Source organism: Carassius gibelio, chromosome B14 (genome assembly GCF_023724105.1).
Source record: "Carassius gibelio isolate Cgi1373 ecotype wild population from Czech Republic chromosome B14, carGib1.2-hapl.c, whole genome shotgun sequence".
Lineage (NCBI taxonomy): Eukaryota > Metazoa > Chordata > Actinopteri > Cypriniformes > Cyprinidae > Carassius > Carassius gibelio.
Genome location: NC_068409.1, coordinates 10563189 through 10678209, shown reverse-complemented (window position 1 = coordinate 10678209; position 115021 = coordinate 10563189). Strand labels below are relative to the sequence as shown.

At 36.4% G+C, this 115021-nt stretch overlaps 7 protein-coding genes and 3 long non-coding RNA genes across 13 annotated transcripts; 3 read left to right on the top strand and 7 right to left on the bottom strand.

The window, feature by feature from the left end:
• Positions 1–1179: 1179 nt before the first annotated feature.
• Positions 1180–8381, bottom strand: LOC127971827 (uncharacterized). 2 transcript variants are annotated; one of them, XR_008156929.1, is made up of 6 exons: positions 8270–8381; positions 3625–3689; positions 3421–3492; positions 3039–3095; positions 1850–2082; positions 1180–1461 (listed from the first exon to the last, which is right to left on the bottom strand). It is a non-coding gene; the product is annotated as an uncharacterized LOC127971827 (long non-coding RNA). The 2 variants fall into 2 exon arrangements; XR_008156928.1 differs by having other exon boundaries at positions 1180–2082.
• Positions 8382–9570: 1189 nt separating this feature from the next.
• On the bottom strand, positions 9571–20689 carry rgs14a (regulator of G protein signaling 14a). Its single transcript, XM_052574889.1, is given in 15 exon segments — positions 9571–10554; positions 10927–11001; positions 11873–11954; positions 12080–12206; positions 12466–12539; positions 13359–13574; positions 14048–14151; positions 15221–15299; positions 16487–16654; positions 16962–17105; positions 17613–17705; positions 18523–18689; positions 18822–18843; positions 20506–20640; positions 20642–20689. Coding segments are annotated over 15 exon segments (1677 nt in total). The 5' UTR covers positions 20675–20689; the 3' UTR covers positions 9571–10396.
• Positions 20690–22360: 1671 nt separating this feature from the next.
• On the bottom strand, positions 22361–24827 carry LOC127971819 (uncharacterized). 2 transcript variants are annotated; one of them, XR_008156924.1, is made up of 5 exons: positions 24624–24827; positions 24293–24351; positions 24139–24204; positions 23320–23456; positions 22362–23204 (listed from the first exon to the last, which is right to left on the bottom strand). It is a non-coding gene; the product is annotated as an uncharacterized LOC127971819 (long non-coding RNA). The 2 variants fall into 2 exon arrangements; XR_008156923.1 differs by having other exon boundaries at positions 22361–23456.
• Positions 24828–25437: 610 nt separating this feature from the next.
• Positions 25438–31995, top strand: LOC127971772 (uncharacterized). Its single transcript, XM_052574997.1, has 8 exons — positions 25438–25755; positions 26105–26164; positions 27426–27512; positions 27600–27641; positions 28075–28101; positions 29272–29511; positions 30879–30980; positions 31058–31995. Exons 2-8 carry the CDS (start codon positions 26122–26124, stop codon positions 31141–31143), a joined length of 627 nt encoding a protein of 208 aa, XP_052430957.1. The 5' UTR covers positions 25438–25755; positions 26105–26121; the 3' UTR covers positions 31144–31995.
• A 2779-nt stretch (positions 31996–34774) lies between these two features.
• Positions 34775–38432, top strand: arl3l2 (ADP ribosylation factor like GTPase 3, like 2). The gene is made up of 6 exons (XM_052575292.1): positions 34775–34792; positions 36024–36150; positions 36706–36791; positions 37577–37651; positions 38022–38207; positions 38385–38432. The coding sequence occupies exons 1-6, from the start codon at positions 34775–34777 to the stop codon at positions 38430–38432; spliced, it is 540 nt and encodes a 179-aa protein (XP_052431252.1).
• A 6268-nt stretch (positions 38433–44700) lies between these two features.
• Positions 44701–47436, bottom strand: LOC127971273 (soluble guanylate cyclase 88E-like). Its single transcript, XM_052574168.1, has 8 exons — positions 47363–47436; positions 47191–47277; positions 46559–46676; positions 46327–46456; positions 45870–46016; positions 45040–45186; positions 44805–44961; positions 44701–44705 (listed from the first exon to the last, which is right to left on the bottom strand). The coding sequence occupies exons 2-8, from the start codon at positions 47225–47227 to the stop codon at positions 44701–44703; spliced, it is 741 nt and encodes a 246-aa protein (XP_052430128.1). The 5' UTR covers positions 47228–47277; positions 47363–47436.
• A 5955-nt stretch (positions 47437–53391) lies between these two features.
• myoz3a (myozenin 3a) lies at positions 53392–62454 on the top strand. Its single transcript, XM_052574975.1, has 6 exons — positions 53392–53500; positions 54585–54669; positions 56606–56763; positions 57143–57293; positions 58629–58797; positions 61610–62454. Exons 1-6 carry the CDS (start codon positions 53435–53437, stop codon positions 61791–61793), a joined length of 813 nt encoding a protein of 270 aa, XP_052430935.1. The 5' UTR covers positions 53392–53434; the 3' UTR covers positions 61794–62454.
• On the bottom strand, positions 54784–61286 carry LOC127971753 (uncharacterized). Its single transcript, XR_008156906.1, has 3 exons — positions 61252–61286; positions 56614–56756; positions 54784–55321 (listed from the first exon to the last, which is right to left on the bottom strand). It is a non-coding gene; the product is annotated as an uncharacterized LOC127971753 (long non-coding RNA).
• Positions 62455–66820: 4366 nt separating the features above from the next.
• On the bottom strand, positions 66821–89686 carry acsl1b (acyl-CoA synthetase long chain family member 1b). 2 transcript variants are annotated; one of them, XM_052574689.1, is made up of 21 exons: positions 89543–89686; positions 81015–81227; positions 80815–80929; positions 80498–80562; positions 78866–78967; positions 77795–77894; positions 77391–77566; positions 76118–76150; positions 75925–75976; positions 75626–75699; positions 75420–75497; positions 75175–75309; positions 73960–74094; positions 73760–73855; positions 73598–73670; positions 73420–73508; positions 72289–72405; positions 71753–71896; positions 71568–71669; positions 71344–71415; positions 66821–70032 (listed from the first exon to the last, which is right to left on the bottom strand). In XM_052574689.1, exons 2-21 carry the CDS (start codon positions 81207–81209, stop codon positions 69892–69894), a joined length of 2094 nt encoding a protein of 697 aa, XP_052430649.1. In that variant the 5' UTR covers positions 81210–81227; positions 89543–89686; the 3' UTR covers positions 66821–69891. The 2 variants fall into 2 exon arrangements, with proteins under 2 accessions (XP_052430649.1, XP_052430648.1); XM_052574688.1 differs by lacking the exon at positions 89543–89686 and adding an exon at positions 84274–84438.
• Positions 89687–93205: 3519 nt separating this feature from the next.
• arsia (arylsulfatase family, member Ia) lies at positions 93206–98426 on the bottom strand. Its single transcript, XM_052574974.1, has 2 exons — positions 98042–98426; positions 93206–95011 (listed from the first exon to the last, which is right to left on the bottom strand). The coding sequence occupies exons 1-2, from the start codon at positions 98323–98325 to the stop codon at positions 93619–93621; spliced, it is 1677 nt and encodes a 558-aa protein (XP_052430934.1). The 5' UTR covers positions 98326–98426; the 3' UTR covers positions 93206–93618.
• Between the last annotated feature and the right edge of the window lie 16595 nt (positions 98427–115021).

Below are 115021 nucleotides of genomic sequence, written 5' to 3'. Positions count from 1 at the left end.
CGTACTGCTCAAATTTGATCTTTAAACTTATGGGTTTATTAAATTATGAGTAATAGTGATGCTTAAAACACAATAACTAAACATGACATTAGTAACTGAAGATTAAAAACTGGACTAAGTATTGCAGCAAAATGAATGATTTTAGCATTAGCTCATGGAGCTGTGGTCAGTGGTCAGTCATGTGTGGTCTGGTCAGATTAATTATTGTGGAGAGGCCTGCAGTGTCAGCAGTCAGACAGTGTGATGCACCGGTTCACCTCTGAAAAAATTTAATCTGAGGACAGCCATTAAAAAAAGAAATAAATTGGGGGACTGCAAGTGTTAAGCATTGTTTAGGCCAGATTTACTGTACAAAAATAGAGTTTGGTTATTTGCTGAAATGGGAACCATATTAAAAAAAAAAATCATTAAATCTGTGTTGTATGCATGAATTGGTGCCGTCAGAATGAGAGTCCAAACAGCTGATAAAAACACAAAAATCCATAATTTACACCACTCCAGTCCATCAATTAACATCTAGTGTCATGAAAAGCTGCATGTTTGTAAACAAATCCATCATTCAATGGAAAAAAACATTGCTTCTGCTCACATTACAACACTATAATCAATAATAACACTTCCTCCAACAAAAAAAAAACTCTCATTGAAATCCACATATTTAATAGTTTAGAACAGTTTTAGACTGTTATAACTTGTAAGCAGTCGTTATTTCTCTCCTGATTCAGACAAGATGACTTTTTCACTGAAGAAAGAAATATTATGGATAAAGGACTGGTATTTTAGAAGAAACAGTCTGAAGGTAAAAAGGTCCCAATGAAACATCCTAACGAAATTCACAAGACATTAACTGATGGACTGGAGTGGTGTGAATTACTTGTAGATTATTATGATGTTTTTATCAGCTGTCTAGACTCTCATTCTGATGGCACCCATTCACTGCAGAGGATCCATTGGTGAGCAAGTGATACATCCTGGATGACCTGAGAAGTACATTTCAGCAATTTGTTTTCTTGTTTGTTTGTTTTTTGTGGGGGTGGAGGGGTGTACTGAAATGCATCTTGTCTTAACACTTGGTGGTATAATTTTACTTTGGTCAGAAATTGCTTGCACTATAGAGACAGCACAGATTTCATGAAACTTGTTTACAGGTGTGAGATGCTGTGAGGACGACTCAGTCACTGAACTTTAGCATGATGAGTGGTTAAAACTTTATTAGCACAAACTGTTTAACTTATGGATACTGTAAACACTTACACAACATCTTCAGCTGACTCATACTGTATGTCAGCTCTGTTCAGCTGATGCCAATAAATAAGTCAACGAATGAGCGGCTGACACTATTTGACTTACAGGAGCCCAAATACATGAGAGAGCTAGTGTGGAGTGAAAAACATTCAACAGACATATCAGACTGTAGAAACAAGCCAGCATCAAGCGTTCTTAGAAAACAATACACTGAAACTGTCACAAAATAAACTAAATTGAAAAAATGACTCATTTTGATTTCTGAGGGATTCTACTGAGCCCCGAAAAAGACAAGATGGCTTGAAAACAAAAGTAGATGTGAGGAAAAATGTGCATTTACTGTAAAACTTTTACATTCCCTCAAGAAACTGTTTTCTCACTAACTTTGCTTCCAATAACCTTTGATGCAAAATGCATAAGCATTCAGTAAGAAAAGCATTGAATTCTTTCATCTCATATTTTTCCATCACAATGAACCTTTAGGGGCTCTGTAGATTTATGATGTCAGACAACCAAAACATTAATATGTTAATTAATAATGTACACATTAACAGCAGCACTTATTGGCTGTGCAGAAAATATAATGAGGTGTTTATATCTTTACTGTCAGTGTACAGACATGAAGACTGAACGTGCTGCAGATCGACAGGTTTCATAATTGTGCGTGTGTTGAGCTGTACTGAAAATCCAACAAAAAAAAGGAGCTAATGCTTTAACTGTACTATACCAAACCTTGTTTTTAAAACCTTATGTGCGTGAGAGAAACACAGATTAATGGCAGCATCACTTTAGCTCTTCTGTGGATGATGCTGGAGTCACATTTTCTTCTGGTCCCTCCTGAAACATACAAAACCAAGAGATAAATGAACAGTTTTAGATTATGTTGGATATATTAAATTAATCTGTTCTATATAAAATCTTAAAAAAAAAAAAAAAGCTAGGTCATGATAGATCATGAAACCAATCTAATGAAACAGCCTTTAAGGCAGGACTCTGCAGGTGAATAGGCTATATATATATAAAATAAATAATAGTTATCACCATACTTACCCAGTTAAATGATTACACTGATAACTGCAACCATTTTTGTATTACAAGTCTTCTAAACTGTTAGGTATAAATATGCAAATGATACATTATTTAATTAAATATGCACTAATTTGTATAAATATTTAGTACAAAAATGGCGTGTGTACTAATGAAGTGGAGATTTATGGCTCAGTGTAAGAGGAAGAACATCCTTTAAAATTGTTTCCTGTAACTGGAATCTATTAACACAAATAGACAAAGTACCAAAAAGCCCAAACTTTCCAACTTGACAGATGCATGTGTTTTTTTTTCCCTAAAAAAAGCACATTAAATAGATCTATAATCCCTATTTCAACAAAAATGACCAATTACCACAGAAAATAATTGTAATTCTTTAAGGACTCTTTATACTTTGTATGCAAAACAAGCATTTATAATGGAAGTAAATGGGTAATTTAGAAGTATTTACTTATTTACTGACAATATAAGTAAATGCATTAAAAAATAAATGAAATATTGGGGAAAATATTACTTATTTATTAATATTTATTGTTCTTTATTTAATTTAAATTGCAATGTATCTATTAACATTTGTCAAATGCCTACGTAAAATATTTATTTTTCAAATAAATAAATGGCTTTTTTTCTAGTCAGAGGCATTTATTTCTCCATCCATTAAGTTTTTTGTTTTTTGTTTTATTCTCCAGGTTTTTCTATCATTGTAGTAATATTTGGTAATGACAAACACCAGGTTCAACACTCACCTTCACCTTTTCCAACTCTGACCCTCCAGGCAGTGATTTCTGAGGGATGTGGAAGGCCTAACATTAATCAAAAGATACTGTAGTTAATTAAATTAAATTAATGCATTTAGCAGATGCCTTTATCCAAAGCGTCTTACAGTGCATCAGGCGAACAGTGTTTACCTAACATGTGTTCCCTGAGAATCAAACCCACAACCTTGCCGTGCTAACGCAATGCTCTACCAGTAGTTATCCCAACAATGTTTAGGAAATGCATTGCACAGTGGTCCTGTGCATTCTTTCTGGACTTAGGTGTAAATGATCCTCAGAACTCAAGGAAGCAATAGATACTGTTACCAATGACACAAACACACACAATATATTGACACAACTATCAATTAACCTTTTTCGCTTGCTGGACTTCCTCTGTAGACTTCGACCTGCTTTTCACCGCATGTCTCTGGGGGGAAGTGGACTGCAAAGATACAGAGAGAGAGAGAGAGAGAGAGGCATACAGAGGCATACAGAGAGAGAGAGAGGTTCAGCACAGTAAAATGAGCACTCAGCAAAAGAGCCATTTTCTGTCAGCTCGGCAGGTTTTACACACCTTCTGATCCATGATTTAGTCGTGAGTGTCTCCTCAAGCACTATATGATCCAGCCGCGCAGCCGCCTGTCAGACAAAAGAGAATGGAACGATTATTATACACGAATAATAGTGACTGCATCACCACCTCGGGTGTGCATTATTTTTGTAATAATTCAACGGCCCGTCGTCAATTATTCCGCTTATACTACGGTTACCACACCTGAAGACATCAAACAGATATAGCTAAAGGGATTCCTCCAATTTTTGTACTTAAATCGTTATTGTGAGTAGGATTTTTTCTTCCGCATCTCATCGAATGCCTCTTTTTTCTAAAAAACGTAATTTTAAAGCTGGTAATGGAGACTTGAGCCGTTGATAGCATTCTAGTGCAGTTATTAATGAAGTTATTGGAAAGGAGAAAGAGAGAGAGAGAGAGAGGAAAAAAGAGAGATAGAGCAATTGTGTGAATTGGGTTACCTCTGTGCATTTCTAAACAGCACTGTTATTACCTCGCTATTGATAAATGTCATGTGTAGGCTTTAATTTTAATTTAATCAAATCGTCATTACTCGTTATTACTATTAATGATGCAAAGTGATATGGAACTGTAATGCGGTCAAGAGAGCTGCCTGTATGGAAGCATATGTGTAGCAATATTCAATTTGGAATGTAATATGCAAAATGACAATGCAATATGTAAAATGGCAATGCATTTCTGTATTTACATTTACATTTTCCAATACATTTGTGCAACGTTAGCTGCAAAATGAAAATTAAATTACATCATTTTAATTTTCCATTTCATACACTAGTTTTAATATGTAAAATGAATCATAATTTTAATGCTTTACAAGTTGCAAAATTAAAATGAAAATGTATTACAGAAATGATTAGATTTGTATAAACATGTTCAAATGCTATTTTTCTTAAATGCATTTAGACTCAGTCAAAACACTTCCGATTGCATTTTCATTCAATTTCCCGCAATTGATGTAGCAAAATTAAATGTGCACTTTGAAAATTCATTCCGAGCCGATCATGTTATGCTATATTTATATTTATTTTGAATTATATTTATATTTATTTATATTTATAAATAAATGATAGCTACATCTGATTTGAATATTATGCTAATTAAAAGTGAACGGTGGCTTCAGACATTACATTACCCACCTTGTGACATGGCGCGAGGGGGCTGATACGTGATCGTACATTCATTGCAGGACATGGAATGAAAATGCAATCGTAAGTGTCTTGACTGTGAGTGTTAATGCAATTAAGAAAAATAGCATTTGAATGATCATTTTGCCACAGTTTTAGCTTGAACATGTTATACATATCTAATCATTTCTGTGATACATTTTTATTTTAATTTTGCAACTTATAAAGCGTTAAAATTGGTATTAATTTTACATAGTAAAACTAGTGTATGAAATGGCAAATGAAAATTATGTAACTTAATTTTCATTTTGCACCAAACGTTGCAAAATTGTATTGGAAAATGTAAATTGAATGTCCAAATTGAATATTGCTACCCATATGCTTCCATATGTCTGGAACTACGTTCGCCGTGTGTTTCCCTGAAAATAATTGCACACCTCAGAACGTTCGTCAGCCAATCAGATTCAAGCATTCATCGGTTGTTATACACAGCCTGTGGAGAGGAAGTGTGTTGCGTCTCACTAACACTAGAGGGCACTACAGCACACTGACCAGTGTCTAAAGAGAAACAATCTACGCTCAAAAGTTAACCCTCTAATACCTGAAATAATTTGTGTATTTTTTTTTTTTTTTTTTATAGAACAGTTTTTTAAACCTTTATATATAGAAAAGTGTGCATGTGTTTTTGTGGAGTATTCACAATACATCAGGCTTTTATGGCTCGAAGTATGACACGGAGAATATAGAGCTCATGAGAAAAAAAAAAGAAAAACTCAATTTTATTCAGAGGTCCAAACGGAGCAAAAATATGCATTTTTGGTGCGGATGCTGATAAAAGTACCAGGAAATTCTGACGTTTGTAATGCAGTGACTTTATAATATTATAATATTATAATATTGAGAGATGAACAAATAAACATTCCTCAAAAGGAACGTTAATATTATACATTTGAGCATGATTTTTCCAAAAAATGATGTCTGGATAATCAAGTAAAAACAGTTGTCAAATCTTACCAACAATCAAATTATTCTTATGTTTACTTCAGTAAAGAGAATTGAAGGATTTTAAGCAAAGCTTTTATCAAATTCATAATTAAGAGGCCTTATACATATCAAATATGATACTGTACAGTTTTTTGGGTATAAATGTCAGTGATAGCACAAAATAATTTTGACTTGTTCTTCAATTGTTAAAAAAAAAAAAAGTAATCTGATTCAAATGGATGCAAACAGGGCATTTAGAAGGAGTTCACTTTAAAAGTTTTGATAATAAGAAGCAAAATTGCTTTGGTCACACCAGCCATGTCTTGAATATTATGTTGATGTATAAATACTTACTACACAAGTCATATGCATTTACTTTTATGCTACTTTTGCATGACAGTATGAATACTGCATGGTACAAAAGCAGCTCTGACATGCAATTAAATATCTACTTTTTACAATTCATGCCAGAAATTTGTAACCAGAAAGCCCTGGGTTGAAATAATACAGATTAAAATTATAGAATTTTTTTCGAGTTAGCTGTTCAATTAAGGCCTCACAATCCACCGCCTGTTGAGCAGTGATGAACAGGCATCCTCTGAGGACAGTGTGCATGTGAGAAGTTCAAGTGAAAGCAATGAGTGTGTGTGAGAGGTTAAACTCTCGATGTTCTGGTGTCACTGTGAAGAGCTCTGTGACTCGAGAGGAGGAAGACACACTTCCTATCGATTCATCCACACCAGTGAGTCAACGACACTAAAGGTGACGTTTCTGAGCCAGAGAGACCACGATATAGTGACACACACACACACACGCTCAGATGAGCGGATCTCTAAATGATATCCGATGATCTTCATGATTCTATTGTTCTGTGAGCCATACACAACATTGTCCTTTTAGCTCTCTAGGACAGAAGAGTGTGGTGGGAAAGCTTTTCAAGAGGCTGCTGTGGTTTGTAGTGTGTTCAAGGTGGTTGCCAAAGTGTTATTTTAACCCTCTTGGGGTCTGAGGGGTTTTTTGGGGCCCTGGAGATGTTTTGACTTGCACAGACTTTTGTGTTTTTTCGGTTTCTTATTCTGATTACACAGTATTCCACACAAACTGGGCAACAATACTAAGCATTGTTTATACATGTTTGTGCTCAAAGAAAATACAGTGTATGCCTGTATTAAAGCAACCAACAGATTTTTAAGTGTTATTGCATTGGTTCTCAGGCTGGGGGTTGTACAAGAGATCCTCAAAAGCATTTAAATTAATAAACTAATTCTATAACATTAATAATAACAACAACGATTAAAGTCTTCACTCTAATTGTATTGTATTGCATATGCTCTCTCTCTCTCTCTCTCTCTCTCTCTCTCTCTATATATATATACACACACATACACACACACACACTATAACAATTTGTATTAATAATAATCTGAAATACTTAAACCATAACTTGACATGTTATATATATTGCATAAACTATAGAATATAGATTTATAATTTATATAATTGTTATTATATGTTAATGTATGCAATTATATACACATTACAAATTATTTTATAAAATAAATCAAATTACAAATTTTATAGCAATAGTAACTCATAATTATTCTAAATGTCTACTCAAACTCTATATATACACAATATACTCTATACTACAATAAAATTATATTATAAACTTTAAAATGTCATAATGCAAATTTGGATCTCTGTACTTAATATTTAGACCTAAACACATTAGACTCGGTATTATGTTAGATAAGGTCTAAAGAATTCATCAAAACTTGAACACCAAAAGATACCGTAGTATTACCATAGTAAAGCATCTTACTGTAGCATGGTATATAACTATCAAACATCTGATATAACTTTCTATACTGAACACAAAATAAGATATTTTGAAGAACAGCTGATGATAGCCATTGACTTCCATAGTATAAAAAAATGATGGTCAATGGCTACAGTCAAATGTTTGGTTAGCTACATTCTTCAAAATATCTCTGAGTAAAAGAACATTTTCATTTTTGGGTGAGGCATCTCTTGGACATCAGTTCCAGGCATGTCAGTCATATTCTCATACTGTCATGATATTTCTGTGAGTCAGACCTGCAGTACATATTTAATACCACACCAACACCTTCATTTGTTGTTCCTAATAAATTCTTAAAAGAAACCATTCAGTGGGGAGGACAGAAATAGACCCATTATCCTCTTCCATAGACACTAAAGAGCAAGATTTGCTGTCTAACATCATGAAATCAGAACCAAGGCTCTGAATGTCCGGAAACGAACACCATTTTAGTCCAGGTTACTAAACACAAATCATCAGAATAGGACGCAGTTTGAGTCCATTCGCCTTTCAGTGATTCTGGAACAACTGCTGCATACAAATACACCAGTATAACACACACATCCTGGTGTTCAAGACGGGGCACATCATACAATACTTACACAAATACAATAAAAACATACTATTAATCGTCTGATTATAATGGATGATGATCAAATGGAAATAGATGATGGCTTACCCTTCTCCTGTCTGTCTGTGAAGGTGAGCAGCGAGGGAGTGAATCCTCCTTTCACGATGCAGTGTCTTTCCATCCCTCCCTTTCTCTCTCTCTCTCTCTCTCTCTCTCTCTCTCTCACACATACACATGCACACACACACACATACGCGCGCGCATCCCATTCATAATTTCACAGACAAGCATACACACCCACCAGTCCAGTCACGAACACACACTATGGATGAGTGTAAGAGAATGATGAAGGTGAGACAGAGAGAGATGAAGGGCTGGAAACAGTCAAATGCATACAAAAGGTGACCATGTTTGGCAATATTTAATGACATCAAACAACCTTTTTAATAATCAAATCAATGTCTGATTAAAACGTTACAATTAAGTCTCCAGAATATTTAAAACAATGTGTAATGACGCAAAAATTATTTACAAATATTTGCCGAATAATCAGGAGCAAATGAGTGACAAACACACACACACACACACACACATTATTGTATGCACCTTTTGAATGCATTTTACTGGTTTACAAAAATTACTTCCCGGGTTCATGACATCACAAACACAGATAAACCCCGCCCTCATGAAGAGGCAGCAAAGGGGACGAGGCCATGCTGCGTTGCTTCAGAAAAGAGGGAAGAGAAAAACTAGAGGTGCACCTAAAAATCTCTTCATATATTCTAATGGATTCACAGGTTTAAAAATCAATGTTCTAAAGCAAAACAAAATACTTTGTGGCATTTTTTTTTTTTTTTTTTACATTTAGTTGATGACAACACAGTAATGCTCCCCTGCATTTCAGACAAAACGAATCTGAGACAACCATATCAGAGAGGAAGTGAAACATTCTACACACACTAGAGAAAAACAGCAAAATACTGATAAGTGACTTCATTGCTCTAGTTGAAATGACAGTACGTGACTCAATATCAGAGAAGAGATTCATTTAAAGGAAATGTGATCTTTTACTCAACCTCACACCGTTCTAAACCTGTATAACGTTTTGTAGGAGGAAAGAAGACATTTTGAAAGTTCTCACTGCTCTTTGCTCATACAGTACCATGAAAGCCTGCATGACTTGAGAAGACCTGGAATATTCTGTAGCTTGGCACTGGTTTACTCCCGATTCAGGCAACTGGACTCTTAACATTTACTTTTCTCACAACTGCGAGATATAAAGTCAGATTTGCAATTCGCATTCGCAATTCTGAGCAAAACTGTGAAATGTAAACTTGCAATTGCAAGTTGAATTGTGAGATTGTAAAAAAAAATTAAAATAAATTCAGGCAAATATGTTGAAAAACTCAGAATAGCAAGATGTAAATTTAATAATTCAGAGTTTATATTTCATAATTCTGATGTTTGTCTGAGAATTGGGAGAAAAAAATTATAAATTTAAAGTAAATGTCCAATATATGCTTTCATTTTACACAAAAGAGTAGTACTAGACAAATAATACACAAACAATTTAAATGAATGATCATGGTCATACAGTTTTGGAACAACATCGAGTGGAAATTACATTTAATTTAGGACATTTGAAATAAATTATTTCAAAACTAAATATGACCTTGCTTATCTCATTTCATATCAGATTGTCTCACCAAATGAAACAAAGTGCCTAAAATCACACGCAACACAGTGCAGTTTCACACAACAGCTCACACAAAACCTTTTTAAATCAGACCCTAAATTCACTGTGAACAAAAGAAAAAAAAACAATAAACTCAATATAAAGTCATACTAGATGAGTTCCCATACCAAATATGTTCTGATAAATAAGAGCACACTTGATATTGCACATACAATCTGATATGAAAATAAATACAATTGTTTTAGTAAGCAAATGTAGTTGGATTTTTTTTTAAAGGCAACTTTCTATAATTTTGCATTATTTGACAGGCAGCGTTTCTAAGAGCTCTACATGGCAGTGTCTGTAATTTACAAAATATACACTTTACTCAATCACTCTCAAGGTTAAGAAACCTCAACTCTCTCTCTCTCTCTCTCTCACACACACACACACACACACACACTTGCGTAACCTTTTCAGAGTTTCTCTCCTCCAGTCTCCCATACAGCTAACTGATTTGAGTCTTAAGTTGCTTGAATAGTGCTCGAATGGTTCTCAGGTCAAAGGGCACAATCCTGTGTCTGGTCGCAGGAAGTCTGCTCCTCGTTCCCTGCTGGCAGCTGCAGGAACTGCGGTAACTCCAGCTGCTCTTTGGTGAGTAAACCACGCTGGTCCTCCACACGACTGCACTGTGCACGGGACAGCAGCTCAACAAGACCTGAAAGAAAACAGCCCGACAGTTTTGATATGTCAGACAAATACGGTCATATTCAATAGAACACAAGCTATGGCTTAGTGCATACTATTAGTACACTGACCAGTATGCAATAATATGTAATTAATAATAAAACAAATTAAATAACTTAAGTGCAATTGGAATATAATGTTTTCAAAACAAATTAAATGTAAAAATAAATTGATTCAGTCCTCATAATGGATGGACAAATTATGAGCACTGCATTTCTTTCGAAAACACAGGGTAGTTTGCACATGAGATCACATAATGTGCATTTCCTGGCTTTGGCTTTCAGTTGAAGGTTGCATAACTAGCATGTTAATATACACCATAAATGTAAGACTTCTGCATTACCATCCATTTCCTGGTTTCTTCTGGGTCTGGGATTTGCTTTGGCTGTTGGTAAAGCGGCTTGAGTCTCCAAACCAACTAAAACACAGAGATACACGTCATTAAACAGTCTGAGGAGTGAGGAAATGAGATCACAAGAAAGACTGTCAGTTAACACCTCCCACATAATCCTATTTTTAAGGTCTGGTGTAATGTGGTGGTCCCTTCAGCCCTCTCCGCTCCATCTGAAGAGCTACAGCGAGAAAATGAGCTTTCAAACGCTGCTTTAAAGCCTGCAATGACCCCTGAGGTGGAGGTTTCATTTGAGTGGGGCAAAAACACTGTGACGGGAAAGTACAATAAGCCTAACGCAAACTGACACGAGAGAGACAGAGAGAATATCACAAGCGGTTTGCATAACTAAACCAAGAGACATTGATTTAAATCCTGCAAGAAGATACTAGAAGTGGAAAAGAAAAGAAATCGAGTTCATTGTGTTAGCTTGACAGAATTTAAAGTGTCAAAAATACAGACCTCAAGTTTATGTTTTTAACAGTCTACAGTTTTTTTTTCTCTTCATTATCTTGTCCAACTTATCTACTTATTTGTTTTTGCTTCCATTTTAGTTTTGTAGAGATTTTTTAAATTAGACAATGTATTTTGAACCATTTGAGCAGATCAAAAGATTTAAGGGAATAAAATGTACTGGGTCTAAACTTTTGACCTGTAATGCACATACACAAATATACAAACTAGAATGATAGATGAGTGCAATTATATAATTTTAATAAAATTAGTAAAAAAATAAATAAAAATAAAAATTATTTAAATTTAAATTAGATGTATTATTTTTATTTATAAAATAAGTTTTTCTACTTAAGTATAATTAAATTACCAAACACATTTATTTTGTAGATCAATATAAATTGTGCAACAATTTATCAGTTTAAAATGAAAACTGTTAACGCACCTTTAACTTTGTCCAAACACAGTGTTTTGTTGGCAAGACGAAACACGTTTGTGCTCATGTTTAGAGGTTCATTTGAGCCACTCTGGAATGAAAGGGAAAAGAAAAGAAAAAAAGTTTTCTTTCAAATGCTCTATGTGTTCACAAAACTCCCATTGTTCACTGCCTCACACATCAGTTTTTGACATGTGGGATAAAGCGTTTACACACCAGAGTAACCTGCACATCCTGAGGTCGCACTTGGTATTTCTGTAGGACAGTGGAAAGTGTATCGCCCAAATTCTTGCTCGACTTTGCAATGATTCCTATCGTTCTTTCTGCAAACGCAATGTACAGCCTGCACACAAACAAACCTGTCAACATATCGGAGCACCACGGCGGTTACAGGTAACTAAAACTAGAACCATAAAAAAAAAAAATGCTAGAAATAAAATAAATGTCTAAAGAAGATTTTGGGTATTGCAGTTAGCTGATGCTAGATAAGATGCTGGTGTATCCTTAAAAGGTTAAGGGTATTATTTTAATGTTTAAGGTTTTTTCAACTATTGCGTTTATGATTATCTAAGGTCTGTGTGCGTACAATATGTGTGACTCACGCAAATGTAACTTTGAGCTCCAAAGTGAGCTGTTGATCTCCAAACAGAGAGCTGTCCTGATCCAGAGAAAGAGGCTGTCGAGAAGCAAACATTCATTATCCTCACAAATATCATGGTTAAAAAAAATAAAAAATAAACTTAGACCAATAATATAGTCTTAAAACTGGTGCATTAAAAAGCTCAGAAGACAAATATATGTAAAACATTTAATATTTAATAGAATAAACTTGTAAATTTTCCATTTCAGCCAAAAAGGGGTGTAAATTTACGTTTCAGTTGTGGCCATTCGCCAAATACATGCATAAACAATTAAAAACCGAATCTAAAAATAAAAACTAACTTGAAATAATAATAAACCAGTAATAGCATCTCGATACTAAAACAACCCATGTATAAATATCCAATTTGCACATGCAAAGCATTTAACCAATCAGAGCGGTGTTCATTAACATTATTAAGTCATAAACTGGATGTTTTAATGCCACTCTAAATTGAATTCTCAGAGATCGAGAGAGGGCAGAAAATAATCTTGCAAAACTAAACAGAGCTTTTGCAGCAATGGAATTTAAAATAATAGATATAGTATACAAAGACATAATGCAGAGATTGAATGTCAAAATATTTTGCACTATTATTGAACTAACTAAACACTGATCTGACTTGAGCTGAATAATGATACTATTGGCTTTTCACAGCTGATTTAAAGCTGAAATTCATAATTGAAGAGCTTTTACTGGGAAGCTAAAAGTTTAAAACAATCTGTATTGTATAGATCAAATGCAACTTGACAATGCTTGCAGTTGTCAAAGATCTTGTGGAGCCATAAAGCTGAAGTCACAGGTAAGATAAATTTGTGAAGACCTCATTGCCCTCATTTAGGTTGCCAGACTGACCTTATCTTTGCCTTGTAGGTAGATGATGACATCTTTCAGAGGAAAGCCTCTCTTCTCACACAGGCTGCTCAGCATGTCTCTGAGGCTCACGCTGGGTTTGGCAGGGGCCAGGCTGGCGGTCCCGTCCGGCAGGTAGACACAGCAGTACTTATCGGCTGTCGGAGAACCACAACTCAAGGCTTCTGGATCAGAGATGGCCACATTGCAGCGCCCGTTCTGACAGAGACAGAACAAACTATTAAAAACATAATGCTTTTCCATTTTTCATTCGAACATATCTTGCAACTGCTGAAATGAAATCAAACTAACTTCTGAGACTTCTAGCTCATGTCTATTATCTTGTTTGCAGAGATGTGTTCAAGCTTTTGTCCAAAAAACAAAAGGAATCCACTCTTAGCTATTTTGCCAGTTTGAAGCAGCTCCAGAAGAGATAAAAGTATATTATTTTCATACTAAATACTCTTGTATGTTAAACCGTACGTTTTCCCCACAAGGACAGCTAGCAAAAGCAAATCATGCTTGTGTTTAGGCTGTGAAGCTTTTTTTTTTTTCTAACACTACTAGCCCAATGATTTTAACAGCAGTACATGTCATCATAATACTGAATAAAATGCTATATTTTTGTGGTCCTACACACATGAAAAAGTAAAAACATTAATTTGGAGGAATATTTGGATTGATGTAGATACCTCAGCTCGCCCAAATCCAGAGACCAACTCCAGACTGCTGTTAGACTTCACTGAGATCTGAGACTCTTTACGAGACACCATCACATGCTGATATGACTGGTCAGCTGAGAAACAAACACTGTTAGTGTAATCATGGCTGAAAAAGCATGCAAACAAAAGAGACATTAAAAAGTTTGAAAGTTTCCATGGATGTTCAGAACTAAAAAAAAAACTAGTTTAAGACATTAGTTTCTACCCTTCTGAAACACCTGGTTTTCCCCTACGCCCTTCTTTCTGGTGCAAAACAAACAGCTGGATTGCACCCTTCTTTTTGGTCTAAAAACCATTGCTATAAATTAAACTCAAGAAACAATATAAAAATCTGGTACTATATTTCACGAGCACCAAGAGCTGTGATTGGTGTAATATGTATATTTACAGACATTTTGCCATTCACGCAATAGTGATTCAAGCCAGCAACTACACAATTAACTTTGTTGCTATACCTGTTAGTTGCATGAAAACCATCTGTTATCTATATTGCAATCATTTTTATATACAGAAAGCGATTAAAGATTGTTCTCTTTATAATCTGTGGAGCACGCAAGTCTGTCAGTGATTTGATTTCTGTATTTTCGCCTGTTATAATCAAATTCACACTCTGCTCTTATTTACATTATTTACGTTATGCTAGTTATGATTAAAGTATTTATGTAGTAATTATGTTGCATTAAGGAGATTATCAATCATCATAGGGACATGACCATGTTCGGCTACAACGCAGCGTTGCATATGCGATGCGAATAGATCAAAATATAATGCTATGATCAAAACTGTCACAGTAGGTGGCTGTTAGAGTGAAAGTTTCAGAGAGAGTTCGTCATGTATAGTAATGCTCATTTTGTATGCAAAAATATCAGCCAATCACAGCAGTGTGCGTTTTCATTGAAGTCTCACAGCAGACACGCCCCTTAAAATGAAGCGTTTAAATCAGAGTAGAAAATTATCATTTGTATATAAATTATGACCGTTTGCAAAGCATTGCATAAGCCTTTTAACTATGGACAACTTTTAACCATTAGTCACATGAAATATGCATGTTCATGAGAGCGACTCTTGAGATGATGGCATGCACTGCAGACACGTCCACAAAGATGCCGCACACAGATAAAGAAGCACTGAGTCAGATGGTACCTCCCCATGAGCCTCTCTTCTCTAACCTCTTCTTCCTGTTGGTCTTGCTGTCGGATGAGGGCACTTTCAACTCAACACTCTGCTCCAAAAACACAATTATACACGTATAAGCACTTTTTTCACTGTGGTTCACAGACTGATAGCTCACTGATACAGCATCAAATTCCCACGGTGGAGTGGTAACACTTTCTCACACAATTATTCCATTTTAAACAGTTTACACTTGCACTTTATGCTACACAGATTCATTTCAGAGCCCATATTAACAGCATTCACGCTGCACATGCAAGTAGTGTCAGAATAGATCAACTGAAACTCAACTGAAGATCTAAAAAGCACTACAGATATTTTGCAATAAAGACATTATGAAGCAACAAGCCAGTGGACCAAAACTACTCTTATTATTCAAAGGTGACAAAAATAAATGCATAAAAAAAACTTTATATTCAGTACAGTCTAAATTAGACAAATTTAGCATTTTATAGAACATGTTTGGGGTTTAGTCTCTTCTCCATGTAGATTAATTGGCAAATTGAGATTAACACCTCCTGTTAACTGGATTTCTTGATGACCAAGTTTATCGCATTTTATTGCTAACCATTTTAACTATTTCCAACTAATGTAACTTTAAGCATTACAAATTTGTGTGATTCATGTTGTTAATCACTATTAGTTTACTGGCAAGGTACGTAAAACAGGCTGTACCAATCAAAAAAATTATAATTCAATGTTTTCAACATTGATAAGAAACCCTTCTTGAGCAGCAAATCAGCATATTAAGCTGATTTCTGAAGGATCATGTGACACTGAAGACTGGAGTAATGATGCTGAAAATTCAGCTTTAAAAAGCACAGAAATAAATGACATTTTACAATACATTCACATAGAACATTTTTAAATAGTTTTTTTTTTTATCAAATAATTGCGATATTAGTGCCAAAAGAGTTTAGACTTAAAATGCGGAGGGTTCAAACTTTTGAACGGAAGTGTGGAAATCAATTTTAAAAGCCGAACTGTACATTTCAGAGTCATGTCTGAGATAATCAGTTATTATGTTTGGACAGACTGAACTAGTGTATAACAGTGACCTCGTTTCAATTTTTATGGTCACTTCAGATGTTAACATCCGGTCAGAGGTTGGTCAGAATAAGTGGCAAAAACAGCCTGACTTGATAGGAATAGGGTTAGGAGGACTATTGTTTGTGTCACAGGAATGACTCTAAAACATTGATTCCAAACTTGCCTTGAATTGACTTTAAATGTTACCTTTCTGTTATTAGGTGGCGTTGCACTCTTTTTAGACATTTTGTTTCTGGGCTCCGGGGTTCCAACACTGGGAAGAGGACGACCCTCCACACAAGACAGCATGCAGTTCTGGTAGAGCGGAGAGCGGACAAACCTCGTGTAGCTGTCCATTTTCATCAGCTTGAAGATCTACGGAAAATAATCATTTTAATAATGAGACTTCCTCTGGGTACTTGTAGTCAGAACTCTTATAAAGCTGAGGTTGCAATGAAACCTTCATTTGTTATGAATAACCTGATCTTTTGGTTTTAATTTTATCCTATTATACAAAAAATGCTTTACATTATACTTTAATTATCCAATCCCTTTTGCTCATTAAAGTAAAATTATTATATATATATTTATGATATTTCATGACATGTATATCATGATGAGTATTATACAGTACTGTACAGTACTGGCGTTGACAGTTTATCTTACCACCCACATCTCATACCTGTCCCTGTGCTTTATTGAACATGTCGGGCGTAGGCGTCTCTAATGCACTCTCTTCAATCTGGGCCGTATCGTCGATATTAACCGCATGCAGAGAGCTCTCAGAAAGAAAACTGTCGTAGATGGAACGCGCCTCTTTCTTCAGCTGATGGGGGACATTTGAGAGTTTTAGGGTGATAACTGCTAGTTATGACCATAGATTCAGATCATACAGAGAAGAAAAAGTGCAGATGCACATGGTAAACACTCAAACACAAATCAATGAGCAAAACTAGAATTTCTAGTGAATAGATCACTGGGATGTTGTTATAAGGGTTTTTCAGCTCAGCTCAAAACCCATTAATTGTGCAAGATCCTAGTTTTGTTACATTTCATCAATTGATTACAATGTTGATGGAGACACATGGGCTGCTATCCTGCCCTTGAGAAAGGCATTAAACCCACGGTAGCTTTAAGAAAAAACGTCTGTTTTACTTAAAAATAATACAGAAAAATCTGCTGATTTCAAGTTATAATGTATCTTCGGAAATCCAAAATTCTAATTTAAATGGGATTTTTTGTTTAAATGGGTTTAAATAAGATTTTCTTCTTTTTAATTAGATTTTTACATTGGATTTTCGTTTACAAGAAGTTAAACAAGTGCTTTGCATACCTCTTCCAGTCTAGTGGCTGGGATTTTCTTGAACTTTTCACAGGCTTCGTAGAACAGAATATTCTCAGCACTCACCTCGGATTTGAGAAACTCCTGTGAGACAGGAAGAAAGAAAGAAAAGCACAACACTTCAATGATTCACACATTTAATTAACAAAAGCCCTAGGTGTAAATTATGTGTTTTTACCCATGAATGAGTGCTTCCTTTTTATCACGAGCAGTGACATTTGTGCATCAGCTTGCTACATGCTGACACATAAAACTAGTTTTAATAACCTGAAATCCTGATCAACTGCTTGGATGTGAAGAGGTCATATTTTATTATGCTTATATCTAATGCTACTGTCAACAACATGGGGGGAAAAAACAAATGGTTTAATTTTATATCAGATGCGAAAGCCATATCTCTTGAAAACTAATAGCATTCATATAATTTGCAGAAACAAGAGGTTTGTTTAACTCACAATCCCTAACACTGATATGAATCTTGCTTATGGTGTGGTATATCTTTAAATGCTCCCACTCAAAAAATAAAATAACCACAGAGGCCCAAACTGATCAAATTTATGCAGTTTGGAACAGATGCTGATATTTAAAGGTCGCAAAAGTAAGATAAATTCTGATCGCTTGTAAAGTAAATCAATGAGATCTTTATAACAGTATAAACATAAAATGATAGAAATATCAGTGGTCACTCTAGATCTCCAATAATGTGTCTTCGTAAGAAGATATTTAAATGTTTAGTTTGATGATCAAAACAAAATGCAATGTCATACACAGATGAATGAGAGATAAACAATAAACGTTCCTCAAAGTCATATTTGATATTCAATGATTTTTCTGAGAAAAAAAAATAATGATGGATAATCAAACCAATATTGGCTTCATAAAAAGCAGCACTGAATCTTACGGTGAAGTATCGCACACCGACACGGTCTTCAAGCAGGTGTTCGAAACACACCGCCCAGCTGACCACCCGACTGGCTGGACCATCAGCCCCTTGAGGACCACCGGTCCTGCTCGAGCTCTCTGATAGGCTGGAGCTGCTGCCACGACTGGGTAACTTGGAGTTGAGCTCTGCACGGAGATGACAGTTAGAGATGAGTAAGACATGCATAAAAAGCGGTTTACGTGATTGACATGATGCAGTGGGTGACCCACTTGTGATCGGATCACAAGACTGACAAGAAGAGTAGAGACAACACTCACCCCCATCAGAAACCGCCTGGGTCTGCAACACCAAACAAACACAATCAGTCTACCATGAAATCAATGGAGGCCTGTATCACAGTCATGAATTAATGTATCACAGGAAATCACATTCTAACAGCTGCATGGTTTTTTTTTCCTGAGCTGTACACTCAAACAGGAAATGGGTGTGTTTGATGTTAGTAAAAAGTTCATTAGGAGACATGACACGACTCAAGCAGCAGTCACATTTAGTGAGGTTAGCTTTCAACTGACCCACTGGGCAAAAACATGTTTGTGTGATAGAAAGTTGCACTGCCATGGAAACAAAGTGAAAACCTGATTGCAAAATGCTTATTTTCTCAGCGGCTCATCATGCAATCGCATTTCTTCTCTAACACAATTTGACAAGACATCTAAAAGGAAGACACACCATGGATTGCTTTTTTATACAAGCTAATTGCAATAACTGCAAACAATAACATTGACTTTTTTTTGTTGTTGTTGTTGTTTTTTTTTAAATCACAAAAAAGGAATTGAAAGCTTTTGCCAAAATGGATTTTTGTAAGACTTACAGAGAATTTTCAGGAGAATGTTATATAAAAATATAGTTTTATATTATATAATTCTAATTATTACCCTACAGATTTAAAGGAATGGTTCACTCAGAAATGCATTTTCTTTTGATTGGAGAAAGCTTGGATTATGGACTGGTTAAAATTGTTTTTATTTTTTGTTTGTTTTGTAAGTTAAACATCTTGATGGATTTGTTTCTTGCAAACACACAGCTTTTTGCTTTACAACATGTTCATTGATATACTGGAGTGATGTGGATTTCTTGTGCATTATTGTGATGTGTTTATCAGCTGTTTGGACTCTCATTCTGACGGCACCCATTCACTGCAGAGGATCCATTGGTGAGCAAGTCCGTAATGCTACATTTCTCCAAATCTGTTCCCCTGAAGAAACAAACTCATCTACATCTTGGATGGCCTGAGGATGACTACATTATCAGCATATTTTAATGTTTGGATGAACTATTAATTTTACCTAAAAATAAACACTGCTGAATTTTTAGCAATATATTTACTTGTACGCATCACACAGACATGTTGCCGTTTACATTGCATCCAAGCTATGCATCTTATTGATTCATAGATTCCCCCGGAACTGAACCAGTGACTTAGTTCCAATTATGAATCATCTTTGCCCCTGAAGACATCCCTAGACTTCTCCAAAGCTGCTTTGTCAGATTCACCTTAACTTTGGGGGACAATTTTGTCCTCAAATCAAACACACATGACGAAAAATCCTCTCTGACTGACTGTGGATGGAAAAATGCACCAAGACTAGTTAAACAAGCCAGCCAGAAGAAAACACCGGTCATGAAACAGTAGCAACAAATTTACGACTCCTCAAAGCAAACCGCTCAATTATCTCCCTGTGCCACAGTCGGATTTCTAACACCTGAAATGCTCAACTAAACACCTTAAACCAAAATCCATCACCTTCTGGATTATAAATGTTCATCGGATGTTCATGTAAAAGTTCATACATTTTTATGATTGCTGAGATGAAATATTAAATGATCATGAAACAACTCTGAACATATGCACACAACCACACACCCATTAAACCGAACCGATCAGTGAAGCCTCATCCTTGAGCTGGAGAAAACCCCCCAGCAGGCCTGAACCAGACTTACCATCTGACCCGCTGGCACTGACAGAGTGTTCATTTTCTTGGACATGGCCACATCAGGGTACGACACCGAGTACGTCGCTCCAAACTGTTCCCCTCTACAGCTACGCTGCCTGCCAGCCCTCTTTCTTACAGCTCTTGTCACTTCCTGTTTCAAAGGGAAGTCTTACCATAGCAACACACCGCAAGAGGAACTGCGGTTACTCTGACAAAACCTCTCTTTCGACTGTAAGCAACCCTTTGTGTGGTATGAGACCTGTGCTAAGGCCCACCTGCCCCTGCGCTTATGCACTCAAACAAACCTGACGAATATAATTATTAAATAACCAACCACAGTGGATGACCTCAAACCATTAGGGGCCACAAATGTACTCAAACAGGCAGTAAAGTAACCAGTTTCTTGCACAATGGACTTGCACAACAAACGTCCACGTCTGTTCATGTGGAGAGAAATTAAGCAACATTTTTCACAGCATTTGTCATACTGTGGTGTCACACGTGCAGTGAATCAGAGCACAGATTACTGTGAAAAATAATCATTAATTATAAACATAATGGAGTACAAATGATTACTGTCAGATCAGAAGTTGTCAGAAAACTGAAGTTTTATATGAACTGTAACAATCTTGCTTCACTTATGTAACAGCTTGTTAAATGTATTGTGCCAACGTGCTTATATTGTGTCCCTCATCAGTGGATTAACAGTCTTAATTTAAAAAAATGTAACCGTATCAACTAATAAGAAACAAAAAGCAAAAAAAAAAACATTAGAGAAATGTGCGGCTAAAATATACATGGACAATAAATAAAAACAAATTAAAGACGAAACAACAAATGTAAAAATTCTAAATATATTATATAATATACATATATATATAGAGAGAGAGAGAGAGATTTATTTTTATTATTTTATATTAACGATATATGTAACCAAATGTGTATTCATATAGATGTTCATCATTCTATAAAATAAAATAATTTTCATCCACATATCCGCTCACCTGGTACGAGCTCGAGCGCATCTTGAACACGCGACTCTTGCTGAGTTTTATATGTAAGGATGCTCCTCTGGCCAGCCGAGAGAAGCTTTGGCTTAGACCTCTAATCGCCACCATAATGCCTGAAGTCAAGAACACTAGAGACCGCGTGCGTTTAACCTGCGCGACACGCGCTCGTGTGCGTTTAAGCGCTTCATTTTCAAACAGGTGAACTTAGAATCAGCTGACGCGCATGCGCGCACCGCTTTAAGGACATTTTTATTATTATTATTAAATTGCACTACATAATTAAATTAAATTAAATTAAATTAAATTAAATTAAATTAAATTAAATTAAATTAAATTAAATTAAATTAAATTAAATTAAATTAAATTAAATTAAATTTTGGATCAAAACTATAAAGTTCACATCTCCCCCTACTGGCTTCAGAAAGCTCTTTCGGTTGCTAAATCCAAGTATCCCAGAGTGCAGTCTGGACGATGGGGCGGGGCGACACGTTGGGGCGGAGCGACACGTATCGCCCCGCCCACCTCAGCGGTTATTGATTTATGATTAAGATGAGCTTATTGGTGAGTGACGATTTTACAGCTTATTGGTATAGAGAATTATGACGCTATTAGCAGGATTGTAATGCGGAAGTAGACACTCAGATGAATAAACTTTTAATATAAATTAAAAAGTGAATATAAATGTTGTGTTTTTGCATTTATTGTTGCATTTCCACAACATCCCGTATAAATACAAAGAGTTTTGGATTACGACGAACTGAATAGAAATAAATGGTCTACTCCCTCAATGGCTGTAGTGTAGACGCTACCTCGGCATTACTCGCTGGTTTGAAAATGACACGGCAATATTATGCGAAGTATGGTTATGTAGATAGTCATGGAGTACCTTGATTTATATATTCAAATTATATATACATACATATATATATATGTGTGTGTGTGTGTGTGTGTGTGTGTGTGTAACAAATTGTCACCAGTCTCTGAACGTCACCAATAATATTGTGAACATTCCCTTGGCCCCTACGAAAATTTACCATGGTTCTGCTACAGTAACTATAGTAAAACTATGGTGTTTTTATAATTACAGCTCACAGTAATTAATATGCCAACAAATATTTTTACTACAATAAATCCATGGTTACTTTTTGCAAGGAAAAAACACTTGTTACTTTCTGTTATTTGTTTTCTGAACTGCACTACTGAAAACCTCATTAATCCTCACAATCCTGTCACAACTAAATTAAGAATCCATTATGAGCAATGCATAGCAAATGATGTTATCATCAAATATGAGAAACCTTAAAGAATGATAGACTGATGTAAATGACTGAAACCTGTTGTCATGCACGTGTTTTTCATAGCTTTTTTATTAAAACATTATACACTGCAAAGTTTAACTTTAAATGACATCAATTAATACATCAAAACCAGTTGATCTCAGTCCATTCTCTATTTCCCCTCAATGAATTTAACACACAAATGTGTTTCATGCCGAAAAAAAAAAAAAAAAACAGTCCTTGGAACAAAATCCTGTGTAAACAAAAGCTCAGAAGATCACCACGCCGGTCTCTTCCCTGTACCCTGGTGGGTTAAACTTGAAAAGGGCTCTGCACTGCAAGCAGTCCCTGATGCTGTATATCCGTCTGAACTCGTTACGGTCAGGAGACAGGAGGACAATTCTTCCAGTTGGCCACAACTTATAGTGTAAAGACAAAATACATGAAAGATAATAATAATAATACAAAAAAAGTTTAACAGCCTTCTACTACAAAATTCAATTGGAGAATGAGCATTAAACGGGGAAATCTTACTCTCTAGCCAGGCAAACTGTGCCGCTTTCCGAAAAACTTCGGAGCACATCCCTAAACCATCTGCAAACCAGAGAAAGTGTCAGATATGCAGAGTCACCCGCCGACAAAATAACTTCCCTGAGGATTTCCAGTGGAAGCTGTTGAATCAAAAACATACATAGATTTATTTATACATGTATATAAAAGTTATTAAACATTATATAAACACTGAATACAGACAACCTTGCTTTAAAACTCTCATTAAAAACTATAGATTGTTGTCACAACTGCATACTCATTCTTTTATAATAACACTAATAAAATGTTAATATATACAGTACTGTGCAGAAGTATTTGGCATGTTAGTATTTTCACATTGAAAAAAAAATGTCTGTTTTAAGACAATTATTTATATCTTTTGCTGTTGTGTGTCAGTAGGATATATTAGTTTACATTTCCACACATTCATTTTTGCCATTAATTGTAATAATCCAGTGAGATATTTGTATATATTTGTATGCATGATCCACATGAAGATCTTTTACATTGAATATAAATATTTCTGTCTTATATGGTGAACTAAATCCACATTAGATCGCAAACAGAAGTTATTTAAAAAACTCGCTGAAAATGAATTAAGCTGAAATGTTTTTAAATGTCTTTGATGCTGATGTTAACTGATAGCTATATATTAAATAATCCACAGTGCTGACCAATATAGTACTTGTACATAATACCAATTTCACATCTGAACAACTATGTAGCTGTAATAACTAAAATACCTCTGCATGTACACACATGTAATTATTAGTTCTTAATGAATGTATGTGCACAAATAACCTGCTTTGCTGGACTCTGCCTGAAGACATGGTGAATGGTGAAGTTCCTCCCCTCAGTGGTTGAGCTCTAAAAGAACAAATGTCAAGAGGTAGGTATATTGCTAGATATAGTACAGAGTAATGTTTCATGAAGCAACATTCAAACAGCTACATACATTTGCGGAGTAAAGCTGTCCAGGAGAACAGAACACCACCACCTCCTGATCATGTCATCCTGAAAAATAGTAATAATAATAATATACACACAAAAATCATGCATGTCTGTTCAAATAACTTGACAAATGTGATGCCATACCTCTGTAAAATCGAACCTATGAACTAAAGCTATGTACAGAGTGTACTGTTACAATCCACAAAGAACAATAAAATGAGCAATTTATAACAATTATTAACAATAATTATTCAAATTGAACGTACCATAGATAAATAAATGATCGAACATCGCATTTCATATTATAAGATATTTACACAACCACTTTTACTCACCTCAAGCAATCAACGGAATAGCGTTATAACTCTGCTGCTGTAGTTGCCACCGTTCTGTTTGTTTCAACGCAAACTGCCCCCTGCTGGCTCGGAGGAAAATGTCAAAGGCGGGGAAAACAAATATGGGCGGGGCGACACGTGTCGCTCCGCCTCGAAGTGTCGCCCCGCCCCATCGTCCAGACTGCACTCTGGGGTTACTCGCTAAATCAGAATAAATGTGATTTAATTATCTTCTTTTTCTTTTTAATTATTTTTTTTTTTTATGTAGGATCTTTACATAGGCATATTTTTCCAGTGCTTGCTAAAAAAAAAATCTTGTTGTAAAAGCTTTTTCTTTTTAAAATTAGTTGCTCAGATCATGGTATTTATATGCAACTTGGTTTTTAACTTGGTAAAACAAAGTTCCTCTATGAGGTGTTATTTTGTGCTTAACATATTAAGGGTATATTGTGGTGATTAAAATGTGTTCTTTGGCATGCTTGCTCGATTTACATTATGCACATAAAAACAAACATAAAACGATTTACATAAAAACAAACAAACAAATTATTCAGTGCAGTTAATAGTATGGCAATGTTTAATGTCTTAAGTGTGGTTTGATGGTTTACTTATGCCATCTGATTATACCCTTTGAATCAGGTTTGTTTTCTTAAAAAAGAAGTAAAAAAAATAATAAAAAGTTTAAGCAAAATGTTTTATGTATTATTTCCAGAAAATATGTTGACACTGAATATAAATGCATAGCATATCTTTTTTATTATTATTATTAGAATACACAACATACATTTCATCCATGGAGTAAATATACATATATAAATTCTATTATAGCTTTAATTTTATTACAAACGGTATTGAAACAAACTAAATTTACATGTCAAATGAAACACAGATATCCATACAATTCATGTATTCAACAGTTTTCCACGTTTCCTCTGTGCATCACTGTAAGCAAAGCAGTCAGCTGTATATAGAAATATATTCCTGTGCCCGCAGGTTCCAGAGAAGATTTGCATGATTATCAGTGTATATATCTGTGTGTGAATATGTCTATGAACAGAGCTCTCTTGTCAGAGACACTCACTCCTGACGCCTTACACTATCACATCTGAAACATACAGCCTTAAAAAAGCAGGTAAAAGGCTTTCTAAATATATTTGATCTGCCTATTAATCATCTTTCAATTCATAAAATTATTCTTCGTTTTAAAAACAATTTAAAGAAAAGTAAATAAAGACTATTTGAGTATGTTTTGCAGGAAAATACTATATTCTAATATACTAAATACTACTATAAAAAAAAAAAAATCACATTTGATTCAGTACTTGCCTTGATTGATTGTAAAATTAGTAGCAATTCCTGAGTTAAAATTGTTAAAATATGTTATAATTTAAGTGGGGAAAAACTAAGAGCAAATGTCAAGTAAAATAAAACTCCTCTGTGTCTTTATGTTGTGTTTTTGAATCATCTTCCGCTGACGTCAGGACGCGCGATCACGAGAATGTTTAGCAGAGCGCTGTTTATCATCGTCTGTCTTCGTCTCTGTGAGTTTATATGAATTTATTTATTTATTGACCGTTTTCATTTTATTTTTGTGAAAGTTTTAGTAATTTTGTTGTGTTTTGAAAAAAACAAAAAAAAAATAGAAGTGCCTTGGCAACTAACTGTACTAAAACAAGCTTCAGTTTTGTATATTATTTGTATAATATTTTATTTCAGTTAATGTTTATTTTATTTCAAGCAATGAATATGAATTTAATGGTTTTAATTTCGGTTATGGTTAACAATAATGACAATTGAGAGGGGTTAACAGTTCACTTACAAAAGGATGTCAGTTTAAAGTTATTTTTTTATATTTTTAACCATGTTTGAACCATGAACATTATTAAATAAATATGAAACAAATTGATTAATTGTAATGCACATTCACAGAAATCACTCACTTGTTTTATAATGTCACTATACCTAGAGGATGATATTGTCAGGATCTTGGCAAGGGAGGAACTCAGGTGCAGACAGGAATCGGGTACACACAGGATTTATTTGACAAAAAGGGAAAACAAAAACCCACGAGGGGGAAAACACTGACTAGGAAAATGACTAAATAACAAAATAAGACTGGGCAGACAAGATAAAGACACTTAACACTAACTATAAACAAACACTCACGGTATTACAAAGACTTCTTCAGGGATGACAATCACAAATCACAAATGTGGAACAGTTAGATGAAACAGTCACAAATCACAGATTACAAATCTCAATCACAGGTGAGGAACACACACAAATCACATCAGAGGTACAATGAACCGACGCAAGACAGAGCACACTAGGAAAGCTAAATAGGGGGAACAATCAAGACACGACAGGTGGCACAGATGGGACAATCAAGACACGACTAGGTTAACAAGGGGGGCGGGGCAAGGGAACGAGACAACACAAGCACATGGCCCAAAGGCAAGGCCATGTGCTTGTACACAAAACACGGGTCTGTCATGATCCTGCCTCAAGACTAGGAAAAATCAAGGACACGAGGGCAGAATCATGACAGATATCACAAATGAAAGTGGCTTGGCATAATCAGGATATTGTCAGAAACTGTTATTTTTTTTAGTTTAGAATAAAATACAAGCAGGGAAAGATAATCAAGAAACATCTGGAAATAAATGTTCAGTTCCTTAGGTCAGAAATGGAAGTTCAACCCTATGTTTACATGCAATAAAAGAAAACGTGATTGCCATTTTTACAGTGTGAGGTTAATATTTTATCTGCAGTAATATATTGTATTGTCTTTTTCTCTCTCAGTAGGTGCAGGCATTGGACAAGATAAACTGTGTAAACCAGTTGAATGTTTTAACTGTTCTCAACCTATAGGAATAAATACATCACAAGGTAGAGTCTAGGCAGAGAAAAATTTATTTTACATTTGACTTTTTACATTCGAAATAACCTGATTATATGTTTTTGTTCTATCTCAAGCATGTCCACTGTGCCAGAACACATCAAAAAACTGCAACGACGGTCAGTTACATTTTGGTTTTTGATTCTGTATTTAAACTGTATTCAAATGCTCATTTCATTTCATCGTTGTTGTACAAACATTAGTGGAAAAATTCACTAGTTTAGGAGAAAGAAAAGTTGTGTAATCAATGGCAAATAATATGAAATACAAAAATAAATTATGACTTTTTACTCACACTTCTGAGATGTAAACACAGAAAAAAAGAATAGCAACATATTGTGAAAACTCAGAATTGCAGGGGGGAAAGTCTGAATTGTGAGATAAAGAGTAGTAATCACTTTATTTGTATTTATTTATTTTTATCCTGTGGTGAAAAAAAGCTTCCATACTAATCAGAAATGTCTGATAGTATAAAAAATACAAAATCTATAATGACTGAAATAATTGTTTTTGAGAATGTATTAAATCTGTTTTCATTCTCCTTTTCCCCAGATTTTCTGTCAAATTGCACGATAAAAGGTATAAGTACTGTGCATTATTGCCTGAAACACTGATCAAATCAATGCTACCAGAGATACTGCAGTGCAGGGGCGTAGCCCAGGGACAGAAATATATATATATATATATATATATATATATATATATATATATATATATATATATATAAATAACATTACATTATAATATAATAAAAGACATTATAATATAACATTTCTGTATATAGCCTACCAGTCAACTTTTTATGTTTTTAAAGAAGTCTCTTCTGCTCACCAAGCCTGCATTTATTTGATCCAAAGTACAGCAAAAGCAGTAATATTGTGAAATATTTTTACTATTTGAAATAACTATTTTCTATTTGAATATATTTTAAAATGTAATTTATTCCTGCTATCACAGGTGAATTTTCTGCATTATTACTCCAGTCTTGAGTGTCACATCCTTAAGAAATCAAATCAGTCTAATATGCTGATTTCCTGATTATCAATATTTAAAACAAACTTAAATTTGTCTCTAATTTCTAGCTTTTAATTTGCTTAAAAATCTATAACTGCTGGACAATAACAAATAATATTGACTTGTTTATATACTACAAACACTTTTTTTATCACATAATAAGGCAGAATAGTTTCTATACTGTAATAAATCTATGCTAATTAGCACTGCATTGTTCATACTTTATTTATCACCTGCTGAAGATGACTTGAAAAAACATATATTGTCACAATCTTATGTTTAATGTCTTTGTGTTTCCAAAAGTTTCAGTTTTTCTGTGTAAGCAACTGTTTTCATACAGCAATAGCTGGACTTTTTTGTCCATATTAGGAGTTTCCTGGTATGACTTTATGTGCGAGAGTGCCCCTGGCTTCGAGTATGAATGAAGTTGAAAGTTCTGAAGTACATCTCGCCTTATTCTGGGTCTGAATAAAATATCAGGTCACGCGCCAACTATCCTGTCCCTTTGAATTTAAATCTATATTTATTCACACCACCTCTTGAAAAGCTCTATGCAAACACATTTGACTGAAAAAGTGCGGGGGACGAATTTCTTCCCCCGTGTCCCCTGCTTCTCTACGCCCCCGTTGTAGTGATTAACCCACAAGAGGAAAATGACTTCATCTGTTAGATATCATTCGTAAACACATGAAATGTGTAGTATGATGACCTTTGACCCTTTGCTCTCCTTCCCAGATTTTAATGTGAACGTAAACACCTCTTCCACCAAAGTCAAAGAGGGTGAGATCGTGACTGTTAACTGCACCCATGATGTTCCCCATGGCTCCATCAGCTGGCTAAAGAACAATGAATTACAGGAAAATGAAGATAATGAAATATTCCAAATCAAGTACATTCTAAAAACCTCAGTGATCAGCTGCCAGGTTAAAAGCATTTGTGGGAACTACAACTCTACTATAACAATTGAAGTACAAGGTGACTGTACTGCTCATTATTCCTGACTGATTCTTTCGGTGAAAGAATTAGAATATCGTGGAAAAGTTCTTTATTTTTGTAATTTAATTTAAAAAAGCAAACGTTCTTATATTCTATATTCATTGGACACAGACTGAAATTTTTCAAGAGTTTTTTGTTTTAATTCTGATGGTTATGACTTACAGCTTAGGAAAATAAAAAAAATAAGTATTTCATAAAATTTGAATATTTTCTCAAAGATCAATCAAAAAAATTTTTACAAAACAGAAATGTTCAAGATCTCCAAAGCAGTTTCAATAATGAACTCAATACTTTGTTGGAGTTCCTTTTGTATGAATTACTGCTTCAGTGTGGCGTAGCATGGAGGGATTCGGCTTGGCACTGCTGAGTCGTTATTGAAGCCCAGGTTGCTATGATAGTGGCCTTCAGCTCATCTGCGTTGTTTGTCAGATGTTACTTAACTTCCTCTTCACAATACCCCATAGATTCTCTGTGAGGTTCAGGTCAGGTGAGTTGGCTGGCCAATCAAGCACAGTAATATCATGGTCAGCAGAGCACTTGGAAGTGGTTTTGGCTCTGTGGGCAGGTGTTAAAGTTCTGCTGGAAAAGTAAATTAGCATCTCCATAAAGTTTGTCAGCAGATGGAAGCATAAAGTGCTCCAAAATCTCCTGGAAGATGGCTGCATTGACTTTGGACTTGATAAAACACAATGGACCAACACCAGTAGACGTCAAAGCACCCAAATCATCACTGACTTCAGAAACTTCACACTGGACTTTGGATTCTGCGCCTCTCCAGTCTTCCTCCAGACTCCAGACCTTGATTTCTAAATGAAATGCTAAATTAACTTTCATCTGAAAAGAGGACTGTGGACCACTGAGCAAGAGTTTCTCCTTAGCCCAGGTTAAATGCAGTGTGGTGACTCTTGATGTGCTGACTCCGGGTTCAGTCCACTCCTTGTGAAGCTCTCCCAAGTTCTTGAATCTGCTCTTCATGACAATCTTCCCTGTGAAGTCAGTAGTCTTTCCTATAATTGTCGTTGCATGGTCTAAACTCGCCCAAGAAGTAATCATTACTTATACTCAAAATTAATCATTATATAATATTCAAATTCTTTTTACATACTGAATTTGTAAGTCATAACCATCAAAAAAAAAAAAAAATCTTGTAATATTTCAGTTTGTGTGCCATGTATCTAGAATATAAGAAAGTTTGCTTTTTAAATTAAATAAAAAAAATAAAGACCTTTTCCCTTAATATAATTTAGATGCACCTGTGCATAATTTTGCATGCAACCATTAAAATATAATGCATGGATGGATAGATAGTATTTCTCATGTCCCTCTTGTTTCTTTTCTGCTGTCAGCTGGTAATGTTTTGGTGGTTTTACTGATTTGTGTCGGAGCAGCAGCTGCTCTCCTCATGCTGTTTGCAATAGTCATGAAGATCGCACTCAAGAGAGGACAAGGTACATTTATAACCTTCTGCAATTAAACAGATGCATGTTATCCTGTATTTCATGGCATCCATCTCTCTCTTTCTCAGCTCAGAGTCAGGCCAGAAAGAGACAAAGGCAGCAGAACCTGGAGAACATCCACAGCTCTGTGAACACGGTCACCAGCTACTACTGAGAGAGAGCGCTTCTGCAGCTGAAGCTCCTGATTCAGAGACCTTTCAGTTCTACACTCCAAAAATATTTAGACCTAAATTTAGGATTTGTGTTTCTGAATTGCATATATAATTTCCATCCATTTGGAATACGCAATTTTAACATAAACTAAAAATTGAGCTTTTAATATGAAACTCTATTAACTTTATATGCAATTCACATCAATTTTGCTCACACATTATTATTATTAAAGGATTTGGAGTGAAGCTGAATCGCTTGATACATGGCATGTTTTTTGACTTGTTAGGTCATCCTAAAAGCACATGCAGAAATGAACAATGTGAAATACAGTGGTCATAATCAGTAAACGAAAGAAGATTTGTTTTTGGACCGTTTTGTGAGCATCACTTTACAATAAGGTTACAATTGTTAATATTATATTAGTTAACATAAACGAACATGGAAAAATTCTTCTAAAGTATTTATTAGTCTTATATTTACTAATACATTATTAACATTAACAAAAGTTATCTATTCATGGACCAGAGCTACCTGAACAATGAATGGTTAACAAAGATTAATAAATACTTTAATAATGTCTTGCTCATTGTTAGTTAATGTTAGTTAATGTACTAATATTGTTAACAAATTCAATCCTTATTGTAAAATGTTACCTTGTTTTCTTGCTCTACAACTCATAAAATTAGTTTCTCTTCCATCTTATTATTATTATAATTTTGTTTTATTGCACATTCTACATTGTAAATTTCTTGTATTTTTACCATTCCAAAGAGGTGAGTCAATTCATGCACTTATGCACTATTCTATGAAGTTTTGTTGTATAAAACACACTGAAAATTCCACAAATACACAAATACACGTCACTCAAATGTCATCTTTAATTACCGGTACATTTAAAGTAAGGAGAGGCTATCAGACAAGATCTGCAAATAGATGGGCAAAGTGCAATATATATATATATAGTATAGTTCAATATTTGGGACACAACTCCTGGTACTGTGTTCGACTATACTGTCAAGTTTTCCATTTCCATTAAAATCTAACATGTACACAAACATGTTTGCAGTGTGAATCCTTTTTCAGCAGGGTTTTTTTTTTTTTTTTGCTGCCATATTTTCAGAACGAGAGGAGCAATTCTTTTCTGTTGAACAGAAGAGAAATCACATGGGATTTCTTTAAGATCTTAATTGTTTCTTCTAGAAAGCAATGAGATTAAATTGAGAGCAAACTGAGAATCTTGTTTACAGTATTGCTTTTGCTGGCTTTTCTCCTGAGAGAAAGACTCCAATAATCTCACATCTCGGCAATATTGCAAACTGTTCTCAGATTTGTCAAGATACTAAAATCTGCATTAAAAAGTAAAAAAAAAAAATAGCCTAAAAAACACCTAAAAATCAAAATTTTTCATCAAACTATCTTAAATCATCTTGTTGTTCCTCCATGCCTCACTGTGGCGAGTGGGGCGGGGCCGAGAGGCGTGGGAACGAGGAGTGAGGCCAGGTGTAGTGATTGGAGATGAGCTGCACCTGCGCCCCACCGCCAGTATCGAGTCCCACGTAGGAGATGGAAGGATATAAAATTGGAGCGATGACCGTGAAGGACGAGAGAGGACCAGGCCTGGGACATTATTTTATGTGTTTGCTTTTTATTTGTGCGCGTCAGTCGCCGTGAGGGGCTGACGCGCTGTTTTGTGTTTATTTTTGGCATTAAAGTCTTCATTTGATTGTGCGCCGGTTCCCGCCTCCTTCTTCCCGATGTATGTGGAGTTTCATATTATTACACTCACCTTCTGAAATGCATCGATTTTCACAAAGCTCATCGGTCTAAAAAGCGAGGTGTGCTGTGATTGGCCAGCTATCCAGTGCATTGTGATTGGCTGAACACCCCAAACTTGTGATGGAAATGTTATGCCCCTTAACAGATTGTGATGTCCTTTCATTTTATTAAACCTAAAACCCATTATAAACATTATATAATCATGATTTCTAGTCTTGTTTTCTTTTGGAAGGTCAAACAAAGTAGTTTAATTCTTTCAACGAAACAGCACCACACACCGCGGCCTTGAGTGGGCGGATTCTACGAAGGAAGGAGCTTGCTGCAACCACATGTGTCGACCCCGGGCTGGACTCCACTTCATCTACAGTGAAAGACGATCCGGCAAAGTTGATGTATCAGATCCTGGTATGAAGAAGCGGATATCATCCTCTTTTGGAAGGCCAAACAATGTAGTTTCACTTTCAGAATGAAACACACAGCGTCTATACGAAATGGCAGCAACGGCAACAACAATACTACAATGAGAATAAAAGGTACACCTTCTTTCTTTGAGTGAACATCTGGGCGGTGTTATGCAAATCTTCCCACATAGTGATGTAGATATGTGGGGGTGTGTAATATGTGTGTGAACTAGACGTTTTAGGGGGGTGTGGCCGAGTCTTAACTTTTATACACAACAATAATCCGCATTACTCCAGTCCATCAATTATTTCAACTATTCCATCAACATCCTGTGAAGCAAAAAGCTGTGTTTGTAAGAAACAAATCCAGCATTAGGACCTTTAAACTGTCACTTCTGAGTTCATATCCAAATTAATGCTTCCTTCATCCCATTATTTGTTTAGAATTTATTTTAGGCTGTTTTCACCTGTGCTTGATCTGTGCATATTTCTCTCCTGATTCAGACGAAACATATTGTGGCGAGTGGGGCGGGGCCGAGAGGCGTGGGAACGAGGAGTGAGGCCAGGTGTAGTGATTGAAGATGAGCTGCACCTGCGCCCCACCGCCGGTATCGAGTCCCATGTAGGAGATGGAAGGATATAAAACTGGAGCGACGACCGTGAAGGACGAGAGAGGACCAGGCCTGGGACATTATTTTATGTGTTTGCTATTTATTTGCGCGCACCAGTCGTCCGCGAGGGGCTGGTGCGCTGTATTGTGTTTATTTTGAATATTAAAATTATGTTTTGATTGTGCTCCGGTTCCCGCCTCCTTCTTCCCGATGAATATGGAGATTTGTATATCGTTACACATATTTTTTGGATAGGGGACTATAGCTGGAAGCAACAGTTTGAAGGTAAAAATGTCATGATGGATTTGTTTCTTACAAACACGCAACTTTTCACATCACAAGATGTTAATTGTTGGACTGGAGGGGTATGGATTACTTGTGAATTATTGTGGTGCTTTTATCAGCTGTAAGGACTCTCATTCTGATGGCAGAGGAGGTGAGCAAGTGATGTAATGCTAAATTTCTAATTTCTCATTAAATAATGTCTCAAAACTCATCTACTTTAACCCTGAAGTGACAGTACTGGTTAGCAGGGTTAGTAAGTCGCTGTGATTCCCCTCAGCACCTACAGCTAGAGATAATTCTGCTAAAGTCTCAGTGGGGGTGGTGAGGAGAGAGACACTAATTCAGTCTTTCCTAATCCTCCATTCTGCAAATGTTCTACACTCATTGACAGAGTCCAATACAACACAAGTTAACAATTTTAGCTCTCTATCACACTCACAAACCCCTGAATATGGGAGAGGGATTGTCAGCACAGTGGTAATCGTGATTTAAATAAACATCCATAACCCTGCGGGGACAACGGGAGAATATAAGCAACCAGGACAGGACAGAAGTCAAGATGGGTGATGCTCCAAAGGTACGTTTGTCGCTTCCTCTGTGTTGGTATCCCTGCCCAGTTCATTTGTGATCAGAAAACCCAGAATAAACTATTCAATAATTGTCTTTGCTAGATACAGTCATTTACACATTCATTTAATGGACATGCAATTTTGAATTGGATTTAGCGTCTGCCAAATACGTACACGTAGTATGTTCAGTAATCTGGATAAATGATGTACGCTTTAGGTGTGAGTTAGTCTGGGATGATTAGTATTGTCTTACAGAAAGAAAGGGGTCCAAGCAATCAGAGATAGGTCACGTGACCCAGATAAATCTCATTTCTATAAGCCTTAACTACATGAATGGGGCCTGGCAGACTGATCTGTGCATTACCCTGAGAAACTGCTTCTGATAACCGTGCAATAGTCAACAATTCGACTGCTTACTTAAACTGCAGCATTCTTAAATACATGCTTCATGTCCTCAAGAGAAAGCACCATTAGCTTAATCTGTTCACCTATGAATAATGTGCTTGAGAAAATGCTCCTGCATGCTAGTTTCCTTAGTATTGTGTTATTTTTATTAGGCAATTTGGCATTTGATTTAAAATTTTGATCAATAATCATTATTATTACTCGTTTGGGGGCTAGGGATTTAAATCAAGTGTAATTTTAGTATAATTAAGACACTTCTTAGTTTGTATTAATATATAGTTAAACTCATATATTTTTAATTCTAACTTTTGTTCAGGTTTTAGTTAATTTGTTGTCATTTTTTTATTTTTTGACTACAAAGCATTTATCAATTTTATTTTTATTTTTAATAAACTTTACAAAAATGATAAATGAAAAACGGCTAGCTGAAATAAAACTTTTTTTTTTACAAGTTAAATATTGTTTATGTTATTTCAATAGAGTAATAACCCTAAAATATACTTCTAAATAAATAATTAATCAAACCACTCTTTTATACGTAATTGACTTACATTTCAAAAAGCGTTCCTAATAAGTAGCAACATAAGTTCCATTAATAAACCATGGTGCATGGTGCAATGAAAAGATAACCGATCAGTTTAAACCTTGAATCCAATGTAATTTGCTTTGAATAAACGTGAATGTAAGAATGTTTCTGAAACATTAGAAATGGTTAACGGTAAAAACCACATTTAATCAGGTTCAAAACATTTCCTGTTGTTGTTGGCAAAAAGTAAACATTTGAACAATGTAAACTCAGTATGCTTGAATAATGGTAGTGTTTGTGCTGTTTAGGGTTTGCTCTCTGTGATGCAGAAGCTGAAGGGAACCACAGAGCTGGTGCTCAGGATAGTTCTGGTGGATCTGGACAACGCTGGGAAAAACCACACTGCTCAAGTGAACACCATCACACCAACACAAATGAGTCTAAACAAAACCAGCCCTGCTGAAATCCAGCTGCAGCTTATCCTTACCAAGAACTAGTCACTTAGACAAGAAGAAACCATCTGACTGGCATGAAGTTTTGAAACTACAGTATCCGAACTGAAATAGTGCCTCATAAGTTAGTGATTCAGAACACATCTTTAAAAATAAAGTTACAAAAGGGGACTTTTTTTTTTATGTGATCATTGGTTATTTCCTAAAGCAATATTATGTGGTTACACTTTAAGGTGTCCTTGTTACACGTTACATGTAAGTACATATTATAATAACAATAAATTATGCATAATAACATGCAAGTAACCCTAAACTGAACCCTAATTCTGACCCTAACCATATAGTAATTACATGTACAGGTAGTTCATTAATATTGCTCAGTACTTATATAATCACACTGTATAGGACACCTTAAAATAAGATGTAAGCCAATTTTTTATTTAGATATTAGTATGTGATTAAAGTATAAGTGTTACCAAATCACATATCGATTTGCAAATTACGCCAGATATTTTTGGGTGATATTGACCAATCCAGCACTTTAACATCAAAAGCATGGCCTCTCATGGAATGAAACTGAACGTGTGGGACATCGGCAGACAAAGAAAGATCCGTCCTTTTTTCGTCCCCGGCCGAATACCGAATCCACTGTTTAAGATTCGGCCGAAACCGAATACCGAATCCTACTCGCATCCTTATTCCATGAACACAGTAAAACACATTAATGAAGTAAACAACGTCCACAGCAATGTATTTTTCATTTTATTTCATTTTAACTGTAAAAAAAGAAAAAGAAAAAAAAGAATAGGCAACATTATGCCAGGATGACAAGTGAGAAAAACTTTTTTGACAATTACCAAGCTTAGCTATGCTTACCCAAGTAAACAACCAAAACCTTTCAAAAAAAAGTGCGGCAATGCAAAGAAAAGTTTTATTTTTTATTTTTTTTTATTTTTTTTTTATCAGAATATGTTTGGTGACTTAACTGAAATTAATGTAATTGAACATTAACTCAATAAACGTTTAGCAGGCTGTTTAGTTTTTGTTTATAACAGTAGGATAGGCTACGATTAGAACAGTAGCCAAATATTACGAAAAATATTACGTAAGATCACGCACATCTCCTGCATCATAATTAAATTAACGTAAAACCTCTAATCTTTCACATGAAATGAGTTTCATTTAAAAAAAAACAAGACGCTCTGCATTAACAGGTGAGAGCCGGTTGCGAGTGTGGGAACGAATGTTCCCCGAGCCTAGGGTTTGGTTCAGTGAAAAAAAAACCTAAGGTTTGGCCGAAACCGAAACCCGTCAAAAAGCCCAGTATTCGGCCGAATCCGAATCCTGGATTCGGTGCATCCCGACTGCATACACAATATGTCAACTGTCACTATTTGCTAATAAACAAGAGATGCTTGTTGGTTCATCTGCAGGTTTATGTCATAGACAGCACCGACAAGAAGCGGTTTGAGGAAACAGGTTTGGTAAGGCCAGAAATCATATGCAAATACAATTCCCAGAATCTTCCCACAGAACAAAGGTCATTTGTTTGTTACTTGTGTGCTATCAGTGAATTGTGTTCAATTACACAATAAAACATGGAACAACATAGCCTACAGCGGGGTCCAAAAGTCTGACACCTTATTAAAAATTTGCATAAATACATTTATGATGTAATAAGTGTTTCAGTCATGAAATGTTTTAAACAGCTTGGAAACAACAAATCACATAAAGTTACATTTACCTCAGGAAAGTTAATATATTCAAATTCGAAGACAGAATTGGAGGATTTGACTACAGATGTTGAATATTGTGACCTAAATTTGAATGCCGCTGTTACATACATGTCTGTAGGAGCTGCCAGAGCTGATAGACGAGGAAAATCTCGCAGGCGGACCCATCCTCATCTTTGTGAATAAACAGGATCTGGATACGGCGTCTCAGGCCAGCGAGATCGCCGAGGGTTTGAACCTGCACACATACAGAGACCGAGTCTGGCAGATCCAGGCCTGTCCGGCGGTCACAGGAGAGGGTGTGCAGGTGAGGCACTAGCATTACACTTAATGGCTAAATGAAGGTTTGTTCCTACTGACACACTACAGCTAAAACTAGAAATAACATTAATAACTGGTGAGAATATAGTGTTCTAATAATTTTGACCACCAATTACAGCAGTCTGAGGGGTAAAACTGCATCTAAATCTTCCTGTATTTACAGGATGGTATAAATTGGATCTGTAACGACCTCGTCAACAGGACGAAATAACATAATAACACCCTGTGAACTGCACGAGCATGTAACAACACCCATGCGATATCCACGATTTCCATGTAATCAGTACAATAAACTCCAAGAGCTCTTAAGATGTTTGCATATTCCTTTAAATATACTGTTTGTATGTTTGCTTGTAAAACAGTAATTGGTATTATTTTGAAACATTTGCCTTTAGTGTCTCAGTTTTTCATGTCACTAAATTTCACGATTAGCATATACTGAGTGTCTGAACTAGAGACTGACTTTATAAAAGTGGTGATATCAATAGACAGACATCTCTCACAAACAATAACTGCAGACTATTGTGTTTGAGCAGGCCTTTTTTTTTATGAATCATGGTATTACACTGTACTCTCAAACTGGCTGTTGACAGTTAGTGGATCATCAGAAAAGATCTCGCCTCGGTGTCTGTTCTTGTTTTTCTTAGAATAGCAAATTAATAAAAATGAATGAATGCATTTAATAATGTACATATCTTAATACGCCATTTATTTTGCCTTCAAATGGAAAAACAAATCAACTGTTAATTTATTACATATTCACTTGTCTTGTATTCCATGTACATTTAATTTCCCATTTGGAAAGGACTAACAAGAAAGGTCCATTATGGAAAAAATATTGTTGTTACAAATTAAAGTTAAAGGGGGAAAATGAAAGGAAATGCATTTTTTTTTTCTCACCCACATGATGTTGCTCACCTGTATGACTGTTACTCTCAGTGTAAGACAAATAAATGTATTCAAGAAGATCAACCAAATGTGAATTATTTGGCTCAGTGTGTTTCAGGTTTCTTTCTTTCTCACCATCCAGGAGATGGCAGCAGATAAATATGGACTGAACACAGAAATCAGCAGACAAACTGCAACAATTATCTACTTTGCATGAAAATAAAGCTCTCCAGCTGTTGACAGACACTGATAAAAGTATTCAACCCATCAGCCAGAAAATATCTATCTATCTATCTATCTATCTATCTATCTATCTATCTATCTATCTATCTATCTATCTATCTATCTATCTATCTATCCAAATAATTTCCTTCCGTGACTGAAATGATTCAAACATTCAATCAGAAATTTGATGAGAACCCATAAACATACACTTCTGCATCTCATCTCATCTCAGTATAATTGGATGGACACGCTTCATGAGCTGTAATGGCAATAACAGACTCATTATTATGTTATTGTGGAATCTATCAACTCATCTGTGTTGAGTTGGCATGTCAGGCTCTCTTCAAGCTCTCATCCACTCAGCGAGCGTCGCTATGGCAACACCGCCTCCCTCCTCTCTCTCCAGCCTTTCTTCATTTCTTCGTTTCTTTCGTCCTGTCGCATGGAAGCGTACCGTGAGCAGGTTCAGTAATGCAAACAAAAGTGGATTGATCTCCAGAAAGATCAGGCAGGAACACTTTTCTACAGATAAAAACTGACAGCAGTTTTCACTCGACTGGGTGAGTCTCTTTAATTCTGCCTCCTGTCAAACTTTTAGTTAAGAAAGAGCTTCTGAAAACCAGAAAAAGAGACTAATGCTTTGAAATACAGTACATGCTCGTTTTTGACTGAGATATTACATTAGGTCCCCAGTAGTCCAACACTGAATACTAATCAAAATGGACTTTTCCAACCCATTGACTAACTGTCATATGCTGTGAAGTGTTGTGTAGACCTGCCATGCTTCTGATTATACTTTTTTCATCATTGATGATGATAAGAAATATTTCTTGAGCAGCAAATCAGCATATTAGAATGATTTCTGAAGGGTCATGCAACACTAAAGACTAGAGTAATGATGCTTTGATCACAGGAATAAATTACATTTTAAAATCTATTCACATAGAAAACAGTTATTTAAAAACTGTAATAATATTTCAAAATATAGCTGTTTTTACTGTATTTTTTGTCAAATAAATTCAGCTTTGATCACAGGAATAAATTACATTTTAAAATATATTCACATAGAAAACAGTTATTTAAAAAGTGTAATAATATTTCAAAATATTGCTGTTTTTACTGTATTTTTTATCAAATAAATTCAGCTTTGGTGAGCGTAAGAGACATTTGAAAAACTCTCTTCACCTCCACACCAGGTTACCCAGAATTCCCCTCGCCATCATGAGTGGTGGGGCACACCTCAGCTCTGAGGGGTATGTCAGCGGAGAGAAGGTGACCCCGACATTCAGCCCTGGGTTCCCGTCTGAAGATGCGTACACACACGTCCACACTATCCTCATAGTCATCATCTTCTGCATCGTCTGCTTCCTGCTCTTGGTGGCGTTCTTCTACGCCTTCTGCTTCCACTGCACGCTGCAGACGTCTCCCAAAGATGGGCGGCAAACCTCCAGCTGCAGTCTGGACAGAGAGGACGCCACCTTCAGACGCAGCTCCTCCAGCCCCTCGCTGGGAAACACCATCTGAGAAACACTCCAGAGTCCAGACCCTGCCTCTCGAAGAAACCAAATCAGTGCTTGATTTCTTTTCTTCCCTTTTTTATTTATTTTTTTATCCTTCTTTATTTTTGAGGAATACAAACTGCAAAGTAATTAGTATGTCATTTAGACATCATATTTAAAAATAAATAAATATACAAAACTCTGTGCTGTTCAAAATACTTTTATTCGGAAAGCACACATTCAAAACATTTAGCCTATGTTATGAAAGATTTCTATTTTGCTGTTCTGTTTTGCTAAATGCTGTTCTTTTCAACTTCATATTCATCAGGAAATCCTGTAATAAAATGTATTACAGTTTCCACAAAAATATTAACCAGCACAACTATTTTCAACACTGATAAAAAACAGAAATGTTTCTGAAGGATCATGTGATTATATTATATTATATTACAAAATATATTAACATAGAAAACATATATTACAAAATATTTTTATATATATATTTAAATATATTTAAATTAATAATAAAACATGCTTTATTTAAATAAATAAATAAACGCTATTTTGGTGAGTATAAGAGATTTATTTTTATCAAAAACCTCACTGGATGAAAAGCAGAATACAGCTTTATCATTTTCTTTGTCAGTTCTATTCAGCTTTGTCTCATAACTGAAACTGAAATGACTGTTTTCTGCAGAAGTAATGCGTGAAATTATTGAGCCTGCTTGTGATCAACTGAAATATATTGTACAATGGTGATTAAATGAGTCACGCTGTCACTCCTGCTTTATTTTCACATCACTTTGAGGAAACAGTTAGGCAGCAAGCAAACAATACACAGACAGAGAAACACATCAAAAACTAAAAGGGCAAAACAGAGAGAAAGACCAGACGAATTTTGAGAAGAGCTGCAAAGTGTCATCTGTGATGGTAAATTACCACTTGAAATAATTCTGAGCCTTCTCTCAGATTGTAAAAATAAGCAATTACATTAAAACACTCACAATGGAAGTCAGTGGGGCGTTGCTTTGGGATAAATCCTTCTATAATGTAGCTACAAGACATAAACGGTGTGTTAACAAGACAGCAGCATCACTAAATATTGTGTAAAAATAGCCTATATCCAATTTTTTTACTCTTTAAAGCTGATAAACACAATAACTCTCACATAATACACACATGACAACAGTCAGGCATGTAGAGCACCAGAATAATTACTATAAGTGCTGTAAACATGACAATTATGAGTACATTATACACTAATCATGACTGCTGTTTGTTTTTAGAAGCTGAGAGAAGAGTTCAGATGATTTCTTGTGGTAATGGACCGATGTTGACAGATGAAGCACAGAAGCCAGAACATTTTATCCTGAGTGAATTCAGTGAGGAGTAAATACTGGACGAATCTTACCGAAATTAAAACATGTTCAGGTCGCATTTCACCCCAATTTAAAAAGCGGAAAAATATACTCTACCATTAAGTATTTCGATTTTTTTTATACTTACAAGGGCATATTAAATTTATCAGAATTGACAGTAAAAATGTTTTAGAAAAAACGCTTTTGAAAATGAACGCTTTATTTGAAAATATTTTCTACAATTAAAAATACTAGTTTTAAATCGTAATAACATTTTACAATATTACTGATCTTACTGTATTTTTGTTAAATGAATGCAGCTTTGGTGAGCAGAAGAGACTTCTTTCAAAAACATTAAAGAAAATCTTATAGACAACTTTAAAATGGTTGCGTATAAAATGATTTTAATGACAAGTAAGCACTTCCCCAATAAGCATTCTTAAAGAAAAGTATATATTAATTCAATCGCTAAATATTTATACATCATGGCAGTATTTGTTGCACTGCTTAATTTATGCTGATTTTATTGATTTATTTTCATCATTTCTTTTTTTATTTTCTTTTTTATTGTTTCAGTGGTTTTAATTACTAAATGAGAATCTGGTCGAATGTGCTTAATTGCCATGCAAATAATGTAAAAAATAAATTATTAATAATAATAATAATTTAAGAATATAATAATATTATTTTCCTTTTGACTGATGATATAGACGAAATATGACCCTTTCATTTTCATAAGGAGATTCATTAAAAATTATAAAATAAAGGTATCTTTCAATATAAAGCATTAAACCAGCAAAAGGGAACAAAGATTTATAAAGCTTTAACCTGAAAGAGATTGAATACAGATGAGAAGCCAACACAAAAAGCACATTTCAGTTCAATAATGCCTCTGATCTATTTACAAGACAATCCAGCGAATTCTTTGGGAAACACATGCAGATCAATAGCCATATGATTCTGAGGATGGACTATGGGAACTAAAAAGGCTGAAACAGCTGAATGCTTTAGAAAATAATAATAATTTAATAATAATAAAAATAATAATAATTTTAAATGATAAATTCACCTGCAGGTCCTCATCGATGGGCGCTTCAGGGGCAGAGATGGCGGCTTTACTGATGGTCTGGGCTTCTAACTGTGGGCATGCGGCCTGAGCGTTTCCATCTTTATCTCTCTTTCCTTTCAGCCAGTACGTCTCAATCTCCACATTGTCAGAGAAAAATATATTACATCAATAAAGTAGCTGTAGTTTGTCAACGCATCAGTCATATCTTTCAAACCAAACCCTTATCCCTGTATTATGTTCAAATGAATGTTATGTTGATCATATGTAAACTTTTTTAATGTGAATATCAAACAGCATTTAAAAAAAAAAAAAATGTTTTTACAAATTTTTGTGTCTGTATGCTTTCCTGAAGTTCAAACAGTCACATAATCACATGAGAGAAATTATAAAAAACAACAACAAACAAACAAAAAACAAAAAAAATCTGAGTTTTTAATGTATTCATTTGCTCAAGCAGCATCACTATTATTATTGCTCATTGTTCTTTCCTAATTATGAAGGTGGTCAGACAGTTCTCGGATCAACTGATGGACCTCAGGTGGTCCTGTTTATCAAAGTCTGCGTAAACAAGCTTTGGGTCAATTTTTCAGTCCAGTTACTCAGCGACTGACCTTGATGGTGATGGTACCGCGTCTCTCGAAGATAAAGTGACTTTCCTTCAGGTGCTCATAAGTAGCGCTGCTCAGCTGGATGTGCATTTCCTATAAATAAGAGACATCAGACGTCAATCAGACAGCAGGCGTTCAGGCCTGTGAACGGCCGCTAGGAGTTCAGTCCTATTATAAACAGAGGAACGCTCAACAAAACCAACAAACATCGATCTAATGAGCGTGATATTGTGGTGCTTTTGATTAAAACTGCACTAAATCCATCATTCCTGCTTCAAGTAAGTAATGTTTGTGCAATATATCTGATGAAGTATACTAAACACTTTCTATCTACCTTCCCGTTGCTCTCCATGGCAGACGCAGTGTGGACTGTATCACCGTGAAGACCGTAGCGAGGCATCTTGTGACCTACGACCCCAGCCACCACCATACCAGAGTGTATTCCTACGAGAAGAATGAAACAGGCTCAAAATAATGAGCGTCTTGAAAGAAATCAAGACTTGTGTTTCTCAAGAATGCATTGAATTGATCAAAAGTGAGAGTTAAGAAATTAATGTTACAAAAGTTGTTTCAAATAAATGCTGTTCTTCTAAAGCAGCAAATCAGCAGAATAATTTCTGAAGGATCATGTGACACTGAAGACTGGAGTAATGATGATGAAAATACAGCTTTGATCACAGGAATACATTTCATTTTAAAATATATTCAAATAGAAAACAGTTATTCTAAATTGAAATGATATTTTACAATATTACTGTTTTTGATCAAATAAATGCAGCCTTGGTAAGCATAAAAGACTTCTTTTTAAAATATTAAAAAAAACAAACTGATGTCAAACTGAAGTGTTTATTACCTGAAATTGCTCATTATATTACAATAAATAGAAATGAATGTAAATAATGAAAAAACAATTGTTGAATAAGAGAGAAGACGTACCCACGCGTATCTGGATGTTGTTTCCATTGGACGGGTCTTTGAGATGATCTATAGAACGAACCATATCTAGAGCCATGTCACAAATATTATGAGCGTGAAACTTGGTCTTTTCTGGAGCGCCTGCCACCACCATGTAGGCATCACCTATAGTTTCAACCTGAAACACACACATCAATATGAGGAAGATCTGTATCACCGTGTGATCGCGCTGGAACCGCAGAAGAAATGATCTCACCTTAAACACTCTGTGTTTCTCACTGAGCGTGTCGAAGAGCGTGTACATGGTGTTGAGCATAGGGACCACCTGCATGGGTGTGATGTGACTGCAGATACGAGTGAAGCCCACCACATCACTGAACAGGATGTTCACATCAGGAAACACCTGAAACAGGTCAAAGGAAAGAGTTTAAAGGAAAAGTTCACCAAAAAAATACAATTGTAAATGGGTGCCGTCAGGGTGACAGCTTAAACAGCTGGTAAAAACATCACAATAATCCACAAGTTGTTAACTGATGGACTGGAGTGTTGAGGATTACTTTTGGATTATTGTGATGTTTTTATCAGCTGTTTGGACTCTCATTCTGACGGCACCCATCCACAGCAGAGTTATGTAATGCTATATTTCTCCAAACCTGTTCCAACTCTTTTACATCTTGGATGGCCTTAGGATGAATACATTTGAAGGAAATTATCATTTTAGGGATTCCAGAAAGTTCATTATCTTTACTAAAAAAAAAAAAAAAACATACTGTATATATACTATATATACTGTATATATATATGGAAATGTTGAATCTCATAATTTATTGTTGCATGAGTTTTTTTAATTAATATTCTTATTCAGCAAGTGTGCTAAAGTATGAAAATTCAGCTTTGCCATCACAGGGGTAACTAATATTTAAAAAATATAATTAATATTTTGGTGCACAAGTTTTTAAAGACAGAATGTTCAATAGTAAAAACAAAAACTTTCACAAAAATCCAAGAGTAAAAAAAAAAAAACAAGACTATTTGGTCTAGACACTCGTAACACCTGCGTGTAGTTAAAGATGCAGATGTTCTAACCTCACAGGTGTTCACAGCTGGTTCCCCCTTCCGCAGTCGCTTAGCAACAGGCTTGGGAATCATTCTGTACAGAAGATCATCCGTCTTTTTCATCTCGTAGTCCAACATTTTCATGCTTTCCTCCAGTTTACTGGATTTCTTTTGTTCCTGTGGGGAAGAAAGAGACAAAAACAAAGATATAGAGAATGAAGGACAGGCAATAAGAGGAGAACATGTGTTATTGAGAATGCTTTTACACTTTAAAATGGACCACTAAGGGAACCAAAGAAAGGAAAGAAATCAGATCTCCATGGCAATTCAGAGCTGAATTAAATACAGAAATAATAATTCATTAATAAAACCATACAAACATTGACACATTTTTTTTATTCCACAGGTAAGTCAAAATTCTTTCTCAGACCCCTACAGTGCAAGAGTCCATCAAAAGCAGGGTGCTCTTGAGTCCTGACAGCTGTACCTGTATGAGGGCCCTCTTGAGCTCTTCAGACTGCTGAGTTCCTGCCAGCACCAGATCTCTGCTCGAGTCATGCATGCTCAGGTCATTGATGTACAGACCTGTCTTAAACATGGCACTTAAACTCTCCATGCTGCGAAGACAACACACACACAACCACTCTGTAATTATTATGCATTCACAAAATGAACAGAAACACAGCCGCGCTGTTTAATGTGCGTGTTTTGTGTCTTACACTGGAGTGCCCAGGAAGATGATGGATTCCCACTCTGGCATGAATCTCATCTGACCCTTCAGTTTCAGGCAGCGGCTGCCATCACCCCAGCTCTCCATCGCATTAGCACTGTTTCCATCTGACACCATTAGAGGACAACAAACATGTTAGAATTACTTTGTGTTTACTATGTGTTTTCCTCTTAAACATCAAATATAGTAAAGTCAGTCTCAATTTCAAAGTTAAAGTCAACCCAAACCTTCATAACATTGTTTAAAAACTCATTTATTCCCCCTCATTTATTTTAAAAACCCATATGACTTTCAAATCAATCAAATATTATTTACCGTCATAACTGTGTGGAGTATACAAGTAAACACATACAACTGCAGTAAATAAGTAAATTAATAAAGCTGTTATGAAACTTTTTTGTCATTAAAGAGTTGATTGTATCTGTCGCTTTTAATTACATGAAAAAGAGCATCTTGGGCATTCTACTGGTGTTCTTCTACTGGAATAAAGAAAGTCATACAGGTCTGAGATAACATGAACGAGAGTAAACAACAACAGAATTTTCATTTTTGGGTGAACCATCTCTTTAAATCACTGTCCAAAATACGAAGAATCTCAGTAATGACAGATAAATGACTGACCTTTATAATCATCCCCTATAATTGACTGAAAGGCCATCAGCTCCACATCCACATCTGCTGAGCTATTGGCGTTCTCATAATCAGAGTCTGAGACACAAAGAAAGAACAGAATCATCTGATGAAGATGGATGATGTCCAGCTGTAGATCTGAGATCAGAAGGACCTTCCTTACTCTGCACTCTGTTGTGAAGGTTCCTCTCTCATTTCACCGGCTCCTTAGACATGATCTCAAACAGGTTGTTGGGATGGGAGATGATCTGTCACAGAATCCATTGATTCATTTATTCACTCATTTTCTACAATATTGTCATTTATTAATGGTTTGGAGTTTGGCATCACTTCACTACTGACTGATTTATTATTTGACTGGATAAGCAAAGACTTACTAGCATGTCTTCTTACATGTTTACAGGAATAAATTACATTTTAAAATATATTCAAATAGAAAACAGAATTTAAAACAGTTTTAATTTGTAATTTAAAAAACTATTAATTCAAATGATATATAAATATTATATGATTCCTAATTATTATGTAATATATATGTTTATATTTGCACATTTTAATATGAATACAAAAAAATTATATGTATGTGTGCGTGTGTAAATACATATACAAAAAAAATGTATATCAAAAATTACTTGCCATTTTATGTGAACTATTAACTATTTAAATGAATTTATTGTTTATTATTAAAATTATATAAAATACTGTATTATTATAATTAATATGGTATATAGTTATATTATGATTATATATAATTAATTATATTATATAATCTCTCTATGCAGTCAAACCAAAAAAATTCAGACATCTTCAACATTTCTCACATTTACACAGTTTATTCTCTACTGTTTACAAAATGGCAATAAAATATGACAAGAACTGTTTCAGAACAAATTCATCTTGATAATGTTAGATAACTTTGATAGAAAGGTACGTGATGAATTACAATCAACCAAAAATGATTTACAGTAGCTGTTAAATTTCAGTTCACAATTAAATAATACCATTTTAGGTCAAACAATAACCAAGTAATGCTGTTTCTATATGAAAGAATTATATTTAGTTTGTGCTGTATCTATATTTAAATACATTGATACTAAAATGTAACTGTATTATAATAATTAATTAATACAACATTTAATATTTAATATTAAAAATGACTTGCCATGTTCCATGTGAACTCCACAAGAGGATGAGCAAGCAGAAAAGCATCATTGATCTTCTTCCCATCCAGATCAGGAAAGACAATCGCCAAACCAGAGCCTACGTTATGCACAACCATGTCCTATTGCATCAGAAGATACACATTATATACCACAACAAGACGAGACTAGACGTGAGGAGATGAAACGAGAAGAGACTAGACGTGAGGAGACGAGACGAGACAAGACAAGACTAGACGTGGGGAGACGAGAGGAGACGAGACTAGACGTGAGGAGACGAGACGAGACTAGACATGAGGAGACAAGACGAGACTAGACGTGGGGAGACGAGACGAGACGAGACTAGACGTGAGGAGACAAGACGAGACTAGACGTGAGGAGACGAGACGAGACGAGACTAGACGTGAGGAGACGAGACGAGACTAGACGTGGGGAGACGAGACGAGACGAGACGTGGGGAGACGAGACGAGACGAGACTAGACGTGGGAAGACGAGACGAGACGTGGGGAGACGAGACGAGACTAGACGTGGGAAGACGAGACGAGACGTGGGGAGACGAGACGAGACTAGACGTGGGGAGACGAGACGAGACGAGACTAGACGTGGGAAGACGAGACGAGACGTGGGGAGACGAGACGAGACTAGACGTGGGAAGACGAGACGAGACGAGACTAGACGTGGGAAGACGAGACGAGATGTGGGGAGACGAGACGAGACTAGACGTGGGAAGACGAGACGAGACGTGGGGAGACGAGACGAGACGAGACTAGACGTGGGAAGACGAGACGAGACGAGACGTGGGGAGACGAGACGAGACTAGACGTGGGAAGACGAGACGAGACGTGGGGAGACGAGACGAGACGAGACTAGACGTGGGAAGACGAGACGAGACGTGGGGAGACGAGACTAGACGAGACTAGACGAGACGAGACAAGATGTGAGGAGACGAGACGAGACTAGACGTGGGGAGACGAGACGAGACGAGACTAGACGTGGGAAGACGAGACGAGACGAGACGTGGGGAGACGAGACGAGACGTGGGAAGACGAGACGAGACGTGGGGAGACGAGACGAGACGAGACGAGACTAGACGTGGGAAGACGAGACGAGACGTGGGGAGACGAGACGAGACGAGACGTGAGGAGACGAGACTAGACGAGACGAGACAAGATGTGAGGAGACGAGACGAGACGTGAGGAGACGAGACTAGACGAGACAAGACAAGATGTGAGGAGACGAGACTAGACGTGGGGAGACGAGACGAGACTAGACGTGGGGAGACGAGACGAGATGAGACTAGACGTGGGGAGACGAGACGAGACGTGAGGAGACGAGACGAGACAAGATGTGAGGAGAAGAAAGTCACCTGTCTGAAGACAATGTTGAAGGGAAAAACTTGATTTACAGTAGGTGTTAAATTTCAGTTCACAATTAAATAATACCATTTTAGGTCAACCAATAACCAAGTAATGCAGTTTCTATATGAAAGAAATCTATTTAGTTTGTGCTGTATCTATATTTAAATACATTGATACTAAAATGTAACTGTATTATAATAATTAATTAATACAACATTTAATATTTAATATTAAAAATGACTTTCCATGTTCCATGTGAACTCCACAAGAGGACGAGCAAGCAGAAAAGCATCATTGATCTTCTTCCCATCCAGATCAGGAAAGACAGTCACCAAACCAGAGCCTACGTTATGCACAACCATGTCCTATTGCATCAGAAGATACACATTATATACCACAACAAGACGAGACTAGATGTGAGGAGACGAAACGAGACGAGACTAGACGTGAGGAGACGAGACGAGACAAGACAAGACTAGACGTGGGGAGACGAGACGAGACTAGACGTGAGGAGACAAGACGAGACTAGACATGAGGAGACGAGGCGAGACTAGACGTGAGGAGACGAGACGAGACGAGACTAGACGTGGGGAGACGAGACGAGACTAGACGTGGGGAGACGAGACGAGACGAGACGAGAGATGACCAGTTTCCACACGTCATCACCGTACGACTCCTTAATGAAGTCGTGAAGACTTTCACACAGCAGCCCGTACATCCTGACCACACCGACACACGTCTTCAAATCCACACAAGTCTGAACGTCTGGACTCCAAGACTATCTCCAACTGTGAAACAATAAAGAGTAAGGACACAAAAAAAACAACATCAAGAGATCACTGTCCTTCTAAAATATATAAATCAATCACAGTCGACACGTTTGTCTGCTCTTTCATGACAATGAAGCCTGAACAGTCTGGACAATTCCTGCCAGACCTGAGACAACCTTTGGGTTACAAGTCCAACTCTCTAGCCATTAGGCCTTGACTGCCCCCTGTTAGCTAAGACCCTTGATATATCTCTGAGGACGTTAATATTCCTAATAATTTAACACCACATTCACACACTTACAGTTCTCTGAGGTCAGTTAATGGTCACACTGACATGCAGGTAAACAAATCAAATTATTATATTTTTTTAATTATTATATTTCCCCAGAGCGGGAGCACTAACAGAACCTTTGTGTTTCTGTTCCCTGATTGACCTGATTATCTGTTGGATCAGAGCGACTGGGTGAAAAACATAAAGGTGGAGGTTGGGCCAATCGTATGCCAACGCATCCCCGTCCTTTGAAAAATAATTTGGGAAATGACAGTTGTCTTCTGTGGCGAAAAGGTCGACCTCTCACTTGCTGAAGATCTCCCAGATTCTTTGAACCGTTTGTGGGTGTAGCATCCACTCTTCTGAAGGGACCTTGATCTGAGATAGCATGTCCGCTCCTTGGTTCAACCTGCCCAGCACATGAGTTGCTCTCAGTGAATGCAAGTTGAGCTGAGCCCATTCCAAGAGGTACTATACCAGAATGAAGAGGCGCTTCAAGACTACCCAGGCGATTTATATAGGTCACAAACGTCATGCTGTCTGAGTGGACTAAAAGGTAGAGTGTCCCCAATGGTCTGGCAGAATGGTGCAAAAGCCCAAACGTCCAGGCAGTTAATGTGAAGCCGACCCTTCTCTTTTGACCAGTGGCTGAAAGCTGGTTTGCTGTTGCACAACGCTCCCCAACCTGTGTTGAAAGTGTCCAATTTCAGCCAGTACTGAAGGGGTCGCATGCGAAGGGACGTGCCTTGAAAAGTATGCTGTGTTTTGGTTCCATTTTAACACTGTATTCATTTTCTGTTTTGTGTGTCTTAAGCTCAGTATATACTGTACGATTTCGGGCTGTCCCAGACGAATAATGACCAATGTGAAACAATCACTGTTATTTCTTTGGTCGTGGCTCCAGTGGTCCTGCTATGTCTTGTGACTAATGATAATTTTTTGCCACTGTCAGACATTAAATTGCTCAACACAACACAAAGCGCAATTTATCTTGCTCTATCTGTTTGCCACTGGCGGATGCTGATAATGACTTATGATTAATTTATTTATTTTTCTATATTAACTTACTAAAGTCATAGACTACAATTCAACATGTGTCATCATTGTACAGTCTATATATCCTAGATTATTAGATCCATGTTATACAGTGTGATTTGTAATGATCTTATAAAACTGATGAAATTGCAAAGACTATAAAAGGCTTTAGTTTTACATCCTCCTTTGTCTTGTTTGGACACTAAAAGTGACAGTAATATTGTTACAAATTTAAATGCATTCATGCCACCTCTGAGCCTCCTTAAACAGTTTATAAATGCCTATGCCTAAATGCCACTTTTGTGTTCGGTGCCATCTCTTTATTGCAAAGATTGTAATTTTGAATTTGGTTGATTATTTCAATTGATTGGCAACTTATTCTTCCTGATTGAGGCTCATTCTAATGGAATTTATTGTTTTAATTTTGAAAATATTCTAAATATAAGAACATGAATTTGACAAAGGAAGACATTTACTAAGGCTATAAAAAATGTGATTACAAAAAAAAATTACCCCTGCAAATCTTTATTGATTGATTATCTTTATTGTCATTGGACAAGTACAAAGGACCACACAGTCCCCATTGATTAACGGGGTTGGATGTCCATTTTCTTTCTCTTACAATCAATAATCAGTTCCTTGGTCTTGTTAATGTTCAGGGCCAGGTTGTTTTCTATACACCACACTGACAACTGCTTCGCCTCGACCCAGTATGCGGACTCATTTCCCCCAGAGATGAGTCCCAACATGGTGGTATCGTCAGCGAAGTTGATGATTGTGTTGCTGGAGTGGGTGGGGGTGCAGTCATGGGTGTATAGGGTGTAAAGAGGGGACTGAGCACACAGCCCTGGGGAGAGCCGGTGCTGAGGCTAAGGCATGAGGAGGAGTGGTGGCCTAACCTCATCTTCTGCGGGCGATCGGACAGAAAGTTCTTAATCAACAGGCCGATGGAGTAAGATATTCCCAGGTCTAGCAGTTTGGTCACTTCTAGTCTGTTGAAGAGGATGATGTTAAATTTCGAGCTAAAGTCCACAAAGAGCATCCGTGTGTAGCTCCCCCACTGCTATACATAGAACCGAGTGGAGAGCGTGGAGATGGCATAGAGCAACCATATAGAAAATATATTTTATATTTCTTTTATATCTCAATTGTGTTGCACAGAAATCAACCAGATCAAATGCAGAGCAGATTGGAAAAAGACATTTCGAAAATGATCTTAAGCTCTCAAATTGTGCTCGGATCAAACATCACAGATCTCAATACGAATTCAAATAACAGATCCTTCAAACTTTCCCAAGACTAAATGATCCAAGCCTTTAGCCCCGCATTTAAGCTCAGGTCAAAGGTAAAGGTCCAGTTGTGACCCTGACAGTGAGACTAAAACATGAATCACATACAGTAGATGGATCTTAACCAGAACTGAGCAACGGTCTCCAGTGACAACAAACACAAATACACCCAGACATACAACATAAAGACCGGTCCACACGCAAAACTGGCATCAGGTTTTTATTATGGGAGTCAGCAGAGGGGCATCAGGGACTAAATACTTTGCCCCATTTAGCTCCTGTCATTTGGCTAAATTAGCAGTGATGATGTCATCAGGCAGGGGCTGAGAGGAGTCTATAGAAACCAGCTTCATGCTTCTGCGCTCTCACACTCAGATCAGCAAACACCAAACATCATCTTCTCCAGCACACATTCAGGTAAGCCAAAAACCGTGTGTGTGTGTGTGCGTGTCTGGTCATGTAATCCGCACAGCAGATGGGTAAATGCACGGTGTGTCCAATTAGATGAAATCTGTTTTAGCATGACAAAATGCTTCCTGTAGCTTCAGTGAGAACAGCCATATTCAGTGGGGTTAAAAAATATATCATTTTAATTAAAATTGCTCCAGTGAAAAAAAAAAATGCAGTTAAAAGATTCTACATTAAAAAGCATGAATTATTGAAGTCATTTCGAACCGAATATAGTATTATCAAAAATTAAATTTCATTAGGGGCCAATATTTCCCCTCTAGTGTTGACTTTTGGACATATTTTGGAAATAATGTTACCAAAGAAAAACACCCTGCATGTCATCTTCTAAGTGTCAAATATTAATTCAGCATCATTTATCATTTTTTACTGTTACCTATTAAATCAACATGCAAGTCATATTTTATGCATACTAAAATTTTATTTATATTAATTGAATAAAATGTATTATTTTTTAATAAAATAAAATAAAATGTATTATTTTAATATTACAATATATTATTTTACATTGTTGTTTAATATTTTATAAATTAAAATATTATAAAAACATTATAAAAAAATACACTGAATTTTATTATTTTATGCAATTTACTATTAGAATTAGGGCTGTTAATTTAACTCATTAATTAGATTAATTAACTATGGAGAAAAATAACGCATTAAAATTATTAACGCATTTAATGCACTTGTCCCGTCCCAGACCTGTGTGGATCATCTGCCATTTCATACAGTCGATTGATGACTAATATGAGGCAGTGCAACAACTTATTGAATGATGGAGCCTAGAGAATATCCCTAAAATTCAAGATATGGGGCAAAATGCTCCTGTTTGAAATTTTGTCTCATATTTACATCACATAGCTAAATAATAATAATATTAATAGTTATTATCATTAGTAATTGTTTAAGTTATCAAATTTATACAGTTGCATAGTTTTGCTTACATATTAAATATAATACAACTATTATTATTATTATTATTATTATTATAAGCAGGGTATGAATCACTTGCTGTGTTGTGATGTGTGTTCAGATCGAAAGGATGCAGACGGCACAACGTAGTCTCACCAAACAGAGACAGCAGCAGGCCATGATCCTGAGCAGAGAGGCAAAGGGAGGTAACACACACACACACACACACACACACACACACACACACACACACACACACACACTAGTTTCCATGTTTTGTGGGAACATTCCATAGACGTAATGATTATTGTATAGGTTCATTAGACATGATGATGTTATACTGTAAAAACAATATTTTCTATTCCCTTACCCTAAACCTATCCCTCACAGAAATCAAAAAAAAAAAAAAATTGTATGATTTAAGCTATTTTCCTCATGACAACCAAAAAAAAAAAAAAGTCCCCACAGGGTCAAAATTTCGGATATTGGAATAACAGACTCACACACTACAGAAACACTTAGATGAAGCCCTATAGAAGCAAAAAACACACACACACATTCCTACAAAATGACATATCATTCACAATTAATCAGGGCAATCATAAGGTGACGGTGTTTGGTCTTCAGTCGTGTAAGGACTCATATGAGAGACGGTGCAGTTGACTGACAGGAGCAGAACAGATCAAAGCAGATTCTTCCTCAGTCAGTTGAGTGATCTAAGCGGAGGGAAGTCTCCACATACAAAACATTCCTCAAACTATCCCAATGCCTCAGTATGTTTGTTTGCGATTTTCCATTGACGTAAGCCACAGTGTCTGATCTGGGCTCACAGCAGCTCCAGCTCAGATGAATCCAACTCTGGAGAAGGAATTATATAAGAATAAGCCACGGACCACTGCTAGCTTGAGCCCTGGCAGGAATGCCCTCACTGAAAATGCCACTTTAGGGCAAGTCAAGGGTTCCACATTACTGCAGTCTAATAATAATCATCACTGTTACCCATATAACACAACAATCACAACTGAAGAACCCGAAATGCAAGAGATCGGATCAGTCTAATAAGAGCATTTGGACAGTAAAGACCCACTTAGAAATGACTGATATAATAAATGATCAGACCAGACCTTTAACAATGAGACATGAGATGCCACAACCTTTTTTACACCACCATGCAATTTTGGGATCGATAAGATGTTTTTCATCTTTCTGAAAGAAGCTCACCACAGCTGCATTTGTCTAATTTCATTTTTTTTTAAACGATAACATTGTGAAATATTATTATTAGTGTAATATGTATTATATTACATTGTAAAATATTATTTTTGCAATGTCAAAAAAGTTTAGAAATGTATATATTTTAAAATGTGATTTATTATTATACACAAAGCTGAACTTTCTGGAGCCATTACTGCAGCAGGTATATTATAATGAACTAAAACCATAAAAAAATGTGTTACTTGAAATAAAATGTGTAATGTTTAATTTGAAAAAATGTATAAGCTTTAAAATTAACATGCAAGCAGAAAATATAGAAATAAACGCTAACTCAAAACTATAACAGTATTTTAGTGACACTAAAATAACTTAAACACAAATTTTATAGAATTTTAGTTATCAGTTTTTTCTTTATTTTTTTTATTATTTGATTATTGAATTCTTTATTTAATCAGGGCATTTCTGGGGCTTCTTGTCATTTTCTGTGGTTATTTGTCTGCGGTTTCCTTCCTAAATTCTCTACAAGCTCCATTTTGTTTCTTCAGAAATCATCTTAATGTATATTAATATGTAAGAAATCAAATATAACATTTCTTATTATTATCAATGTTTAAAATTGTGATACATTGGATACTTTAATGGAAAGTTAAAAAGAACAGCATGTATTTGAATTAGAAACCTTTTCTAAAATTATAAATTTGATCTACTTAATGCATCCTTCATAGACTAAAGTATTAATTTCTTTGAAAAAAAATCCTATTGACCCCCAAGTTGAATGCATATGCATTAATCATTCAGTACCATGGTAAAAACTGTTCCAAAAACAAACGCTCTTATGAAAAATTATGTCCATACTGTAAAACACTTGACAAAGATCAAGGATGAATAACACTAATGTCACTAAAGCTACTTTGTGTGTGTGAGAAGGTCTGAACCTTGGGAAGAAGATCAGCGTTCCCAGGGATGTGATGATGGAGGAGCTGAACCTGAACAACAACAGAGGATCCATCATGTTCCAGGAGCGCCAGAGGAGAGCGGAGAGGTTCACGCTGGAGAACTCAGCAGACGCTTCCTCCGTCTTACACGTAAGACAGAAACAAATGAAAACTCAAATAAAATGTAAACATTCAGCTGGGGGACAAGAGCAACAACTCCCATTTTTAAACACTTTTGTCTTATTAATAATGCATCACTGTATAAAGGTCTGCTTTTATTTGTGTACACTCACGAAGAAAACAAATATAAGATCATCTGACGGATATGCATAGAATATTGCATGGATTTACTGTAGGAATCCATTTGATGAGGTAATGAAACCCGTCTCACATTCTCCTGCCGGGCATCCTCTATGTACATGCAATGCTACAGATTAGAAAAGACAGACATGGCTTCAGGTTCAAGGTCATGAATTCATGCTTTACAAGACACTGGACAAAATGCTCTGTCCTGAACATTTTCCATCAGAACAACATGGAACAGAACCAGAACCACATGACGACAGACATGCAGGGAGGGAAAGAAAACCTGCTGTATCCAGTGGTCAGTAAACACAGCCTCGTCAGCACCCTCAAGAACACCGTGGCCAAGAAGGGAAGCCCAAACATCCTGGCACCAGGTACACACTCTTAAGATTTATAAATTACCCAATGCATGACATTTCATTATACAGGTGCATCTCAACAAATTAGAATATGTTATTATATATATATTTGAGTTGAATTACTGAATTCACTTTTCCACAACATTCTAATTTATTGAGATGCACCTGTATCATATAGATTTAGTGACTTGAGCAAACCTGCAATCCAAAGTAGCCTCTGAAATTGGACTAGCACCAATAAGCGAGCACCTAGCAACCATTTACTATGATATCCTAGCAACTGCATAGCAATCAACCAAAAATACTCTGAACACCTTAGCAACTGCTTAGCAAAACCTTGGTAACCACCCACAATACCTTTGCAAGATGACAGTGAGTTTTGCAAAAACAAGCATTTCTAATATTTTATATAGAAAAAAACTGAAATCTAGTTTATATTTATAATATCTTTAATTTATAAAAGTTTAAATTATACACATCTAACTTTGAATCGTCTTGGTAACATTAATAATTTGTGGTATTCTTGACTCAAATCGCACAAAAAAATGACTTTTAATGTAGTTTTATTCATTTATTTATACTTTATATGTCTTCCAGTCAAATATCTAAAAATCTTTCAAACAAGATAAATGTACTTGTTGAGAACAGTGTTGTTATTGCTAACTACCAATCATATTAAAACATTTAAAAAAAAATAGTAATTAAAATAAAATAAAATGTGTAAAATATTAGAAGAAGATTTTACACCAAAACAAAAAAACGAAAATAAGATGAACTTGAAGTACAAACATGATTAAAACTGGAATAAATTAAAGCTACATAATAAATATTTTTTTAAATATTGATACAAATAAATGAGACATAAAATGACTAAACAAGAACCAAATTAAAACTGCAAATATACATTTTTGCAAAAAACAAATGACATTTTCAATTTCTTTAGATATTTTTAACTGGAAACAGATGAAACTGGTCGTTAAGAAAATGATCTTTGCAGTGCATAGAAACACACAGTGTATTTTCTAATATGAGGAGCATGCTTGTATGTATTTCTGACGTCTTTGAGAGCAGCTTCACTCTTCACTCATCTGATAAACTCTAATCATTAGCTCGTCGCTGCACTTAATTAACTCAGTCTAATGTTCTTCCTCCATCTGTGGAGCCCTTAATAAACATCCATCTCCTGTTTCCATCTCCTTATCTGCCGTGGGCCCTGAAGGGACCTACGTGCTCCTGGGCGAGCTCTACGAGCTAAACGCCGTAGCATGCTCGAATGTGCTTCAGGACAGCAAAGCTCCCTCTATAGTGTAATTGGCCTGTGAATCACCAAGCACCGTCCTATCATTTTAGACTACTCTGGACGGCTTAGAGAGATCCCTCGAGAGAAATTCCCAAAGTCTTATCGTTCACCATGGCGAGAAGCCCTGGGAGAAGATGAAGAGCTTCTGTCTTCACTCAACACTCAGATAGAGGAACCGCACCAGAAACTCCCTCCGGCCAACTACAGGTGCTTTAACAGGTAAAATAGTAACTACCTTCCAGGAAAAGTCTGTTCACTTGGTGGCCATATTTGAAACGGACAAATTCTGAAATCTCTGGAGAAAAACAACAAAAACACTTACTTTTAAACTCCAAATTTCGAATCAAAATTGGTTGTTAAAAGTTGATTCTTATGATCTTATAATGCTTATATTAAAAATTGTCAAGCTAGTTAGCAGACTTTGCTCTTGCAGAGTCCAAAAGGACACAATGACGCGACTGACAACTGGCTCTCTTTATTTAAAAGGCAGGACTTATGCTAATGTACTTTCTCCCATTCATAAGTAATATGATGCCATTGACATATTTAAAGTCTTTGATTAATCTACAACAAAAATATAAATGAGGTTGCATTTGTACACCGCAAACGCTCACAATTTCAGTCCATCAACAAATAACAATTCATTCTGTAAAAAATATGACATGGATTTCAAAACTATTGTTTAAAAGTAGTGTCGGTAATATTTTAATTTCAGTCCATGTAAAAGCATGCTGCTGATTGTTAATTGTGTCTAACTTACTGAAGTTTTTGTTCATGTAAAAAAATTCTAATAAAATAGCCTAATTGTAGTTCTTGAAACTGATCAGTGTAAATTCTGCACACTCAAATAGTTTAATTGAAAAAAGTTAAGTATATATATTTGTTATTCAAATATCCGGCTGATTTCCTTTTGTGAAATCTTAATTGTAAAAATTAACTGTTGGATATTTAGGCATTTGTTTTTGGTATGTCCAACTCAAACATTCACTTAAGTGTTATTCAGATACTTTATTAAGGTGGTATAGCTATTTATATTTACAAACCCACCAAATCAATTTTTAGAATGGAGACTTCAGTAAGGCCTTTTTGACTGAAGAAAAAAAACAATGTAATATTGTACAATATTATAATCCAATCAGATTTTTAGTACTAAATTACTAAATGTAAAAAGAATGAAAAACAAATAATGCAAGGCCGGATTCAACCTTGTGTTGCACCACAGTTTAAATGCCATGGCTCAAATACCCAACGTTATTTTGCAGATGACTTTGTTAGTAATTCAACTAACTGCAGCATTCATGAGTCTTGAAAGTCCCAATCTGAATGCTGAAACAAAACCGAAAGAGTTGCATCAAATGATTCATCGATGCATCACAATAACATGACACAATATACTGCAGCCCATAGGGTTGGGATTCCCCTGTAACAGCTTCATTCTCTGTGGTACCGGAAAACCAAGGCAAAACATGATATGAGAAACGGCCTTCATGGTCACCAAGAGGTTTTGGCACATTAGCTTCATGCATGCCTTAAATAGACCCAACAACACTAATCCACACTATCAGATTATGAAGTCCACTTAAGAGAGCTGTGATGTTTCCATTGCGTCTTCCCATTTGAAACGGGATCCTCAGAGGAGCAAATGACTGAGGAACTATTTAAACGCACCGCCAGCTTCTCCTGTCACAATTTAAAGAGCCTCAAGACACACTGCGTACACAGAAGATCAGGTTCCTCAGATACAAACTAAAATTGCGTCACCATGTGGAGTCAAATCCAGAAGCAAGAATACCTTGAGACTGCAGGACTGGGTCCATCAAGTGACTTGAAAATGTATGCAATTTTATTTCAGATGAATAAAGAAATGAACTTAAAAACATAAAAATAAAAAATGATAAAAAATAAATAAGAAATGTTATGTTTAGATTAAAGCATTAAAATTACGTATTGTAATTAAAAAGAGTAACTGTAAATAAAACCTGATTTTTTTTACTCTTTAAATCAAATGTCACTGTGCTATTAAAAAACAGCGGCCTAATTTGCATAAAACATTTCATGAGATAAATAGTCAACATACAGTTTATAAATTATAAAAGAAAAAATGAAAATAATTTGCAGGGTATCTGCAGGATTTTTTAAATAAAATTTTTAATTCAAGTCTTTTTACCCTGCACAAATACAATTGACAACACACGGACACATGCTTATGTTCAGTTAAACCAAATCCATTAGGGCTGTCACGAATAAAAAGAAAATGAAATCAAATGTTGACTGCAGCATTAAATGTAGATCTGCTCGATGTTGCGCATTATAACCAATCACACACGAGTCCATTGAGTTCATGAACGCAATGACCAATCAGAGGCGTCCAGGTGAGCTTTTTGTTCACTTACTGCACACACTGATTGACTGAATTCAGCTCTTTTAGCCTTTTGAAGTTTAATCGTCATATTAATCCATATAGCAATTCTTGTCTTTCCGTCCCCAAAGACCTCTAATAATTTAGACTTTATGTCCCATTTATGAGTTTTCATGGCCTTAAATGTAAACAATTTAACTGAAAACGTTACAAGGACCCGCATAAACTCTTAACAAGAACACAATGTTAGTTAAGTGTAAACATTTCTGCCATGCATTTGGCAAAAAAAAGCTTTTGTTGAATATGAATTTTACCTTTGAAATTTGAGGCAAGTGCAACTCTGGCTTCCCCGTTGTTTGTGAGCACTTGTGTGATGGCCATTTAAAAAATAAAAGAGAGCGGCTGGAAACTAGCGCCCTCTCCTGGCTGGAGATAGTATTAACAACAGACACTGAAAGCAATCTTTACATGACTTGCTTTTCAAATGTTTGCCCATCCCTGCTGTAAATAGTAATATATAAATATAAATATATATAAATATTAAAATAAATATATAAGAAATAGATCATTATAATAAATATATAAGAAAATATTAAAATGACTCAATGAAAATTACAATGCATGTATAGTTCAGATTCAGTTCATCTCTTCTTCATGTGGTTTTTGTTTCAGAGCTGCAGTGCCATTTGGAGGACCTGTGCGCAGTCAGAGGGTGATTCCTGTTATGGGCTTTGAAGCTCTGGAGACTCCAAATCTTTCTGGCATGACCTTGGCCACCACATCCAAACGACGCAACTTCAACAGAGCCCCGCGGGGATGGGGCATGGGCTACTCGCCCGAGTCGAATGACCTGTGAGCTCAGGCGCTGACCCACACCTGTAACGTTAGAGGAAAAGACTGTCACGCCGTAAAGACTTGCGCTTGCACTTTCAGGCCGTCCCATTCTGTTCCCTGCAGGTGAAAGGCCAGAGGAGAGCAGCTGGAAAACCCAAATTAAACATCAGAATAAAGAGGATTAGGATGAGGAGATGGTTTTAGCTCAGTGTTGGATGACGGTTGTTCTCCTAAACCCTTAAAGGAATAGTTCAGCCAAAAATAACAACTTGCTAAAAGTTTTATCCATCCAAAGATGTAGATGAGTTTGTTAATTCATGGGAACATATTTGGAAAAATTTAGCAATACATCACCTGCTCACCAGTGGATCCTCTGCAGTGAATGGGTGCCGTCAGAATAAGTTGAGTAAATGTTCAGCAAATTGTCTTTTTGGATTAACTATTCCTTTAACACTGCTATACAATAAGAACTCAGTCTAAATCTTAGAAGTATTCATAATAGCCTTTGGCACTTCATTATTGTAGACATGTGTTCACGGTAGTGTTTCAAGTGTGCAGCAGGGGTCCCTAAAATGTATCTAGACACTCTAAGCACATGGAAAATATGTGTTTGATATTGCATTAGATGACTAAATACCAAAACTCTATTGTTTTCACACTGAACTCTTTTTTTTTGTCAAATGTTTTTCTTGTAAAATGTGTTTGTTCGTCTTAAAATAAAAAGCACTTGCAAAAGTGTCTAAATACTTTTCGAGTTGCCGAGTTTCTTAAAAAAACAGACTGTACATTTAAAGATGGCTAGTTTAATGTTCACAAAAGAAAATGGTAACGGGAGGCTTTCAATAAGAATTACTTGTTGTTTTTGAATTTCTTTTTTCATGTTACAACAGAAGAAACCTGAACTGACAGCTCATTAAAAATTGCTTCACAACACAAAGAAAAACTGAGAAATATTAGAAAATGGCATTTAAAAAAATCTAGTTCTTTTTACCCTTAAGAGAAGCAAGACAGTGGCTATCCCACTATCACTTACATTGAAAAAAAAAATTAAATAGTTGCATTAAATAGACACTACATTTAATTATGTTAAATCTCTAGATGTAAGAGTGAATGGCTTGGGTGTGTGGATCTCACAAAAACTGTACAAACAATTCAAATTAAGCAAATATTAAAAAAAAAATACAAAAATAACAATATTAAATAAAGCCTAATGTAGGACCACAAACATTTGCACGAATTATCCACCCAAATTGTCAGTAATCTACCGTAATGCAAAAACTCATTATATTTACTTTAATGTGAAATTGTATTAATTTATTTTTGCATAACTGTAATTACAATTTGGGGGAAAATGGGTAAAAAATGTTAATGTCAAACTGCAAAAATTCCTAAACGGCTCTTTGTTTTCAATGTAAACTCAAGTTAGCGTTCTGATGATGTTTAGAACACTTCGATGAGGCAGAGAGTTTGTGTCTGAAGTAAGATGGGTAAACTTATTTGTTGTTGATGTGTCTGTACGGTATATAAGATGTGACTGAGGAATGAGGACGTGGCACTGCACTCACAATAGCATCCCCAATCACATGACCATACTATTGTGTACCAGTCAATCACTCATCATCTCTGATGACATCACCTTCACACATTAATATCTTTACTAGTCATCATCAATCGCTCCCATGCGCTGAGGATCCTGGGAAGGGTAATGGATCTTGCCTGGAGGTCTCAAAGCCATCAGAGGAGGTGGATCATGGGAGGTCCAAACCTGAAACCACACATAGTATGCTTTTATGCTTTTATGTATTAGCCTACATTTATTTTTTAGCTCACATTTTAGTTTTGCCATTAGTTTATGCATACATACAGTGGGGATCGAAAGTTTGGGCACCCCTTGTAGAATCTGTGAAAATATGAGTATTTTTCAAAAAATAAGAGAGATCATACTAAATGCATGTTATTTTTTATTTAGTACTGTCCTGAGTAAGATATTGTACATAAAAGATATTAACATTTAGTCCACAAGACAAAAAAAATTGCTGAAATTATTAAAATAACCCTCTCAAAAGTTTGGGAACCCTTGGTTCTTAGTACTGTGTTCTGTTACCTGATGATCCTCGACTGTCTTTCTGTTTTGTGATGGTTGTGCATGAGTCCCTTGTTTGTTCTGAACAGTTAAACTGAGCAGCGTTCTTCAGAAAAATCTTTAAGGTCCTGCAGATTCTTCAGTTTTCCAGCATCTTTACATATCTGAACCCTTTCCAGCAGTGACTTTATGATTTTGAGATACATCTTTTCAGACTGAGGACATTTGAGGGACTCAAACACAACTATTAAAAAGATTCAAACATTCACTGATGCTCCAGAAGGAAACAAGATGCATTAAGAGCTGGGGGGTGAAAACTTTTGGAATTTGAAGATCAAGGTAAATTGTACTTAATTTGTGTACCGGGAAACATACAAGTATCTTCTGTTGCTTACGAAGGACAGAACTAAATGGAAAAAAATTATATTTCAACAAAATAAGACAGATTTGGCCATCTTCATCGTGTTCAAAAGTTTTCACCCCCCAGCTCTTAATGCATCTTGTTTCCTTCTGGAGCATCACTGAATGTTTGAATCTTTTTAAATAGTTGTGTTTGAGTCCCTCAAATGTCCTCAGTCTGAAAAGATGTATCTCAAAATCATAAAGTCACTGCTGGAAAGGGTTCAATTATGTAAAGATGCTGGAAAACTGAAGAATCTGCAGGACCTTAAAGATTTTTCTGAAGAACGCTGCTCAGTTTAACTGTTCAGAACAAACAAGGGACTCATGCACAACCATCACAAAACAGAAAGACAGTCGAGGATTATCAGGTAACAGAACACAGTACTAAGAACCAAGGGTTCCCAAACTTTTGAGGGGGTTATTTTAATCATTTCAGCATTTTTTTTTTGTCTTGTGGACTAAATGTTAATATCTTTTATGTACAATATCTTACACAGGACAGTACTAAATAAAATATAACATGCATTTAGTATGATCTCTCTCATTTTTTGAAAATCACTCATATTTTCACAGATTCTGCAAAGGATGCCCAAACTTTCGATCCCCACTGTACATGATGCTGTTTTGTTTATTGTTGTTCAAGCAACTTAATTGATTATAATTGGTCTATGAAATTTTTTTTTAACACAATGCACTTTTTTTCAAATATAGTCATGTTATCGGATGCTTTCAATAAACGTGCATTGGTAATCTTTTGCTCGATGCGCCCTCTTGTGGCCCTTTAGGGGGTAAGCCAAAAGCTTTTCTTCACCTTTACTGAAATTGTGCATTTTAAATTCGAATATAATAAGTACAAAATTCGAATTTATTTTTCAGCCATTCTGACAACCCCACTGAGGAGTCTGACCTGTAGGGACACCCTTCTCCTCTCAGAAGCAGTAGATATGGGTCTGTGGCGAGGTCATGCCAGCATCTGAGTTCTGGATCTGACACAGACAGGAAACCAAGAGTTTAAAAGCACATGCTACGATTTTACAGATTTCTTTTTTTCAGGCCTTGGACTTCTTAGATCTCTCTCTCCATGTTCTGAGTGTAATATTCCTTGTTCTCGTCTGGACATGTCTGTGTTTCTGACCTGGATTGGAAGACCTGTAAAAACAAAGATTATAATTTAAGGCCATTGTTCCCAAACTTTTCTGTCAGTCCAGCCAATTTGACTTGAGATTTTGTTCTGAGATTTCAAGTTCATATTTTGATAATTTAACACCACATTCGCATGTAAACAATTTTTTATTTATTTAATTTAATTTATTATTTTTTGATTTTAAATGTATTTTTTGTAATGTTTCCTTTTATTTTTTAATGGATACACAGCCCTGGTTTGCAAAAAAAAGATGTAACACTACCTTTTGGTTTTGGTTTAGTTAAAAAAAATATCAAATATATCAGTAAAACATTCTGTCACATACAGTTTGTCCACAAAATAAGAATGAATATTTAAAAAAATTATATAAAGAAGTGTGACAGAATGCCATTGCAAACATACCCTCTGATATACATGGTTATTTTAGGTTATATATATTATATTATATGTTATATAAAATTAATAAGATTAATAATATTAAAAAATAATTACTTGAATTAAAATAAATTACATATTTCAAAAAACTATTTTATGCCTTAAATGCCTAAACTTGATGTACTAAAATAACTAAAGTTGCAAAAAATAAAAAAAAGAAGCATAGAAATACATCAAAAAACTAAAAATTACTTTAAAATTAAAATAAAATAAAAATAAAAACGAATATATAAAAATAAAAACTATTATAATATCTCAATTATACCACTATCAATTATCAATCAGTATCAGTCATCACAGTTTTTTCTCACAAATTAATATTGAAATTAATAAACAATTATTTTTAAATAATTATATAATATTTTTATATAAATTTATCAAATTTTGTATTTAAATGCAGTAATAATACAATAATACTAATTATTATAATAAACAAACAAGCACATTTAATTTAGTACAAGTATGTTAAACATAACTCATCCCATGAAATAAACTGCATGTCTTGTCTCTTTTTTAGCCTATAGAAATATAAAATAATATTCTTGATAAACAGTAACATTTAAATATATATATATATATATATATATATATATATATATATATATATATATAGTTATTTTAGTACATCAAGCTTAGGCATTTAAGGCATAAAATTGTTTTTTGAAATATGTAATTTATTTTATTTCAAGTAATTATTATTTTTTAATGGTATTCATCTTTAAGTTTATATAATATATATAATTATATATTATATATATAACTATATATTATATATATAACTTAACTAAAATACATAACTATTAGAATACATTTAAATCCACAATTTCAACAAATCAGTTAAATATATTTACTAAATGACATTATTGTTTCTTTCTATGCAGTTCTAACAGAAAGTGAAAAAAACATATGAAAAAATGGTTTTAGTCACATGATTATCTACATTTAATTTTCACAGCCCTGAATAAAAAACAGCTTTAACCAACTCTTGAACATCCATAAATCATATTTATTTCTCTTATATCTCTTACATGGAAAATGTATATAGTCATGATAACGTATTTTAGTACATCTGAGTCATTATAAGAGTGCACTTTAGTTTGTCACACACACCACAGTTGCTTTGGCTTATCCACAGGTCATTACACACACAAAGATACAGCTTGAATAAAACCAACAATAAAAACAACCTGTGCATAATAAGCACACAGTTACTGTGAACATGAAGCAGCAGCCCTCAATCAAACAGAAGGACACATGTGGAAAGCTCCTGTATTCTGCAATGATGTTACAGCATAATGATATGAGACATCCATAATATTACACCTGAAAACATCTGCCATTCAAAGCCTTCACACACACATCACAAGCAGATTAGAGGAGAACGCAAGCTGTCTTAAAGTCAACATTAAAGATGAGGGAAGCATCATATAGACAGCATATAGCTTATATAGGAACATATCGTGATCACACAGGCTGCGTTTAAACTCAACGGACCTTATTCATGAGAAACAAGCTAAACTTATTGGAGTAGATCATGCATAAAAACGGATTTATGAACCATTTCCACACGTTTTGTAAGGCACTATTCTTCGTAAAGCTGCGTTTGAATGAGTTCTATACAAATATATAGAATTAAATAGAACATTTAGCTAAACAAAAATTTGCTTTGCTAGTGTTTCTTGAATAAAGTTCCAATAAAAGTTGCTTTCCTAAAATACCACACTTTCATTTTTTTTTTTTTTTTAATGTACGTCGTGTTAATAAAGAGTCAAAGGCTTCAGAACATTAAAATATCTTATGGAAGACAAAATGATGAAATATTTCCCACTCTCCATCTAGTGTGGAGTGTGTGCTTCGCCCTTCATGTTGATCGTGAGGTACAGTACAAAATTATTAGCTTTTATTTTTTTTGCATGTGTGCATTTCCCCCTCTCATCAACAACACTCAATGCAGCTGATGTCCATTAATAAGGCACATTTTCCCCTGAGACTGTACATGATATTTCTCAAACACACATATACTCAATGTAGCTACTGCCAATGAAGCAGTTTAAAAAACATCCGAGAAAGGCCACAAACTTAAAAATTAAGGTTTGCTGTATTAAAGTTTTCTTAAAATGTACATAAGCCATCCAAGATTAGATGAGTGTTTCTTCATTAGAACTGATATGGCGTAATGCATTGACTTGGATCCTCTGCAGTGAATGGGTGCCGTCAGAATGAGCGCCCAAACAGCCGATAATGATGTAGCATCATGAAAGACCTCTTACAGTACTAACATTTCACTTACACTTAACATTTACATGAAACATTTCAGAGTAATGAGGTTTTGAATGTGTAGGTTTCATAAATTTCGACCATTTTGAGCAGTCGTGTTCAAAGGAATTCTGAATTTCTCAAATATTCAAAAAACTGGTTTTTGCTGTAATTCTTGTAAAAGATTTAAATTATAAATATTTTCCTCATTTTTTAATTAATAAACAATGGTTAAACAGGGAACTACACTTGCAAACTTATGCACCTAATTAAAAAATAATACTATAATAATAATACTCTGATAAAATATTAGCCTTCCCATTACGAGATGATATTTGACTCCTTAAAGTGATGTACCAATACCTTAGTAATGGCATTTTTCTCACTTTATTAAGTATGTAATCTTTATTCAAATTCAAAAATATATATCTATAAGCTATTTAAAAAATTCTAATTAAAACAACTAGAATATTAATAAAAGTTAACAATCAAATGAAATCAGTTTTAAAACATAATTTGTACTAGAGAAAAAGTGGCTTGTAGGTGTATCGCCAGGGTTTAATGAGGCTCAGCGGTCACATGAGTGCAATTTAATTCAGAACTTCATGTTGAGGTTAATGTTTTAAATATAACATTTTGTATATATAAATATGAAATGATTTAAATAACAGAAAAGATTAAATGAAAGTAAAACTGCCAGTAGGTGGCGCCAAGTCCCTGATTTTATCCCTGAATCTTTCATTCAATTGATTCGTTTGAAGAGTTGATTCGTTCAGGAAAGGAGCCACCGTCTGTCTTTATGAAGAGATCATTGATTCAGATTCGTTTAAAAACGCCCATTCATACATAAATGCTGCTTGAATGGAGATGCGCAGCAGGTCAGCTGTTACTTTGTTTATTTTGTCACTATTTTTGTTGAATACAGCAAAATTAGGCAATAGTGTTAAGATAATGCAATATCACTTAATATCAAGTCTGCTTTATTGTCAATTCTTCCACATGTACAGTACATACATACAGAGAATCGAAAAAAGTGTTAATATTAACTTCTTGTTTAATTAACTGTTGTATTAAATCAACATCTCCACCTTGATCATTAGCACGGTTTCGTTTAGCCTTTGACAGCACATATAGGAAGATTTTTGAAATAGCACCATTCTACTAAATAATTTCATTTCAGATTTATTTCAAGTACTTTCAGGGAACTTTATTTGTTTTCAAGTACCTTCCAGGCCTTGAATTAATGTCTCTGATATCCGAGTACTTTCAAGAACCGTGGGAACCCTGTGTGGATTATTGTGATGTGTTTATCAGCTGTTTGGACGCTCATTCTGACGGCACCCATTCACTGCAGAGGATCCATTGGTGAGCAAGTCATGTAATGCTACATTTCACCTTCATCTTGAAATGAGGATGAGTACATTTTACATGCACAATAGCATGTTTGGCTTATCTGCATCATCTCATTAGAAAAAAATGCACTTAAATAAAAGAGGAATATTATTTTGTCCTCAATAACAGCATTAGGTTGTTTTTGCACATGGATTTATCTTCCCTTTCTCCCAAAATAGTCAAAGGCAAAAATGATGGTGTCAATGTAGGGACGTTTTCCTGAGGCAGGATGTTTAAAGCTGAAGTCGAGTCGAGAAACACAGCTGATCTAGGGTTTATAATCAAACTCTGAAAGGCATATGAAACTGATGCTACATCAGTTGACCACAAGCGCTCTCAGGCCTCTTGTTTTGAACTAGGTCTTTTCAGTCATGGGACCCAGATCAGCTCTGTTACACGTCCTCTGCTTTACATTTTGATGTTGGAGTAAAGCTCATCGATCAGTTTCCTGAAGCAGTCCCTGAGGTCAGCGCGTTTGGCTTTCAGGGTGGGCGTCAGGAGGCCGTTCTGGATGGAGAACATCTCTGTGTGGAGAGCAATGTCCTTCACCTGAGAAGAGAAGATGATGATTTATTAAATCATTTCTTTATGCACTTTAATGCACTTAAAAATATTAAGACCTAAATTTAAGATTTACATATTTGAAATTCATAAACAAATTTCCATCCTAATAAAGTTAGGGCCAGTTTTACTAAACGGGGCAAATTTGCACAAGAGTGCAATTACAAAACAGCGCTGATGGGTGTGAAAATACCTGCGGGTGATTTACTAATAACATGCAAATTAAAGAACACAGACGCGATCTCATTTACATATTGACCAATGCAATATACCAAGCGCAGCACAAGTTAGCATAGTCGCAAAAAAAACCTGAGGCCAAAAAATTATGATTTGCTAAAAGTTTTAATATTTGAGCTTTCAAAGTCATCTTTTATTTCTTGAAGCAAGTTCATAAAAAAATAGCATGGCTTGGCAGACGATATGTTCGGATAAAGTGTTCTTCTGCATTCAAAATAAATTGACACATGTGGAAGAAATCCTCTCCCTTCTACCACGCGCTCTGTTCTCTGTGATGCCTCCTCTAGCAACAAAAGTTACAGCCATTTCAAGCTTAAAATAGTTTAAGACCTGCTTCTTTTGGGTGTTAAATAATGAAGCAAATACTAGTAATTTGACGAGCGTAAACCTTAGTAAAACGTGTTGCTTGATTCATTTGAAAACTCTCCTCCCATAACTTTTCTGTCTGAAAGAGAAACTCCTAAAAATACATATTCAATAAGGTCAGGCGCAAAAATAGCGGTCCACTCCTTTTCAGCGCTAATTCGTCACTGCATTTTTAACGATAGAAATGTTAGTAAACTGGTCTTTAATGTGATGCATGTTTGCCAGTCACACTTTAATGAAACCAATCAAATTTCTGTAAAAGTACTAAAAAAAATTTACATTTTAAATACACAATAACTAGGTTTATGTGTTTATTACTAATAAATCAAATTTGTTCAGCTCTCATAAACAATTTAACTAAATGAATATTGCTTGTTCCATACTTTAGCCTTATACACACTTCTTAAATAAACATAAGTAATTATTTTCCCAATGAAAATATTAGTGGTAATTCAAAGCGCAATTTGTGCATGCATTTTGAAAATGTGATTATTTAAATAAAATCAAATGCAAATAATTAATAATAAACTATGTCATGATTGTTTGGAGTGTAGAAATCATACTTGGTTCTTACTAGTTTCATTTATATATAATTCCCAAATATGCAGCACACAAAGTTTATTAGTTTAAGTTAAAACTGTATAATCCAAATGAATGGAAATTAATATTTTTGGAGTCTATCAAGACGAACCTCACCTGTTCAAAAGACTTCAGGCCACTTTCTTTACCCAATTTGACAATATCTTCCAGAATGGCTTTCTTCACCTCCTAGAAAAAAACATAAAACACATTATTTTTCTCTCAAACTTTGTGACTTGTTAGATATATGCATTTTATATTAGACCCAAATATACCCAAGAATGCAACTCTCTGAAAAGTGGTGAAGTGAATAAAAATGCACATGGCAGATCTGTCTTGACCTTATTTTTGCACAGTTCTTCATACGAGCCCTCTATGCCTCTCTTCTTGGCCCAGCCGGGCAGAAAGTCTGGATCAGGCACAATGACGGCTACCAGACAGGCCTGTGGAGAAAATGAGAGAACAATGAATAATGAAGACTTGTCCTGTAACGCCTGCATCTGCGTGTTGTTCTCGCTCTCCTCACCTGCAGACTGTCTCCATGAACGAAAGCCTGCGCCACAGCTTCGCTCCTGATGTAAATGTTCTCGATCTTCTCTGGAGCGATGTATTCACCCTGAGCCAGCTTAAAAATGTGCTTCTTACGATCCACAATCTTTAGAGTGCCATTCTGCGAAACAAAAAACATGTGGTGGTCAAGTATGATCAGTCTGATTCTTTTACTAATCACTGAAAACTATGAATTAATAGAACTATCAAACTAAAACTTAAATAAAGGCATATTTGACATGAATTAAACCTGATCTGCTAAAATAACAAGTAGCTAAATAGTCATTTGAAATATGAACATTCAAATAAATGCAGCCTTGAATAGAAGAAATGAAAACATAGTACAAACTCAAACTTGAGTAGTTTTAATTCCACGTGTACACATTTAATTAGCTGTGTCATGTTTGATTATTTGTAATTCAAAAGTAGTGCATCTCAATTCTTCATTTTCTAAATTAGAATAAAATGTGCCTGTGAATACAGAACGAATGTCCTCTATTAAAGCACTCTTACCGGCAGCCACCTGCCAATGTCTCCAGTGTGAACCCAACCGTCTTCATCAAGAGCCTCCTTCGTCTTCTCAGGGTCTTTCAGATACCCCTTAAAAACATTAGGACCCCTCACACACACCTGCCAGAAACAACACCGGTCAAATCACACATCTAATAACACATACACACACATCAAGGTTATTCCTGCTAAACCATGATAAAAATCCTTTTTATTATTTGATGCAAAATAAACCTTAAATGAAATAAATTAACTGAAATAAACTTCTTTAGAAATTCAGTCACTAATTTCTTTAGATAAATAATTTTGTACATTTAATTTATTATTTTTTAAGTACTAAGCAAACTGAAATCAATAAAAAAAGAGATATATTTAAAATAATAATAATAATAAATAACTGTAAATAAAATCACAAAAACTTTCAAATTAAGTGTTAAAACAGGACAAAATAAAAACCCAAAATATTAAAAACTATAATGGTGTCTTTTTTTCCCAAAGCATTAACAAAAAAAAAAACTTAATACAGCTGCAAAACTTTTTATTTATTTCTCACATTACTACGTTACACCACATTAAATTTAATTTTAATAAAATAAGATATATTTATTTTCTGTATACTTAATATACAAATTAAGTCAATACAGTAGGCCTTTATTTAAATTACAGTAAATGATTAATTGTGATTAATGGCATCCAAAATAAAAGTTTTTGGTATAATGTGTGTATACTGTGTATATTTATTATGAATATAAACACACAGAGTATATATAGAAAATATTTACATGTACAAATATTTCTATTTTTATATTTAAGATTATATATAAATATATTTAATCTATAAACATGACATATTTTTCTTAAATATATACATGCATGTGTTTGTATTTATATATATATATATATATATATACATATATATATATATAGCCATACTAAATATACACAGTAGCCACATATATCACATAAACAAAAACTTTTATTTTGGATGCGATTAATCATTTAACAGCACTGCATATATAATTTTTTTTTACAAATCTTAATCTTTAATACATTTAAGGTCCGTACGTATAATAATATGACTACATAAAATAACAACAATAGAATCTCATTTACATTAAAACAACACACACACACCTCTCCCTCGCCTTTAGTGGCATAATAGTTCATCTCTGCCACATCCACTAGTTTGATGTCATTACAGGACAGAGGAGGTCCAACATGACCTGCAACGACACCATAAACCAGTCAACATAAACATGCACCTGAGTTAATAACACATGCTTCAGTGTGTGTGTGTGTGTGTGTGTGTTACCCGCAGTCCAGTCTCCTGGTAGTGTAACTGTGCTCCCTGCAGTGCATTCAGTCTGACCGTATCCTTCATAAAACTGCAAGGAAACAACATTTAGTTCACATCCAGCAGTATAAGATATGGTGGAAGGAGTCTTAATGTATGCGTTTAGGTGATCAAACTGACATTGCAGCCCAGCGCAGCTCGCAGGAAGGTGAGAACAGGAGCTGAAATGGGAGCCGCTCCAGTTATCATCATCCGAACCTGTCCTCCAACACTGGCCTACAGGGGGCAGCACAGACCCGTTACTACACTAAACACTACAACCCTTTCTAACTCTGTCAGCACAGAAGACACAGCAAGCACATTCTCAGGTCAGTGATCACCTGGACTTTCTTGAAGATGATCTTGTCCCACACACTGTCTCTCCTCATGATGCCGCTCTTCATCTCCTTCTCTTTCCTCCTGAACGCAAACTCCAGGATGCGTCTCTTCAGGGAACTGTTGGCCTGTCCGTAGATCTGCGAGAGCGTTTGACTACATTACTACTACACTACAGCATCTAACATGGGGACACTACGAGGGAAAGACATGAATGAGGGGACACAGATCATACAGCAATACAGTCATCAATGGTTACTACATGCTTTATATGTATTTAGGCATATGATCAGTTAAGTATTAGTACTACCACTACTACAAATAGTGCTAAATTAATAATAATTATAATATTCAAAATAAGTTTAATTTTAAATCAATGAACTACATTACTATTTTTCTAGTACTACTATTTCACAATTAAATAAAAAACATAATAAACACTTTAGTAATTTTTTTTTAGTTTTAGTAATTACTATTACTAAAAATATTTTATTATTCTTTAATTATACAAATGTAAATAAATATTATTAATAAATACCCTTTTTTATAGTGCAGTAGTTTTAAGGCAATTGTAATATATTAATAAAAAATATATTATAAAAAAATAGTTTTTTAATATTTGAATAATAAAACTAAATAATACAAAAATATTGCAACGGTTAAACTATTTGTACTATTAAATAAAATTAGTTTTTAATAATAATAATAATAGTGATAATACTGTTATTAAAGTAATTTTTTTATTATTTTAATTATACAAATTAAAATCAATACATCACAATTGCATTTTTTACAATTAATGTATTATTATTAATAATAATGATCATTTGAACATTATTAAATAATTATTGCAAGCAATTGCAATAATACTATTTGTACAATTAAATAGCATTAGTATTTAAAAGAATTAATAATATGAATAATATGTTTTATTTTACAAAAACAAAAATTGCAATATAAATCTGTAAACAAACATTAAACTACGGCACTAATTAAATTAATTAAATCTTGAATCTATTGAGCTTTTATTTTGGTCAGAAACCGCAGGGAGAGATTAAAGAGTCTCTTTAGTTAATAACAGTTTCATTCAGGATTTTCAGTACAAATATGGGAAGATAAATGCCGAGTGCTGCATTTTCAAATGGACGTTGCAAGCAACCCAAGCAACTCTGATTTACACATTCCTTATACTAATATCAAGACCACATCTGTAAGCTCACCTTGTCAAACATGCGGTTCAGCAGACGAGGAACCACAGGGAACACGGTGGGCTTCAGGGTCGTGAGGTCATCCATCAGAACTCGGATGTCACCCTGGAAGTATCCGATACGTCCGCCGTGCATCAGCATCACACCCTGAGAGTGAGGAAACAGCATCAGTCCACATGAACACACATGAGCTGTTTTAAACCACTAATAATGTGTTTATTAAAACACTCAACTAACTTAAAGCACTCATCACAGACCTGTACGACTCTCTCAAACATGTGTGCCAGGGGCAGGTAAGAGATGTGTGTGTCCCGAGGACTGATGGGGCAAGTGGGCTGCAAATATGAACATCAGAAACATTACAAATTACTGTTTAATAATCTGTTAAACATTTGCATCCTGCTTCCCAAATGTATTAGAAGTGTTGTGTGATTATAGGGCTTTTATTTGAGAATGCATTTACCTTTGTGACATTGATGAAGGCAGAAACATTAGACACTATGTTTCCGTGGGTGAGCATCGCTCCTTTAGGGTTTCCTTGTGAGAAACCAAACGAGAAACCTCTTGTCCATCATTACACTCAATTTTTTTTTCAAACTGATACTACATCAAGAATTTGGAGTGCATTGGTCAGACACTTTTATCCAGAAGACATTACATTGCATTGAAGCCAAATGTACATTAATGTCAATTTGTGCATTTTCTGGGACTTGGATCTTCGTGTTACTAGTGCGTAGAATTAAGTAAAATAAAACATCATACCAGTGGTTCCACTCGTAAAACAAATAATAGCCAAGTCATCAGGCTGTGGGGGCTGTAAATACAGGAGAAATAAAATAAATATTGAGAATTTTTAAGAAATAATAAATGCACAGAAAAGTAGCATCCAAACTTTTTCCAGAACTAAACGTTTTATAATTATAAAATATATAGAAAAATAAAATACAGTACTAACCAAAGGATTCTGTCGATGAGCCTTGCCGATATTCTGCAAAGGAAGGGAAACTTATTATAATAAATGATGAAGAAGGAAGTTCAGTGAAAGAGGAAGAAACTGCAAGGTGAATGAGGTTTGTGTCTGTGACTGACAACAATCAAATATAAACAAATATAAAAACACTTAAGCAATTTAAGATTATGAAATGTAGTATTAAAATAAACGCGTAATATTAAACTAAAAAAAAATGACTAAAAATTTAATCATAATGTCAAAATAATAAAATAAATCAATTAAAATAAATATTTATTAAATGACACATTTAATCAAACTATTACATAAAATACTGAAATAAATCATATAAACAAAACACACTTATTTATAAAATAACAAAATAATGAAAAATAATAATGAAATTTAAGTGAACTTAAATCATAAAAATTTAATAAATACACAATATTAAATTAAACATTTAATCAAAAATGTTATAATGAAAATTAAAATGGAAATAAATATAAATAAATAATATAAATATAAATATAATAAAAATAAATACAAATACTAAAATATCATCAAAATTACATTTAATAGAAATAAAAAAAAATTATATTGAAAAATACATAAAACAATTCATAATAAAACACTTAAAAAACATACTAAAATTTGATATTTTATTTCTTTATTTGCATGTCATGTGACCAATAACAGTCATCAAAGGAAAGTGGACATGCAAAAAGGATTTTTAATTAGTGAAATATATACACACATATATATACATACATACATACATATATATACACACACACACACACACATATATACATTATATACACATTTATATATATATATATATATATATATATATATATATATATATATATATATATATATATATATATATATATATATATATATATATATATACACATATACACGCATGCATGCATACATACATACATACATACATATATATAAAATCTTTTTTTTTTCTTTTTTTGGGGATATGGTGCTGTATGGTATTCTTTTACATAGTTATTATTGTACATGAATGAGATATTCATATAGTTCATCCAATTCCATAACTGTATCATGGTCCTTTTTTTTTTTTTTTTTGGCTGGAAGGATGTACTGTAAATAGCAGCTGAAGTGTCAGTGAGCTCTTCCACCCAGTTTCCGCAGATGATCCGGGGCACAGAAAGACAAACAGACTCCACCAGACGCAAACACAAACATCGATCGCATTCGCTGGGGTTAAGCAAAGATTTGAGCAGACAATCTGCGGTTCATTTACCTCTGCGTCTCTCAGACTGATGATGTCGATGCCACACTGCTGTGCTCTGCTGACCAAATCAGTGTCAAAGTTTTCAATGAGGATCAGGGTTTTGACTGAGTGCTGTCGGCCCGAAACACAGTCCAACAGCAGCTTGACTTTCTCAGGTACGTCACATACAACTGTAGAAATACAGGCTGCAACACACACACAAAAGCATGCAGTAAAACAGTCATAAAAAAAGAAATTACATTCATATTTAGTTATGAATCTCTAACCCTAATAATGACCTAGCAAACATAAATAAATAGACAACAGGGACATCTTATGACACATCTGCATGCAAACTAAAACCAGTGACTAATAAACAAACTAACTTTATGTAAACACACTAATTTCAAGATAAAAAAAAAAAACGGACATACTTTTTTCGAGGATGTAGCTTATGGCTTCTGTGCCCAAGGTGTCATACAGAGGAACTGATATCAGAGAGTAAGTGTAGCAGGCCAGCTCTGAAATCGTCCACTAGATGAAGATTTCTGACATTAGTGAATCTCAAACGTTACAAGATGAACTGCACATTGAATCACTGTAACCTGTCGCTCACAAATTTAGAGTCCCAAACAGAGCAAAAACTCAAGACGGGAGATTTTAAAGTTGCCATTTCAATTGAAATTTAAATTAAAGATTAATTTGATCTTTTAAAGGTGAAATGTATGTTTTGCATCAGTACCAATCAGACTTGCAAAAAATGATTTATAACTTTTTTTTTTCCTGTGTTTGGTCATACAAAGACTCAAAAACTTGTGCTTCTGGATATTTTTTTTTTTTTTTTTTTTAAGAGAATTTATTATACATTTATACATTTGGAGAAATGTAGCATTACATCACTTCTCTCTGCAGTGAAAAACTCTTTCAGTGGGTGCCATCAGAATGAGAGTCCAAACAGCTGATAAAAACAAATCAACAAATCTTCAAAACTCTTTCTTCTGGACAAGTATGAATCAATAATCCATGATAAAGCTTCCTCCAGTGAAAAGGACGGTTCTCTTTTGTTTCTGATTATGCATATTTCTATATTGATTCAGACAAGACTTTTTTTAATGGAGAACTCAATATTATTTATAGAGGACCTATATTTTTGCCTGAAGAAATGGTTTACTATTAAATTCCCAAAAACATTATAATTTTCCCGTCACAAGACATTAGTTAATGGACTGGAGTGGTGTGGATTACTTTTGGATTATTGTGATGTTTTTATCAGCTGTTTGGACTCTCACTCTGACGGCACCCATTCACTGCAGAGGATCCATTGGTGAGCAAGTGATGTAATGCTACATTTCTCTAAATTCAGTTATGAAATCTTCTGCAATGTTCAATTTTGGGTGAACTATTCCTTTAAGATGAATTGCATTATTAAGTTAAACCAGGTTCAAATCTAAACACGAGTGTAAAGATGCATTTGGGCAATTAATCAGATATTTATTAGCTCTGACCTCTGGTCTGTTCTGAGAGAAGATGCCGATGTAGGGATCTCCATCCTTAGAGTGTCCTTTGTTCAAAAATGCTGATCCCAAATTCTCTGCTCGCTCAATCACCTGATGAAGAGGAAATGACAAATAACTTAACCAAACCAGAAAACGACTTCTGCAGTTCACTTTGCACAAGAATGGCGGAAATAAAGAAAATTATTATTTCTCTAAATAGTTTAAATTCATTTTTCCATTGGAAGCTTAATATGTGACCCTGGAGCACAAAATCAGTCTGAAGTCGCTGGGGTATATTTGTAGCAATACCCAAAAAAACATTGTATGGGTCAAAATTATATATTTTTTCTTTTATGCCAAAAATCATTAGGATATTAAGTAAAGATCATGTTCCATAGAGATATTTTGTAAATGTCTTACCATAAACATATCATAACTTAATTTTGGATTAGTAATATGCATCACTCAGAATTAATTTGGTCAATTTTAAAGGTGATTTTCTCTTTATTTAGATTTTTTTTTTTTTTGCATCCTCAGATTCCAGATTTTCAAATAGTTGTATCTCTGACAAATATTGTCCGATAAAACTAACCATACATCAATGGAAAGCTTATTTTATTCAGCTTTCATAAGTTGTATAAATCTCAATTTCCAACAATTGACACTTAAGACTGGTTTTTTGGTCCAGGGTCACATATGTTAAAGATTATCAGTGCATGCCAGTATAATGTGCAATCTATGTAGATTATTAACAAGACAACAACATAAGGAATGTACATTTGACAGCGTCAGCAGTTTAACAAGTTCCCACATGCCCGTTTTATAGTTTGACCACCTGTGTAAGTGCAACCTTCACAAACACGCCAACAACCTACAAGAAACCTGCACGTAAGAGGTCTGAAATCCAAAACCAGCTTCACCACAGGTGTGTGTCGGACGCTCTGGTTACACGTCACACAGATTAGGCATTTTGAAAGAACAATGTCTCGCTCTATGAATTACTTCACAGGTTTTACAGCATGCTAGATGTAAATTATGTAAAGTTTTTATTAAATGACCCAGTGCACCAGGTAACTTATTATCTTTTAAACCAAGGGAACAGTAAATGTGAGATATAATAAATCCCAAAGCTCATTAAAGATGGGCGGATGGCATGCACCAGTGTGAGGGATGGGACAGGTCTGCATTGTGACATTTTACATGTGTACTCTTATGTCTTAAAACACCACACGTTTTTCTGTGATGGATTTCACAAATTAAGATATTTTTGATGAAATCACACCATTGTAAACACCATTTACATTCAGTGGAAATTCTCCAAAATGGCACTAGTGTAAAATCTTTTTTTTCTTCTTCTTTTGAGGACAAAAAGTATTCTCGTAGTTTCGTAAAATTACGGGTTTGGAGCGACATGAGGGTGAGTAATCAATGACAGAATTTAAATTTTTGGATGAACTATACCTTTAACATAGGAAATATAAGATAAATGCGTTGTTTACATACAAAACTGCAAAAATAAAAATCAATCTTAGTGATGAGGTTAGTGAAAATATCAGAAAACTTACAGTATTACAAAAGCATGCATCAATTAGAAGAAGCATGGATCAAAACAGGAACACGGATGCAGAAGTGTCATCCTACCTCTGAGTACGAAAGCCATTCATACGGCTGCTTTGGTTTTCTTGATCCAAGACAGGGACCATTTTCTGAAAGAAAATGTAAAGATATCACATAAAGACCAATTAGATTTTTCTGTTTTGTGTTTATATACAGAATATTCAACATCATGCGATATATTAATGCTGACCAATTAACCACAGGTTGATATTGACGCATTTCATTGTAAAATATAACTAGATTTTCACCCAAATCATTATATAAAGTTAGATATACAAGTATGTTCAACTTGATCATTTATTTATTGCTTCAAGGTTGAAATAAAAGTTAAAAGTACATACTTGACTCCCTGAGACCCCTTTGAAACCACTCGTATAGGGTCATGGCGTCCTCGTAGAAATGGCTCAAGAGCGGTCCTCCGTTTAAAACAGCCGCTCGACGAGCAAATTCTCCACCCTGATCGACAAAAAAAGATTTTATATCAAATCTCTGATTACAGTAAGACAGGCTTTGAGTTCATCTTAATGTAGTATTGTGTTACCGGCAGCTCTACTGACTGCATGCGCAGGTCACAGGGTGCTTTGAGGGCTTTGGGTCTGGTGGCAAACCAGTACGCCGTGACGGCGGTGAATGCACCCATGCCGAGGAGGGTGTTTGTGGAGAGACTGTGGAAATAGTCCCTCACCTCGGACAGCTCAGGGATTCGCAGCTGCTTCAACAGCTCGTGTGCCTGCATGACTACAGTGAACTCAATCTGTGGAGGACAACAGGGGTTAAAGTAGACACTACTGTGCTTATATCCTAGCACAGGGGGAAAAAATACTTTGATATTACCATATTTATGTATCATGGAATGGCAAAAAATGTTGAAATACAAAAATCTGATAAGCAGAGTTGACGGTATCTGGCCCTTGATTTGTGTTGTCAAAATTGAATACAAAAGAAAAATAAATAAAAGTAAGTGGTTTACCATGGCACATGTCCAAAAAAAATGTATTATTTGTGATATCACATACATGCATATATACATAAATAATACCAAGGAAATTCAACAGATCAAAAGGTGGATTTAACAGGGGACAAAAAAAAATTCATGGTACTTTTAGCAAACACAAAATAAGGTTGTCTTACTACTTGTATATTATATTCATTCATTACACACAGACTGATATATTTCAAATGTTTATTGCTTTTAAATTTGATGATTATAACTAACAACCAAGGAAAATCGCAAATTCAGTATCTCAGAAAATTAGAAGATTGTGAAAAGGTTTAATATTGAAGAAACCTGGTGCCACACTCTAATCAGCTAATTAACTCAAAACACCTGCAAAGCCTTTAAATGTTCTCTCAGTCTAGTTCTGTAGGCTACACAATCATGGGGAAGACTGCTGACTTGACTGTTGTCCAAAAGACGACCACTGACACCTTGCACAAGGAGGGCAAGACACAAAAGGTCATTGCAAAAGAGGCTGGCTGTTCACAGAGCTCTGTGTCCAAGCACATTAATAGAGAGGCGAAGGGAAGGAAAAGTGTACAAGCAATAGGGATAACTGCACCCTGAAGAGGATTGTGAAACAAAACCCATTCAAAATTGTGGGGGAGATTCACAAAGAGTGGACTGCAGCTGGAGTCAGTGCTTCAAGAACCACTATGCACAGACGTATGCAAGAGATGGGTTTCAGCTGTCGCATTCCTGATGTCAAGCCACTCTTGAACAACAGACAGCATCAGAAGCGTCTCACTGCAAAAAGGACTGGACTGCTGCTGAGTGGTCCCAAGTTATGTTCTCTAATGAAAGTAAATTTTGCATTTTCTTTGGATATCAGGGTCCCAGAGTATGGAGGAAGAAAGGAGAGGCACACAATCCACGTTGCTTGAGGTCCAGTGTAGAGTTTCCACAGTCAGTGATGGTTTGGGGTGCCATGTCATCTGCTGCTGTTGGTCCACTGTGTTTTCTGAGGTCCAAGGTCAATGCAGCCATATACCAGGAAGTTTTAGAGAACTTCATGCTTCCTGCTGCTGACCAGCTTTATGGAGATGCAGATTTCATTTTCCAGCAGGACTTGGCACCTGCACACAGTGCCAAAGCTTCCAGTACCCGGTTTAAGGACCATGGTATCCTTGTTCTTAATTGGCCAGCAAACTCGCCTGACCTTAACCCAATAGAAAATCTATTGGGTATTGTGAAGAGGAAGATGCGATATGCCAGACCAAACAATGCAGAAGAGCTGAAGGCCACTATCAGAGCAACCTGGGCTCTCATAACACCTGAGCAGTGCCACAGACTGATCGACTCCATGCCACGCCGCATTGCTGCAGTAATTCAGGCAAACGGAGCCCCAACTAAATATTGAGTGCTGTACATGTTTATACTTTTCAGTTGGCCAAGATTTCTAAAAATCCTTTTTTGAATTGGTAATTGTAAAGTAATTTTCTGAGATTCTGAATTTGGGATTTTCTTTAGTTGTCAGTTATAATCATCAAAATTTTAAGAAACATTTGAAATATATCAGTCTGTGTGTAATGAATGAATATAATATACAAGTTTCACTTTTTGAATGAAATTAGTGAAATAAATCAACTTTTTGATGATATTCTAATTATATGACCAGCACCTGTAATTTAAAATTTCAAAAAGATCAAAAGAAACATGAGAAATGTGTTTGTGTCTGACAGGCAACTTTCTTATTGCCCTTCAGTGATTCATTAAATCAGTCCTGTTAAAAAAAAATGTATTGGCACATTATTGAGCTGAAACATTGTGGAAAACCCTTTGATTGAATCTTAGCAGTCAATTGGTAATCAAAGTGAACTGTGACACGCTATCTTTACAGGGAAACAGTCAGTGGTGAAGGGTCAAGCTGATGAAATGATCAGATGTTCTGCAAGGTCATCTTCATCTGTGATTCAGTTCACATCAAGCTTAGGTTTTATATAACAACAAACCTCCACAGCAATCAACACTCCTGTCATTAAACCTACATTTTACAAAACAGGTTTCTGGGCAAAATTAACACCAACAGCTTGAACTAGTGTTGGCTACATTGCAACATTATTTTCATGACTTCTGAGCTCACTTCCCCCACATTTCTGCTAAGAACAGAATAAAATAAAATAAAAAGTCCTACAGTGCACTGATTGTCAACATTTTTAGTTGAACATAAAGAACGTTTTTTATTTGATTAGTTTGTCACAGAAACTTAGGATCTGAACATTGAACAAATCCAACTACACATTATAATCATATTCAAATTAACAGTATAAACTACAAATTTAATTTGCAACAAACTAACCCAAGCTAACTTAGCAGCAGAATTATGATGCCATGAGTCACCTTAGTCAGCTAGCCTATGTGATTCAGGTTAAACCTTGCGAGGACGCATTACCCCTTTAACCTCTCACCCACTTCTATTCTTACTGCCCCGGGTCGGATCTTTCTGAGAAACAGCCTTCACTTAGTGAGTAAAACAGACACAGTGTGAAGCCCTTGTAAACTCATGCATGTCTGCATACAAACAACGCAGAGTTAATTATAATATTGTGGAGTCTTGGAGCTAAAATACTACAAACCATTTAATATCTCTGCTCATTCAGAACAGCAAATACTAAGTTCTCTACATTCTGACATAAGCAACTCTACTATAAACAAGTTTCTCCGACTTGGCTAGTAGACGCCTTTGCTTGAAAACCTGCCCTTCATCAAGGTGTTGACTACAAAGTCAAACCATCTCAAATCACTTGGCAAGAACACAACATGACCAACACACAACACACACACACACACACACCCACTTCACCTGAAACTAGAAGAATGAGGTACGTCCAAACCTGGGCGTCGATGTGCTTCCGGCACCCACAGAATCACGCCAACAGAAGGTGAAATGACCAGGTGAAGAAAAAAAAAAAAAGGTTAAGTCTGAACAACTACGGGTTGAGTTCATGTGCAACCGCAGTTCAGACCCCTGCCGACTCCTTCCTGTCCCTTATTGGACAGAAACACTTGCTGCGTCAGCCAATCACAGAACAGGAAGTCAAACAAGCAACGACCAATAGTTAAAGTACTCAAATAAAACACAACTGACTAGATGATTGTCACTGTGTCAATACTCACAAAGAACTATATGCTGATTACATTACGCTGATGTTCTGTGATAAAAAATGACTGAATTTATTTTGTTTTTATTAATACTTATACTTAGAAAGGATGTATTAAAATGCTCAAAAGTGACACTAAAGACATTTATAATGTTACAAAGATTTCAACAGTCTACTCATTAAAAAATCCTGAAAAAAAAAACAATGAATTATGATTTACACAGAAAATAGCAGTACATCGGTTTTAAACATTTATAATAATTGGAAATGTTACTTGAGCAGCAAATATAATATATTAGATCACAGGAATAAATTACATTTTAAAATGTATTCATTAGAAAACGGCTATTTTTAATTGTAATAATATTCCACAATATCAGTGTATTCTTGCTCAAGTAAATTAGGGATGCCCTGGTTGACCGGCCATAGATCGGTTTTCGGTCTTTTCTCGGCCAGTTTTTCCGGAAGTGCGCCCACGTGCACATACTACATTGTAATCATTCGCCATCATGAAATTTGTGTGGCAGTATTTTGAAATCTGTGCGCAGGACAATTGTCTCTGGCTACACGTCTGAGGCACAGATAGCAGGAAGCGGTCAGCCGTTTGTGTACTGGCGCAAAAATAAGAGCCCCTTTCCTGCTCACTGAAGCTGAGCGAGCGCACTGTACCTGCCCCTGTTTTTCTTTTTTTGTAAAGTAGAACTTGCATACACATTTGAAAAGCCAGAAGTAAACGTCAGTTCTGTATAGGATGATTATTTTAATTTTACAAAAAGTGTTTAATTCAACCAATTAAATATTTTTAGGGTAATGATTCACATCTATTTTTTTTATTTTTACTTGAGTCAATAGTTATTTATTTTTCATTGGCTCAAGTAAAAAATATAGATGTGAATCAATACCCAATTTTTTTATTTTTTTATTGGACGAATGAAACACTTTGCATCTGATTTTAACATTTTGGAATAATGTATTTATATAGCATACTTTTATGTAGTCTCACTGGTAAATACCTTTTTTTTTTAAGCCAAATTTAAAAACTAAAACAAATACTGAATGCTGTTTAAGAAACCACTTATATAATGTGTGTTGATTGTGTTGTTTGGATTGTAGAACTATGCAGTTTTTGCCTTTAATTTCACATGGTTACAGTTAATCTTTTAATTTAAGGCCAGTTCTATGTAGTTTCAACCCAATTCAAAAACAAAAGCTGAATGCTGATCTCTGTATCATCTATGTTTGTACTGAATGTTGGCTACTTAGGGCCGTTTCATCGTCAACGCATCTGTACGCATACGCGTCCCCGAGGCTACGCATCATTACGCGTCGGTGCGTAGCCAAATTCGTTGTCCTAGTTTTTGATACGCGACGCGCCGATTCACGCAATACTATGCGTTGTCGGTGGGGGCGACATTGCAAGTATTGTACATTAATTCAAGTATATTGTGTTTACAGAAGAAGAAGGTTTGAATACAATGGCGGGCGAAGAGGAAAAATTATGCGAACTTATACATATTCATCCACATTTATACGATAGTTCATCAGCAACAGAATACACTCCTCTTCAGTTGCCATTGTGATCTGAATATCACGCGACCCGACTCTACTACCCCTGTTGCGTGAGCGTTGTATTGCATACACGCATCACCCGTGATGCTTGCGTTCACTGTTTAGACTATGAAAGGGAGCCCGTCGCTCGCGTTGCTTGCTCGCGTTTCTCGCGTTGACTATGAAACGGCCCTTACTGTGCAGATACTGCTGTTAATTTCAGATGGTTATGGTTATTGTTTCCAATAGCCAAAAGCCAGTTTGGCCTATTAAATACCAAATAATCTTGTTTATGTATACTTTCTTTCTTTCTTGTTTGATGCTTAAAGAAAAAAATAAATAAATAAAAAATAAAAAAAATCGGAAATCGTTATCGGAATCGGCCAGTTTGCTTGTAAAAAATCCTGACTGTTTGCTTGTAGGAAATCCTATTGGCCATGAAAAATCATGATTGTGCATCCCTAAAGTAAATGCAGCCTTAGTGAGTGTAAGAGACTTTCAAAAACCTTTGAAGAAAACTGAATGCCAATAAATTGCAAAATTTCTAAATATCAGCTGATATATCTGTCGATCACTACCTACTATCGCACTTCTGTTTATTTCTCAAAGATCTCTTTATTATCTCAGTGTTTGGTATCGACCCGTCACGAGGAGCTGATAAATAATCACTTCGTCTCATTCCACTGGTGTGGAAACTTTCCAGGGCAAAGGTAACATGACCACAGCCTCGTCCTTTAAACTCTTGAGGGGGGTGAGTGAGACCAATGACAGGCCCGCAGGCCGGTCACCCGATGGGCACAGACACAACCCCCTCCCAGAGCAGGGCTGCTATTTAAAAATAGTGGCACAACAAATGGAAAACAGTGGCATGAGGTTGAGTGGAACAGATCCAGATATATTAAAGGCATGCGAGTTATGACGAGAGACCAGCGGACATATCACATCCGCATTAACCTCAAGAACAAGACAGCTTTCACTGATTTGAGGTGTAAACTTTAGTGCAATGTGAATTAAGTCAATTAAAAATTAAAACTTATATATATATATATATATATATATATATATAAAATAAATAACCAGTAAGATTATTTGCATTTTTCATGACATTTACAACAGAATTCTGACTACTGTAATACACCTCTTTTAGGGTCCTTTTTTTATTATTATTGGTTCATTATATATTAGATATGAATGTTTACTTAACATACATTTTATCAGCATAAAGGCAGGACAGCATATAATGCTACCATTACATTACAAAAATCTGGGGTTGTTTAGATGCATATATTTGATAAAAAAAATACAGTAAAAACAGCAAAACTGGGAGATATTATTACAATTTAAAACAGTTTTCTATGTGAATATATCATTAAAAAAAAGTTATGTGATCAAAGCTCTATGTGAATATATCATTAAAAAAAGTTATGTGATCAAAGCTGAATTTTCAGCATCATTACTGCAGTCTTCAATGTCATACGATCTCTCAGAAATCATTCTAATATCCGATTTTCTGTTAAAGAAACTTTTCTGATTAATAATATTGACAACAGTTGTGCGGCTTTATTTTGTGGAAATAACACCATAATTTACTTCAGGATTCTTTGATGAATAGAAAGTTCAAAGGAACAACGTTTATTTAAAAAAGAAATCTTCCATAACATTCTAAATGTATTTATGCACTTAAAAAAAATGTGAAACCATAAAAAAATGGCCCTAAACAGCTTTACATTTTTATGCAAAGCCCAATTTCTTATGCTTTATGGTGAATTATGACCCAGACACATTCTTAAGAGGTTTTATGTGACTCACGTCTCTATTATTCACACTAGATCATTTATTTCAGTCATTCATACGGAATGCTTAGGCCTACATAGTTTCAAAACCTACACAACAGACAAGATTGCATCACACTGCCTGTCAAACACCCAATGACTAGTCCCAACGAGACCAAGCAAACAGAAAGAATCAGGAGGTGCTTACCTCAGCAGTCACCATCGTCAATAAACAAATATTGTCCAATCAATCAGCAGATGTATCGTTTTATCCATGATAAAGGACACACAACTAAAGGCTAGTCAAACTGAGAAGTGGGAAGTCATATCTCTGATCCAATATTAAACATAGCAGTGTTGCAACTATTCAAAAACCACAACATTAGACAATTATGAGTCAGCTGCATCATGGGGTCAGTTGATCTTATTTACAGTTTTAGACAATAATACGCCTAATAAACCAGATTAAATTAGACAGGCAGTATCAGTCTGACCTTGTGAAATCTATCACATGTCTCTGACCAGGACAAAGGTTGAGTTTTATTCTGCTTCTGAGTGTTGACAAAATACACACACTGCAATCTCCCTTATTCAAGATATGTGACCTATAAATGCATGCAACAATCGGCAGCATTCACCATTATTAATAAAGATGAACAGGTGTGGTCTACAGGCACCCATTCACACGCTCAGACGCCCATGACCTTTTGTCCTGCATATCAGGAGTCTGTTTCCAAACCCTTAGTTTCCACAATACCTGTTCATTAGCAACACAATGACCGAACCAAACAAGCCCTGCAAGAATACCAGATTACACATGAATCACATTGGCCTAAACCAAAATACAAACAACCATCTACACAACCACAATGAGGGCAAGATATAATATACAATCACAGTGTGTACACTACAGCTTCACAGTAATCTGAAATCGCATGAAACTGCCTTCATTGTTTGTTTGTTTTTTTTTCCCCATAAAAGCCTATTGTTGAATACTAAACCTTTCATTTATCCACACAGGTGATTTCCACAGGTAGAAGGGATACTGGAAATAGAAACATGATTTGTTGTCATACAACAAGGTCAAAAGGGACACAATGGATCTCATGCGAGATGACATTCTAACCTTTAATACAGATTAATGCTCAATTTCTAGGAGGAAAATTGAAATCTATAACTACACTTTTGCTTAACAGCATGATGAATGCATTTAGAAGCTAAATTAATAACTTGAGTCATAGTATATAGTCTCACACACACACATATATATGACAGATGACTTTCTGTTTCTAATTCACAAACCAAGAGCAGCTTTAAATATTCAACACATAGGCTCTTTACAAAACACATGCTAATTTAAAAGTAAGGGTTTGCACTGCACAGTGTGCAATTGATAAATAATTAAAATACATATCTAAACAACAATTAAAGTCGAAACTGTTAATAAAGAAGAGTTCATAGTGTCACATTTCATTTCCATTCACACATGCTCTTCTGCAGGCATCCGTATGCATAAATGACACGTTGCAATGTTTCAGAACACCAGCAAGCAACAAGTTGCTATTATGCTACTGCATTACGCATTTCATTACTCAACGCAGTATAAAATACATCAGAAACTGTAAAAGACTTTTAAACTGGATTTACTGACCTGTATGAGACAGAACTCTCCTGATAAACGACCATGCGCGTGGCGTGTCTGCTGAGCGTTTACTACTTTTTCCACTGCGTTTGGTGGCAAAAATCTCCACCAATCAGAGGCACTGTACGAATGAACAGACTGTAAGTAGGCCTGTGATTGGTAGCTCGTTTAACTCGCAGTAACCCGCGTTTCGCCCTCGTTCACCTTTGTACAGACTTTCACAAGCGGGAGCGCGCGCAGGTGTGATATTATGTCAATATCATATCTATACAACAAGGGATCGATAAAAACACCTAATATATGTAATAATTCAGCTGCATTGATGATTTAATATGCTAAATATTTACTATTTATAAAAATATCCCGAATAAAAATTATATTGTAATAGTACTAGTCTTCGTAGAGTCATTTTTTTAAATAACACGTGTGGATGCAGTGAGATCCTACTGATCAAAACGATAGAATAGCGAAATTTAGTGGTGAACCGTAGGAAAGAATGAGTAGTATTGGAAAATTAACCAACCAAAGAGACACAGATATATATACAGAAAAAGATTCCATTTATTATTATTCATTATTATATATCAATTAATTATTTATTATTTTTTTTGTATGTGTGTGACTGGGCCATGTTTGGGCTTAAACCCAAGTAGCCTAATAGGCTAAATAAAAACTCTTAACAGTTTGAATGATAAATCCAATCTGTCTGTTTTACTAGTAGAAAAGAGGAGATACGTTTCCTCAACTGATAGAGTTCTGTTAAAAATAAAAACAAACAAAAAAACAATAGAAACATAATGTTTAGGAAACCACAATTAAAAAAGTTAAAATGTCGCAAAACTGGCCCACCAGAAAAACTAAACCCATATTTAAAATGTGTCTAGACTGTTTGAATGTTTTCTTCTTAAAATTACTGCAATATTGTAATCTGAGCTTCTTGCAAAGGCCTGCGTGTATTAAATGATGTTTTCACGGCTGAACTACCATACAATATCAAGTTAGAACCTAAATTAACTTAAATACACTTGGCCCCCATGAATTTAAATTATATCAACCTCTTATTAACCAGTGGGCCTGTTGGCGTTTTTTTTTTGTTTGTTTGTTTTTTTTTTTACTCTGTCTAATATCTTAGTAATAGGCTACTCATAACTTACACATCATTTGAAAACCTAAAACTTCAAAATTCATCCTGTGAAAGCTATTTTTGAAATCGGACATTGCGATACCATGGAAATGGTACTTTAATATCTTTTGGCAGTCTCCTTCCGGTTAGTCAGGTGTCACATTACATTACATTTTATTCATTTAGCAGACGCTTTAATCTAAAGCGACATACAAATGAGGACAATGGAAGCAATCAAAAACAACAAAAGAACAATGATATATAAGTGTTATAACAAGTCTCAGTTAGCTTAAACACAGTACACGTAGCAAGGGCTTTTAAATAATATAATAAACAAATAAAATATAAAAGAATAGAGCAAGCTAGTGTTAGGTCTTTTTTGGCTTTGTTAATTGTATAATAAATTAAAGGACAACATAAAAAAGATTAGAGAAAAAAAGAATAGAAAGCTAGTTTTTGTTTTTTGTTTTTTGTTTGTTTTTAAGAATAGAATTAGAATAGTGAGTGCTAAAATTAGAGGGTCAAATAAAGATGGAAGATATGTGTTTTAAGCCGATTCTTGAAGATGCTGGGATTGAGTTCGGCAGGTCATTCCACCAGGAGGGAACATTTAATTTAACAGTCTGTAAAAGTGACAAGTGCTTCTTTGGGATGGCACAATCCACCCGCTTGTGACACTTGTGACGTTCACTTGCAGAACACAAGCTTCTCGAGGGAACATAAGTCTGAAGTAATTAATTTAGGCAAAGGGGTACAGAGCCAGTGGTAGTTTTGTAGGCAAACATCAAACATCCCTGAATTTTACGCAGCAGCTATTTGTAGCCAGTGCAAATTGATAAACAGAGGTATGACGTGTATTCTTTTTGGCTCATTAAAAATTAATCTTGCTGCCGCATTCTGGATTAATTGTAAAGGTTTGATATAACTGCCTGAAAGACCTGCCAAGAGAGCATTGCAATAGTCCAGCCTGGACAGAACAAGAGCTTGAACAAGGAGTTGTGAAGCATGTTCAGAAAGAAAGGGCTTGATCTTCTCGATGTTGAATAAGGCAAATATGCAGGACTGGACAGTTTTAGCAATGTGGTCTGAGTAAGTCAGCTGATCATCAATTATAACTTCAAGGTTTCTGGCTGTTTTTGAAGGAGTTATGGTTGATGTGCCTAACTGGATGGGGAAATTGTAATGAAATGATGGGTTTGCTGGAACAAAAAGCAGTTCTGTCTTGGCAAGGTTGAGTTGAAGGTGATGGTCCTTCATCCAGCAAGAAATGTCTGTTAGACAAGCTGAGATGCGAGCAGCTATCATCGGATCATAAGGATGGAATGAGAGGTAGCGTTATCAGTCATAGCAGTGGTATGAAAGCCATGTTTCCAAGCCTCTGGAATGCGGTTCCTGAGATGCCCTTTGCCAGTAGGGTTGACAGGAGGATCTGGTGGTTAACTGTGTCAAAATCAGATCAAGCAAGTATTTGTAATAAATTAAAAAATGTATTATGGTGTTTTGGAATCAAAACTTTTTTTTAATCATGACAAAATACATACCATCAGAAAGGTTGACAGATATTAACACATTTGTAAAAGAAAAATGCATTTAAAAAATGTAATGGAGTTTTGATGGCACCCGGTGGCTGTTTGTGGTATAACGTCCTAAATAAAATCTCTCAGGTCTGCGTGGGACTATTCTTTAGTAATATTCACTCTCTGTTCACCCACTGTCCACTTAGAATAATTTTCTATAGTTAAATATTTTATATATTATTATATAACAGGGGAGGAATCTAAAAGAGGAGGGGAAAATAAAATGTATTTTACGGGGCCCTAAATTAAACAGAAACGTGGAATGCACTTCCTTCCCCATTAATGTTAAATTAACACTGTGTGACAAATATAAATATTGTATGATATGGGGGAAAATATTATAAAAATAGATGCTGTTCAAAATCCTGCCACGCCATAGAGTGACACTTTTATACAGTAGTTTTCCCTAATTGTTTTACATGTACATAATGACCTACTGTATGCTGCAATAGATTTACAGCTTGAATAAAGTTACATTTTAACTATTTTTTTTTAAAGTAACTATTAAAGTATTTCACTATTTTTTAAGAATTTCTATATGGTCAGTAGACAAACTAGTACAGTAAGCAACTTGATAAAATGAAGTCAAGCTGTTAAGAATCAGAAGTCTCTCAGTTTAGAGTCTGGCGCCCTCATCTGAGAGGCCCATTTCTCTGAAATACACACACTTAACAAGCAGCCCTTTATACAGTCTCTGTGTGCAGCTATAGTGCAGTCCCAGAAGGCCCCTAACCAGTATTTTTTATAGGTAAACAAGCGATATGCTTTGCATATGTAAAAAAATAAAAATAAAAAACAAGATACTAGATATATATATAACAGCCTAGCAAATGCATTTGTCCAGTAGTCTAAATAAAGACATTTCAGGTGTCCACTAGAGGGCAATCAATCCACTGGAACTACAGTAGTCTCAGTACAAGAGAATTTGAGTCTTTTGAAAAAGTTTTTTCAAAATTTTATTTATGCAAAACACAGAGTTTTTGTAACCAAAATAGGTAAAATCAGGTAGCAAACAAACATAAACAGTCATGTTCATGCTCAAAACAACGTAACAGATTCATTTTATTCTTTCAGCTGATATTTTATATAAATATGAGGTGCAAGCACTGTACACCAGATCAGAGAGGAAACAAAATCCATTCATTAATTCTTTCAACATTCACTGCACAGGGATTCAAGGTCACATTATCAGAAAACCGCAGGGGTCCAAATCTGCTCAAAGAAATGATGTGGATGATCAGAAACAGTGAGCAGAAACACATGCTTCAGTGAATGTGATCATGGGACTCGCCATACAAGGCAAATTCATAATCAGAGTCCCAAAAATAATAATGTGTAACTATCAGCAGCACCTGTAATAGTCAGTTCTTGCAGGATGTGTTTGTTCAAATTCTGTTTGACATCATTCTAAAGTTAAGTCTTCTAAAAAAGGACTTCATTTTGCAGAACTTCCGCTTTTGCTTCTTGACTTTTCTCTTTCGAAGATAAAACGCCTCCCAGTTTTCTTCATCTCCTTCCCAAGGACCCCAAGCCCCTCCGTTGCGTCTTGGATCGGCTCTGGGATCTTCTGCAGGGTAGCGTACCGGAACGGCAGTCCGGTTGTAGAACGCTAACCGGGCCAGCAGCTGCTTGACCACATCTGGCCGTCGCTCTGCGAGATCATAACGCTCATACGGATCATCAGCCACATTAAAGAGCCACAAGGACTTCTTTGCTTCTGTGTGCCGTTCCAAACTCCACCAAGATTCCGGAAAGTTTCCCAGCATCTGAGGTGGAATCCAGTCTCCATATCCAGGATTTCCGGTCAAGAGCTTCCAGTCTCCGACTCGAACTGCTGCCTGTACGGCCGTGTTCCAGATCCCATATCCGTTTTTTAAAGATCCGTGCCTGGCGGCGTTGTAGAGCGGATCAATATTATGTAGGATCTCCAAACGTGGAGACTCCTTCCCACTACTAATGGTTTCCCACATATCATATCCATCAATCCCATCCATCCGGGAAACATTTCCTCCTGCGAGTCCCACTAGCGTTGGGTACCAGTCGGTGATGTGAACTAGAGCTTTGCTAACTCTCTTCCTCCGTCTCAACAATGGACTGTGGACGAATCCAATGCCACGGACGCCTCCTTCCCAATATGTTCCCTTTCTTCCTCGTAGAGGCCAATTGCTCCCGCCAAAGAGTGGCTGTCCGCCGTTATCTGTAGAAAAGATAATGACGCTGTTCTTATAGTAGCCATACTTTCGGAGCGCATACGTCACGTTCCTTACCGCCTCATCTACGACCGAAACCATTCCGGCGTATTTCCGCCGAAACACATTTCCCATTTGTCGATATGGATAGATGTATTCCCTCGGCGACTGCAATGGCGTGTGCACGGCTTGGAAAGAGAGGAAAATGAAAAGAGGCTGGGATGACGGATCGTGGGCAGCGAGGATTTTTCGGACTCTTTGCGCATACAATTGGGTGGAATAACGCCCACCCTGACCCCAAGCCACACGCTCGCCCTCGTGAAGGTCGTACCCACAAATTCCCGGGCCATCGCAAGACTTGTAGGTGTAATAATCCACGCTGCCCGTCAGAGAGCCGAAGTACGTGTGGAATCCGCGGCGGGTCGGTAGGCAGTCGCGCTTGTAGAAGCCCAGGTGCCATTTGCCCACCATATGAGTGGCATATCCCGCCTCCTGCAGCTGCTGTGGCAATGTACGGAGGTCAAAGGGCAAACAGCTGGGCTGCCGAGAGCGGATTATCGAGTGCTGGAGACCCGTATGGATTTGATATCTAGAGCGAAAAGGGAAAGAAAAATAACTGGATGAGAACTCACAAACACATCTCATCACAAGCACAGATATGGATTGAGTGATTTATTTCACAAACTGTATTGCTATTCTGCCCTACAAAGGTAAAAGACCTTAACCCGCTAGAGTGTGAAACTGAGAAAAATGACATTATAGGTAGGACAATGGAAATGTAACAATTAGATGTTTAAGTAATTAAATTATCTACAAAAAAAAAATTGTGATTTTCATCCCCAATTTGGAAGCCAATTGCATTGTCTGCAAAGCATGATAAGTCACACCAAGGCAAAAAGCAGTAACATCCATATTATCAATATTTGGTTGCTGATCACCATTTACAAAATTGTTTTAAAATCCAGTGATCATGGGCTGTCTCATATAGGCTATTGCATATAGTAATGGGACTGCTTTAAGGATGTTGTTTTTTACCGTAACAAGCTTACTACAAGTTAAACAGGAGTGAATACCGTGGATACCAATTTATTTGCTATGCTCAATAACGTAAAAGAATGCTAGACATAGCATAATTGCTTTTATATTGACTTGTTTGCAATAGCCTAACCTAAAAGAACGACTTGTGATTTGATGTGAATGCCAACAAGTGGGAATAATGCTCAGAACGCTTGTGGAATAAACATCTCCAATGACGTTCATCGCCACGGAGTGATTTTATTGGGTTACAGGAAAAGGTAGGATATGGATTCAACTGCGAACTGTTATAGGCTACTGATTTTATGATTGATCATGCTAGCTACGACATTCGAGTCCACACGCGTCCAACTACAAGTGACAGACTGGTGAATCTGTATCACAAACAGAAAGGAAAAAAATCTTTAAAGGTTATTTACGCGTGCGTATTGATGGCAAGGTATCTAGTCTTTACAATGCTTTGTTATTTGGAGCTGTTTGGTAGATCGTGATCTATCTAATTTGTTTGTCTACACCATAATTTAACTGCGGCAGACTTTTGATGGACAGTAAAACAACATCAGGATACCATATAACTTCAAACCGGCACTGTAACTTCATATTGACACGCGGCTAAACAAAGTCAGTGTACCAAACAAAGTTAAAGAGCAGTAACTGGTGTTATACTGTGTTCTGCCTTGGTTTCTCTGGAGCCCCTTTCACACTGCCATTCCGGCAAATACATTGGTAAAGTGTTCTGGCAATTGTTCCCGGGTCGATAGATTTTGCACTTTCACACTGCCAGTGATGACCCGGGATATGTGCGTGCTTTCACACACAACCCGTGAAGATCCCGTAACGACACGTGACATCAGGGCATGACGTGTAATGTATGAGTCGAAAACATTAGGCACGTTATACTTTCACTGAAGCAAGCAGACGATCTCTGCGTCAGCGCGGAAAAACATATTTTTTCGACGCAAACGTTGATCTTCCTTCAAAACAGCCGGTAAAAGAGTCGCGCAATAACGTCATCACTTTGACACAGCATTAGATCTGGCTTTTGTTCACACAGCGCTCGTCCCGGGTTGAACCCGGCAATGTTACTAGGTCCCCGACCCGGGTTCAATACGGGAATCAATCCCGGGACGTGGTTGGTTTCACACAGAAGGCGACCCGGCAATGTTCCGGCAATATGCCGGGTCCGACGTGTAGTGTGAAAGGGGCTTGGGGCTTTTCAAAGTTAAGGTTGAGACGACCCATTATTTTCTCTGAAAAAAAAAACGAAACTGACTCAAGATACTTATACACATGATAAAGGATGTCTTAAAGGTCCCAAAAATATCAATAACTAATTTTCGACAAAAATCAAAGTTACGGTCTTTTGCCTTTGCACAGCAATATAGACATCAGAACTGCACATAACTGAATTATTTACTTGTGCATGTTTATTTTAATCCTCTTGTGCTTTTTTTATGTCGCTCATATTCTTTTAAAGTGTACATTTACTTTCATTTTAATTAATTTATTATTTTTTACTGTATTTTTTATAGCTTTAAACATATTTATGATTAGTATTTTTTTATACATTTCTATGTAAAGCACTTTGAACTGTATGAAATGTACTAATAAATGGATTTATTTTGCCCTGTCTTTACTTATCATTACTTGGACATTAGTTTATGACCATTTTCTGTAAAAATGTTTTAAAACTATGTGTATTGTGAAAAGTGTTGTAATACATTTGATTTGTCTTTATTACATAAGTTATTTTGTTCTACTGTTAAATATTTATTTGCCAAAAATGTTGCTCTTTTGTCAGTTACTTTTGTCACAGAAAAAAACACTTATTCAAGTGAGTTTTGTTCAAGAATCACTCAAACTTATACGCCTATTGGTCTGAACGATAAAATGAAAAGAAAAATCATTTTCCACAAACATTCTTTGTTCAAACAGTGCTGTAAATAGTCTGGACATTATATATTTGATGATGGTGATGGTCAATCTTCCAATAATGCATAATGTTTTCCAATAACGATTATAAAGTATATGTATTTGACTGAATACACTGTTGTTGAGAATTACTTTTGTTTTTCTTTAAATGATCAGTAATTAGTTTAATTAAATCAGTGTATCTCAATTATTTTCACTCCAACGCCCCACATTGTCCATAACAATATTCGAAGGCCCCATGACTTTTCCTGTGTGTTCCTGTTTTACTGTATAATAATTTTTTCACATACAGTTTCTGATTAAATATTTTAGAGCTTGGCATAAACTGTTTTCATAAAGTGTATAAAGTAGCCACAGGGTTATAAAATTTTATTAATTTACATGATTTTTCCAGGTCGAGACAAATCACATTATTAAGTCATCTTGAGGACCCCTAGTTGGCCCCCTGCCTTTAGTGTTTCTGACATTGTTAATTGCTTTATTATAACAATATAACCCTTACAAAACTGTACTGTGGTGCACCTTGTGATGACCATGGTGCTTTTATCGTATTTACCACTCATTTCCATATTCATGTAGCAGAAGTAAGCGTCTACATACTGTACATGTTGCAAACAGCTGACTGAAGTGAGTGATTGCGTGAGTGAGTTACCTGCCAGTGATGAACTGACTGCGTGAAGGAGTGCAGATGGGCTGGATGTAGTAGTTCTCCAGCTTCACTCCCTCTGCAGCCAGCTTGTCCAGTGTCGGGGTGTGGATGTCTCTGTTGTGGTAGCCGATGTCGTTGAAGCCCTGATCATCCGTCATGATGAAGATAATGTGCGGACGCGGATGGCTCGGCTCCTCGACCTGGTTCGGACTCGTCCAGTCTTGGGACAGATAGCCCAGACTGAGCAAACTCATCACGGAGAGCGCCGTCAGAGCCGCTGCTGTCATGGCAATGCGTTCAAGCCACTGCACGTGAGGAAAAAAATCATGAATGATCGTCTAAACTGCAGGTACGAGCGTAAAGTTTGCAGAGCGATGTATGTGCGCACCGTGAGGGGTCTGGCTGTGTCTCAAAAAAACCTAGTGAGCCGCCTACCTCATAGAGCGCTTTTTTTCCCCTGTGCACGTGCCCAACCTGCTGCACGCGCCTACAGTGGCCAACAATGTCTAGTGAGATTAGTTAGTACATCACGGTATTTTTGCTATTCATACTGACAAATGCACACAGACTCCCTACTATGCTCTCTAAGTACACTGTAAAATAAACAAATAATAATAATAATAATAAAAACCTGTAGGCTAATTGACGTTTTTTGTTTACCAGAACATTACCGTCTTTATAGATAATATTACATTTTTAAAGTTTAACAGATTTTTTTACAGCCTTTAATATAGGATAGAAACAGCCTATATTATAATGTGAATATACTAATTTACTAATTATAATTATACCAATTAATTTACTGACAAAATATATTTAACATGTAATAATATGCACAAAGTACCATCATGGTAACAAACATGAAAAAAAGGAAAAATAGAAAAAAACTGCAATTTCAACCAAAAAAGGATTTTCTTTCAAGGACTGAGTCTTCACCGCCCTTTAAGTGCAACAAAGAGATGTATTCAAGAAAGATGTCTTCTCTCAGAGTGTCTGATGTCTTGCCATTGTTTAAACCAATAACCCGTAAAGTAAATGCATTACACCAATGTCTTTCATCTGTGGTTTTTGGAGCCATATGCACATAACTGTTGATTTATATGATCACTTTATCATCATGGACATATTATGACCTGGCTACAGATGTGTAGGAAGTACGATCATTTTTACAACCTGTTTATTAGCTCAGTAAATGGAAGAACGTCTTTAGATTTGTTCTTATTCGTTTGGGCAATGTTTTTTATTAATCTCCAAACACAAGCTGAGGCCCCTAAGGATCCCTGCTATTAAAACATGCTGTAGGAGTATTCAGGGGGACCGGGGGTACAAACCGTGCTTGAACAGAGACAGCGTTTGTGCACACAAGAGCGCTTTTATTGGGACTTTGAGCGTTGTTATTATATATGAGCTGGTGCTCACTGGATTCACTGTGTGCACATCACCTGAAGCCACACACACTCCGCAGATAAGATCTGAAAGAGAAACATACGTTTCTGCTCACATCTGTGTCCATTTAGCACTTGTGCCAACATATTGTGCAATGAAGTCAACATTCTTCGTAAAATAAATGCAAGAATGCTCCAGACCAACTATCACGTCATTTTGAGAGGAAATCAACAAGTCTCATGTGTCAAATCATACATTTTTAGCATTTTGTTCTTAATACAAAAAAGTCAAACAATTGAGAAAATTTGTGGATTAAATACTTTTTGATTGTGGATGTTGAAGATGAAAATAGAGATCAAACTAAAGTGTTAATAAGAATCTGCACTTGAATTGACAGGACTGGTCATGAATGAGTCACTATTAAAGGAATAGTTCATCCAAAAATGTATAGTTATCATCAATGTTATCATGGAATGGTGTGGATTACTTGTGGATTATTGTGATGTTTTTATCAGCTGTTTGGACTCTCACTCTGACGGCACCCATTCAGTGAAATTTAATTCAACTGAAGTTTAATGTTAACAAAAACAATTACAGTGCAGTGCCAAAGAAATATACTTCATAAGAGTGATTCAAGTTTACTCTCTTACTTAAAATATTTGGCAGAGAAAATGTCTTACATGAGCGAGTAAACATTACTTTCCCCAATAGCAACAACAACAGCAAATCCACCTTCAATTTCTCTGATGTCCGTTTTAACTCAAACCTCTGCATTCTGAGTTGCTGCCAAGCTGTTACTATCTTTAATGTTGACTTTGCAGAACAAATGTACACAAGCGCTTTTAGATCGCTCTATTAATATAACAACTGCTCATAAATCTACTAAATATTTTGTCTGGTATTTAAAAAAGGTAGATATTTTAAAAATCTGGCCTTTATGGGCAGCTTCTACAAATTCTTTTGGTCACAGTCACCTGGTCTTGTTGACTCAGTGATTGTTCTGGAATGTAGACATAACAAACCAAAGTAAATTATCACACGCAAAAATCCAATCAATTTATTCTTTTTTTTTTTTATTCTTTACAGGCATGTTGTGGCTTATTGAGTGTTTTTTTTTCCTTCTTCTCCTTCCTTCTTCTCTTCTTTTTATTACCTTTATACCTATAAAACACATTCAACTTCATGTTTATTACAATAAACTGGAGAAAGTATTAATAAAGGTAAATCTAGAGGAAAATATGCTTTTAAAAGTATTACATATTTTATGTACTGAGATTATACATTTATAATCTTGCAAGAGTAAATGTACTGCAGCCACTGTTATTGTCACCTTGTTAAACACATACTCTTTTGTAACTCCAAATCTAATGCATATTTTTCCCTTTATGGACTGAGAGAAAGTGAGAAGATGAAAGGAAATAATTAGAAGAGAAGCCAGCAGAGTCTGAGGAGATGTTGAATTTGGCATTGGGAGAGTGTTATTAAAAACCCTTCCCCTCATACTAACACTAACTCTATTTAATCATCTACCACTTCCAGGAAAACGGCACACTTTTCATTTTCAAGCTTTCAAAGGATCTCAGGTTCTCATATTTACATATAGTCTGTTCAGAGAGGACTTTTTTTTTTTAACCCTAATTTGGAAATGATTTTTATTTCCAGTTTCTGAAACATGATTGTTTGAGTCCAGTCGTTTGTTTCTGCTTTTATAATCCATATTCTCAGTATGGTTTACAGTATTACAGAGTACTGTGTGGATTGTGTCACCCTGTCCTGAAAGTGATTTTTGTGCATAAATGACCAATCACATCTGTTTTCATATGGAAGGTAAACAGCCAAGTTGTTATAGATCGAGAGGGGCCAGTAGTGAAAAGTGGGGCGACTGTTAAGCAGTTTTCAGCAGAGGGTAGTTGTCAAAGAGAGGGATGTGAGCAGTGGTCAGACCTCTGAACAGCTACATTTGTGGAATGTGGGTTCGTTTTATATCCTGGGGAAACTGAATCTCGTTTTTGGATGAAACCTGAGAAAACGGTGCATACAGCACACGCTCACTCAAGCAAAGCTCAGTGAAACATCATGACTATGTTTGCAACAATATAGGAGAAACTATTAATATGCAAGGAGATCTATAATACATTTCCCACTCCCATTCATTCTCCACTCAACCACCTGAGCCATAAATGCCTAGAGCAGAACCCATATATATATATATAAACACACACACACACACAGTGCCCTTCAAAAGTCTGGGATCAGTAAGATTTGTAATGTCTTTAAAGAAGTTTAAAGTTTCTTATGCTCATCAAGGCTGCATTTATTAGATGAAATTTTTTTTTAAATATTATTGCAATTTAAAATGACAGTTTTCCATTTTAATATACTTTAAAATATAATTTATTCCTGTAAAGCAGTGCTGAATTTTCAGAATCATTACTCAAGTCTTCAGTGTCACATGATCCTTCAGAAATCATTCTAATATGCTGATTTATTATCAGTGTAGGAAACAGTTGTACTGCTTAATGGTTTTGGGACCTGTGATACTTTTTTCAGGTTTCTAAAAGTAGAGAAATGTTTATTCAAAATATAAATCTTGTTATAGGATATACTATTCATTAGTTTAGGTTGTGACGACTGGGTGAAGGAGGAGCTTGAAACAAGTGCGAGTTAAACAGTTTAATGAATATAAAACAAACAAAGAGTACAACACGATGCTGGGAAGATGACAATCCAAGATGGCGGTGAGACGGTGAGTAATCGGGATGGTGACGGTGAGAAGGCAGCAGGAGAGGATGGCACAGGAACTGCGGGTAATCGAGCCGAAGGCAAGTCGTGATGCTTGTGGAAGTGCGAAGAGTGGATGAGGTTCCGGGGGAAGACACGAACATCCAACGCAAACAACACAGAAGCAAGAGACAGAGATCAGACATGAAACAACGTTCTCACAAACACAAGATGTGAGACAAGCCAATATTTAAGGAGTGTGTAATGAGTGACAGCTGCTGCTGATGACAATTAATGGAGACGCCCATAAACTAATCCGTGCAGACGTGAAAACACACATGAGTCCCAATTTGCATACTATCCGTCCTAAATCGTATGCGAAACTAGAATTAGTACGTCCCAAATCGTAGTATGTTGAAAAGAGTATTCCAAAGATACCCGGATGGTCAACTATTTCCGGTTAGAATTTGAAGTGCAGATCAATGCACACTCTAAGTGCTAATATTGCCCACAACCCATTGTATGCGGGAGGGAGGAGCTTTGCGATGGCTTTGAGGTGATGTAAACATGGCAGCCGGATGCAGCAGCGGAGATGCGCCCTCACCTTTTAAGTGTAAGAATTCAAATGTTTAACCCTAATTAAAGTTATATTTTATTTCGTTACACACATTGCACATGAATGTCAGAACCAGCCGCCTCACAAACGACCTGCGTTTGGTTCTATGACGACGCAGCCCTGCTTCTTCACTCCTCAACTTGGTAGAAGAACACATTGTAAAATGTATTGTGCAAAAAAAACTATGAGAAAAAAAGATGGGAATAGTAAATAAAATTTTATTGGACAAAGAATGAATGAAATGTTAACAGTTCTGGTGTGCGTAACTAGGCAACCACGTTGTCGTTCACGTTGCACGACGTCATCGAAGTATGTCCCAGAACATGCATACTCTTTTGCTACACACTCAAAAGTATGTACTTTTTCAAAAAAAAGTACTTGTGGTAATTTTGAGCGTACTCCACCATAGAGAGCAAAACATCACAACATCTTCTCTAAATCTTGGTTGGCTCGCTCAGACTGTCCGTTACTTTGGGGATGATAACCAGCAGACAAGCTAACTAAATCCTAGCAATTTACAAAACGCTTTCCAAAATTTGGATATAAATTGAGATCCGCTGTCAGAAACCACGTCTACGTTAGAGCAGTGACCCCACTGGGGGAGTACTGGGAGAGGTCAAGGCTGTCAGAGGTGAGGCTAGTTGGCTGAAATTGAGATGGCCAATCTATCACAGCCTTAACCTTGTCAGGGTCCATACGTATTCCCTCGGACAATACAATATACCCTAGGAAGGGAACAGACTGTGCATGGAATATGCATTTCTCCGCCTTGACAAAAAGCCCATTCTCAAGTAACCTCTGGAGCACTCGTCTGACGTGTTGAACATGTTTCTGGAGAGATGAAGAAAAAATTGGTATGTCATCCAGGTAAACATATAAACTGATCTACCATATCTCTCAACACGTCATTAACGAGTGCTTGGAAAACCCCTGGCGAGTTGGAGAGCCCGAACGGCATCACCAAGTATTCAAAGTGCCCTCTGGGGGTATTAAAGGCGGTTTTCCATTCATCCCCCTTCCTGATGCGGACCAAATGATAAGCATTACGTAAATCCAACTTTGTGAATACGGAGGCTCCCTGTAACCTCTCGAAAGCTGAAGACATGAGTGGTAATGGATAAGTGTTTTTTTATCGCAATGTTGTTCAGCTCTCAGTAATCAATACAAAGTCGCAGAGAACCATCCTTTTTACCCACAAAAAAGAATCCCGCCCCCACTGGAGAAGAGGAAGGACGGATGAACCCAGATGCTAAGGAATCTGAAATTTATTTCCCCATGGCCTCCCTCTCAGGAATAGAAAGAGTATAATTTGCCTTTAGGCGGAGACTTACCTGGCACTAAATCAGTACAGTCGTAGGGACGATGAGGAGTAAGAGAAGCAGCACGGGACTTACTGAACACCTCCTTCAGGTCCAGATACTCTGCGGGCACGTTTGGCAATACCATGTTCTCCTTCTGAAAGACAGAAACAGGGACAAGCAGGACAAGCAGAAACCAGACAAGACTCAGGACAACTTTCACTCCACAATGTGACTGTGTTGGAACCCCACTCTACTCGTGGATTATGTTTTATTAACCAGGGGTGACCTAACACAATGGGAGCTACAGGGGAGTCAATGAGGAAAAAGGATATGGTTTCACAATGATTGCCAGAAGTGAGCAGAGTGATGGGTTCTGTGTAGTGTGTGACGTGAGGCAGTTCCTGGCCGTTGAGTGCGGTGACATGGATGGGAAGAGACACAGGCATGTTCAGGTGATGTGCAAGGACTGAGTTAATGAAATTACCTTCGGCTCCGGAGTCCAGAAAGGCATGACAGTCGTGAGTGTGATTCTCCCACCGCAGTTTTACTGGAAGGAGAGTCGATGGTGTTGTTGAGGACTTCCCAGCGGAGATCCCACCCGATAGTAGCCTCAAGTTTACTACCAGGCTGGCTCTTTTAATGGGCAGGAGAAGTTGGTATGTCCTGAGCCTCCACAGTACAGGCATAGTCCTTGGGCCCTCCGCCGTTCTCTCTCCCACCGGGACAGCCGAGCTCTACCCAACTGCATGGGTTCGTGGTCGTCGACGGGACCGACCGCATTCTCTCGACTCGAGCGCCCCCTGTCCGGAGAGATGGTATGGTGCATAGGACTGGTCTGATGACCCAGGCATTTAATCCGGGCATCAACTTGTAAGGCTAAGTCAATAAGACCGTTGAGTGTGGGGGGCAGCTCGAGGAGGTAGATCTCCTTTTGGACATGGTCGGCCAGCCCATGCAGGAATCGATCCCACTGCGCTGCCTCGTTCCACTGGCACGCGGCAGCCAGGGTGCGGAACTGAATGGAGTAATCCGTGACCTAAGAGGTTCCCTGATGCAGGTCTGAGAGCTGGTGAGCGGCTTCCCTGCCGACCACGGCTCGATCGAATACCCTCCTCATTTCCTCCGAGAGGGTGTGGAATGAGGCGCAACACTGATGTTGATTTTCCCACACCGCCGTCCCCAATAGGGCGGCCTTGCCCGACAGTAGAGGGAGCGTGAACGCCACCTTTGATTCCTCGGTGGCGAAGGTGCGGGGCTGAAAGGCAAAGTTCATGGAACACTTATTTAGAAAAGTTCTGCAGAAAGCTGGCTCACCGGAATGGTTTTCTGGTGCTGGAAGTCGCGGCTTTGGTCGGAAAAAAGTCTTTATTTTTATTATATTTATAAGAGAAAGATAGTCTGTACCGATTTTTCCCGGAAAAACACGAGCGCCTAGAGGCGTGACGTGTGGGCGGAGCTAAAGAATCACAAGCGCCAGTAGACTTTTGCGTTGAGAGCGTTTGGAAGCTGTGACACAGATCCAGAGGCTGAAATTTAACAAGAGCAGCATCAGCAAAGGCGTCTCTATGTGGTATGCACTGAAACACTATATATTTGCTTAGCAGTTTTGGAAAATGACTAAGTTCCACTTTATGTCGTCTTTTTTTTTAAGCTGTACATATGGAAAGTGCAGTTTGATGACAACATCGCATGTTGTTTACTTGATGTGCTTACGCACTGATAGTTAAGTTAACAATACAGAGATATTTGAAGCAGTTTTACTCACAGCATGTGGTTCCAACACACGATCGTGACCCTTTTTCGTTGGGATTGCGTTATCCTTAAGAAATAAACGATGTGCAAATCCGGCGTCAAACTGGGCCTTGTTTGTAAAACAAGCATCTTCGAAATGCAGGGAACAAACAAAAACACTTGCACAACTCCGTTGATGCTCTGTAAAAATAAACTCCATCCACTGGTCCCTTAATGCTGTTTCTCTTTTGGTAATCTGTGCAGGGTTGTCTTGCCCTGGCAACCAAAAACACACTTCTTTTGTGACTTTTCGCGACGCTCTCGCTCTGATCAGTGAATCCTCTGATCAGTGAAATGTGTGCTCAGCCTCGCTATACGGGAGCGCGCGCTCTTCCGGCAGAAGTGCCTTAGGACCCATATAAGGAAATTCCGCTCCATTTAACGGCAATTTGAGATCTAGCTAGCACTTTGAGATCTCTGATGAAAAGTGCATTATAAATATAATGTATTATTATTATTATTATTATAACGTCACACAGACCCATACTCGAAAAAAAACTTTCCGAAACTTGTGACAAACCGGAAGAGGTTTTTTTGGAACAAAAATACTCCTTCAAACGTACAACTTAATTTTTTAAACTTTGTCTATGTTTAGCATGGGAATCCAACTCTTTAACAGTGTAAAAAACTCAGTATGCATGAAATAGCATTTCACCCCCCCCCTCCCCCCTTTAATGAATATAAAACAAACTAACGAGAGTACAACACGATGCTGGGAAGACGACAATCCAAGATGGCGGTGAGACGGTGAGTAATCGGGATGGTGACGGTGAGAAGGCAGCAGGAGAGGATGGCACAGGAACTGCGGGGAATCGAGCCGAAGGTAAGTCGTGATGCTTGTGGAGGTGCGAAGAGTGGATGAGGTTCCAGGGTAAGACACGGACATCCAACGCAAACAACACAGAAGCAAGAGACAGAGATCAGACATGAAACAACGTTTTCACAAACACAAGACGTGAGACAAGCCAATATATAGGGAGTGTGTAATGAGTGACAGCTGCTGCTGATGACAAAATAATGGAGACGCCCATAAACTAATCAGTGCAGATGCGAAACACACAGACTTCACCACAAAGTGCAAAACCCAGAGATCACGGTTTACCAACCGTGACATAGGGTCAGTACATTTTTCTTTCTTTCTTTTTTTTTCTTTTATTAATACTTTTATTCAGCAAGGATGTGTTAAATGGATAAAAAGTGATAGCATAGACTTATATTGCTTTCTGTTTTGAATATGCTGTTCTTGTAATAAATGTACTGACCCTAAACTTCTGAATAGTAGTGTATATCGTAACACAACAATTATGTTGTGAATAAACACTGTCCTTTTTAACCTATTATTAATCAAAGAATCCTGAAAAAAGAATCACAGATCCCCAAAAAATATTTAGAGGCATAATAAATCAGCTGCATAAAAATTATAATAAATCAACATATTGCAATGATCTCTAGGATCATGTGACTCTGAAGACTGGAGAAATGGCTGATGAAAATTCGGCACTGCGTCACAGAAATAAATTATATTTTAAAGTATATTAAAATAGGAAGCAAAAATTTTAACCATCAATTTGAACTAAATTTGTTTTTTTTCTGTATTTTTTAATCAAATAAATACAGCATTAATAAGCATAAAAGGCTCCGTTAAAAAACATTTAAAATCTTAGTGATACCAAATTTTTAAACAGCAGTGTGTGTGTGTGTATGTATATAAATATATATATATATATATATATATATGTTCTAAAAATTTAAAAAAAAAATACATAATTTGGGTGCAGGTTGTTGAAAATGGCCTAATTGTTCTTCTTTAGTGACATTAGTCATATGACATGTATAGCTCAGGTGAATGGCTTCGAAAGTTCTTCAGTTCTTCTCCGTGCATTGTAGTCTAGACCCTCTTGGTTAGGAATATACCATGACTGTTGAACGCCTGTCAATAGAGAAACAACACATACCTGCAGAGGAACCAGCCAAACCCTGATCCCCTGGCAAAACCATTTACAAACTCTTTTTTGTTTTTGCTCAGATACTCATGAATGGAGCTCTGTGAACGCTAGTTACCCAGCTCCTCCTGTCAGCTGACCTGAACTGCTTACCATCACCTAGAGCTAGTGAAGAGTTTCTCCTTCATTAATCATGCAAACGGAGCCAAATGTTAGGTAATTATCAGTTTCATCATAAACTTGAATGTTTGAAACTGCTGTTGTGTTTTGGTTTTATCTGAGTTTGTTCTTCCCACCCTGAATCCTCTTTAGAGAAACATGTAAACATGAGAGGGATACGTTGCCCTAAAATAAACATATTCACACACACACCCTTCGTACAGACATACACACGCTCACACACTCCACAGCTAAAACCATAATTCAAACACACCTGCTCACACTCATTTCACCACACATGCAAGTTTAGATGTCTGGATTTGATTGGTCTTGATTGGTTGGAGCCGGGTGTTGGAGCAGCGGTTGTTTGTGGTTTTGCACTTACACAGAGATGTTTGACTCGCTGACTCTGCTGTTTTTGAAATCAGATGAGGATCCTGACCCCAGTGAACTGCTCAGGTAACATGTTTAAGACGGACCATAATATCTACATTGGTTGTGATGTGTCTCAGACCTATCAAAACACACGCTAGTACTTCTTGGTCACGTAATATATTAACTAATATCAAATTTCATACAAATAAATTACATAATTTTCTTACAAGCTTTATTTTCTTACACTTTAACAGGCCTTTAACAAATGGCAGGTGAGAATCTAGGACTTAGAAATAGTTCAATAGGTCTTGAATGCTGTACCGATGAATGCTGATGATAGTTTTCGTTGCAGGATTGTCAGATATTGCAAACCAGTAGAGGGAGAAAGTAACGAGTTACATTTACTCGCGATACTGTAATTGAGTAGTTTTTTTTTGTGTGTGTACTTCTGCTTTTTAAAGTAGTTTTTAAAATCTGTAATTTAAATTTGCTTTAAGTATTGTACTTTATTATATTTTAAATCATATCCATTACTGGGTAAACAAATAACAAAAAATAACTTTTATTCAACTAAAGTGGGCATGCTGTGATCTGTACTGTATTATTTTTACTGTAACTTACAGATTCCGAAAAAAAAAAAAAAAACACGGGAGTGGGAGGGAACGGGAGTCATTCTTCCGGGATTGGGACAGGATGGGATTTTCCCCTAGTTTTTCGTGTGATTGGGACGGGATGGGATTTTTTTGCAGGAGCGGGATAGGAGAGATTTGAAAATATACTCCCGTGTCACCCTGTACAACCATACCTTGTCTCCTGGATGGTATGTAAGCGTAGAGACATGCCAGGCATCTGCGAAGGTCTTATGTCTCCACACTGCACGGTGGAGGTGGACATGAGATGAGTCCCACACACTCTCGCTTAGAACCAGTAATCTACATCTGGAACCTCTGATGGCTCTCCTGTCCACGGTGAGAGTGGGAGCTGGCAGCCGAGTATGTACTGGAAGTGTGTGAGGCCAGTGGGTTTCTGTCGGAGGGAGTTCTGTGAATACTCTCCAAGGAAGGAAACGGCTCCAGCAGTACTGATCTTCTCGGCAATATGCCTGGATGTAAAGTCCAAGTTCCTGGATCTTCCGCTCAGTCTCTCTATTCGTCTGTGGATGGTAGCCAGAGGACAGGCTCACCGTGACCCCTAGCAGAAGGAAGAAGGCTTTCCACACATGGGAGATAAATTAAGGGCCCCAGTGAGAGACCATATCTTCTGGTATCCCAAAGTTCCTGAAGAGTTGTTTAGCAGTTTCTAGGGCAGTTGGCAACCCATGGAGGGGAATTAACATGCAGGTTTTTGAGAAAGAAACCACTGCTACTAGGATACGTGTAACCATCTGATTCTAGTAAATTGTTTACAAAATTAATTCCCATGTGTGACCAGGGCCAGTGAGGAATGGGTAGGGGCATGTGCTGGCCCACAGGAAGGTGACGAGGAGTTGAAGACATGGTATAGACTGAGCAACTGTGGACATACTGGTTGACATCATGGGACACTCTGGGCCACCAGTACCGAGCTTGGAGGAGCGAGAGGGTCCGTTGGTGGCCTGGATGTCCAGAGCCCAGTACATTATGAACTGATTCCAGAGGGGACTGCCACTGGCACATGGGAATTAAATTTCTACCTCCCTGGCACCCCTGCGGAGCAGGTTCACTCTCAGGGGTGGCTCTGATATCTTCGATGTTCCAGAGGATGGGGCTTACAGTGAGTGCTGGAGGGAGAATCGGCTTGGATCTGATGGAGTATTGAGGGAATTTAGGTGAGGCAGGGCATCAGCTTTACAGTTGCAATTTCCTGGACAGTTGGTAGTGATTCAAATTAAACAGAGTGGAAAAAACAGAGCCCAGCAGGTTTGAAAAGTATGATGAAAGTGAAAGGATGGTTAGCTCCTTCCAGCCGATGCCACCACTTTTCTAGGGTTAGTTTAATGGCCAGCAGCTCCCTGTTACCGATATAAATTATGCTATGCTGGGTTCAGTTTTTTGGAATTATGTGCACGGCTGGAGGGTCACCGAATTACAGGGAAAGCACTACCACAAATAGTACATGGGGGATCATCTTAGACATCTTTGAATGGCCTTTACAGATTGAGGAATGAGCCACTCTGTAATGGCTGTCACATTCCCATGGTCCTAAATTCCCTCCTGGCCTATGCGATTCCCTATTTGGCTATGGTCGGCCAGGTTCCTGGAGTAGAGGAGTATATCATTGATGCAGACAATCACAAAGTTGTTGAGGAACTCCTGGAACACCTCATTCATAAATACCTGGAAGACAGGTGGGGCACTGGCAAGGCCATATGGAATGACAAGGTACACATAGTGGCTGGAAGGACTAATGAAAGCCTTCTTCCATTCATCATTTTCTCGGATACAAATGAGGCTATACGTGCTCCACAGATGCAGCTTGGAGAAGATGTGGGCCCAACAGATTTCCTCGAGAGCAGCTGGGACCAGGTGAAGTGGATAAGGGAGTTTGACCGTCTGGGAATTCAGAGCTGAATAATCAATACAGGGCCACAAGCCCCCATCCTTCTTAGCTGGTGAGCTGGTCGGCTGGATGGATCCTTAGTGAAAAGCCTCCTTGATTTACTCCTCCATTGCCTTGCACTCCGGGATGGACAGTGGGTAAACTCTACCCTTGGTGAGTTTATCTCCAGGCAGCAAGCTGATGAGGTGGTAGATGGGTGGCTGCCTGCTTACTGAAGACATCCTGAAATGCCAGGTAATCAGATGGGATGGAGGGAGTCACACTTGGCTCTGGACTTTCGATACACGTGGATGCAATCTGGAGGCTTGTGAAGTGGAAGCGCAGTGAGGCAGTGTTGATGGCAGAATTTGCTCCAGCGTATAACCTCACAGGTGTCCCATCTGATCTTTGGAGAATGGAGGATGTGCCAGAGGTATCCCTGGATAATGTCCACTGTGGGTCCTTCCAGTACCAGAAAGGGGATTTCCTCTTCATGACAGTTACAGATCTTGAGTTTCAATGGAGGAGCCTTAGTTCACGTACCCACGTCCTTTTGGTTTTTCTTGGATTGATTAGACTCTGAGCTCTTGGGCTTGACGGCAGTGAAGCAGCTGAAGACTGCTCAGGAGGTCTTTCGATAAAGTTGCAGAGGAGCCTGAGTCAACAAGGGCTGAGATTGTAACAGAATGGTGAATAGTTGCACTGAAAGGGTGGAAATTACTGGCTCAAACTGAATGGTACTTACCGCAGGTCATGGGGGTCTAATGAGGCAGGCCCTAATGTAATGATCTGTATGGCGCAAAAGGGGCAGAATCCAGCCACAAATCTGTGAGCATGTTTCTCAGGAAAAAGACAGGTGGAATCCACTTGCAAATGTTCTGGTACTGGGGAACCACTGGCAGGGGAGACAGACTGGTGAGCTGCTTTGGTGGTGTAGCTGGCTGACAAGTGTTGGGAAATTCGATTGACTTTTTGCATTAAACTTTTCAATCCAACGGAACCATCATATATCTGAACATGAATACGGGGATCCAGCACTTGCCTGTACGCGCTGAGAAGAGTTACCTTATTCCATCCACTAGTTGACTCCATAGTTCAGAACTGCCAGGTGTTGTTGTTGGTGGAAGACACACCCTGACCCATTCCCATTTGCAGTAGCTGGTCTGACACAGAGAGCTCTTCTGTAACTGAGCAAAACACCTCCATGAAATGGTTTTTGAAAGCCTCATAGGAATGAATTATGAATGAAGTATGACAATGTTTATTCATTTAAATTTACTTTATTGAACATATTTTACTACAATAAATGTCCTTATAATATATTCTATATAATATATTCTATATTAATAATACATATTGCCTTTGCCCATAACAATACACGGCACGAAAGGAGTGAAATTAGAAATGGTACCTTGGTGCGCTCTGTAGTGAACTTCTGCGGCTGCATCTCAGTATACAATGCCACTTGAAGGAGGAAGCCGCCACATTCAGCTGATTCCCCTGCATAGGAAGCAGGCATAGCCATGGGACTGGTAGAGGCAGATTGAGGGTTGGGAGCTGGCATGAGAGAGGACCAAAGAGTGTTGACCAGCACCTCCAGAATATCAGCATAGAAGTGTCAGTGTTGGTCCGGTCTTCTATCATAATTCGAGCCAGAAACAACAGGTAAGTGAAATGACAGGATGATTTATTGAAAGGTTTGGAGGAAGATCGTTAGGTGCAAATGAGAATCTAGGACTTAGAAACAGTTGAATAGGTCTTAGCTGAATGTTGATGACCGTTTTAATTTTAAAATCATCAGAGATCAGGAACCAGTAACTAAGGAGCACAACATAGGAGAGTCGCAGGAGGATTCTTGGGAGTCCAAAAGGTTGGTATACAGCGGTAAGTGCCCACTGAGTCTAGGCACAGTTCAGATTGGTGAACAGTAGACCAGATGATCACAAACTGTTGTGAGAGTGGTTATGTAGTTGACATGATTGGTGAGTGCAGGTGCGGATGATCAGTAATCAGTTGACAGGGAGTCGAAACAGGTGACTGTGATGACAGAGGTGCAGTGACAGTGATGAATCCCTGACACACATAAGGTATATATTTTGAAAATATTTACATGTATTTACATAATTTATATTATATATAAATATATTTAATATACCAATATAACATATTTTTCTTAAATATATACATGCATGTGTGTGTATTTATATATAGATCAGTGGTTCCCAACCTTTTTCAACTCACAGCCCACACAACCAAACACATATGTGTGATGGATGAACTAGGGCTGTGTGATATGGACAAAAAAAAACCCATCTTGATTTCTTTGATAAATTTTGCAATTTTGATTTTATTCACTATTTTGACACACATAGATATGGTTTAAAGTCATAAATGCATTTTGGATAAATTTGAAACATATTTCCAAAAGAAAACCAAGTTAAGTTATCAAAAAGTTGTAATGTCTCTAGAACAGACAAGTCTAAATAATCACTAAGTAAAGGTGTTAAAAATGTATAGACTTATGGCAAAAATATAAATAAATATTTGTTTTTTGTTATGCATTGTTCATAGAGCTCATTAATTGTGGCAGTGCCTCAGGTGTTGAAACAGATTTGTTATACATTGTACAGGTTCGCACATACTCTGTCTGCAGTGCGTATACAGTACGTGTATGCAGTTCAAAAGCAGCAATTAGAGTGCGTTATTGTAACGCGAAAGCACATTAAAATAATACGCGAGCGCGAATCTCTCTGCTCGCATGTGGATTTCCTTTGCTCTGTCACAAAACCAGATGCGTTAAACTTGTCTACTCCCACTCAAACTGTGTCCTGTACACTCACAACTATCTCGATGCTCATGTGCTAGATATTCATTATTTCCGCATGTTTTTATTTTACCGCATGCAGTGTGAACGCTCTGAACATGGGCTCGTAAAAAAGACGCATCACTGACAGTGTGTGAACCTGGAGTTACGTAGACATATGCCCAGTCTGTTCTCACGCTAGGCGCGTTGCATTCTGATTGGATCAGATAGGGTAGGGAGAGTGGGGGCGGTTGCAACACTTTTTACATTTCCTTCAGTTTCTCAGCGACTGTTTGTATTAGAAAGACAAAATATATATATATATTAAACCCATATATATCACCTACCTGCCCATACTGTTGCAACATGTGTACATGTGATAATATGAAAGTAATTTGTACTTAAATGGACCCTGAAAAATGTTGCAACTGTCCCCATATGTAGGACAGTTGCAACAATACCGAGGGGCAGTTGCAACAGTCATTTAGATGTAATAAAACTCATACTTTGGCATCATTTTTCAGTTTATCTGAAATATAATTTATCTTTTTTATTTTATTTGAGACAAGAGTTAACTTATTAAAGTAAAAAATACAAGTACACAACCATGTAACACCTTTGTAAATCTCACAAACTGATTTATGTAGGCCTTAACAATTTCATAATGGTTTGGTTTGGTTTGTTGGCTTGTTTCCAGTGTGTTTTTTGTCAGTTTTCTCTTAACTTGTGTTGGCTTTCTCTTAACTTTTGCTTTCTCCCTCTCCAAAGCCCCCTTTCTGGGGGTGTCTGTCAAGATGGCCAATTTGCATTTTTTCCTATACCGTTTGCTTTCGTTATCTTCTGTGGTCCTGCTCTGGGGTGAGGTCTAACAGACTTGCATGACAACTCAGCTTGCACTGGAGGAACTACAGAAGAAGTAGGACTCCCAGCTTGCACTGGAGGAACTGCAGAAGAGGCAGAAGTCCCTGTGTGCACTGGAGAAACTTCCAAAGGAGCAGATGTCACAGCTTGCTCTGGAAGGACTGGTGGTGGCGGCTGGTCCGTCACCAAAGATGGTGCAAAGTCACTGTCTTTGAATTTATCTTGGTTATAAGGCCATATTTCAGTGCTGCTAAAGCCATTCTGCACATTGCCTGGTGTTCCATTTGCCTTTTATATAAAAAATGTATCTAATTGTCATTATTATTGCCATGAGGGACAGTTGCAACAATGCGTTGCAACTGTCCCACCCCCTGGCAGCCATCTTAAAACTGTGATGCCAGCCTAACAAATTAACTTGAACACATTGTACCTAGGTCTGTTAAGAGCTAAGAAACTGTACATTCAAACTATAAAACTATAAAGACCAATGCTTAATCAGTTTAGACATTA

Coding starts and splice junctions, on each gene's coding strand:
- LOC127971772 (XM_052574997.1), top strand. CDS start 26,122: ATGTTTAGCAGAGCGCTGTTTATCATCGTCTGTCTTCGTCTCT. Junction 28,102..29,271: donor GTCAAATTGCACGATAAAAG/GTATAAGTACTG, acceptor TCTCCTTCCCAG/ATTTTAATGTGAACGTAAAC. Junction 30,981..31,057: donor CGCACTCAAGAGAGGACAAG/GTACATTTATAA, acceptor TCTCTTTCTCAG/CTCAGAGTCAGGCCAGAAAG.
- arl3l2 (XM_052575292.1), top strand. Junction 36,151..36,705: donor CACCATCACACCAACACAAA/TGAGTCTAAACA, acceptor GACCAATCCAGC/ACTTTAACATCAAAAGCATG. Junction 36,792..37,576: donor GAAAGATCCGTCCTTTTTTC/GTCCCCGGCCGA, acceptor CTAATAAACAAG/AGATGCTTGTTGGTTCATCT.
- LOC127971273 (XM_052574168.1), bottom strand. CDS start 47,227: ATGGCCTTTCAGTCAATTATAGGGGATGATTATAAAG. Junction 46,457..46,558: donor ATCTTCCTGGGCACTCCAGT/GTAAGACACAAA, acceptor TTGTCTTCGCAG/CATGGAGAGTTTAAGTGCCA. Junction 44,962..45,039: donor AGAAACACAGAGTGTTTAAG/GTGAGATCATTT, acceptor TGTGTGTTTCAG/GTTGAAACTATAGGTGATGC.
- myoz3a (XM_052574975.1), top strand. CDS start 53,435: ATGCTTCTGCGCTCTCACACTCAGATCAGCAAACACCAAACATCATCT. Junction 53,501..54,584: donor CTTCTCCAGCACACATTCAG/GTAAGCCAAAAA, acceptor ATGTGTGTTCAG/ATCGAAAGGATGCAGACGGC. Junction 56,764..57,142: donor ACGCTTCCTCCGTCTTACAC/GTAAGACAGAAA, acceptor ATTTTCCATCAG/AACAACATGGAACAGAACCA.
- acsl1b (XM_052574689.1), bottom strand. CDS start 81,209: ATGCAGGCACACGAGCTGTTGAAGCAGCTGCGAATCCCTGAGCTGTCC. Junction 72,406..73,419: donor CCACTAAAGGCGAGGGAGAG/GTGTGTGTGTGT, acceptor TGTTTCTGGCAG/GTGTGTGTGAGGGGTCCTAA. Junction 71,416..71,567: donor AAGAACTGTGCAAAAATAAG/GTCAAGACAGAT, acceptor GTTTTTTTCTAG/GAGGTGAAGAAAGCCATTCT.
- arsia (XM_052574974.1), bottom strand. CDS start 98,325: ATGACAGCAGCGGCTCTGACGGCGCTCTCCGTGATGAGTTTGCTCAGT. Junction 95,012..98,041: donor AGTCAGTTCATCACTGGCAG/GTAACTCACTCA, acceptor TTTTCGCTCTAG/ATATCAAATCCATACGGGTC.